The sequence below is a fragment of the Oncorhynchus masou genome, chromosome 29 (genome assembly GCF_036934945.1).
Source record: "Oncorhynchus masou masou isolate Uvic2021 chromosome 29, UVic_Omas_1.1, whole genome shotgun sequence".
NCBI lineage: Eukaryota > Metazoa > Chordata > Actinopteri > Salmoniformes > Salmonidae > Oncorhynchus > Oncorhynchus masou.
This window is the reverse complement of record NC_088240.1, coordinates 74,541,803-74,663,698: the sequence shown is the minus strand read 5'-3', so window position 1 is coordinate 74,663,698 and position 121,896 is coordinate 74,541,803. Positions and strand designations below refer to the sequence as shown.

Sequence of the window (121,896 nt, the reverse complement as noted above, 5' to 3'; positions counted from 1 at the left end):
AGGAGGAGTTGGATAAGGGCACGGCTAAAGGCTAAAAGGACTGGACGCCTAGTATGTTCAGAACAGAGAGTAAAAGGAACAGATTTCTGGGCACGGTAGAAAAGATTAAAGGCATAATGTACAGACAAAGGTGTGGTAGGATATGAATGCAGTGGGGGTAAAACCTGTGCATAGAGTGACAGAGATATTGTCTCTAGGAATATCATTTAAACCAGGTGATGTCACCGAATGTGTTGGAGGTGGAAATAAAGTGTTCACTAAGGTGTATTGAGCAGGGTTAGAGGCTCTACAGTGAAATAAGGCAATACACACTAACCAAAACAGCAATGGACAAGGCTCATTGACATTAGGGGGAGGCATGGGTAGCCAAGTAATCATGGGAGTCCAGTGAGTGGCTTCAGGCAGCTAAAGGGCCGGTGCTAGCAGCAGGACCTTAGAAGGATGTCAAGACGGAAGAAAGTCTGTTGTGGCCCCCTCGTGCTGAATATGTTGACAGACGGATCAGCACGGTTCTGTGTGGTAAACCAGGCCAATTGGCAAATTAGGTATAGTGACCGAAGAAGTTGTTCGATGGGCCTCTTAAGCTAACAGTCCGGTGTGCACTAGACAGCTAATGTTAGCGGGCTTGTGGCTAGCAATGCCGCGGTGCCAATTTGAGTACCCCCTCCAGCAGATTTTGTCGGTAGTCCAGTTGTGAAGGATCGCGGGGTTCCGTGCCACTTACCGGCAGTAGAAGGGGGTCCGGGCCAGTTGGCAAAAATGGTATTATAGCCCAGGAGTGGCTGTTGGGCTTCTTCTGCTAGCCGGGATACGGGCCTAGCTCCAGGCTAATTGATGCTAGCTTCGGGACAGGGACATGACGTTAAACCAGGAATAGTCACTCGGGTTGCAACTAGCTAGCTGTGGTGATTCAGGTGAAAAGGTTCAGAGCTTGCTGTAGGAATGTGGGGATCTGGAGAGAAGATCGGTCCGGTATGTTCTGTTTTGAATCGTGTTGTACAAACTGGAAAAAGCTTTCCGAGCTAAAGGTTAGCTGATGACCGCTAGCAGTGGTTAGCTGACTAATTAGCTAGTAGCTAGTTAGCTGGCTAGCTTGGGGAATACCGGTTCTGAGGTGGATAAGAACACTTTAGAAAGACAGATGCACACTACATTGGGTGAGGCAGGTTGCAGGAGAGTATTTTGAAGTTGAGGTTTAGAAAAATATAAAAGATATGCAAAGGAAAAATATATAAAAAGGTATATACAAGACGAAGAACAAAGACGTCTGACTGGTACGCCATCTTGGTTTCTGATGTACACTTGTGACAATTACAGTATGTCATTACAACAGCTAAAAGCTACAGTCTGTGAATTATACACCCATTTCTTGACTTTTCCAATGATCTACATAACCATTGATTCTCGAAGAGTATTACCAGGGCCGGCTCTAGCCTTTTGGGAGCCCTATGTGAGATGTGGTAGGGGGGCCCACCACCTCACAGCAAGACATTTGTGTGGCCCCCTTCTTGATGGTGGAGAGAAACATTTTTAATTTCCTGTGTGGAGTCACAGTTAAAGAATTGCAACATTTACCTAGAGTTAACTCTGCAAATGGCACTGCTGGGTGATTTAAAAAGTCATAGTCAATCGATTAATAATATAAAATACTCTTAGCAAAAATGTTTATCTTTAATTTATAATATGTAGAATCTATGAGACGAGAAAGGTTCAGAACTTTTGTGAGCACAATTAAAGCACAATTAAAAAATATATGACAAATAGAAATCCAAACTGGATGGTGTTCAGAGATAGATAGGAGGGGTTGAGTGGAGCTAAAGGATGGGACTAAAAACAAACAAAAGAAAACTATTGTAAAATATACTGTCTGTAAAATGTACATAGTATGTATAAACGAAGTAGAAGACTAAGAGTTCATGTCCATTAATTTACTCCAATTAAGGGAGGGATGGTAGGGTTAGGGGAAAATAAGAAAGGACAATATATTAAACTATATATACACTACCATTCAAAACTTTGGGGTCACTGAGAAATGTCCTTGTTTTTGAAAGAAAATCATTTTTTCTGTCCATTAAAATAACATCAAATTTATCAGAAATACAGTGTAGACATCGTTAATGCTACTATTGTAGCTGGAAACGGCAGATTTTTTAATGAAATATCTACATAGGCGTACAGACGCCCATTATCAGCTGTGTTCCAATGACACGTTATGTTAGCTAATCCAAGTTTATAATTTTAAAAGGCTAATTGATCATTAGAAAACCCTTTTGCAATTATGTTAACACAGCTGAAAACTGTTGTTTTCATTAAAGAAGCAATAAAACTGGCCTTCTTTAGACTCGTTGAGTATCTGGAGCATCAGCATTGGTGGGTTCGATTACAGGCTCAAAATGGCCAGAAACAAAGAACTTTCTTCTGAAACTCATCAGTCTATTCTTGTTCTGAGAAATGAAGGCTATTCCAGGCGAGAAGTTGCCAAGAAACTGAAGATCTCGTACAATAAAAAAAAAAATAATAATAAAAAAATAGATACAGTATAAATCAATAGGGGCCCCGTGCATGCCCGATTGGTATTCGGAAATGAATACTACAAGTTTAGTTGGATGCTTAGATCAACTACCAATCTAAACATGTTTTGCTGACATGGCTATACTCAGGGTCAGTCAAATGGATTAGCTAACTAGCTGACTATCAGGGACTGACATAACAATAGATAACTGCTGATGCAAAGCCAAAAACTTTTATTAAAACTGGTGTATTCTACTATTCTCACTCTCAATAATAATTTGAGACCATTACTGAGTTGCACTCAAAAAATATATATAGAGTTGAAATCGGAATTTTACATACACCTTAGCCAAATACATTTAAACTCAGTTTTTCACAATTCCTGACATTTAATCCGAGTAAAAATTCCCTGTCTTAGGTCAATTAGGATCACCACTTTATTTTAAGAATGTGAAATGTCGGAATAATAGTAGAGAGTGATTTATTTCAGCTTTTATTTCTTTCATCACATTCCCAGTGGGTCAGAAGTTTACCTGCACTCCATTAGTATTTGGTAGCATTGCCTTTAAATTGTTTAACTTGGGTCAAACGTTTCAGGTAGCCTTCCACAAGCTTCCCACAATAAGTTGGGTGAATTTTGGCCCATTCCTCCTGACAGAGCTGGTGTAACTGAGTCAGGTTTGTAGGCCTCCTTGCTAGCACAAGCTTTTTCAGTTCTGCACACACATTTTCTATGGGATTGAGGTCAGGGCTTTGTGATGGCCACTCCAATACCTTGACTTTGTTGTCCTTAAGCCATTTTTCCACAACTTTGGAAGTATGCTTGGGGGTCATTGTCCATTTGGAAGACCCATTTGCGACCAAGCTTTAACTTCCTGACTGAGATGTTGCTTCAATATATCCACATACAGTGCCTTGCGAAAGTATTCGGCCCCCTTGAACTTTGCGACCTTTTGCCACATTTCAGGCTTCAAACATAAAGATATAAAACTGTATTTTTTTGTGAAGAATCAACAACAAGTGGGACACAATCATGAAGTGGAACGACATTTATTGGATATTTTAAACTTTTTTAACAAATCAAAAACTGAAAAATTGGGCGTGCAAAATTATTCAGCCCCCTTAAGACTTCTTACGGATTAAGTACCTGTACTGGAACCAAATCAGCGGAAATTCCAGAGCGCCAACTAATTGTACTCGATACAACTCAAACTTTCATTAAAACTCACATGCAAGGTACTCAATTAAAGACACACTCTTTGTGAATATAGCCAACATGTCAGATTTGTAAAATGCTTTTCGGCGAAAGCATGAGAAGCTATTATCTGATAGCATGCAGCCCCCAGAAACACACAAAGGGGACGTAAACAAAGAAATTAGCGTAGCCGGCACTACCCAAAACGCAGAAATAAAATATAAAACGTTCATTACTTTTGACGAGCTTCTTTGTTGGCACTCCTATATGTCCCATAAACATCACAATTGGGTCTTTTTTTCGATTAAATCGGTCCATATATACCCAAAATGTCCATTTTTGAACACCGAGAAATCCATGGAAAAAGTCACGTTTCCGAACGCGACGTAATTTTATAAAATTCATAAAGTTGCCTATAAACTTTGACAAAACACTTCAACCTACTTCTGTAATCCAAGTTTAGGTATTAGTAAATGTTAATAAACGATCAAATTGATCACAGAGAGATCTGTATTCATTACATTTACATTTAAGTCATTTAGCAGACGCTCTTATCCAGAGCGACTTACAAATAGCTAGAAGTTTTCAAAACGAAGTCCATTTCCTCACTGACATTTTTTTCAGTTGCGCACCTGAAGACAGGATGTGCTATTGACTAATCTGACCAAGGATAAAGAGCCCTGGTAATCACAACACTGGCGACATCGTGTGGAAGCTGTAGGAATTGCAAGCACAGTTCCATCATTTATGGCAAGCCATAGACAATACAAAGACTGGCGGATGGATTTTTTCTTTGTAGATTTTGTGATCAGGTTTTCTTGCGATTTTGACAACGGAACTCGTTCTGTTATAGTCACAGACACCATTGAACCAGTTCTAGAAACTTCAGCGTGTCTTCTATGCACACATACTAATCATATGCATATACTATATTCCTGGCATGAGTAGCAGGACGTTGAAATGTTGCGCGATTTTTAACAGAATGTTGAAAAAAGTAGCTCGATCTCCAACTTATTAAGTTAATACTTTGTAGTGCCACCTTTTGCTGCGATTACAGCTGTAAGTCGCTTGGGGTATGTTTCTATCAGTTTTGCACATCGAGAGACTGAATTTTTTTCACATTTCTCCTTGCAAAACAGCTCGAGCTCAGTGAGGTTGGATGGAGAGCATTTGTGAACAGCAGTTTTCAGTTCTTTCCACAGATTCTCGATTGGATTCAGGTCTGGACTTTGACTTGGCCATTCTAACACCTGGATATGTTTATTTTTGAACCATTCCATTGTAGATTTTGCTTTATGTTTTGGATCATTGTCTTGTTGGAAGACAAATCTCTGTCCCAGTCTCAGGTCTTTTGCAGACTCCATCAGGTTTTCTTCCAGAATGGTCCTGTATTTGGCTCCATCCATCTTCCCATCAATTTTAACCATCTTCCCTGTCCCTGCTGAAGAAAAGCAGGCCCAAACCATGATGCTGCCACCACCATGTTTGACAGTGGGTATGGTGTGTTCAGGGTGATGAGCTGTGTTGCTTTTACGCCAAACATAACGTTTTGCATTGTTGCCAAAAGTTCAATTTTGGTTTCATCTGACCAGAGCACCTTCTTCCACATGTTTGGTGTGTCTCCCAGGTGGCTTGTGGCAAACTTTAAACAACACTTTTTATGGATATCTTTAAGAAATGGCTTTCTTCTTGCCACTCTTCCATAAAGGCCAGATTTGTGCAATATACGACTGATTGTTGTCCTATGGACAGAGTCTCCCACCTCAGCTTTAGATATCTGCAGTTCATCCAGAGTGATCATGGGCCTCTTGGCTGCATCTCTGATCAGTCTTCTCCTTGTATGAGCTGAAAGTTTAGAGGGACGGCCAGGTCTTGGTAGATTTGCAGTGGTCTGATACTCCTTCCATTTCAATATTATCACTTGCACAGTGCTCCTTGGGATGTTTAAAGCTTGGGAAATCTTCTTGTATCCAAATCCGGCTTTTTTTCTTCACAACAGTATCTCGGACCTGCCTGGTGTGTTCCTTGTTCTTCATGATGTTCTCTGCGCTTTTAACGGACCTCTGAGACTATCACAGTGCAGGTGCATTTATACAGAGACTTGATTACACACAGGTGGATTGTATTTATCATCATTAGTCATTTAGGTCAACATTGGATCATTCAGAGATCCTCACTGAACTTCTAGAGAGAGTTTGCTGCACTTAAAGTAAAGGGGCTGAATAATTTTGCACGCCCAATTTTTCAGTTTTTGATTTGTTAAAAAAGTTTGAAATATCCAATAAATGTCGTTCCACTTCATGATTGTGTCCCACTTGTTGTTGATTCTTCACAAAAAATATAGTTTTATATCTTTATGTTTGAAGCCTGAAATGTGGCAAAAGGTCGCAAAGTTCAAGGGGGCCGAAAACTTTCGCAAGGCACTGTATCTGGATTCCGTGCAGTTTCTTCGTCGGGACCGCAGGAGGTTGTCCAACCGGATCGTCATGCTGATGAACTGGTCGAGTGACAGGTTGTCATCACGGCAGGCTAACCTGTACCTCCTCTCGCAGTCCGCTGTGGAAAATGTTGACCAGAGCCGACTCATTCTATCTGGTGGAGACTGCGACGGTCTGGAACTCCATACCAAACTCTGAGGCGGTCCTAGATCCCTGGCGTAGTTGGAGTAGGCATTCACCCCCTCTCAAACACAGAGTGGAAGAGGAGGATGAAGAGCTCGTAGGACTCGACCTCGGGTCCACCTATTTCCCAGACAGCGGCACCCCAGTCCAGGCCCCGTCATGACAGTGCCGAGATGGCGGTGGCAACCCTGTCTCTCCCGGAGACAGCCTCGGTATAGCAAGCGAGGTACAGGTGGCATTGTAGAATGAACCCCTTGCATCTCGCTGGGGCGCCGTCAAAGCGCTCCGGAGGGACAGGGGTATTCCAAGGACCGACTCAGATGGGATGGAGACAGGTAGTGGTGGTGTGGGGGCTGATGCCGGAACCGGTGCTAGGGACTGGAGGGACTGCACATTCCCCTCCAAATGCAGGATGGTTGCCACTACGCTGGCCATGGCGTTGCCGAGTCTGGAGAGACAGTTTTCGTGATGCTTGTCTGTCCCCACGATGGTAGCCAGCTCGGCCTTTCCTGCTGTCTCCATTAGATGGGTTGATTATTCTGTCACGTTGTATAATGATGGTGACGTAGACCTCCAGAGCTGGTGAATGGAATGATTAGCAATACTGAGGGGATCCATGACAATACCTAACATAATAAATTGCACTACCCAAGTGTGTGCTTACTTTGAGTGTTTTACTGTATATTAACTGCATACAGTATTACTTATGTAATGAACTCATGACCCTAAGGTATACAGAGTCTATTTTTAAGACAGCCTTGTATGACTTTTCACCAAAACCCCTTAAACACAGTTTACTTTTTGACAAAGCTAAAATTGGCCTTGTGAGCAGCAAACCTGTGTTTGTCAACTTCTCCAAGAGAACACCAACGTGTGAACTACACAGCTGCATTGCAGTCATGTTGAGGTCAACATACAGTCTGAACTACATAGAATACTGTTCATCTCAAACTGGTAGTTGTGGTGTACTGTACATGTATCACTGTCTTCTTTAAGAAATTAAATCAAATCCAGACGTCAAGAACCTGCACTTTAAAAGTACTCGGACTAATGACAACATATATTTAGCTTTTTGCTGCTTTTACGGTCAACTTCATACCAATCCTTGACGGAAACTGCTGTGTCATAATGCTGACCTTGGCAGGGCACATTTTGCCACTGATTGGCTTTCTCTTGACCAATCAAACAGTTCCATTAAACGGGGCGGCACACCCAATTCTGCATATAAACCAGGGGTGCAGATGAACCCCTTTCATCATCAGGATCATACAGCAACCATGATTTCTCTGGTCTTTGTTCTGCTCATTGGAGCCGCTTGTGAGTATAGTAATGATCATAGAAAAAAGAACAGGACACTGTAATGACACTAACATCACACATTTGTTTCTTTGACGTTATTAAGAAATATGTTCTTATTGTTTTATCACAGTTCTTTGCTTTTCCATCTCAAAAGCTGAGGTAATATAGCTAGGAATGTGCCTGCTCTCTGTTTACAGTTGCCACGGAGGACGACAAGATCGTCGGAGGGTATGAGTGCAAGGCCTACTCCCAGCCCCACCAGGTGTCTCTGAACTCTGGGTACCACTTCTGTGGTGGCTCCTTGGTCAATGAGAACTGGGTTGTGTCTGCAGCTCACTGCTACAAGTCGTAAGTAGCATTCCATGTGAACTACTAGCAACATGTTGAGTCAATAACACCTTGCAAGAATTTGTTAAGAATAACCTTTCAAAAACTAAAGGACACAGGTGAACTCCACATTCACATCAACTGTGAAAGTAAAAAACGTAAAAATGGACTTCTCTCTCTTTCAGCCGTGTGGAGGTGCGTCTGGGCGAGCATAACATCAAGGTGACTGAGGGTAGCGAGCAGTTCATCTCTTCTTCCCGTGTGATCCGTCATCCCAACTACAGCGCCTACGACCTCGACAATGACATCATGCTGATCAAGCTGAGCAAACCCGCTACCCTCAACACCTACGTGCAGCCTGTTGCTCTGCCCAGCAGCTGTGCCCCCGCTGGCACCATGTGTACCGTCTCTGGATGGGGAAACACCATGAGCTCCAGTGAGTACAGCACCTGGGTCAAAGGTTACATGTACCAGTTGATCATCTTCATGGTGACTGAGTGTGTTTACAGGCATAGAAAATGTAGACCTACTATTAAAAACACTACGTCATTATATCTAACAATAACTCTCCACCTTCTTCTACATTCCTCTTTCCTCTCTCCATTCCTCCCTCCACCTCTCTCTCTCTCTCTCCCCCTCCTTACAGCTGCTGACAGCAACAAGCTGCAGTGCCTGAACATCCCGATCCTGTCCTACAGCGACTGTAACAACTCCTACCCTGGCATGATCACCAACGCCATGTTCTGTGCTGGATACCTGGAGGGAGGCAAGGACTCTTGCCAGGTACTTACCACTCTGACCTCAGTTCAGTGGTACCAATGATGACTTTATATGAACTTTTTCAATTGATTAGAAATTGATAATGAAATAACCATTTCATATCACTTGTCTCCCTTCTTTCTCTCTGTCTTTCCCTTCTTCTCTCTCTTGATCTCTCAAACTTTCTCTCTCGCTCTCGCTCTCTCTCTCTCAGGGTGACTCCGGTGGCCCAGTGGTGTGCAACGGTGAGCTGCAGGGTGTTGTGTCCTGGGGTTATGGCTGTGCCGAGCCCGGTAACCCCGGTGTCTACGCCAAGGTACGACAGAAAAACTGTTTTCCTGTTGTGTTTGAGGAAAACATCAACATTCATACATCACTGTGACATCCCTTGTTTTCCTGAAAAAAAAGACATTGAGTCTATAAAACATAGATTGATGGTTCTCATGTTGCCTCCCATTGAGTGTGTCCACTAATGTCTCCCTTCTCCTTCTGTTCCTCCAGGTGTGCATCTTCAACGACTGGCTGACCAGCACCATGGCCACCTACTAAGTTTGATCCTGGCTTCGGTCCTCCAGCACGGTCCTACAACTCTACAGCATCGCTTGCAGTTCAACATCCACCTTATGTGCTGGAGATGAAATACTAATGACAAATAAATCATTTGAAATCATTTGAGTTACTGAGTCTATTTCCCAAGGTTAACTATATAAATTAATATACCATAGAAGGTACTTCTTACATGCATTTAGCATAGAGCACATTTTCATGAATGTAGTAGTGCAATATTTTGTTCTGTATGTCATCAAAGGAGTGTTGTTTGCAAGTGGAATGTCTAAATTTGTATGTTTATAAATCTGTAATTCTAACGGGGGGGGGGTCTACCAGTCCCATTTATGTTTGGCTATCAAATATGTGGGAACATATCAAACAAAACTTGGGTTGCTGATTCTCTGGCTCCACAGAATACAGATTCTCTGGCTGCACAGACTACTCTCTCTACAAATCATTAGGATTATGTTCATTCTTAATTTCGGTGAACTATCCCTTTAACCTTGTAAACCGTTAAGAGGAATTATTTCTCACTACAAATATCTTTCTATTGGAAACGTCATAGACATGTTCATATTTTTCATAAATCCACAAGCGACAACATTAGTTTTATGGGTCTATGCTTGGGTAAATGTCAGAGAGAAGTGATCACTTGATGCATAAAAAGTGATACGACTATGTATTTTCCCCAATGCTCCGATAAATCAAAATGAACTATATTCAGTGAATACACATTTATATTTCTCCTACAGTGTGCTATTGAACACATACAGTTGTGTATGTGTTCAATAGTGTAAGGCTCTTTTCAGGGGGTTCGAAGGCTGGAACGTCAACTATAATGAAAGTTAAGACCAGACAGAGGCGGCATTCTATACATTGGGAGAATCTCAATTGAGATTCTGGTGTACATTGTGACATCACGGTTTCCCATGGTTACAAACATTCCAAAAACACAATACCTAACATAATAAATTGCACTACCCAAGTGTGTGCTTACTTTGAGTGTTTTACTGTATATTAACTGCATACAGTATTACTTATGTAATGAACTCATGACCCTAAGGTATACAGAGTCTATTTTTAAGACAGCCTTGTATGACTTTTCAACAAAACCCCTTAAACACAGTTTACTTTTTGACAAAGCTAAAATTGGCCTTGTGAGCAGCAAACCTGTGTTTGCCAACTTCTCCAAGAGAACATCAACGTGTGAACCACACAGCTGCGTTGCAGTCATGTTGAGGTCAACATACAGTCTGAACTACATAGAATACTGTTCATCTCAAACTGGTAGTTGTGGTGTACTGTACATGTACCACTGTCTTCTTTAAGAAATTAAATCAAATCCAGACGTCAAGAACCTGCACTTTAAAAGTACTGGGACTAATGACAACATATATTTATATGCTTATTTTTAAACATTTTATTAGTCTTTGTGTCATCTAATTTTCAATTATTGAAGTGTTTAATGTGACTTTAAATATTGTAGTAATCTACCCTGTTATCTAAATTATTGATTGTTTGTGTATTTTTTTACACTTTTAAAGATTTTTTTTTAATTTTTAAAGAATTGTAATAAAAAAAGACAAACATACAGTAGTGAAGTCAAAGATGCCATTTTATTGATTAGATGTTTCTTTGTATTCCAGCATGTAACATAATCAGCCTTCTCTCTCTCTTTCTCTCTCTCTTGCTCTCTATCCCTCTCCTTCCCCCTCTCCCTCTCTCTCTCTCTCTTTCTCTCTCTCTCTCTCTCTCTTTACTCTGGTGTGGAGGGTACAGGCTAGTAGTTGGTGATGATCTCGTGGATCCAGGGCAGCAGGGCACAGACCTTGGTGTAGACACCAGGATAGTTGGGCTGGGCACAGCCAACACCCCAGGACACGATGCCATGCAGCTCTCCGTTACATACCAGGGGACCGCCGGAGTCACCCTGAGAGAGAAACAGAGGGGCGAGAGAGATAATGAATTAATATATAAATGAATAAACAAACAAATGAAATGTTCTGTTTGTGAGGTTGCAGGGGTATTCTCCGTACCTGACAGGCGTCCTTGCCTCCCTCCAGGTATCCGGCACACACCATGGTATCAGTAATCTGGCCAGGGTAGGACTCGTCACAGGCCTTCTTAGACAGAATGGGGATGTCCACACACTGCAGGTTAAATGGGTTGAACACTGACAGAGGGAGAGACAGAGAGACAGACGAGAGACAGAGAAAGAGAGAGACAGAGTTGGAGAGAGAGCGAGAGAGAAGTAGGAGCTTCACTCTCAAGTAAATTGACTTGCTGATTTCACATCAACATGTAGACCTACACATTGAGCTACAGTTGAAAGAAAATGTGTTTTAGTTGATTACATTCAGCATCCCAATCTCATCCTCATTCCACCCCATCCCATACTACACCACATCTACATAAATACCAGAGTCAGTGTAGATGTTTCCCCATCCAGACACCACACACATGTCCCCGGCCTTGGGGCAGGCTGTTGGCAGGGCGATGGGCTTAACAAACTTGTTGAGAGTGACAGGATGGGCCAGCTTCAACAGCATAATGTCGTGGTCCAGGGTCTGGTAGTCATAGCTCTGGTGCCAGTAGATGGCGTCCACAGACATGTACTGCTCCGTTCCCTCGTGCTCCCAGATGTGGTGGTCACCCAGGATGGCAAGCTGACTCCAAGGACTAGAGAGAGAGGGGGGGGGGGGTAGTGAGAGAGAGGGAAGGACAGAGAGGACATGATTTATGAGAGGAAGGAGAGCAGAAAGAGATTAAGGTAAAGAAGTGGAGAGAGGAAGGCAGAGAAGATAAGAAGGAGAGAGGGGTTGACAGAATGTGAAGACAGATGGAAAATTGGAGAAGGGAGAGGAGAAATAAATAGAAACCTTTAGGGAGGCACAGTAAAGGGAAAAGATGGTTGACAATGACCGTGCAGTACTCACTTCATCCAGCAGTGGGCGGCAGAAATGATCCACTGATCATTAATGAGGGAGCCACCACAGAAGTGGTAGCCGATGTTAAGAGAGGCTTGCCAGGGCTGGGAGTGAGCCTCACACTCATAACCCCCCACGATCCTGTCATCCATAGGAGCTGCCGCTGAGGGAGGGAAGGAGTGGAAGGGAGACGGAGGGTCAGAAGAGAAAGAGGAGGATGGAGAAGGGAGTCGTGTTCGGAAAGCATGACAGGAGGAAGGTGACAGAAGACAGAGAGATGCAGAGGTTAGAGATAATGTTATATTATACAAGATGGGCAAAAGGAGAGCATTAAGCTGATGTCCACATTGTCTGTAAAAGATGTGTGTCTCTATCCGTGCCTCTATGTGTGTTTGTTACCTGCAGCCCCCAGGAGTGTGAGTACAATCAGGCCAATCATCGTGCTGCTGAGACAAGTCTTCATTCACCAGACTGGACATGTGCCCTCTGCGATTCTCTACATTTATACCTTCATCTCAACTGATATCCCTCCACCCTGCCCTGCCCCCTTTCCAAGTCTCTCGTGTCTGATGCCCCACCTCACCTCAAACTCTCCTGCCCCATCATCTTATCACAAACTCCCCTTCCATTGTACCAGGTACTCAGGGCATTTATGTTGAAACAGTGTTGAACAGCTGTTGGCCAGATTGTCAGAGTGGTAGGACCATTGAGAACTCTTGCAACACCTCAAAGAAGCGGGGGGGGGGGGGGTTGTTGTACTTTTCAGGCACTAGTTCTAACATCACAGGTGGCTATTTCTCTCACAGCTCCTGGCCTATATTCAAGGGCATACTAATAAGTGTACTAAAGAATAGTTGCAGAGATAAGGAAGGCTCTATGAGTAAAATTTGAATAGAACCAGACAGAATGATGATTTGCACATTTAAAATATTATGCAATCAGTACATTCAACAGAATAATTGGTTGTTCTGTAAGATGCAACATTGGAAAGTGAATAGACATTATGGGATGAGCACGGGTTGTTAAGTAGCCTGGGTCCTTTTGATACTGGGTATGGCCAGCCATGGGTACATGTCCTTGTGTGCCACATGCCACTTCAAAAGGCTAAATGTCTGTCATATTCAGTTTGCCAGCTACTGGTTTATCATCAGCTAGGTGTACACTCCCCTACATATTTATTTGAGCAGTGAAGATAAAACCTTTAATTTGGCTCTAGACTCGAACATTTTGGATTTGAGAACAAATGTTTTATACACTACAAAAGTATGTGGACACCCCTTCAAATGAGTGGATTTGGCCATTTCAGCCACACCCGTTGCTGGCAGGTGTATAAAATCTAGCACACCGCCATGCAATCTCCATAGACAAACAGTAACAGTAGAATGGCCTTACTGAAGAACTCAGTGACTTTTAACGTGGCACCGTCACAGGATGCCACCTTTCCAACAAGTCAGTTCATTACATTTCTGCCCTGTTAGAGCTGTAGGTGCTGTTATTGTGAAGTGGAAACGTCTTTGAGCAAAAATGGCTCAGCTGCAAAATGGCAGGACACAAAAGCCGGTGTCCACATACTTTTGGTCATGTAGTGTATGAGGCAACAGTACAGACTTTCACCTTTTATTTTAGCGTGCTTTCATATATCTCTGTTTTACCGTTTAGAAAGGAATGCACTTTTTGTAACTAGTCCCATCACTTATAGTGTATTTAATTTAGTCAAAAGTTTCGTATTTGGTCCCATATTCCGAGCACACAATGACTACATCAAGCTTGTGACTCCACAAACATGTTGGATGCATTTCCAGTTTGTTTTGGTTGTGTTTCGGACGATGATGTGCAAATGGTAAATATTGTATTGGGTCATTTTGGAGTCACTTCTATTGTAAGTAAGAATATAAGATGTTCCCGAAACACTTCTACATTAACGTGGATGCTACCTTGACTACGGATAATCATGAATAATGATGAGTGGGAAAGTTACAGATGGACAAAGGTCTTGCCCCCAAAACATGCTAACCTCTCACCATTAAAAATAACAGGGGAGGTTAGGATTTAGGTATGATATTCATGCATCTGTAACTTTATCACTCATCATTATTCAAGATTCATTCATGATTATCATGGTAACATCCACATGAATGTAAAAGTGTTCAGAAACATATTCTATTCTTATTAACAATAAAAGTGACTCCAAAATGACAATACATTATTTACCATTAATTTCTATTGGGCACATCATAATCCGAAACACAACCGAAACAAACTGCAAATGCATCCAACAAGTTTGTAGAGTCACAAGCTTGATTTAGCAGTGGTGTAAAAAGTATAAATTGTCATTCTTGAGTAAAAGTACAAAGTAAAAGTAAACGCTATACATTAAATTCCTTATATTAAGCAAATCAGATGGCACACTACAACACTCTCAATGCTTATGGCACTTTCAAATGGGAGGACTAGATACATAAAAAGTACTTTCATATCTAAATGATACATATGTATGTATGAAAGCACATTCAAATGTATAAGATGACATTCTGTACTGTCGGCTTATATAAAATATTTGATCTCAAATCCAAAATGCTGAAGTATAGAGCCAAATGAATAGTTTTAGCTTCACTATCGAAATAAATACGTAGTGTATGTTGAGAAGTGTATGCAGGTGCGTTAAATAAAATATTGTGGCCTTTGTATGCTTGTATGTTTAGGGAAAGGGCAGAGTAAGGGGAGGGGGAGGTGATTGGGGTGGTCAGCAGGGTAGAGTGAACGTTGTGAGCATATGGGAGGGCAGTGCAGGTAGGGTTTGAGGGGTGGGGAAGGGCAGATAGGGCATGCTTGGTAGGGGAGGTAAGGTAGGGTGTGAGGGGTAGGGGAGGGCAGATAGAGTGTGAGGAGTAGGGGAGGGCAGATAGGGTGTGTATAAATAAGGTCCATGTGTGTGTCCAGGTGTCTTGATCAGCCAGTGTTCACCGGACAGACAGACACCATGAGACTGCTCGCTCTGATACTGCTGGTTGGAGCTGCTGGTAATTAAACACTCACACACAAACAGTACTTTAATATACTCTACCAATTATATATCAAAAACTATTCGTAGGGAATATTCATCTAACATCTAACAACGTCACTTATAACAGCGTTCAACCTTTTTACCCAACAGGCTGTTTCTATGTGAGGTAGAACAATTCTGATGAATACTATTCAGAGTGCAACAATGTCCTCATCTCTCCCCTCTTGTGACCACTCTCTCTGTATGGTGTCTCTCTCTGTGTGTTTCAGCGGCAGTGCCCCGTGAGAATGGTAAGATCATCGGTGGCCAGGAGTGTGAACCTCACTCCCGACCCTGGATGGCCTCCCTCAACTACGGGTACCACTTCTGCGGAGCCGTGCTCATCAACGAGCAGTGGGTGCTCTCTGTCGCTCACTGCTGGTACAAGTGAGTAAGGGTGGAGGGCAGGGGAGGGAAAGGGGGATACCTAGTCATTTGTACAATTGAATGCATTCAACTGAAATGTATCTTCCACATTTAACCCAACACCTCTGAATCAGAGAGTTGCGGGGGGCTGCCTTAATTAATCGACATCCACGTCTTCGGCATCCCTGGGGAACAGTGGGTTAACTGCCTTACTCAGGGGCAGAACGACAGATTTTGGGCCAAAATGGACCAAAAGGAGGGCTGTTCTTTGTCTTCTGCGGTGTGACACTTTGAATCTTATCAAACTGACATGAGGTTCTCTGTAATCACCCTGTCTTTTGTCCTCTCCATCCTCTCCTTCCTCTGCCTTTCCTCTCCTTCGTCCTCCTCTCTCAGCCCCTACGCAATGCAGATCATGCTTGGAGAGCACAACCTGCGTGTGTTTGAGGGAACTGAACAGCTCATGAAGACTCAAAACATCATCTGGCATCCCAGGCAAGCTACCACCTACACTTACCCTTTACATATCCCTTTAGGAACGTCATTTTATAACAACTGAACCCAGGGTGAATGGGGTTTTATCACATGCAATACAAATCCCTTGGCCTCTCTCTCTTCTCTCTGTAGCTATGACTACCAGACGCTGGACTATGACATGATGCTGATCAAGCTGTTCCACCCTGTGGAGATCACTGATTATGTGAAGCCCATCCCATTGCCCACAGGCTGCCCATACGCAGGCCTCCCCTGCTCTGTCTCTGGCTGGGGCAACATCGCCACTGGAGAGGAGGGTGAGACGGACCAAATATCCCTGCATTTTACCTTTACAAAACTGTAACCACAGAAATTACAACCAAACACACTATACGAAACCAACTTTACCAACATTAATTATACCCTCAGAGCCTTTATCCACACACACTCTAACAACACACACTTCACCCGGAGAAGAGGTATGACTATGGAAAAATGATATTAAATGACTAAATCTCCCTGCCTTTTACTTCCTTCTCAGTAAACATGCCTGCCCGTCTGCAGTGTCTGGATGTGCCCATACTGGAGGATGAGAAGTGTGAGATGGCCTACCCTGGCATGCTCACCCGCAGGATGGTGTGTGCCGGATACATGGACGGAGGCAGAGATGTATGCAACGTACGTACAGTATATGACACATTTTTGATGAGCCCTTTTGCTATCTTTGTTGTGCAGTCATTTAGGAAACACAGTGGTACATATTAGGATCAACCTGAGTTGATTTCTTACCCCTCTCTCTCTCTCTCTCTCTCTCTCTCTCTCTCTCTCTCTCTCTCTCTCTCTCTCTCTCTCTCTCTCTCTCTCTCTCTCTCTCTCTCTCTCTCTCTCTCTCTCTCTCTCTCTCTCTCTCTCTCTCTCTCTCTCTCTCTCTCTCTCTCTCTCTCTCTCTCTCTCTCTCTCTCTCTCTCTCTCTCTCTCTCTCAGGGGGACTCTGGCAGTGGTCTAGTGTGTTTGGGTGAGGTTCATGGCCTGGTGTCCTGGGGTCAGGGCTGTGCCGTGCCCGGCCACCCCGGAGTCTATGTCAAAGTGTGTGAGTTCCTCCCCTGGATCGATGAGACCATGAAGGCCAACATGTAACACCACTAGCTGCTTTCCTCCCAGTCTCTCAGACCTCCACTCCTCCAAACTCTTCCTCCCTGTCTCTCAGACCTCCACTCCTCCAAACTCTTCCTCTCTCTCTCAGACCTCCACTCCTCCAAACTCTTCCTCCCTGTCTCTCAGACCTCCACTCCTCCAAACTCTTCCTCCCTGTCTCTCAGACCTCCACTCCTCCAAACTCTTCCTCTCTCTCTCAGACCTCCACTCCTCCAAACTCTTCCTCCCTGTCTCTCAGACCTCCACTCCTCCAAACCCTTCCTCTCTTTCTCTCAGACCTCCACTCCTCCAAACTCTTCCTCACTCTCTCTCTCTCTCTCTCTCACTCTCTTTCTCTCTCTCTCCTCCTAGTTCAATACTAAAGTAGACTCAGCACAAAGTGTAAGCATGTCAAACACAATAAAGCCTGAAGTTACACTATCTTCCGTCTGTCTGTCTTAGGAACTACTCTTACATTAGTATGTGGATTTGAATTGATATGATCAGTGGGCAAACTTCTGAGTACATTTTAACAACTTGAGGGATGTGCAAAATATTTATTTGTGTTTCATGTTTGATCATATTAACATACAACTATAGTATGTAGGCTATATACCGTACCAGTCATACAACCTGGACAACGTTCTGAAGGACTCTGCCCCACGCCGTAATTTGCAGTCATGAATTAAAGCCTAGGTTTGCAATATGTTTTGGGGTATGGGTATGAGTATGGGGTAAATTATGAGGTAGCATATTTTCAATGCCCTACATACACACATCAAGCAATGGAAGGATTTCACCTGTTATTGGAACTGTGCAGCAGCTTACTCTGTTTACTGTGCAGCAGCTTACTCTGTTTACTGTGCAGCAGCTTACTCTGTTTACTGTGCAGCAGTTTACTCTGTTTACTGTGCAGCAGCTTACTCTGTTTACTGTGCAGCAGCTTACTCTGTTTACTGTGCAGCAGCTTACTCTGTTTACTTTGCAGCAGCTTACTCTGTTTACTGTGCAGCAGCTTACTCTGTTTACTGTGCAGCAGCTTACTCTGTTTACTGTGCAGCAGCTTACTCTGTTTACTGTGCAGCAGCTTACTCTGCTGTGCAGCAGAGGGCATCAGTGAGTCGCTCCATCAGTCTGTCCTTGTCCATCCACTTTGATGTCATTATTAGTAGATCAACAGGGCATTCTCCCTCCATATTAAGGCATACATAAGATACATGTACATAAGATTAACAATGGCTGTTTATCAGGTACAGTGGAAATCAACCTTTCATATTCCTATTATCCATCCATTCTTGAGTCAGAGATGTTGTGCTTATCTTTTCTCCCAGCGTCAGGAGGACATGGTTCTCTCCCGCTCTCTCTGGCTGTACCCGAGCTCTGACGTCTTTTCACTCCTTTATTTGTATCTCTTCTTCTGTTTCACTGAATCTGAGGCCCCTAACCAGGCTGCTCCACCTTCAAGATAAATGTTAGATAGGAATATATACAGTTGAAGTCGGAAGTTTACATACACTAAGGTTGGAGTTATTAAAACTCGTTTTTCAACCACTCCACAAATTTCTTGTTAACAAACTATTATTTTGGCAAGTCGGTTAGTCTACTTTGTGCATGACACAAGTAATTGTTCCAACAATTGTTTACATACAGATAATTGAAATTATAATTCATGGTATCTAAATTCCAGTGGGTCAGAAGTTTACATACACTAAGTTGACTCTGCCTTTAAACAGCTTGTAAAATTCCAGAAAATTATGTCATGGCTTTAGAAGCTTCTGATAGGCTTATTGACATCATTTGAGTCAATACGAGGTGTATCTGTGGATGTATTTCAAGGCCTACCTTCAAACTCAGAGCCTCTTTGCTTGTCATTGTGGGAAAATCAAAAGAAATCAGCCAAGATCTCAGCAAAAACATTGTTGAACTCCACAGGTCTGGTTCATCCTTGGGAGCAATTTCCAAACGCCTGAAGGTAACACGTTCATCTGTACAAACAATAGTACGCAAGTATAAACACCATGGGACCACGCAGCTGTCATACCGCTCAGGAAGGAGAAGTGTTCTGTGTCCTAGAAACGAATGGTTTGTACCAAAATACAAAGGTTTGTACTTTTTGAAGAAATGTCCGCTGGTCTGATGAAACAAAAATAGAACTGTTTGACCATAATGACCATCCTTATGCTCGGAGGAAAAAGGGGGAGGCTTGCAAGCTGAAGAACACCATCCCAACCGTGAAGCACGGGAGTGGCAGCATCATGTTGTGGGGGTGCTTTACTGCAGGAGGGTCTGGTGCACTTCCCAAAATAGATGGCATCATGAGGACGGAAAATGATGTGGATATATTGAAGCAACATCTCAAGACATCAGTCAGGAAGTTAAAGCTTGGTCGCAAATGGGTCTTCCAAATGGACAACGCATACTTCCAAAGTTGTGGCAAAATGGCTTAAGGACAACAAAGTCAAGGTATTGGAGTGGTTATCACAAGGCCTTGACATCAATCCTATAGACAATTTGTGGGCAGCACTAAAAAAGCGTGTGCAAGCAAGGAGGCTTACAAACCTGACTCAGTTACACCAGCTCTGTCAGGAGGAATGGGCCAACATTCAACCAACTTATTGCAGGGAGCTTGTGGAAGGCTACCTGAAATGTTTGACCCAAGTTAAACCATTTGAAGGCAATGCTACCAAATACGAATTGAGTGTATGTAAACTTCTGACCCAATGGGAATGTGATGAAAGAAATAAAAGCTGGAATAAATCATTCTCTTTACTATTATTTTGACATTTCACATTATACAAATAAAGTGGTCATCCTAACTGACCCAAGACAGGGAATCTTTACTAGGATTAAATGTCAGGAATTGTGAAAAACTTATTTGTAATAAATGTATTTGTATTTGGCTAAGGTGTATATAAACTTCTGACTTCAACTGTATGAGAGAGTGAGGGAGAGAGAGAGAGAGAGAGAGAGAGAGAGAGAGAGAGAGAGAGAGAGAGAGAGAGAGAGAGAGGGAGATTAGTGAGGGGTCAACCTTGTGTGTGTTACAGTAAGTGGAGAAGCCCCTGTAAAATAGTTGATGGTAAAGAACAGACCTCCATTCCCTCCCTCCCCCCTCCTCTCTGATACTCACCCTCTCCACAGGACTGGGAGGAGACGGAACAGGAGGGGAGGTTTGGCTCTGAGACAGAATCCTCACTGTTACACAGAGAACACAACAACAACATTCACCACCGTCATGTTTTAACACTTTGGAAAGCTAATACTGAATACAAGGTGCTATACAAATAATGTTTACAATTAAAACATGGTACTTGTGGCCACATTTACTATTTTATGTACAGCAAGCATATTATTGTGTTACACTAATAATAAACACACACGTTTTGAAGAAAGTCCCCTTGGGGACAGGCATGGCTGACCTGTGAGAGATTGGGAGTGTGGGCGGTTGTCTGAACCCCCCAGAATTCTCCTCCTCACTTCTAGCTAGCTCCTCCCACTGGCATCTTAAGGGTAGGAGACAGAACACAAGAGATCTCAATCCAATTCAATGAGGAAGTACTGTAACCAAATTATTTATATTTAGTTGTGTAGCATTATAGGTCACACACAAAGTGGTGAGGTTTCAGGTTATTGCCAAAACCATACAAACCAAAAGTGTTTATAAAAAATGTATTCAGTAAACTGTATGACTATGGCCAGTAAACATCAGACCAAGGGAAGAACAAACAGTGAGCTAACATTGCTTACATTGCCCTATTTTATCTCCTGAGCTTCTTTAGGATGTAGGCTACAGTACACAATTCTTCTCTTTCCGACAAACATCTTCCATATTGTTGATTCGTTTGAAATAAGTCTTAATAACCTAAAATGCAGTAGGCATTTAGAACTCACCTTTTCGTGCTGGCAGTGTGGTGTGTGTGCGCTCTGTCTGAGGGGGTGTCATTGTGAGCCTGTGGTGGAATAAGGACACACCTTTACCTGTCTACCGAAGCCCCAGTTATCAGTGAAATTGGGTTAGACTTCTTCTTTCCATTGTGGTACTGCTACTATGAATTCTGTAGAGTGTGTGTATGGGGGAACTTACAGAACGCGAGTTAGAGTGGGAGTATTTGGCCAGTATATCGGAGGGCCGTAAGGGGGCTTGTGGGGAAGGGCAGTGGGAGAAGGTGCTGTGTTTGGGAGGGAGGGGTGGAGCCAGGCGAGAGCTGGGGAACTGGTACTCTTCAGACGACATCTGCATCAGAGAGAGAGAGAGAGAGAGAGAGAGAGAGAGAGAGAGAGAGAGAGAGAGAGAGAGAGAGAGAGAGAGAGAGAGAGAGAGAGAGAGAGAGGGAGAGAGAGAGGGAGAGAGAGAGAGAGAGAGAGAGAGAGAGAGGAGAGAGAGAGAGAGAGAGAGAGAGGGGGGGAGGATGCATGAGAAAATAACACTATGAGATGGATACAGTGAAAGAGAACCCCACACCACCCTGATCACACCACCCTGCTCACACCACCCTGCTCACACCACCCTGCTCACACCACCCTGATCACACCACCCTGCTCACACCACCCTGCCCACACCACCCTGATCACACCACCCTGCCCACACCACCCTGCTCACACCACCCTGATCACACCACCCTGCTCACACCACCCTGCCCACACCACCCTGCCCACACCACCCTGCTCACACCACCCTGCCCACCTCACCCTGCCCACACCACCCTGCTCACACCACCCTGATCACACCACCCTGATCACACCACCCTGGCCACACCACCCTGCCCACACCACCCTGCTCACACCACCCTGCCCACCTCACCCTGCCCACACCACCCTGCTCACCTCACCCTGCCCACACCACCCTGCTCACACCACCCTGCTCACCTCACCCTGCCCACACCACCCTGCTCACACCACCCTGCCCACACCACCCTGCTCACCTCACCCTGCCCACACCACCCTGCTCACACCACCCTGTCCACACCACCCTGCTCACCTCACCCTGCCCACACCACCCTGCTCACACCACCCTGCCCACACCACCCTGCTCACCTCACCCTGCCCACACCACCCTGCCCACACCACCCTGCTCACCTCACCCTGCCCACACCACCCTGCCCACACCACCCTGCCCACACCACCCTGCCCACACCACCCTGCCCACACCACCCTGCTCACACCACCCTGCCCACACCACCCTGCTCACACCACCCTGCCCACACCACCCTGCCCACATCCACACACAAGCAAACACACCCTCTTCATATAGGCTAGTTTTTTCATGACTAGCTGTACATCCTCCAGGTCATCTTCATCTTCATCTTCCTCGCTGACAGACAGGTAAGGCTCCACCAGGATGGACTCTGTCCCTCTGATGTCACAGCGACAGTATGGGCAGGTGTGTCCATCCGACTTCTGCAACACATGGAATGATCACACCAGGTTAAACAGAATTAACATTATCTACACATCTGTACTGTCTGTTAATGTGTAGAAACTTTTGTGTCTGTGTACGTGTGTGTATTGTTGTATTAAATAAATCAAATCACAGCATACTTCATAAACAGCAGCTATAGACTAACAGTGAAATAGTTCCGGGCCCTTCCCAACAATGCAAATGATTGCTGTATGTCAAAAAGATCCCTGGGATGATGCAGTCATTTGGTTCCATCAAGAGCATTCCTGAGCCAATGCATTTCCCATGCTGAAAGTACAATACCCATAATAATGTCCTTTCTGTGAGTTATTTGCATGAAGGTACACTTACAGTAAAGCAACTGGTTTAATTTAAGATTGAGCATCCTACTGTTGTTCACTTTGGTAAAAACTGTAGTAATCTGTACAAATCTATTCTTGGCCCCTGAAGTGTGACTGTGACAGTGTGTGACAGTGTGTAAGAGTGTGTGACCAGGCGAGGAGTGTAAACTCTAAGGGTGAGTCTCCTCAGTGTGAGTGTAGCATGAGGAGGATGTATGCTTCGGCTCACACAGGAAGTCCTAACCCACATGTTAAGACACGATGGCCAATAATACTGCTCTATGTGCTGCTACGCCGGTTCACCTACTGATGTGTAGTGGGCTGGCTCACTGCAGACATTAACTGTCTGACCAAAAACCAATTCCATACAGTTAACCCAAATTGGTATGTTGATGACATATATTAATACAAGAGGATGTGGCTGGGTGATGTCAGAGACAATGTGTGAGCGAACAATGTGTGGTTTGGCTTTGAAGGTTTTGTTGGTGACGTCGTCAATCACAGAGCAGGCATACCTGCCATCCTGTGAGGCAGGGTTGGCACAGCAGGTGTCCGCAGGGCTGGATGCGTGTGTCCTTGTCTCTCTCTGTACAGATCTTACACAGCTGGAAGGTACTACCCATCTCACAGTACATCTCATACTCGTCCTCTGTGACTTTGACCCTGCTTCTCTGTGCTGGTTCACACAGACTGGTGAGGTCTGGGTTCACATCACGTCCGTCAGGGTAAAGATAGCTGCAGACAAACACAACACAGAATTACACACACATTATGTAAAACGATTACAGTCCTGTGCAAATGTTGTGTGTGAGTGTTGGTCAGCTGTTTGTTCACCTGCACCTGTTTAATAGACCATCAGCACTCCTATGCCCAAGTCAAAATGTAGCTTACATTTGGTGTATCATTTTACGACAAGAAAAGCTTAGTTTTGCGGGAGTCAATATTAAGGCTATGTGAGAGGCTATATACCTACTGTTAGTGTCCAGATTTTGGTTTCCATTTAACCCATCTGAACAGTAGGCTACAGTTCGTTTGACTTGCCACAGGCCTATTTGAAGTGTCCATCTTGTGACTGGCGGATTTGTATATCACCTCACAGTCATCACACATAAATAACATAACCGATACTGCTTCCATCCTCTTTTACCACTTCACCAAATCTTTCCCAAACATTACACCCTTCTCTTTATTTTCAACTCTCCATTTCCCGGCTTTTCTCTTATTGAATTAAACTCTGATATTGTCCTTTTTACCTCAGTGTATCGAAGTTAACTTTTTCTGCCAATCACAAAAGCATTTGGCAATTGGCGTGTACACTATTTAGCGCTCGTACAGTTAGGCCCAGAAGCTTAGGCTTATGCTCTAAAGCCATTGCCGGAAGGCCTAATATAATTCAATTAAAACCTCAATGTTTGTGGATTTTTTAAGGTTTTGTTTTCTCTTTATTCAACCCACCCGCCACCCAGCAATCCTTCATCCACACAATATTTAATAACCCTAAACCCACCCCACTATAACCGCGGGTACTTTTTTTTATGTGTCAACCCGGACATCACTGGTGTGTGTGTGTCAGTGGAGGCTGCTGACGGGAGGACGGCTCATAATAATGACCAGAACGGTGTAAATGAAATGGCATCAAGCACCTGGAAGTCATGTGTTTGATGTATTTGATACCATTCCACTGATTACACTCCAGTCATGACCACAAGCCTGTCCTCCCCAATTAAGGCTCCTCCAACCTCCTGTGGTGTGTCCATGTGTGTGTTTACTCACCAGCCCTCCCTGAAGCCCTGGATGAGGGCCTGGTAGAGAGGTGTATTCTGGGGGATCGTCTGTACGATGCTGCCATCACCAGTCACATGACCAATGGCCCACTGGCCCATCCGAGTGCAGCTCAGACGGAAGATGTAGCTGGACAGAGATACAGAGTTCACATAGAAACATCTTTACTGAAGTACATACAGATTTGACCATGAAATACAATGTAACCGCCAAAATAAAGGAAACACCAACATAAAGTATCTTATCAGGGCGTTGGGCCACCACGGGCCAGAACAGCTTCAATGCATCCTTGGAATATATTTCACAAGTGTCTGGTAATCTATTGGAAGGATGCAACACCATTCTTCCACGAGAAATTCAATAATTTGGTGATTTGTTGATGGTGGTTGAAAACGGTGCTCCAGAATCTCCCATAAGCGTTCAATTAGGTTGAGATCTGGTGACTGAGATGGCCATAGCATATTATTTACATTGTTTCCATGCTCATCAAACCATTCACTGACCTCTCATGCCCTGTGGGTGTCATCTTATAGGGGCATAGCCATAGTAGCCAAAATAATGGGCAAAATAATGGCCTGCCCAGAATTTTTGTACATGACTCTAAGCATAATGGAATGTTAATTTCTTAATTAACTCAGGAACCACACCTGTGTGGAAGCACCTTCTTTCACTATACTTTGTACCTGTCATTTTGTCAAGTTTTTCCATTATTTTGGCAGTTACCTCTACGTATCTAGGTATTATTGTATACTTTCACTATAATCATTATGTTAGCATTAAAAGTAATCACTGCAGATATTGTTGTAGGGTATGGTACATCTCCTCTCTTTTCTCCTGAGCCCCTCCGATCCCCCTGTTCCTTCCCTTCATCTATTCTCTCTCGCCACACCCCAACCCAGTCACCCGCAAACAATCTCTCCTGTCCTCACCTCCCGGGCCGGTGCAGGTAGTTTTGGAGGCGGGCTTTGACCTGGTCGTAGGTGAGGAAGGCCATGTAGCCGGGGTGGGTCACTGCCAACTGGTTCCAGTTCCTCAGAAGAGACCTCCAGGGCTGACAGGAGAGGGGAGGACATATTTACTATCAGTTGAAATATGTGTTATTTTTTCCACTTTGGAATGTTTTGGCTTTCTTTAGACAGTAGGAGAGAAAGAATGGGATAGACGTCTTGGAAAGTGACAGAATGCATGTTCACTGAACATTATGTGAGGTGTCTAAGTAACCAGGATATAGGGCTACTTAGAACAGGGCTAACATATATGGATCACATGTACCTGGAATAGCCTGGTGAAGATGTCAAACTCGAACACTGAGATGTGGTCGTTACAGGTGAGATCTACAGTTGACTTTAGAGCCATGGACTCCATCCCCTCTTCAAAGCCATGGACCCTACGGAGATGCTGCTTAAAACTGCTCCACTGCACAATACACCTAGGAGAAAGAATGAGAGGGAGAGAGGAGGGGAGGGGAGGAGAGAGAGAGGAGGGGAGGAGAGGGAGAGAGGAGGGGAGGAGAGGGAGAGAAGAGGGGAGGAGAGAGAGAGAGGAGGGGAGGAGAGGGAGAGAGGAGGGGATGAGAGGGAGAGAGGGGAGGAGAGGGAGAGAGGGAGAGAGGGGTGGGAGGAAAGGGAGAGAGGAGGGGAGGAGAGGGAGAGAAGAGGGGAGGAGAGAGAGAGAGGAGGGGAGGAGAGGGAGAGAGGGGAGGAGAGGGAAAGAGGGGTGGGAGGAGAGGGAGAGGGAGAGGAGGAGAGGAGGAGAGGGAGAGAGGAGGGGGAGGGAGAGGGAGAGAGGAGGGAGGAGAGGGAGAGAGGAGGGGAGGAGAGGGAGAGAAGAGGGGAGGAGAGGGAGAGAGGGGAGGGAGAGGGAGAGAGGGGTGGGAGGATAGGGAGAGAAGAGGGGAGGAGAGGGAGAGAAGAGGGGGAGGAGAGAGAGAGGAGGGGAGGGAGAGGAGAGAGGGGGGAGGAGAGGGAGAGAGGGTGGGAGGAGAGGGAGAGAGGGGAGGAGAGGGAGAGAGGAGTGGGAGGAGAGGGAGAGAGGAGGGGAGGAGAGGGAGAGAAGAGGGGAGGAGAGGGAGAGAAGAGGGGAGGAGAGAGAGAGAGGTGGGAGATAAAGGAAGAAGGAAAGTGAGAGAGAGAAAGAGAGTGAAAGTGAGAGGAATGACAACGTACCAAAAGAAGATCAAAAATTGCAAGTGGGGGAACAGAATACTTTTCACAAGACTAGAAAAAGACTGTGCCTGCACTACCGGTCAAACGTTTTAGAACACCTACTCATTCAAGGGTTTTCCTTTAGTTTTACTCTTTTACAGCTTTGCACACTCTTGGCATTCTCTCAATCAGCTTCATGAGGTAATCACCTGGAATGCATTTCAATTAACAGGAGAGCCTTCTTAAAAGTTCATTTGAGGAATTTATTTCCTTCTTAATGCATTTGAACCAAAAGTTTGAGTTGTGACATGGTAGGGGTGGCATATATAAGATGGCCATATTTGGTAAAAGACCAAGTCCATATTATGGAAAGAACAGCTCAAATAAGCAAAGAGAAATGACAGTCCATCATTACTTCAAGACATGAAGGTCAGTCAATACGGAAAATTTCAAGAACTTTGAAAGTTCGCAAAAACCTTCAAGCGCCATTATTAAAGTGGCTCTCATGAGTTCCGCCACAGGAATGGATGACCCAGAGTTACCTCTGCTGCAGAGGATAAGTTCATTATACCAGAGTTACCTCTGCTGCAGAGGATAAGTTCATTATACCAGAGTTACCGATGCTGCAGAGGATAAGTTCATTATACCAGAGTTACCTCTGCTGCAGAGGATAGGTTCATTATACCAGAGTTACCTCTGCTGCAGAGGATAAGTTCATTATACCAGAGTTACCTCTGCTGCAGAGGATAAGTTCATTATACCAGAGTTACCTCTGCTGCAGAGGATAAGTTCATTATACCAGAGTTACCAGCCTCAGAAATTGCAGCCCAAATAAATGCTTCACAGAGTTCAAGTAACAGACACATCTCAACATCAACTGTTCAGAGGAGACTGTATGAATCAGGCCTTCATGGTCGAATTGCTGCAAAGAAACCATTACTAAAGGACACCAATAAGAAGAAGAGACTTGCTTGGAGATTTTTGGTTCCAACCTGCCGTGTCTTTGTGAGACGCGGTGGGGTGAACGGATGATCTTCATATGTGCATTTCCCACTGTAAAGCTTGGAGGAGTAGGTGTGATGGTGTGGGGGTGCTTTGCTGGTGACACCGTCTGTGATTTATTTAGAACTCAAGGCACACTTTACCAGCATGGCTACCACAGCATTCTGCAGCGATACGCCATCCCATCTGGTTTTGGCTTTCATTTGTTTTTCAAAAGGACAATGACCCAACACACTTCCAGGCTGTGTAAGGGCTATTATACCAAGAAGGAGAGTGATGGAGTGCTGCATCAGATGACCTGACCTCCACAATCCTCAACCAAATTGAGATGGTTTGGAATGTCGGAATGCAGACTGAAGGAAAAGCAGCCAACAAGTGCTCCACATATGTGGGAACTCCTTCACGACTGTTGGAAAGCATTCCAGGTGAAGCTGGTTGAGAGAATGTCAAAGCTGTCATCAAGCCAAAGGTGGTCATTTGAAGAATCTCAAAAATAAAATATATTTAGATTTTGTTTTGTTCCTACATGATTCCATGTGTTATTTAATAGTTTTTTTCTTCACTATTATTCTACAATGTAGAAAATAGAAAAAATAAAGAAAAACCCTTGAATGAGTAGGTGTTCTAAAACTTTTGACCGGTAGTGTATATACAAATAGACTGTTCCTATTTGTGGAATGTTCTGTCAAGTCCACGTCCCTTATTCAATTCTAGTTTCACTGTTACCCCACCCAACACTCACTTGTTTCCAAATGCTCGCCTCCAGAACTCTCCGGCCTCTGTCTTAGTCAGCCTGTAGGTGTCGCCTTGAAATCTTCCCTCTGGAAACATGGCCCTCAGCTCCCAGAGCATGTGACTGAAGAGCAGGGACAGCTTGGTCAAGTTTCTCCTGTGAATAACAGAAAATAACATGAAGATATTCTGAGCTTTTTAAAATGTATCAACTAGGGTGATAAGGGTAGGCTTTCTGGTCCATAGCTTCAAATGCAACAGTTGCAGCTAGAATGAAAGTAAATATAATAATATATAAATAATATATCCCATTTAGCAGACGCTTTTGTCCAAAGCGACTTACAAGTCGGCTGGGGCCACTACTTTTACATATGGGTGGCCCTAGCGGGAATCGAACCCACGACGCTTGGCGTTGCAAGCGCCATGCTCTACCGACTGAGCCACACAGGCTAGTAAACTTTAGATCGCATAGACATAATGGGTATTGTACCCTCTAACAAGCAGTAATGTATCCCTCTCTTTCTCTCTCTCTCAATTCAATTTAAGGGGCTTTATTGGCATAGGAAACATATGTCTACATTGCCAAAGCAAGTGAAATAGATCATAAACAGATAATAAAAATGAACAGTAAACATTACAGTCACAAAAGTTACAAAAGAATAAAGACATTTAAAATGTCATATTATGTCTATATACAGTATTGTAATGATGTGCAAATGGTTAAAGTACAAAAGCGAAAATAAATATACATAAATATAGGTTTTTATTTACAATGGTGTTTGTTCTTCACTGGTTGCCCTTTTCTTGTAGCAATAGGTCACATATCTTGCCACTGCGATGGCACACTGTGATATTTCACCCAATAGATATGGGAGTTTTTCAAAATTGGATTTGCTTTCGATTTCTTCGTGAGTCTGTGTAATTTGAGGGAAATATGTGTCTCTAATATGTCATACATTTGGCAGGGGGTTAGAAAGTGCAGCTCAGTTTCCACCTCCTTTTGTGGGCAGTGTGCACATAGACTGTCTTCTGTTGAGAGCCAGGTCTGCCTTTGGTGGCCTTTCTCAATAGCAAGGATATGCTCACTGAGTCTGTACATTGTCAAAGATTTCCTTAATTCTGGTTAGGTCACAGTGGTCAGATATTCTGCCACTGTGTAATCTCTGTTTCGGGCCAAACAGCAATATAGTTCACTTCGTTTTTTTGTAAATTCTTTCCAATGTGTCAAGTAATTATCTTTTTGTTTTCTCTTGATTTGGTTGTGTCTAATTGTTTTGGTGTCCTGGGACTCTGTGACATCTGTTTGTGTTTGTGAACAGAGCCGGCTTAGGTGGCTCTTCCCCAGGTTCATTTCTCTGTAGGTGATGGCTTTGTTATGGAAGGTTTGGGAATCACTTCCTTTAGTTGGTTGTAAAATTTAACGGCTCTTTTCTGGATTTTGATCATTAGCGGGTATCGGCCTAATTCTGCTCTGCATGCATTATTTGGGGTTCTACGTTGTACACTGAGGATATTTTTTTATGAACTCCACATGCAGTCTCAATTTGGTGTTTGTCCCATTTTGTGAATTCTTGGAGGGTGAGCGGACCCCAGAACTCACAAACGTAAAGGGCAATGGGTTCTATAACCGATTCAAGTATTTTTAGCCAGATCCTAATTGGTATGTCAAATTCTATGTTCCTTTTGATGGTATAGAATGCCCTTCTTGCCTCATCTCTCAGATCGTTCACAGCTTTGTGGAAGTTACCTGATGTTTAGGCCGAGGTATGTATAGTTTTTTGTGTGCTGTAGGGAAACGGTGTCCAGATGGAATTTCTATTTGTGGTCCTGACAACTGGATCTTTTTTAGAACACCATTACTTTTGTCTTACTTTTACTGTCAGGGCCCAGGTCTGACAGAATCTGTGCAGAAGATCTAGATGCTTCTGTAGGCCCTCCTTGATTAGGGACAGAAGAACCAGATCATCAGCAAACAGTAGACATTTGATTTCAGATTCTAGTAGGGTGAGACCGGTGGCTGCAGACAGTTCTTGTGTCCTCGCCAATTCGTTGATATATATATTGAAGAGGGTGGGACTTAAGATGTAACCCTGTCTCACCCCCCGACCCTGTGGAAAGAAATGTGTGTTTTTTGCCCATTTGAACTGCACACTTGTTGTTTGTGGATATGGATTTTATAATGTTATATATTTTCCCCCAACACCACTTTCAATCCATTTGTATAGCAGACCCTCATGCCAAATAGAGTTGAAAGCTTTTTTGAAATTAACAAAACCTGAGAAGACTTTGCCTTTGTTTTGGTTTGTTTGGTTGTTTGTCAATTAGGGTGTGCTGGGTGAATACGTGGTCTGTCGTACGGTAATTTAGTAAATTGCCAATTAGACATTTGCTCAGTATGTTGTTTTTGCTGAGGAAATATACGAGTCTGCTGTTAATAATAATGCAGAGGATTTTCCCAAGGTTGCTGTTGACGCATATCCCCCGGTAGTTATTGGGGTCAAATTTGTCTCCATTTTTGTGGATTGGGGTGCTCAGTCCTTGGTTTCAAATATTGACGAAGATGCCAGAGCTGAGGATGATGTTAAAGAGTTTAAGTATAGCCAATTGGAATTTGTGGTCTGTATATTTTATCATTTACTTTAGGATACCATCAACCACACAGGACTTTTTGGATTGGGGGGGGGGGGGGTTGTATTTTGTCCTGCAGTTCATTCAATGTCATTGGATTCCAGTGGGTTCTGGTAGTCTTTAATAGTTGATTCTAAGATTTGTATTTGATCATGTTGTAACGGCAGATTTCCTCCTCTTCGTCTGAAGAGGAGTAAGGATCGGACCAAGATGCGGCTTGGTAAGTGTTCATGATGAATTTTAATAAGAAAAGCAATGAACACTATTAAATACAAAAACAATAAACGAATATGTGACATAACCAAACTGAAAAAGTACCGTGTGGCGACACACACACGGAAACAGACACACACACGGAAACAGACACACACACGGAAACAGACACACACACGGAAACAGACACACACAAACCAACAGTGAAACCCAGGCTACCTAAATGTGGTTCTCAATCAGGGACAACAATAAACAGCTGCCTCTGATTGAGAACCATATCAGGCCAAACACAGAAATAGAAAAAACATAGAAACACAAACATAGACTGCCCACCCCAACTCATGCCCTGACCATACTAAATAAAGACAAAACAAAGGAAATAAAGGTCAGAACGTTACACATGTATATATTTTTTTCAGTTTGTTCTTTGTTATAGAGCCAAAAAGATTGGAGAAGTGGTTTATCCATACATCTCCATTTTGGATAGATAACTCTTCGTGTTGTTTTTCAATTTTCCCAGAAGTGTTTAGATTCTATGGATTCTTCAATTACATTGAGCTGATTTCTGACGTGCTCTTTCTTTCTCTCTCTCTCTCTCTCTCTCTCTCTCTCTCTCTCTCTCTCTCTCTCTCTCTCTCTCTCTCTCTCTCTCTTGCTATGTCACACACACAGGTACATTCGTGCTTGTACAAACAGGATGTCACAGTCTTGCTCTTCCTGTCCTTGTTCGTGTTGTGCCGCAGAAACAGAATTTTCCGTTAGCAACTTGACCAACAACAAGACACTCAAAAGTTACTGAGTGGTTCTTCCCTTGTGTGTCTATTATCAGCCTGCCAGTAACGATCTGGCCATAAACCTCTTACTGTGTGTTCCAATCACTGTCTCAACCATTCTCTCATCTCTCTGGCTGTACGGGCAGTTGAGAGCAGGACTGAAGTTTCCATCCTTAACTAACCTGGTTGACCATGTTCATTTCTTACTTTCCACCACACTCATTCACTGCATCCTGTCTACAGTTGAGCTCAATGGTGTGTGTAAAGCATAGCAACTTCTTATTGGAAAGAAAGAGCTCACATGGCATTGTTACTGTATCTACAGTATGTGTGACAGTACTATATGCCTGCCTCTCGCTGCAGACCAACAAGGTGACAGTGCATGTGGCATAGTTACCGGTAGACTGTTATCACTAATGTAATATACAATATCTACCTTATAGCTGTTACTTATTGTTGCAACAATCGTAGTTAATTGCAATTGCACCTGCAGGGACTTGCCACTGCTTGTTAAAGCCAAAGCAACACTACATTGACTCAATGGCAATTTCCCTGCCATTGAATTGAGCTTTATAGCAAACTACGGCATTTTACCCAGGCGTGGGCGGTGTGTGAAAACGTATAAGAACAGAGAAAGGTCTATATTTGTTTGCGTGTTGCTTTCCATGAACAGAGAAGGGTTTGAAGGAGAGTGTGGGCGAGTAGGAAGTGTGAATGGTTATTTCATTGTATGTGAGTGTTATTAATATAAACTAACAATAATCTGCCTCTCTCAGTTGTTTATTTCAACTTTTGTTATGACATGGCATAATGCAAATTCATGTTTCATGATACACACATTCTGTAGATTCAGAGAGCAAAATGCGGACGACAAGGAGCGAAGGGAATAACAGTTATGTTAAGACTTGCCAGTCCTGCTGTACTGCATTGCACTGAACATGCATCTGTAGCCAAGCCCTGTTCTTCTTACCATTAGTGAGATTCAGCATTTTGGAAAAATTACACATAGCTCATAGCTTTTCCTGATTTCACAGATAATACAGACGTTTCTGTTTTATTGTAAAACTGTTATGTGTTTAGCATTAGTGGGTCAGAAGTTTACATACACTAAGTTAACTCTGCCTTTAAACAGCTTGGAAAATTCCAGAAAATGATGTCATGGCTTTAGAAGCTTCTGATAGGCTTATTGACATCATTTGAGTAAATTGGAGGTGTACCTGGGGATGTATTTCAAGACCTACCTTCAAACTCAGTGCCTATGCATGACATCATGGGAAAATCAAAAGAAATCAGCCAAGACCTCAGGAGAAAAAAATGTAGATCTCCATAAATCTGGTTCATCCTTGGGAGCAAGGAACATTTGTGGGCAGAACTGAAAAAGCATGTACGAACAAGGAGGCCTACAAACCTGACTCAGTTACACCAGCTCTGTCAGGAGGAATGGGCCAACATTCACCCAACTTATTGTGGGAAGCTTGTGGAAGGCTTCCCGAAACATTTGACCCAAGTTAAATAATTTGAAGGCAATGCTACCAAATACTAATTGAGTGTATGTAAACTTCTGACCCTCTGGGAATGTGATGAAAGAAATAAAAGCTGAAATAAATCATTCTCTCTACTATTATTCTGACAATTCACCTTCTTAAAATAAAGTGGTCATCCTAACTGACCTAAAACAGGGAATTTCTACTTGGATTAAATGTCAGGAATTGTGAAAAACTGAGTTTAAATGTATTTGGCTAAGGTGTACGTAAACTTCTGACTTCAACTGTATAATTGAGAAATATTTGTTTAATTTTGTACTTTGAGTAATTAACAAATGTAAGAAACAATATTAAAACATTTCCAAATTTATTAAGAATATACAATATTTACATAATTTTGCTTTTCTTTAAAACACCACCCTGAAACGTCTCAGAGAACCACACTACCTTTCTCCTTGGCCCGTATATCCCAGAGAGTTGTTGCGATCACCCAGTTTCACCCAGTTACCATTAGCATGATAAAGCCTCAGGTCCACTCCATTGTCTCTCTGAGACATTAGTAGTCTCAACGGAACAGTCACTCAGATACATTTCTTCCCAAAATACCCACCTTAAAAACTGCACAACTACTAAATAACCAAATGTAGCTGCAGTAGCGCAAACCTAAATGCCATGTTGATTCTGTGTTTCTGTTTTAAGACAGCCGACTTGAGGGAACTGAGAATGTTCATTTTTGTCTCACTGGTACTATAAATGGATGTTAATGGAGCTCAGGTCTATTTGTGTCATTGTGGTTCTGCTCTGTCTCTGGCTGTGCTCCAAAATTCACTTACTGTACATATCAAGTCTAATGCCAATCAAGTCCTTATAAATTTGACAATCTAATACCATGCATTTTAATTTTCCTAGTTGGCTTTAGCTACTTTGAATTGATTTGAATATTGGGCATTGAGAATATTGGCGGAAAGTCTGTGTCATGGTGCTGGTGGAGTCAGATATCTCGGACACGTGCCCTGCCCTTGACCCCACAGCTGATTTACTTGTCTTAGTAAAGGTCAGCCCTTTTTTGGGTGAAAAGGTCAACATCCTAAAATGTACTCTTAATCAATGGTATCCTCAGGGTTCAATTTCTGGTATAGTATAATAGTCTTATAGTCGATAATGTTTTTTGAGTAGTAATTTTGTCACTTTTATGGATATAAAAAGTATTCATGTTTATTCATGCTAGATGAAAAGTGAATGAGGAGAGAAAACCATGTCAACAATGTGCAGTGTAGGGGAGTCGGGAACTCCATGTAGTTCAACTAGTAATTCAACGACATTTAGCAGTAGCTTGGTGGTAGTTGAACTCAATTCAAATATTGGTAGTGTTTTTAGTAGTGAATTACTTTGTTGTAATGCTGTGATGTAGCTAACTATTGGGACTAGACACTTTTTATTTGGAAAAGGAAAATAATATATAGGTGTAGGAGGCAAATCATTTCCTTCCTTTTTCGGCATCAGACCTGCCTAATTCTCACTTGAAACATAGTTTTGTGTTTAATAGGCTTAATTACACATTATGTTAACATATGATCCCAAAGTGATCTGTTCTTGCAATTTGTAGTCTATGACATTTCAGAATTAGATTTATTATGGATGTAGTGAACTGCACTGAGTGTACAAAAGATTTAGCTCTGGCCAGGTGAATCCAGGTGAAAGCTATGATCCCTTATTGATGTCACCAGTTAAATCCACTTCAATCAGTGTAGATGAACGGGAAGAGACAGATTAAAGAAGGATTTTTAAGTCTTGAGACAATTGAGACATGGATTGTGTATGTATGCCGTTCAGTGGGTGAATTGGCAAGACAAAATATTGAAGTGCTTTTGAACGGGGTATGGTAGTAGGTGTCAGGCGCACTGCTTTGAGTGTGTCAAGAACTGCAACGCTGCTGAGTTTTCACGCTCAACAGTTTCCCGTGTGTATCAAAAATGTTCCACTACCCAAAGGACACCCAGCCAACTTGTCACAACTGTGGGAAGCATTGGGGTCAATATGGGCCAGCATCCTATGGAAAGCTTTCGACACCCTGTAGAGTCCATGCCCCAAAGAATTGAGGCTGTCTGAGGAACACATTTCTTCAATATTAGGAAGGTGTTCCTAATGTTTTGTACACTGTGTCTATATTGGGAAATATTTCATAGTTTAGAATTGCTAAACAAAGTTCTCTGTACGGACTAAAAGTCTTGTTTTGTCCTGACACAGTATGAGCCAAAAGAGCTTGGCAGGCTTTATGTAAAGTTATTGTGGAGTGTGTTTAAGATTTTTATTTGGTGTTACAGACTATCCTATATAGTCATTTACTTGTGATTATAACTGACAAATCTAATAAACAATTAGAAAATGAGTTCTCAGGGTTAGCAATAGGTCTGTGCTAGATAACAAAATGACCCTGTCGACATCGTGACGAGCATCATGTCTCTCAGCCTGGACAGAAATCTCCCCCTGGCCCCTTACATGGCACAAACGAATTCAGCCTGTCTGCTAGACTATGCACTACAGACAGATATCAGATATCACTGTAAGCTTGGGCCCGACAAATTGAGGCTGTTCTGAGGGCAAAAGGGGGTGCAAGTTAATATTTGGAAGGTATTCCTAATTTTTTATACATTCTGTAGTAAACTATATTTTCTTAACGGTAACTTTAGTGTAGCTTCATTTCTTCCTGTGCAGAGTAATTGGTAGCATGGTAAACTATATTTTTAGAGTAGCTTCCCCAACACTGACAATGCTTATGATAATTGGATTATGCGCCAAATTCTAACTGGAGACACATGCAGGTAACTTTCTGAGCCGTTTGAGTTTTTACAAAGATATTGTTTATGACCCCATATATCAAGTTATGTTCGGCCCTTGTTGTTCTCTCTCACCTGTAGCTGGACATCTCCTCGAACATCTTATCGCGCCCCTCTTTAAACAGCAGCACGGCCCGGTTAGTCTTATCCAGCAGGTGTCTTGCATGGATCCTCAGGTACTCCCCCTCATCCCCCCGGGGGGCCTGCCCCCCAGCAGCAGGCCCCCTGTACGGCTCCCACACCTGGGTGAGCAGCGTGGCTGTCTCTGAGACCACCTCGGGGAGGTACGGGGGGCTGTTCCTCAGGCCCAGCCTGGGGTTGGTACACAGCCGATGCAGCTTCTCCAGCCTCTTCAGGGCCTTGTCCACCTGCCGCCGGTCAGAGGCACTGGGCGGCTGGGAGGTGGATGTCAGGCTCCGGTCAGAGGCACTGGGCGGCTGGGAGGTGGATGTCAGGCTCCGGTCAGAGGCACTGGGCGGCTGGGAGGTGGATGTCAGGCTCCGGTCAGATCCTAGCCCGTTCCCTCCCGTGGCCATTGTCCTGAGGAGGGATTCCTGGTTGTGGTGTGTTAGTCCGAGTGGGATCTGTTCAGTGCAGCCTGGCGGTTTGTGTCTGGTAGCCCTATCTGTGACAGTTGAATGAGGGAGTGGTCTAGATGTCTGTCATGTCTGGCATGGACAGCTTAGTAACTGATTTCATTGTATCTTTATGGTTGACAGCTTGAGTTGAAAAGAGCACACTTTATCCAATATATCTTCACCAGTGTTCCTCAGTAATCCAAAGAATAATCCAATGAAATCAGGTAACCCAGATAGGGGCAGAGCGCCAGAATATACCATAGTCCAACAGGAATGGAGACAGCTGCTGTGGTTTAGAAAGAGTGGAGGGGAAACGTCTTGTCCAGAAAAGTGCAAACAAATAATCTCTCAAAACTGTTTACAAACAAGCTCTAAAAACTGTTTACAAACAATCTTTAAAAATTGTGTTTTTTCAAGCCTGCATTCATAAAGTCCTCACTTCATAAATCCTCAATTTCCTTGGTCAGTTCTCCAGAAGTAGCCGATATTTTTTAAACAGTCTCTTTCCCGTTCAGTTTGTAAAGAGAAAGTATAAAGAGAAAACCCTGAAAGAGAGAGAGCAAGGGAGGGCAGAACAAGACAGACAAATAACCACTCACCCTTCCTAAACAATCTCAACCCCTCTCCTCCCCTGTTCTCTCCTCCCCTTCTTACTCAACATTTTACGCTCTTGTGCCCAGGCACTCTCTCACCCCATGTGGCGTAACTCTCTCTGATTTCATCTACAACATCCTCAGATATAGACCCCAGTTTCTCTTTGCAGCACAACGGAAACTTTTGTATGTCTCAGTCTGACTCTGGCTGGCCACTCTCTCGCTCTCTCTCTCTCTTTGTTTTGGGTCACTTGTTCATGCTCTCTCTCTCTCTCTCTCTTTGTTTTGTGTCACTTATTCATGCTCTCACTCTCTCTCTCTTTGTTTTGTGTCACTTATTCATGCTCTCTCACTCTCTCTCTCTTTGTTTTGTGTCACTTATTCATGCTCTCTCTCTCTCTCTCTCTTTGTTTTGTGTCACTTATTCATGCTCTCTCACTCTCTCTCTCTTTGTTTTGTGTCACTTGTTCATGCTCTCTCTCTCTCTCTCTTTGTTTTGTGTCACTTATTCATGCTCTCACTCTCTCTCTCTTTGTTGTGTCACTTATTCATGCTCTCTCTCTCTCTCTCTCTTTGTTTTGTGTCACTTATTCATGCTCTCTCTCTCTCTCTCTTTGTTTTGTGTCACTTATTCATGCTCTCTCTCTTTGTTTTGGGTCACTTATTCATGCTCTCTCTCTCTCTCTTTGTTTTGTGTCACTTATTCATGCTCTCTCTCTCTCTCTCTCTTTGTTTTGTGTCACTTATTCATGCTCTCACTCTCTCTCTCTTTGTTTTGTGTCACTTATTCATGCTCTCTCTCTCTCTCTCTTTGTTTTGTGTCACTTATTCATGCTCTCACTCTCTCTCTCTTTGTTTTGTGTCACTTATTCATGCTCTCTCTCTCTCTCTTTGTTTTGTGTCACTTATTCACGCTCTCACTCTCTTTCTTTGATGTTTTTCCGGGTTTACAGCCAGACAAACAGGTTTGTAGTCTTTGTGTGTGTGAAGGTGGAGTGAGGCTGAGATAGGTTTGGGCTTAGAGGTAAACTATTACTAAGAAAGGAGGGGGGAAGAGGAAACAGGGAATACCCACAAGAAGAGTGTAGAGAGTGGTAAGAAAGAGAGAGTAGAGAGAGAAGAGAAAAAGAGAGTATAGAAAGAGAGAGAGAGGGAGAGAGAGAGTAGTGGAAACTTATAGTGATTAGATGTCACTAAGATGAAGAGCACTGTGCTACAGCATGTATGTGAAGTCATTGCACTGCAGGTCAAGGCCCAGTGATGTTTAATGTGTACAGCAGCCCTCAACGGCTGTCTTCCCTTTGTGAGACCGTGGGACCAAGCAGAATTGAACTGTGAGCACCATATTCTTCTCTGTTGTAACGTGTGAACAGGGAAACGACCTAGAGAGAACGGTAAATGCCATCCTAATGGGATAAAGTTGGAGGTGTCTAAAAACCACCACAGACTCATGAATACATATTTTCTATTCATTTTTGGTTGACAGGACAAAAAACACAAATCAACAGACATGATACAAATCCACACTGTCAAGTGTTGTGGTGCATATTTTAATATTGTCTGATTTTGCACCTTGTCGAGACAATTACAGTTCAAGTTGAGCTCATGAATAAGTTCAATAAGTTCACAGTCCCCAAATCCAGAACAAATTCAAGAAAGTGTACAGTATTATATAGAGCCATTATTGCATGGAAGTCCATTCCATCTCATATTGCTCAAGTGGACAGCAAACCTGGTTTAAAAACAAATAGATAAAGCAACACATCAGGGCACAACGCCTCTCCCCTATTTGACCTAGATAGTTTGTGTGTATGTACTGATATCTAGGCTACATGTGCCTTTTGTAAAAATAAAAACATTTCGGTAGTACTGTTCTTGAGCTGTTGTCTATTAAAGTCCTGTATTATGTCATGTTTCATGTCCTGTGTGGACCCAAGGAAGAGTAGCTGCTGCTTTTTCAAAAGCTAATTGGGATCCTAATAAAATATAAATACCAAAATATCATGAATAAGGAAATCCATTGCAGTGTGTGAGGCTTGCCACCCATCGTAAGGCAACCATTCCCTTGGCTGCTGTTAAGCCTGGATGTTAGGTTTAGTGTAGAGTCATCATTAAGCAGTGCACATTGGAAAGACATGGGATGTGTTAAGATAAAATGCTTGATAATGATGAAGCTAGTCACAGTTTACCAAATGAAGAAAACCACTATGCACCTTTCCTTTATGATTGGGTCTCTACTGCTGACAAGTGGCAGAGACTGGAACTGCATTGGCCTGGTAGAATTCTTTATAACCAGGCTATACTTACAACATCCACATGATGGAGACACTGGCAACAAGCTCACAGTCCGAGCGTGTGAGGCAGACACACATGGAGGCATTCACTTACTGTTCGATTGAACGTTAGAATTGGCAAAACAATTGACCTAAGAGACTTTGAGCGTGGTATGATTGTTAGTACCAGGAGTGCTATTTCCAGTATCTCAGAAATGGCCGGCTTTTCACGCACAACAGTCAGCGGCAGTCCTGTGGACAGAGACAGCTTGTTAATGGTCGAAGGAGAATGGCAAGAATCATACAAGCTGACAGGCGGGTCATAAACAGGCAAATAACAGAGCAGTACAACAGTGGTTGCAGAACGGCATCTCGGAGCGCACATCCCATTGATCCTTGTCACAGATGGGCTTTAACAGCAGACGACCACACTGGGATACACTCCCATCAGCTACAAACAAGAAGCTGCTGCTCCAGTGGGCACGTGATCAACAACACTGGACAATTGAGGAGCGGAAAAACATTGCCTGGTCCGAGTCCGATGAATCCTGGTTCCTTTTGCGTCTTGTTGATGGCAGAGTTGGGATTAGGCGTAAGCAGCATGAGTCCATGGCCCCATCCTGCCTGGTGTCAACGGTACAGGCTGGTGGCGGTGGTGTAATGGTATGGCGAATGTGTTCCTGGCGCACGTTAGGTCCCTTGATACAATTGAGCAACTTTTGAACGACACAGCATATCTGAACATTGTTGTTGAACATGGCTACAGAGGGGTCCAAGCCGGTACTAGATGGGTGTACCTAATAAACTGGCCACTGAGTGTATATCTAATGACACTAGCTGGCCATGGTTCCCTTTTATGGCTGCATAATTAATTGAATTCACATCGAAATCGCAACTGACCTGTGCAATATCCATATAGCAAGAGATCCATATCGCATGCAATATTTTGAAACACCAATAAGCTGTGTGTTTGTCGTCTCTCTACCTCTCCTCATGGCTGCTCCTCGCTGTTAGATTCACTATAAGTTTGCATGCTGTTCTGTAAGGTGTAATGCAGTCAACAGATTGTTCCAAACAAGAACAATGTTGTTTTCCACTTTGCTTCTTAATATAAATTATTCAATTTCAAATGGTTCATCCAAGTGTTTTGATCTATATCGCAAGTCAAATTGCAATCGCAATAGTGTTTAAAAAAAGTTGCTATTAAATTTTTTGAACACATTGTGCAGCCCTGCCTCCTTTCACTCTCTCAGGGTGTTCCATCTTGTCTGTCCATTCACTTCTACACCACCACAAAACCATCCTGACAAGGCCCTGTTCTTAACAGAATGCTGCACTTTTCTGCATTTTGACAGCTTAGTGTAAAGACATAAAATAAGGGCAGAAGTTGCTCATACAGTCATGAAGAGGTGGGTGCTGTATGAGTGTACGGTTGGCCAGGATAGCTCAAACAGATTAAGATTAGGATCACTTTATTGGTCAATTGCACACAAGGTCCAACCAAAATTTGACATCTGCTTTTAACCCAACCCAACCCAACGACACACATACACACACAGGCTTTTCTTGGAGAGGTGCTCGGGACTGACACACTGGGCGCCCAGGGAACTGTTAATGTGCCTTGCTCAAGGGCACAATGGCAATTAATGGCATCTAGGATTTGATAAGAGCAACCCTCTGGTTTCAGTTCACTTCCCACCAGATTTTTCCCATCAGATCCGGAATTCCAACTGGCAACCCTCCGGTTGCTGGTTCACCTCTCTAACCGCTAGGCTACCTGCCTCCAACAGTTCATGGTGATGACCATGACCATCCCACCACATGCCACACAAAGGCACACAGGACACCTTGACTATCTACTATATCCAGCAGCTGCACAACGTGTCAGCACAGATTCAGCAGGGTGTTTCAGGGACTTTAGACACAAAGCTTGATTTTCCGTTGGCGGTTCCACACTTCGATACATCTGAGGAAAGTCCCAAACTGACCCTGGTAACTAAAGAATCAGCTGGGGGCGGGCACCAACAAGGTTGGCTGAGAAGTGTGTGTGTCTATTGCGGGGAGGTGTGGTGTTTGATGGAGTGAGATGTGCAATAACACAGAAGCCCAGATCAAAAGGCTATTTAAGATTAGGATCCCTTTATAGGTCACACTGAAATTTGACCTCTGCTTTATCTCAACCCCTCCAAAAGACACACATACATATACAGTTTGGAGAAGGGGGCTGCCACATTGTGCGCCCGTGGAGGAGGAGTTGTGGGGGGTTAAGTGCCTTGCTTAAGGGCACAATGCCTTGACCATCAGATTTCCCCTGTCTGACCCGGGGATTTGAACTGGCAAGCCTCTGGGTGGCTCACCGCCCAGAAGGTTATTTTCTCCAATGACAGAGGTCAGATGGTCAGACAGAGAGTCATCCAGTCAATGCTCCATCCAGTTACTGCTACAGGATATGAGTTTATCCCCAATAGGCCTATCAACTGTGGGGAGATCCCACTGAATTGGTAAACCCTGGGAAACTACAGTGGAATGACACTGACAACACCATACGATCAACCGATTAGATCACAGGTGTCAAACTCATTCCATGGAGGGCCGAGTGGCTGAGAGTTTTCTCTCTATTGTACTTGATTGATGAATCAAGGACACTATTTAGTAAGGAACTGCCAACACCTGGTTCTCTATTGCTTAATTTAAAGGAAAAAACTGCAGACACTAGACCCCCCATGAAATGAGTTTGAGACCCCTAGATTAGATCACATGCAAACCATTTTTCCTCACAACTTCCTGGTGCCAAAATGCTCTCTATGCAGAATTCGAGCATTGCGTGCCATTTTGCCATCTCTAGCAGCGTTTGTGCTAGTCCTAAATTAAAATCAGAAAAAACATTTGGCATCGTTGACATACTAGATTAATCCATAGCCTAAACCGGGGTAAAACAGGAATTCTAACATTTAAGTGAATTAAATCAATCATATATGCCTTAATTAACATTGAACAATTCAGTTACGTAGGCTACACTAAACCTTTAATAATATCTTAAAGGTGTTGGTTTAAAAAAAGTAGACCGTCAGAAAGCATTGTTTCAGTTTGCAAACAGGAAGGTAAAGAGTTAATTCTCATACGAAAGGGAAAGCCCCAGTTTCGCGGATTTGGTTAAATGAATGAGAGTGAGAGAGCGAGACAGAGACAGAGTTGACGGACTAGTTGATTCTTTGCAATAAAAGGAACATAATAGCCTATTGATTTTCTTCAATTGCCTACTACCTGCAGTTATATTGCAGGTGTGTTACCGTCAGTTAGGGTTTTTAAAAGTCTTATATTTATCATTCTGAACATTTACTATAAGTCAGTTGTGTGATTTCATTAATTGAAGAAACTTAAATTAGTATCAGTTTACACTGATTTTCTCAAAATGAACATTTATGGATTTGGAGAATAGCCTCGAGCCATTCTTTGTATTGGCTTGGCAAATTACATTATTAAACTCCCAAATCAAAACATCATTTGGATATTTTCGTGGAGAAGGAGACTGTGCCTAGGCTATAGAAAACATAAATTTAATTGACATTTGAATCACTGCTATGTTTTGAGACGACAAAACACCCGAGGCTGATTCCAGGATACTTGATCCGTGTTCATGCCGAGGACCATGACCATGAACGGTCACCAGACTCAAACCACAGTGCCGCTGGATCTGAGCACCACAACGAGGGAGCGTGGGAGCGGCGCCGACAGGACGCCCACCAGCAAAGGTCGCTCCGCCAGTGTAAGAATGCAGTATCCCGCTGCCCCCCTCACGGAGGATGACGGTCCAAACGGAAATCCCAGCCACACTGTGGAGCCGCTGGATCATCGTTGTGGAGTATCGTTGATAAAACCTCCTGTGAAAACGGAAAACCCGGCTTTTCTGGAGAAAAAACACTCACCAGCTGCAACTTCTCACACGCCATTCACTCCGAACCCTGGTGAGAGCAGCACAACAGACACACGAACACAGAACATATCTTCCTCGTGGCTTCCTTTTAGGAAACGTCCATTTCCTTCTGAATGGGAGACGCCGGAACAGTCACGTACCCCACCCGGGAGAGAGGAGCGCTTATCCCCTTACAAAAACAAAGACTTGCGCTGCAGACCGAGTCCTCCAAAGATTTTATTAAAGAGCTACGACGATGAGAGCATTGGTACCCTGGCATCGGTCTCACACAGACAATTGTCCGCCGCCAGCGGTTTTGAAAATGAACACCAAAGCATCGATCCGGTTCGTTCAATGCAGGCACCCCGTCCTTACTGTAAGTTAGTCGCACTGGCAAAAGACAAGTGGAAAAATATTAAAATGAAAGTGTACAGGCTTTTATTATTCAGAGTTTATCCTATCGCATTTTCGTAGTTTTGTTCTCACAATAGAGCAAAACAAAATGCGTAATCCTATCAGACAGTCGTGTTATAACTGTATTCATTTGATCATAATCAAAGTTATTGGTTTGAAAGAGAATATACTGCTGAATCAGTTAGTGGTCATTTGCCTTTGAGTCAGAAACGGATTTTCTCTGTGGAATGTTCCTTCATAGATCGTGTGTCATTGTGCAGTGATGATTAGTCCTGCTTTTGAACCCCAGTCATTGAGAATCTGTTTTGCCAGACATTCCAGCGATAAATGATTGAACTGATTAAAAACATGTCAATGGGTCACCTGTAATTTCCTCATTTCATGGCATTGTACCAAACAATCTGCCCCCTCCCTCTGTCAACCAGATCCCTATCCAGGGCACCCATTCTACTCCTGGCCCAGCAGGTCACCGCTGGTTGTGAACGTGCCTGTCTCTCACCTCCAGTCCTCTCTTTACCCGGGACACGCCGGACACCTGCTGGCAGATGTTGCCCTGGCGACTCGCCAAGACAACGATGGCGACACGTATGTTTGTTTTTGAAAACCCTACATGCATTGAACTTCAGTTAGTCTCATGAAGCAGATGGGGCCTAGAGTAGTACTGTTGCCCTATGAGGGTTCCTTGCTAACCCTGACTTCCTGCTAGGAGCTATGGACTGGGTCGAGTTCAGTAAGTCATTTTTGTTTTCCATTTCAACATATTTTACATATGACCCTGATCAGTTAGGTATGTGTTGGAGGGAGAGGGGATGTCACACAGTCTTGTTTGTTTGTTTTGGTCTATGATTCACCTGGCTGTGAGGGGTGTTGGTGGTGAGAGAGGAGTGTGCTGTGTGTACCCTTACCCCACCACATTCTTTACCTTCATTTCACTTCCTGTCTCTGTAATGATTAATGGAGTCAATTCTCTGCTCTGCTTCTTAGTGAAAGTGTCACTGGGTGAGGGGGATTCTGGGATGGAACTTGACCTCTGTGATCTGTACTGTGTGTGTGTGTCATGTTCTGTGTCTGTTTGCATTGTTTGTGTGAGTATTCATATGAGACACAGGCTTGCCTCTGGGAGGCTGGAATGACTATTAGAGTAAGGTGACCAGATAACAACACACAACAAAAAATAACTAAGAAACAAGATTAAAATATCCCATGGAATTATAATTTTTTGTAAAAAAAAAAATCTTTATATATATATATATACCCCCTTTTCTCCCCAATTGGTAGTTCCAGTCCTGCAACTCCCATACGGACTCGGGAGAGGCAAAGGTCAAGAGCTGTGCGTCCTCCGAAACACAACCCAACCAAGCCCCACTGCTTCTTGACACAATGCCCGCTTCACCAGGAAGACAGCCACACCAATGTGTCTGAAGAAACACCGTACACCTGGCGATCATGTCAGCAGGCATTGCGCCCGGCCCACCACAGAAGTCTCTAGTGCGGGATGGGACAGGAACATTCTTGCCGGCCAAACCCTCCCCTCACCCGGACGATGCAAGGCTAATTGTGCACCGCCCCATCAGTCTCTCGGTCATGGCTGGCTGCGACAGAGCCTGGACTCGAACCAGGTTCCTTAGTGGCACAGCTAGCACCGCAATGCAGTGCCTCAGACCACTGCACCACTCGGGAGGCCGCCCATGGAACTATTTTTAACTATACATTTCCGGTAGTCCTTTCAAATACTTTAATTATTCATAACACAGAAATTGATTAACCCCTCAAATGTTTCTTAATTTTAGCCTACCTTGGTCATTTTTAAATCACCCAGTTTGGTAGCATATGCTGTTGGAAAGGTTTTCTGGCTATGGGCATGGTTGTTCATGCAGTTGTTACAATGTATCACTGACCAAATGTTCTCATAGAAGGGAGCAAACAAGTTTGATACAAGTGATGAGACAAATTTTACACTGAAATCCGATTGCATACAGCTTTTGATTACTGAAATATCAGCCTCAATTTAACTTCAGAGTTGCTTTTCTTTCTGGGGGATAATCAGGGACATTTCCGGTACTAGCCGGGGACAGGCCACCAAAATCGGGGACTGTCCCCGGGATATCGGGGATGTCTGGTCACCTTATGTTTGAGGTCAAGGAGTGGGTGGGGTACATTCAATCACATGTTAATAACAACCTCACGCACCGATGCCCTCTCTGACCTTCAACACCTGAGCACTCACCCATTCACTGACAGACATGCGAGGACGATACAAAAACACTCATGTGACTGAAATCATAAGTCCATCCAAGAATGGCATTGCAAAGTCATGTTCCTGTAGTTTAAGTGCTGTGTGTCACTCATTTGCATCCCATCACAACAAACACATGATCGAGAAAGTGCAGACCTGGCTGTGGGTTTCGAGACACAGCAGTTCCGCTTGGGATGATTTCATGTGATGTAGAGCCCAGGGACCAGCACTGAAATCAATCAGGAAGAAAACACCTTGCCATCTGATCACAAGATGTTTAAGAAAATTTATCCGTATAAAAGTTCATTTGCATTTCAGTGCTCGTTTTTTTGTGTGGCTTTAAAAAAATATATATATATATATATATATATATATATATATATATATATATATATATTTTTTTTTTTTTTTTAAATCAAACCGTACCTTGGTGGTTGCGCTGGGGCTTTTGGGTGCTGTTCTCATGTTTGGGTGCTGTTCTTATGAAGTCAAACTACTTGAAGTGGTAGACTGTAAAGAAGTACATTACCCTGGCTGGTACCTACTTGTATTGTGGTCTATCTGATGAAAAGTTAGATTTCAGCAGAAAGACAGTGCTGCTTCTCAGCCCCCCACCATCCCCAAGTGTGTGTGTGTCTGTGTGTGTGTGTGTGTGTGCTTACGTCAATGGGGTGTTAATCCTCAGTTCTCATCGCCTCTGAGCCCCTCAGTTTCGGGAAAACCTCTGAGCGTGCGCCTCTCAATGTGTGACTGCGGTTTTCTCAGGTCTTTCTGTATCTCTCTGTTTTCATTTCTCTGTGTTTTTAAATGAATGAGCTCAAAAACCCAAACATCCGCTCCTCACTTCCTCATTTACCGCTTTTTCTCTCTCTCCCTCTCGCTCTCTCTCTGTCTTTATTTCTCTCGCTTTTTCTTTTGATCTCTTCCCTGCTTATCTCTCATTAACGTTCTCTCACCCCTCTGTCACACGCTCCCCTGTTTCTCTCACCCCTCTGTCACACGTTCCCCTGTTTCTCTCACCCCTCTGTCACACGCTCCCCTGTTTCTCTCACCCCTCTGTCACACGCTCCCCTGTTTCTCTCACCCCTCTGTCACACGCTCCCCTGTTCATTGTCCATCTATCTGCTTGAATGAGAGTCAGCTGTGCAGTAACATGGGGACAGTACATCATGTATTTGCGATGGTTATTGTCATGCTTATAGAATACAGGTGGGGATGACGTTTGTTCAGCAGTTTCTTGCAAACCACAGGTATAGTACCCAACAACTTTCTCACCGCTGTGCTTGGCCAGGGATATGCTTCCAACCTATGCAGACATGTAGGTAGGGGAGGGGTCAATACACTGGAGGAAGTAGCTTTAGTGCTGCCATGGCAAAAATCGAATCACACTTTATTTATATACCACATTTCTTAGAGGATACATTTGCATTTCAAATTGCTTAACAAATAAAATAGTAAAACAATAATAAAATAAGTGGACATGAGACTAATTGATTAAAATAAATTTAGAATTGTGTACCATTTCTTTTTTTTTAATTGTATGACTAAAAGCACCTTAACCTTTTTAGCCTTGCTTTTACTTATGTCTTAAGATTTTTCTTTAAAATGTCTCCAGTTTCTGAGGCCTGCCCTCAGATCCTCCGGCAGTCTGTTCCAAAGGCCAGGACCAAACGTTTTGGTTCTGACCTTTGGAACAACTAAAAGACCAGTGCTTTAAAGCGCAATAAAAAAACCATCTAAACTAACAGGCAACCATAAAGGCTATGTCAGGCTCCAGTCTCAGGGTGTCCCATGTGGCTCAGTTGGTAGAGCTTGGTGCTTGCAATGTCAGAGTGTCAGAGTTGGTTCAATTCCCACGGGTCCAGTTTTCAAAAAGTAAGAAATGTATGCATTCTGGCTACCAACACCTACTAATGACTTAAATAGTTTCTGAAAAGGATGTATTGTAAGTTGGACTGTGGTGTGTTTCTGGTTCCCTTTTGTTTAATACACCTGTCTTTAAGTCATCGCTCTCTCAGGTGGTCTGCTGGCCACAGCAACCCGTATTCCCTCACCTCCCCCCAAACAGGATACCACATGTATGCCAATGTCACTGTGTGTTTGAGTGCGGCCCAGCGCTCCTGCGTCAGTGTGCTTTGGGTTATCTGGGGCTGTGGTCTGCCCCACTTCCAGGAACAGGAGAGAGAGCAGTTTCATCTTGAGAGAAAGAGCGAGAGAGAGATTAACCTTGTTCAAGTGTGTGATAATCTCACCATTGCACTGAATGGAGATGCCTGTTACTAGGTCAGTTGAGTGTTGATAGCTTTTTAAGGAATGTTAGGAGAGGCACCTCGCATATACTCATCTGGGGACTGTTTTTAATCAGAATTGATGCCATTACTGTTGTCATCCTCATTGTGCTGCAATAATGCATGTTTGTCATCTACTCACATACTCCACAAACCCATTATTACTACGTGATGTAAAGACTGCTGCATATGCATGAATTCTGCTTCCTCACAGCATGGGAGATGGGAGAACCCAGAGTAGTAATAAGGGAGGCTTATTTTATGATGTTTCCACCGGATCAGAGCATGACATTTTTCCCCCTTTCATGCTGAGTGGTTATTGAAAAATAGGCTACGTTGAAGATGACCTTGGCGTTCTCTTTTTTTTAATGTAATTGTTAAAATTTTACCCCCTTTTTTTCATGGTATCCAATTGTTAGTAGCTACTATCTTGTCTCATCGCTACAACTTCCGTACTGGAGAGACGAAGGTTGAAAGTCATGCGTCCTCCGATACACAACCCAACCAAGCCACACTGCTTCTTAACGCAGCGCGCATCCAACCCGGAAGCCAGCCGCACCAATGTGTCGGAGGAAACACCGTGCATCTGGCAACCTTGGTTAGTGTGCACTGCGCCCAGCCCGCCACAGGAGTCACTGGTGAGCGATGAGACAAGGACATCCCTACCGGCCAAGCCCTCCCTAACCCGGACGACGCTATGCCAATTGTTCATCGCCCCACGGACCTCCCGGTCGCGGCCGGTTACGACAGAGCCTGGGCGCGAACCCAGAGTCTCTGGTGGCACAGCCCTTAACCACTGTGCCACCCGGGAGGCCGACCTTGACATTCTCAATGAATGTGAAAACAGACTTAGTTGACTCTCTGTTTGAGGTAAAGGAAACAGCCTTTCAGAAGCTCCACAGTGGTGGTGAGTTAAGACAGAAATACTATCAGATCCCCAAATGGACACATTTACAGCCTACATTTGCGCACAGACCAGGTAGCCTATAGGCCTACTTCTATGTATAGTCAGGTGCTCATCCTTACTCAATATTGACAGAAGCTCTACAAATTGCAATGAGTAAATTGACAACTCCTAAATGGAATGAAATAAACCAAAACATGCTCTTCAGAAGTGTAGCCTGGGTTGTGCGGTCCTCAAACAATGTGTCCACTCTGACAATGAGAATGGTAAAAAACTGTAGTCATAATAATAATATATTGAATGCATGAAACAAAACTGACCAGAAAACATTGTAGACTAGAAATGAAAGGTAACTGTACTACTGGTGACACTAATGAGCAATCCTCCTCAATGGATTGGTCCACTGAGACAAATGTGAATCCGACAAGTCTCTTTTGCCATAACATTTTTTACATTTTTTTTATGTTGCTCAACTAAACAAATGTTGGTCGACCAACAGCCTATCGACCAAACAATCGACAAGTTGACAAAATTGGATCAGCCCTACAACGGATACACTTGTGAACGTGGTCAGGGGTGGTTCTCACTTACCAGAAAGGGGAGATTTTTAGGAAAGAACCAACATATGCGGCCAAACACAAGTTCTGCTTTTCACACTGACAGACGGCTGAGTGGCTTCACTGTGCTGTATGGCCATTAGTCAGGTCAGACTGCGAGAGACGGGCGTCAACACTGTCGCACGTTTCACTGTTATGAGACTGTCTTGTGGTCATCTTCAGTTGTATCAGTCACCACAGTGTCGGTTAGACTTGTATGGAGATGGGTTTCAATTACAAAGACAAACTGTCATCATCCCTATGTGAAATATTTGTTTACTCAAGTTGAACAAGAAATGCGGAAAGCAAGGTTGTATTGGCTATGGTTTGTTGACATGTTTTGGTCTGTGTTACACTAGCTACACGGATGAGATGGCTGGTTGTGATTGGTTAGACCTGCCTTCTGCATTGACATCAGTCAAACACCCGCCTCCAAACCTCAGGCTCTGTATAATGTTACCACACATCTCCACACCTGTGCTATGCATTGTACGTGTTGTGTTGTGATTGTGTTGTGAAAGATGCATCCACCCAGCCACTCTGTTTGAATATGAAGGTCTACGGTGACACAGGTTGTTCAGAGATGAACAATGTCTCAATGATCAGTCTGTATTAGTAACATACTGCCCTGTATAACACAATATACTCCTAATGCATAATGTTAGGTTTAATTACTCATAAGTGCAGGTAGGCACACACCTGTCTTCAAGAGAGGCAGTTATGCGATCCACCCAAGGCCGTATGCTGATAAGTGTTCTGTTAGGACTTGCCTTAATCAAGCTCCGAAAGAATGTAATGTTTCGGCTTGGCACCCAAATATTACATTAGCTGTCAAGTCGGTCTCTCTCTGCCTGGTAAAACAGAGCGAAGCTGTATGACCTCTCCCTATCTCACACACGAGCCCTCCAACATAAGTTGTGAAATCTTTTTTATTTAAAAAAATATGTTTAATTTGTTGATGCTAAGGGCATTGTTGACTCAAGCTATGGACTAGTACTACACTTTTGTACTGAACAAAAATACAAAAACCCAACATGCAACAATTTCAAATATTTTAAGTTACAGTTCATATAAGGAAATCAGTCAATTGAAATAAATGTATTAGGCCCTAAATCTATGAATTTCACATGACTGGGAATACAGATACACATTTGTTGGTCATACATACCTTAAAGGTTGAAGCGTGGATCAGAACACCAGTCAGTATCTGGTGTGACTACAATTTGCCTCGTACAGCCCAACACATCTCCTTCAGAGTTGATCAGGCTGTTGACTGTGGCCTGTGGAATGTTGTCCCACTCCTCTTCAATTCCTGTGCGAAGTTGCTGGATATTGGCGAGAACTGGGACACAATTTAATTTTTTATTTTACCTTTATTTAACCAGGTAGGCTAGTTGAGAACAAGTTCTCATTTACAACTGCGACCTGGCCAAGATATAGCAAGGCAGTGCAACACAAACAACAGCACAGAGTAACACATGGAATAAACAAACATACAGTCAATAATACAATAGAAAAAGTATATATACAGTGTGTGCAAAGGAGGTAGGATAAGGGAGGTAAGGCAATAAATACGCCATAGAGCCTAAATTATTACTATATAGCAATTAAACACTGGAGTGATGGATGCGCAGAAGATGAGTGTGCAAGTAGAGATACTGGGGTTCAAAGCAAAAATAAATCAAATAACAGTATGGGGATGAGGTAGTTGGATGAGCTATTTACAGATGGGCTATGTACAGGTGCAGTGATCTGTGAGCTGCTCTGACAGCTGGTGCTTAAAGTGAGTGAGGGAGATATGAGTCTCCAGCTTCAGTGATTTTTGCAGTTCGTTCCAGTCATTGGCAGCAGAGAACTGGAAGGAGAGGCGGCCAAAGGAGGAATTGGCTTTAGGGTTGACCAGTAAAATATACCTGCTGGTGCGCGTGCTACGTGTGGGTGCTGCTACTGTTCCTAGGCTGTCATTGTAAATACGAATTTGTTCTTAACTGACTTGCCTAGTTAAATAAAGGTTAATAAAAATACCATATCCCCACTGTCACTCCATTTACAACATTGACATTAGTAAACCACTCGCCCACAAAACACCATACACGTTGTGAGGTTGGCTGGACATACTACCAAATTTTCTAAAATTACGTTGGAGGTGGCTTATGGTAGAGAAATTAACATTCAATTCTCTGGCAAAAGCTCTGGTGAACATTCCTGCAGTCAGCATACCAGTTGCATGCTCCCTCAAAATGTGAGACACCCGTGGCACTGTGTTGTGACAAAACTGCACATTATAGTTGCCTTATTGTCCCCAGCAAAAGGTGCACATTTCAAATGAAATCTAATTTTATTTATTTGTGAAATGCTTACTTACAAGCCCATAACCAACGGTACAATTCAAGAAAGAGTTAAAATATTTATTAAATCAAAATAAAGTAAAAATAAAGTTACCCAGTTGAATTCCATAAAAATAACGAGGTTATATACAGGGGGCTCCGGTACTGAGTAAATATGCGGGTGTAGCAGCAGTGTAAAAACAAAGGGTGGTGTCAATGTAAATTGTCCGGGTGGCCATTTGATAAATTGTTCAGCAGTGTTATAGCTTGGGGGTAGAAGCTGTTAAGGAGCCGCTTGGACCTAGACTTGGCGCTCCGGTACCGCTTGCCGTGCGGTAGCAGAGAGAACAGTTTACGACTAGTGTGACTTGAGTTTTTGACAATTTTTTTGGGCCTTTCTCTGACACCGCCTGGTATATAGGTCCTGGATGGCAGGAAGCTTGGCCCAAGTGATGTACTGGGCCGTACGTAGTACCCTATGTAGCGCCTTACGGTCAGATACTGATCATCCTGTTTAATCAGTCCCACACTTGTCACGTGGATGGATTATCTTGGCAAAGAAGAAATGCTCACTGACAGGGAGTGAAACAAATGTGTAAAACATTAGAGAAATAAGCTTTTGGAACATTTCTGGGATTTTTTTTCTTTCAGCTCATGGAACATGGGCCCAACACTTCACATGTTGTGTTTATATTTCTGTTCAGTATAGTTATGGGGCGGCAGTGTAGCCTAGTGGTTAGAGCATTCGACTAGTAACCGAAAGGTTGCAAGTTCAAATCCCCGAGCTGACAAGGTACAAAATCTGTCGTTCTGCCTCTGAACAGGCAGTTAACCCACTGTTCCCAGGCCGTCATTGAAAATAAGAATTTGTTCTTAACTGACTTGCCTAGTAAAATAAAGGTAAAAAAAAAAAAGTGGAGGAATGTATGACATAACTCACAACTCTCTGAAAGAGGATGTCTCAGGACATAATATTTGTATTGTATTAAAAAGGTTTTCTGCTCAATTTGTTTTGTGTACGAGCTGTTAGAGTTGTCTTTGAGCAATGCATGCCAGATGGTCTCTGTGTGTGGAGGCCTATGTATTTTCTTTGTCTTCCATTTCCTCTTTGCAGTATGCAAATATGTTGTTACTCATCTCCTCAGACTTCAGTTGTATGTGCAGTAGGTAGACATGCCAAACACCAATATGTGTTTTAGTCTGTTGTAACTCTGTTTAATGGACAACAGATCAGGAAGTAGACAAAAACAAAACTGACATTACCGTAAATTTGTGCTAACCCCAAATTCTCAGTAAAGGTACTTTTAAATCATTCTCTCAAAATGTCCCAATTTCCTGTCATAACCTTTCTTCTCTTGTTCTGCATTTACGATTGATATTCATTGGAGGAAGCTGAAAGACATGAAAACACACAGAAAGCCCCTAATAGAGACCGTAGTTCTAATGGTTTAATGGTGATGATCTCCCCCAATACAGAGGGCTGTGCCATTGTCACACAACAGGAAATTACACCAAACGAGATTACTGAAATTAACTTCTGATAATATATATTTTTTCCCCAAGAACTCCTGTCATTCTTCCTTATTCTTATGTTTGACCTCTGTTCTTTCACTTTACATACTATATAAATATCAGTTTCCTAGTCACCTTGATCAGTTTTCTATAGGTTTTGTAATGAGTCACCCACCACACTGCTCTCCTCTCAGCCTAACTGTCAGTTGTGGAGAATCAGGTCATAGGTCAAGTGAAGTTGGCCAGTACTCGGTCATTCAGTAATATATAGGTTATGGGTTAGCCTGAATTTGTCAAAACATAATGTAGGCTTGTGTAAACTTTCTACTGCAATTGTGTAACGGTTTTAAACCCAGCCAGCCATCACATGCCAATTAGTGTGTCATTCAGTTTGTAGTCCATAGGATTTCTCTGGCTTAAAGGTTAGTCAGGGGGTTTCTGTGTCAGGACGCATCAGCAGCCACTTTACAATCATGCTGGAGTTGTGTGGAAAGGATGTGTGTCAATTTATTTTGTGCATTTATTGGTTTAAATATCAGAATTTGTGTGTGGAAGAATGTGTACCTGTTTTATTTTTGTGTGTAGTTTTGACTTGGGTGTGTGTGTGTTACAGGGCTCTTCACATAGCAGTGGTGCAGGGGCAGGAAGCTCAGATCCAAAGAATGATCCTTCTCCTGGAACTGGTTCACACAGACCTGGACATCTATAACAACCTGAGACAGGTGAGATACATGCACGAGCACACAGCTGTGTTTTCAGAAATGTCAGGAGTTATTGGAGTGTAAAAATCAGATTTTCCTTCATCCTTAAAATAGAATTGGTTTTCCTACCTTTTCAGGACATTACGGTGAAATATTAGGACATTGGGGTCCTGATAATATAGGAAAACATGTGCACGCACACACACACACACACACACACACACACACACACACACACACACACACACACACACACACACACACACACACACACACACACACACACACACACACACACACCTGACACTGACTGCAGACTTCAGAGCACAATAAGGAAAGGTGTGAAAGAGGAAGTCCTTGATTTCCTCCTCGCCCAGCCTCTTTACCGTACACAGACCGACACCTCTCGGCTGCCGGTTATCAGAAGAAATGTACAGTTTCTGGTTACCTGTGCTTAATGCAGGCCAAGGTCACACGCACAAGCCTATTGCTTGGAAGGATGTGCTATGATTGGTATCCTTTGTTCAGGGCTGTGTGTTCTGATCTCTTTTCTGTTGGGTTCCATCTTCTGCACCTTTCCCAGTCCATCAATGCCCCATGGCCTTTTCCCATCACTTTCAAATGAGTCCACTTCTTCCCTCCAGCGTGCCACCACACCCTGTCAATGCCACGTTCCCTCTGCAGCTCTGTTAGTCTGCTTAATCACCCCAGAGAAATCACCCTGAACCCTTCATACACACAACTGGGGTTTCAGACAACACATTGCTCACTTACCAGAAATAACGTAGGTACCATTTGTTGTGTGTTCTCACCGTTGAGGTGAGACTGAGGCATTTAAAGTGATATCCTGTCTGTAGTGCATAGTCTAGCAGACAGGCTGTATACGTCCGTGTGAGGGGCCAGGGGGAGATTTCAGTCCAGGCTGAGAGACATGATGCTCGCCACGATGTGACTACCAGATAGTGCCTTTTTGTTATCTAGCACAGACCTATTGCCAAGCCTGAGAACCCATTTTCTAATTGTTTATTAGATTTGTCAGTTATAATCACAAGTAAATGACTATATAGGATAGTCTGTAACCCCAAATAAAAATCTTAAACACACTCCACAATACTTTTACACAAAGCCTGCCAAGCTCTTTTGGCAATGCCAGATAATCATACTATGTCAGCAAAAAAACAACTTTCTCTAGCAGTTCAACATGTGTTGTGCAGTCCAAACAATACTTCAGTGGTCAATTTTATTCAATGGTATGACAGAGTTAATATCAGTACTGAGTTGCATGTGCACATTGTGCGACTACCAGATCAGCTGCAGCACTGGTGCTATGAAACAGCTGTTTAATACTCCCACACTGTCACTACTGCTAACCAAACACTGTCACTACTGCTAACCAAACACTGTCACTACTGCTAACCAAACACTGTCACTACTGCTAACCAAACACTGTCACTACTGCTAACCAAACACTGTCACTACTGCTAACCAAACACTGTCACTACTGCTAACCAAACACTGTCACTACTGCTAACCAAACACTGTCACTACTGCTAACCAAACACTGACATCTACTAGCTGGTGCACTTCCCAATTCTCTGGCCAATGTTATTCCCATGTTAGGTTATTCAAGTTCTCTGGAAACTGTTCAGATATTGAAAATGAATGACCATGTCCTTAACGCTGCTGTTGCCACTTTGTACATTATGCTTTGTCTGTCTGTGTGGGTGTGCTTGTGGCATGCAGTGTATTGTGTGAGGCTTCTACAGTGCGTGTGTATGTGCACTTAGTATCCTCATTCTGAGAAGTCACATGACCCCCCCCTGCTCTGCCCTGCTCTGTTTCTCAACATACCTTGTTGCTGAGGTTTAGAGGGTAGAATCCGGGACTTTCCCTTTCTGCGCTAGTCTCCATCTCTCTGGCTGTCTCTCTCTCTGATCGTCTCTCTCTCTGATTTTTATCTCAGTACATTGTGAGTTGACCCCTCCTATAACTGCATAAATTATACAAATTATTGAAACTTGTAAAGAACTAGTAAAATAAGCTCTTCCATGGTATGGTAAGGGACTTTGTTAGTCTTTCCTGGGAAGTTGCACAACTAGAACATTAACAGGAAGTACACCCTATGCACACCTCTAATTTCTCTGTTTTTACCTTCTCCCCCCGCCCCTGTTCTTTGTATCCTTATCTTTGTCTGGCACACAACCACCCTTTCAAGGCTTTTCCTCATACCTAGAACTCTTCCCTCCACTCCTCTGTTCTTCTGGTTTATCTACTCATTTCATTGGAATGTAACTCTGTGGACACACAGCCAGCAGGGGAGAGGGAAGGGATTTTCCCTCTTATCCCGTCTTTCCCCTTGTCTATACCGCTTCCAGCTATTCCTCTCCCTGGCTTTCTTACCCTATGCTCCCCCTTCTCTCCCTCCCCACTCTCTGCCCCTCTTATTTGTGCTGTTTTTGTTTGTCATTCTGGAATGGTTTACAGGAAGCTAGTACTAAACTCAATGAACTTTGGAATGTTTTTGGACCACCATAAAAGCCTTTATTTGACCTGTGCCTTTGATGTATTGTGACATGTTGCCGGTTACGTCCTTTACGGCTTCATGTTCAGGGACATTCTAGGAAGCACAATATGACTGAGTCAGACTGTTGGTAGTTCATGAGAGGTCAAACACTAGGGTGTGTGTGATCAGTCATGACTATCTGACGATTCAGGGAAATAGGAGTGTTTTCTCAGGAAGTGAAGGCCACTGGCATTGAGACATTGGAGGCATTTCACCAGTGTTCTCTCTCACCAGTGTTTTCTCCCGTCGGCGCTTTGGTAATTTACTGCTGTTCTTTACTGGAACACAGCCACACACACACATACACACACTGTAAGTACATGCTTTTCCTGAATCAAAAGTGAAACTAAATGATCATCCTGACCACTGAGATTGTTCAGTATGATTAATGATAGATTCCAGATCAAGTGACTTCCCTAAAACCTTTCTGAATGTCTCTGGACATTGGACCACTAACAAAGTTAACATTTTTCAAATCAGGTTTTATGAATTAATGAATCATTGGCCATCTCTGGAAGATCCTGAATTGCTCCAGTGCTTTCAGTAAACCCATGTTGGAATCTGCAATCCCCTGCATAGTGGCATGTCTCTGGAATTCGACCTGGCTCGAAACCGCATTAGTCCTTTCAAATACTTTAGGTGCACCTAATTTTGAAGCGAGAAAAAAAAATGTATGGGGCTGTATCTTCATCTCCGAGCTGATTTGTATTTTGGACTTTAATGGTGTGTTTACCATGCCGTGTGGCGTTTATCTTTGTCTGCCGATGTCCAATGCTGATGAAGCCAGAAAGCCCTCTGTGGGCGGCTCTGGTTTGTTTGGGGACTTATGCCCAACCTTATCTAGCCCACCGTTTATAAGCTCTTGTGACCTTCCCCCTGCAGAACTGGATGGAGGTGACATGATGCGATTCCATTAACAGGAGTAATACACTATTCTTCCTCATCTCTTCTTCCTCTGCTCTTGGTTTAAAAAAAATGGTTTACCTCATTTATAAACCATGTGTATGTACAAAATATACCCCAAACATGCGTTCACGCAACAGTGGGCATTTATAATTTATGACTCTGCAAAATTTAGACCATGTGTGTACATTTTCTAGTGGTTGAAGTATTGCATTGCAAGCAGGAAGGAGATTAGTATTTTGTGCAAATTGGGGATATGATGGACACGCTTATTCATAACAATAAACAAGGTAATAACAAGATGCAATCATTTGCCTTTAGTGAGAATCTATTTAATTTATCTTTGCATTTTAAAATAATTAGAAACAGGCATCTAATTTCTGGGCTATTATTTTTCATTTCCATGATCATTGCATAAAAAAATGCCTCACCTTTTCTGTGATGGTTTAATACCCATGAGGTAGCAAAGGCCTACAAGGAGAAAGAGTAAAGGGGCACACAACCGGGGAACATGCGTATGTATGGCGTGCGCCAAGTTTATAAATCTCAATATGTTTGTGCGTGTGCAGTCTTTTCAGAAATAGTGACCGCAGATATTTAGTGTGAAATGTACAGTTATGACGCCCCTGGTTTTAATTTGTTCTTGTTTAATGATTGTCTAAAGATGAATTTTCTGTCTCCCTCTTTCTTAGACCCCTCTTCATCTGGCTGTGATTACCCATCAGGCCCAGCTGGTGGGGGCGTTGCTGCGTGCGGGTGCTGACCCGGGGGCTCTGGACCGTAACGGTCAGACAACGGTCCACCTCTGCTGTGAACACGGCCAGCAGGCCTGCCTCTCTGTCGTCCTTTCCCACCCCTCCATCTTGACTTGCCTGGAGGTCAGGAACTATGAGGGTAAGTTACTACTGCTACTAATTTGCCCTCAATTCTGTTTCAATTGAGACAATGCAGGGGATTAATTTAAATTCAATTCATAAATTCTATATTCCTCTTAACTTTCCAATGTGACCTAATTGACAGTCCATAGAAGAAACAGACAGCTCACTTTGTGGTAGTCATGCCAGACATGACTAAAACAATAATATATCTAGGATGTATACTACTACCCCAAATAAAGCCAGTAACCCTCCCACAATGTTTACAACATTCATGCCTAATGTACAGGAATTCCCATATTGTGGGAATATTTCTGAGTTGCGACACATACTAACGTTATATGTAGCACACATTATCCCCCTGTTTGACTCATGCTGTGGGTCCCATGGTGGTGGGCGTATGAGGCAGAGAGGGGAATAGGGCATTTCCTGCTGTTGTGGTCTGTATGCCAGTGTGACAAGTCTGGGCACAGCATGGTTTGCCTTGTACTCAAAACAGCAGAAAACCCCTAGAATACACATGGTCTCTGGAGCGTGTGCACGTGTGATTCTCTCCCTAACTGCTCACCCCCCCCCCCCCCTCACTCTCCAGGCCTCACCCCTCTCCACCTAGCTGTACAGGGTGGACACAAGGAGTTGGTCAGAATGCTGCTAGATGCTGGGGCAGACATCAATGCTATGGTCAGTCACCTTCCTCCCCCACCTAACTCTCCATCTCTCCCCTTAATGCTGGGCCATTTCAAATGGGCTTTGAGTTATTCTGGCATACTGAATCATCTAGTTACTCAATACCAGGTAATACTCATTAGATTAATTCCAGTTCCACTTTACAGAGTCCCCATTCCCCTCTCTCTAAGCAGGACATCAAGAGTGGCCACAGTCCTCTCATACACGCAGTAGAGAACCACAATATGGACATGGTGCACTTCCTCATAGAGGTAAGGCTACGTGTGTTGTATGTGACTCCAGCTGTTCTACTGAAGTCAGCTCATCTCTATTTAAAATGGTCTGTAGGTTCTCCCCTGTTCCCCTTTAGGTTTATCTTTCCTTTCTGGGAAGATGATTTACAAGAAATGTTCAAAGTGATTCTGTTTAGTTACACATCGCCATCCAAGACTAACCGTGTTACCTATTTTTACATCTTCTCAACAATCTCCCGCGTCCTCTCTCCCTGCCCCCTCCTCATCAGAATGACTGTAATGTGAATGGCCAGTCGTACAGTGGGAACACGGCCCTGCACAGTGCCTGTGGGCGAGGCCAGGTAGACACAGCCAGGCTGCTACTGAAGAACAGAGCCGACAGCAGTGTGAAGAACTACCACAACGACACCCCTGCGATGGTGGCCAAGAACAAGAAGGTGAGAGAGAAGAAAATGAATGCACTGGATCTATGGAAGAGTGTCTTTTTCCCCTCTGTTTCACACCAATCAATAGCTTTACACATGTGTAGGAGAATAAAAACTGAAGTTAGTGGGTTAAATGAACGATAGTGTGGACATAGGACTGAACTAATCCTTGTGGGTGCTTCCCTCTAGTGGCTGTACCTAATAACAATTTTCTTGTCATCACAACAAACTGTACCAACAATAAAACACAAATAATCTAAGGAATGCGATCACTCAGTAGCAGACCCCACAGATGCAGTGAACTCACTAGTTGTGATTGCAGCACTGTTAATGTGTGTCCTCTCAGGTAACCTAACCCTTTAGATCTCTGTCCTCAGGTAACAGATGTACTACGAGGGAAGGGCTCCAGAAACCAGCAGCCCAAAGCTCAGCAGTGTGTACCAGCCTCACCACACAGGAGCACACCCCAGTCACAGATTAGAGGTAATGGTGAGACAAGCACGTATTTTGATGTGCATCATGCATTCGGACACAGTAAACTCATCACATCCCTCCTCTGTCCCCAGGTTCTCCATCTCCCAGCATTTCACCATTGGCCACTCCCACAGCTTCGCCTCTTCACCGCAGCTCGTCCCATTCCCCCAAGGCACCTCTCACTCCCTCTCCTCACAGCCAATCAGCAGAGAGCCTGTCAGGCCATCAGTCTCCAGTGAAGACCCGGGAGAGCGAGCAGCTGCCGATGAGGCTTGACTCCGAAAGGATGACTGCAGTGGACATCAGCCTGACCCAGAGAAGGACCTACAGCTACCCTCCAGCAATGCACCACCAGTCCCCCATCACTGATGCTCAAATAGGGCATTTACTCACCTATTACTCCCCTGGAGTTCAGAGACCTCTTTATCCAGAGCCTCCCTTTATCCTCCTCCACACCAACATCCCTTACCCAGCCACTGTCTCCACTGCCTCCCAATCAGATGTCTCCATCATGAGTGTCAGCAGCAGCATGGGCAAAGGTAACAGTTGACAGAGATGCGCTTTCAGTGTCCCTGCTGAGTTAGGTTCCACCACTGTTTGAGTTATTGGTTGGTAACAAGAGTTTGTTTACTGTTGGTCTATAGAGCTTATGCCAGTATGATTATGTACCTCTAGATCTCAGCTGGATGCATTTTTCATGTGACTGCATTAGTCTCCTTACAATTCTACATGCAATGACACCTACACTGGAAGAAAGAACATTACTGCAGTTTCCTGAATAGACTTCATTCAGAACTGTTATCACCGTGTGTGTGTGTGTGTGATGGGCTGTTTGGAAACTGTTGCTCCACTAGGAGGTCTTGAATGCTGCCACCTTACTTGAAATTTGTGATTCTTTTTTAGCTTTTTCTTTTCTGGTTTACTTTGAATAATATATTGTATAATTGATAAATATTTTTCTACATCAAGTTATTTTTCTATGCACTGCTATTTCTTTACATTCATAGCACCACACAGACACAGAACCAGTCCTTAATGGTCTTTAACATCAAAAACCAAAGATACAAAAGTTGTTTATGATTCTAAGTGCATTTCATAATATTGTCACGGTCTGGTGAGAACTTCAATATATGTAATAGAAATGGAGTTGAAGGCAGTAAATGTACTCTGAACATTTCATGACTCTAGGACCAGGAAAATGTATTCAAAATACTTCTGAAGTTCAGTAATTGTATATTCGTTAACAGTAAAATATAGCCCTATAGTTTCTGTATTGTTTGGAAAATGCCAAATGTAGATGCAGTTATCAGACAGTGACAATATTAGTCTAATCACATGTTGGACTGCATCACCTGATGCTCTCTATTCGTTGGGTATCGCATATACCAGAAGGAAATAGACTTGTGCTACAATATGTAGGCCTGGCTCCATGGTATAGAGTAACCCCCTCGCTCACTCTGCCCCACAATTCACAGGATAGGAGAGTCTCTGAATCCAGTAGATACATGACAAGCCCAGGACTGTGTGTTTCTGTGCTGGTCCCAGTGTGTCAGAGGCAGCTGGAGGTCTAACCAACGGTGACGTTGAAGCCACACTGGAACTTGTTCTTCTTTTGGTTAAGGAAGGCTCCCAGGGCCAAGGAGAGGGGCAGGGGCAGCAGCTTCTTCTCCAGGACCGCCCCCACCACCCAGTTACTGTCTACCGAACCTGGAAACAGGGATGGAGGGGAGGGACTGATCAGGAAATGATTCAGACCTGGGACAATCATTGACAAACGGCTCAACTCACTCAATTAATCCTAGAGGTCTGGCTGAATAGCTATGCTGTCGAGGGACAAACAGTGGCTTACCTTTAAAGAGCAGGTTGGCTTTAGGGAGGTCCAGCTGGTACCCAAACGATACTGCGGTCTCCTGTGTCCGCATGCTGCCCTCAAACTCCACCCCCAGCTGCAGCTGAGTTGGTAGAACGACAAGATGGTCTCACAAACAGACCTAGCACTGTGCTGCTACATAGCCTCAAGTATTTCAGTGGGCTAACACCTCCATGTCAGAAAAGGCATGGTCACGAGATTGTAGGATACCAGTGGATTCCCAACTATTTTGCACAGTGATCCACACTAAAGTTTGAGGAGTCTTGTGGTCTAGACTGGGGGCAAGGTAGACTGAGGGCTAGGTGATAGGATAGCTTAGTTTGGGTACCTGGTCATTGGCTCTGTGGTAGTATGTTGCATGAGCACCAGCACCTCCTAGAGTCAATGTGGCAACATAATTATTGCCTGGAGTAAAAACAAGAAGAATATTAATCTCAGTGACCTGACCAGTAAAAAACTCCTGGCTCTAACAGAAGGTGAGGTGGTGTGGGTCAGAGAGGGTCTCACCTGTGTATCTGCCCATTAGGGAGGTGACTGCTCCCTCCTCCCCAGGCCTCCGGTGGTAGACCAGCTCTCCTCCCAATGCCAGGGCTGGACTGATGGACTGAAGGTAGTGAGCCACGATAATACCTGAGGACAGCAACATCGTCATCATAGATGTTACAATAGAGCACAAGAATAAAGGACTCATGTCTGAATAATAACCAGCCTGTTCACTCTGTAAACAGGGGACATCATAACATGTGATCAAAAGACTGGGTAACAAGAACATTATTGCTTTAAGTGATGAAGCTTCCACACAAATGTGCTTGTAGGAGAGATGGGTCGATTTGCAGCATCATGGACCACCAGTGAAGTCTGATGAGAAAACAATCCTACCAGAGCCGAGGAGGACGTCTGGGTTGCCCAGGGTAACAGCAGAGGTGAAGTCATCACCACGATACTCCATGTCACACTGCCAGTTCACAAACTTGTGCTGCTGAGTCTGTTGAAATAACAAAGGCATTATTGGAAATGGACAGATGAATAAACAGTAAGTTTAATATACAAACTTCCTGATCCTGGTGTTGCATTCCACTCTTCACAGTGACGTACCTGGATGGCTATTTTAGAGCGCACGGCGCTGGTGAGCTGGTGGATAACCTGGGCGTTCAGACTACCGGTGTTGTCCATGTCTCCCACCATGACTGGGAAGGACTTGGGGGTGGTTCAACACGTACATTAACAACTTTATTAGAATATAATAATGTTAGGGTAAAGTGGCTGAGAGACATTTTCCAGACCAGACAAGTGACAGTTTACCTCAGCAGGTCCTGTCTGTTGAGTGCCCACGTAGGTGGCACCAAACCGGTAGCCAGATTCAGCCAAGGTGCTGAGAGTGACTGTATGACAGACCTGTAGAACAGATACAGCAGACATCCAATAAAGTGGCAAACAATATAGTATTCTGATACATATGAAATAGGACAATCACCACCTTGAGCTTTAGAGCCTTGAGGGTTAGATAGTTCCTTTTCATAGTATAATAGCTTGCACAGAATGCATACTAACGCTGACTTTAACTTACCGACTGGCTGCATCTAGAATATATATTCCTCTAGCTCCACAACTGACCTGGAAGTGATTACTCAGGCCCTTGTTGACCACCAGTCGCACTCCTTCCATCTGGATGGGGAACACCTCTGAAATGACGTTAGAACCATAGAGATATGGAATGTTTGCTCACAAGTATAATTCATGGGCTGAGCCCTCCTGATGACCTGGAAGGAATTATGTGATCCTTCCTTAACCAATAGCCCCACCCAGTTGATTTCAAAATGGTGAAAGTCAATGGTGCTGCCCTTGCTAAACCTGACCTTTGGACACTAGAGTTGTCCAAGTCTATGGTCAAAACAGAAACTATTTAATGCAAACTATTTTAACATTTAATACAATCTAAAATATGGGACAGAAAACATTTCATGTCAGAGGAAAAACACACCGCTCAAATAAATATGAGCATAAAATCTGCAACGTCATTGCCCAGTCTATTCGAACAGGAAAGATGCACCTGTACAACGCTGATGACGTACCGCATGACATGACTGTGTATGATTCTTACCTTTGCACTTGCGATGACACTCCTCATAGGTACCAGGGTTGGGGAGGGGGCTCCCCGTCTCACCCGCTGGCTGTCCCGGGACAGAGGGGGGAGGGACGGAGGGCATGGAGAACCCTGGGGGGACCGACACCAACCCAGGGGCCCCCTGGACAACGCCACTGCCTGTGGGAGGGGGGGAGCTGGCAGCCAACACACTGCCCATGCTGAAGCAGGATGAGAGAGAGACACAAAGAGAGAGAAGGGGTGAGATACTTGATGTTATGTTAATAGTTCTAGTGGCTAGCTATCCAACTCTACGCATTAACTGGGACAAAGACTAACACAGCTAGGTCAAGGCCAAAGGGTATTTAAGCCAAACACGTAACGTTAGCAAGGTAGCAAATGCCCACCCATACCAACCACAATCCCCTTTCGTTGTGGCCTTAAGTAAATATCTGTCTTATGCAACCATACCAAACGTAAGATACTGTATCATACATAATGGAGTGTCTCGGATTTACGTACAGAGGAATACGAAATGCTCTGAGACCTGGTCGACTTGACTGACGGTCACTGACTGAGCTAACGTTAGCTTGCTAATGTTGCTAGCGATAACAATTGCAGCACTATACATGCTTCTGACAACAAAACTGTAACACCATCAGCTATCTGTAATAAAGACATCAGTTTTAGAGTTGTCTGTTTCATGCAACTGTCCTTCAAATGTGTTAGCGAGCAACTCACGTTGACTGTTTGTGCGTGTCCGGCGGTAATTCTAGCTACACACCGGCAAAGTTCAACCACAACCTTCCGGTGCACGTTTAGGCCCGCCCTCCGTCCCCTATAACCTCATGGATTGGGTAGTGTACCTACAAACTCAACCACCATTGGCCAGCACATCCAACTACTAGGAAAGTCCTAAATATTGCGTGTTGTACTGGGTTCATGACCTAGTCGGGAACTCTGAAATGACTGATCTACTATCTAGTTGAACACTAAGTCGCTGAACAACTGAGGTATGGGTTGAATGCAACACGTGTATAACTACAGCCAGTAAGCAAGTCCAACATTTACGAGTTTCCTACTTCCGACTAGCACCTGAATACGACAATAGGCTTATTTTGCACCTTCCAATCGGTTGCTTCATTCATTCCCATGAAGCAAGACATTCCCATGGTAATCTTCCTATACAGTGCTCGTCTTCCTGTGATTCTTTCTACATGTAGAATGTACAGTACCAGTCAAGTTTGAACACACCTACTCATTAAGTTAAAAAATATATTCTACACTAGAATAGTGAAGACATAAAAATATGAAATAAATATGGAATCATGTAGTAACCAAAAAAGGACACCAAGAATAAGAGACTTGCTTGGGCCAAGAAACACAAGCAATGGACATTAGACCAGTGGAAATCCATCCTTTGGTCTGACGAGTCCAAATTTGAGATTTTCAAACCGCTGTATCGAGACCCAGAGTAGGTGAACGGTTGATCTCTGCATGTGTGGTTCCCAGCATGGAGGTGGTGTGATGGTGCTTTGCTGGTGATACTGATTTCAAATTCAAGGCACAGTTAACCAGCATCGCTACCACAGCATTCTGCAGCAATACACCATCCCATCTGGTTTGCACTTAGTGGGACTATCATTTGTTTTTCAACAGCACAATGACCCAACACATCTCCAGGCTGTGTAAGGGCTATTTGACCAAGGAGAGTGATGGATTGCTGCATTAGATAACTAAGGCCTCCACAAAAAACCCAACCTCAACCCTATTGAAATGAGTTGGACCACAGAGTGAAGGAAAAGCTGCCAACAAGTGATCAGCATGTGGAAACTGCTTAAAGACCATCTCATTAAACTGGTTGAGAGAATGCCAAGAGTGTACAAAGCGGTCAAGGCAAAGGGTGGCTACTTTGAAGAATCTAAAATATTTAGGTTTGTTTACACTTCACTGGTTGCTACATGATTGTGTGTTTTGTAGAATAGACAGCAACTATGAAACACATGTAAGAATTTGTTTAAAAAATATATATATATTAAAAAAAAATTGGCCAGTACTGTATATTATGGTATCTTGAATGTTTTCCCAATTTATCATTAACACCATCTGCCCTAGTAAATAAAAATGTATACATATAGCTAGTTTCATGACAGGCCTATGCCAAATAGGTTATGCATACTTTCCACAATGTTAGCTGACCACTGATAAAATGTGTAACTTGACATAAACAACCGTTCAGTGTGATGAACCAAGACACACAAAAACTTAGTCACAGGGATGGAGAATCAGCAGGCCTTTATTTGATTCCTTTAAAGGTGCTGGCATTGACACAATTGGCACGAGAATAAACTTTGCTTAGCCATCCTCCTACCACTTTAGCTCAGCAGGTGACCTCTGCCAAAAAGACAACAGGAGCATTACTCAAACCAAATAAGTTGGATAGAAAAAAGAGAAAAAAAGTCATCAAGTCTACCATAGTCAGCCCTGGAGTACCCCTGGCAAATGTTGCTTCTCTTGTCCATTTTATAGCCTTGTCCCAAAGCTATCGCTTGTTGCTGTGGGCGGCTGGTGTGCTGAGATAAAACGTTATTAATTGGTTAAACACAGACACTTGACAATGCTCAAATCATAAGTCCCATTTCAGTGCTCAAGTGCCTCAATTGAGGATAATTGACAATGGAATAAGTTAAATAAACTCCAGTATTTACAGGGATACTCCAGAGCCAGATGTGGGGAAACAGTGCTCAGTATTGTAGGCTGTTTAAATAATGCATGACAATGGTCCTTGTTTGGTTCTGCTGGTGCTAAACTCAATGCGGAGGCCAGCCATCTGCTACATCTCTAATGTTGAAGATTGTAGGATCTGTTAGGGTTGTCGCTATAAGATTGTATTTGGCAATATTTTATCCTTTTAAAAGTAGATCTGTACTGTAGCCAATGACAGTACTGCTACAATCTTCCCTCAACACAACCATTCCTCTGTCAGACTACCCAATATAGCTGTACGAAAGAGGAAAAATATATTGCATAACAATTGTGAGAAAATATGACTGAAATGCTATGATTCCTCAATGACAGTTGCCAGTAGTGTAACAAATCCCTTCTTGAGTTAGAGATTAGGTTCCCCCCACCCTGTGTGACCATTTCTGCTCCCTGGTGTCTCTGAAAAGCTACGGATAGATCTAGGGTCAGGTTTTCATCCCCAAAATTCTATATTAACCACTAGGATAGGGGATGCAAAATTGACCTTAGATCAGTTTCAACAACTCCACATATTAAAAACACAGAGAGTTCTGGGAAGCTGAGAAAACAAGCACTGACTTGAGGTGAGAGCTAAAGAACACATTACCAGAAGCTCTTTTTAGAACAGAACTTTCAAGCTACTTCCTGGAGCTCTGGTTCACACAGACAGATCCATTCAGACGTACAGTATGAACACTGAGCGGAGGTTAGATTAAGGCACGCGAGTGAGTTAAGAGTGCGAGAGATGAACAGAAGTCAGAGAGCGATAGAACAAGATGACTGGCTTCAGCATGTCTAAAGAAATAATAAATAAAAAATTATTTTTTGGGGGGGGGGGGGTCAGTAAGTCAGTGTATCTAAATAAAATGTTTGCCCTGTATCAATGCCCTCTTCGTGTCAGGTTCTATTGCCATCATCTCCTTGTCCAAGGGATTTGTTGCCCAAAGAGTTACGAGTCTGTCTGGTGCCATAGCCCACTAAGGAGGCTGTAAAATATAAACAAACAATAAGTAAACTAATCAATACTCATCAGTGTGCGTCTGCGACAAACTATTCATGTAGGTGCCTTTCATGTATGACTAATGTCACAGCACGAACACTTAAAAACAAAGAAACTTTTAAAATGTAGTTCTATTCGTATTTCCACCGTATAGCACCATGATAGCATTCCCCAGACAGCTGTTAAAGCAGAGGGGGTCCTTTTGGTTTTTTGAGTGAATCCATTATTCGCTATCAGCATGTTCAGCTTTGGTTTCCTCGACAGTCATCTGCTCAGAAATAAGTCTATAGGAAGTGAACCTGACAAGTGTGGAGGGCCTTTTCAACAGGAAATTATGAAATGTGACTGTATAAGAAGCCACTACAGTGATACACTGACAATACAGAGAGTCAGCAGACTTAGAAAATTATTGACAGTTGGCAGGTTGGATACACATCATGTTGTTTAAAAAACAGCTGTAAACTGTGACAAAAACAAACTGACCACTGCTGTAAACTTTGCCCCTCCGAAAAAGAAAAAGCATCCTGTAGAATTGTTTAAATATTCAGTCAGAAACTAAACTTAATGTCTGTGCGCAGCAGGGGATGGTGTGATGAATGCCAGACGCCTCTTGTTCTCCTGGAAAAGAGACAAGGCTCCAGTTAGAAACCAATGTTTTCAAATTGCAGAAGTAAAGCCTATTCAACAATCCTATCCACGAGAATCTTTTATCAGGCTGAACATGAGAACCGTTTCTCAGTTCAGGCCCTAATGCCCAAAATTATTTTGTTGTATGACCACTGACCAGCAAGGATTCAAAGGACTCAACAGATGAAATAAACAAAAGGTGAAATAACTATTATAATGGGAGACTCATCTCTGCATACATGGTCAAACCTTACCATTTATGCTGCGCTTAACTCGCCGTCCTTGCCTCTGATCTCGTCTTCTGCGTCTGGGTCGGCAGAGTGGAACTCCGCCACGTACAGACCCTTGTCGATGCTGCCGGGGATGGGCTTAATGTCAGTCACCAGCTGGTCCTCAATGGACTTCAGGTTGAAGCGGTCCTCAGAGGTGATCAGGTTGATGGCCAGACCCAGGTGACCAAACCTCCCTGGAAAAGGTGTTAAAAATAGACAACAGGCTTATATTTGACACTATTTACACAGGAGAAAAGCAGATGGTAGCTGGAGAAGACCATGATGTTCCAGTAGGTCTGATTTGACAGCGTGATGAAAATGCAGTGGATGGTCTCACCTGATCTGCCGATGCGATGCAGGTACGTCTCAGCGTTCTTGGGGAAGTCAAAGTTGATCACTACGTTCACCGCTTGAATGTCAATTCCCCTGGTGAACAGATCTAAGCAGGGAGGCAAGAGAATTTAACAATCTGTCTATCAGTTATAAAAATAAAAATCAATCAAGCAATCACTCAACTCAAGAGTAAAATACGTTACCAGTGCAGACCAAGTTCCTGCAGAGTCCGTTTCTGAAGTCATGGAACACACGGTTTCTATACTCCTGTTTCAAAGGCAAAACCAGTGCAAGGGTTAGCAAAACATGGCTACACAGATCTACACACTGTCTAATGTGAAGGTATTCCATGCGGTCTACATCTAAAGTGCAAGTGGCTGGGCCGGCTGAGCTGACCTGCATCATCTTGGCATGGATGTAGAAGCAGGAGTAGCCCAGCTGGGTTATCTTCTTGGCCAGCAGCTCAACCCGCTGGGTGGAGTTACAGAAGATAATGGACTGGTTGATCTGGAGCTGTTGGAGACACATTGATGAGACAACATACTCATTATGAATTGATGGATGACCCAGAAATGGATTCCTGCTCTCCCATTAGTCAATATCTCTAGGACTGAAAGAATGAGCTTTTCTGACTGTGTATGTAAAGGACCAGTTACGGAACACATTTCCAACCCACCTTGAGTTAGTATCTAGCAAAACATGAGGCAATATCTCTGGGACCTAAGGTTACTCATCAAGCAGTTAGTGCATTCAAAGTATTTAGACATTGTGAATTTTTTCCACGCCATTACATTACAGCCATATTCTAAAATGGAATAAAATTGACCAGCTCTGGCTGGGCCACTCAAGGACATTCAGAGACTTGTCCCGAAGCCACTCCTGTGTTGTCTTGGCTGTGTTCATAGGGTCATTGTCCTCTTGGAATGTTGTCCTGAGTGCTCTGGAGCAGGTTGTCAGACTGGGGTGAAGGTTTTTACCAAGGATGTCTTTACTTTGTTCCGTTCATCTTTCCCCTCGATCCTGGATAGTCTCCCAGTCCCTGCCTCTGGAAAAACATCCCCACAGCATGGTACTGCCACCACCATGCTTATCTGAAGGAAACCTGCCACCATCCGTACAGTTGTGACACTTGGCATTCAGGCCAAAATAGTTCAAACTTCGTTTCATTAGACCAGAGAATCTAGTTTCTCATGGTCTGAGTCTTTAGGTACATTTTGGCAAACTCCAAGCGGGCTGTCATGTGCCTTTTACAGAGGAGTGGCTTCCGTCTGGCCACTACCATAAAGGCCTGATTGGTGGAATGCTGCAGAGATGCTTCCTTCTGGAAGGTTCTCCCATCTCCACAGAGGAACTCTGGAGCTCTGTCAGATTGACCATTAGGTTCTTGGTCACCACCCTGACAAAGGCCCTTCACCCCCAATTGCCGTTTGGCCATGAGGCCAGCGCTAGGAATAGTCTACCATTAAGAATGATGGAGGCCACTATTCTTGGGGACCTTCAATGCTGTAGACATTTTTGGTACCCTTCCCCAGATCTGTGTCTTGACACAATCCAGGCTCAACGGACAATTCTAGATAGGCGTGTTCCTTTCAAATTCATGTCCAAACAATTTAATTTACAGCAAGTGGACTCCAATCAAGTTTTTTATACATCGAGGATGATCAATGGAAACAGGATGTACCTGAGCTCAATTTCGAGTCTCCCGTCAAAGGGTCTGAATAGGTATCTGTTTTTTTTGTTTTTTTAATACATTTGCAAAAATTTATAAAAACCTGTTTCTGCTTTGTCATTATGGGGTAGTGCGTGTAGATTAATGAGGGGGAAAAAATAATGTAATCCATTTTAGAATGAGGCTGTAAAGTAACAAAATGTGACAAATGTCAAGGGGTCTGAATACTTTCCAAATGCACTGTATGTAGCTCAACAAACTACCTCCACAGCTTTCGACACACTCACCCTGGAGAAGAGGGTGTTGAGGCAGTGGACTTTCTGCCTCTCAGTGACGTAGGCGTAGTACTGGGTGATGCCCTTCAGTGTCAGCTCATCCATCAGGTTGATCTCATAGGGCTTTGAAAGGTGCTTTGCCTGGAGAGGGGGAAAGGGGTAAACATATTGCAATTGAAAGTAAAGACAATTCAGTTGTCAACTTTTAATTCAGACTCATTTATGTCATTGAATCTCCATGCACATCTTCCCCTTGGTATCGTACTCTCTAGCCCGCAGTTATCAAGAAAAGTCTTCTCACCATGAACTTCTGCACACTGATGGGGAAGGTGGCAGAGTAGAGTAGGATCTGACGACCCTTAGCCAGGAAGCTAATGATGTCTTCGATCAGGACCACAAAGTCCTGAGACAGCAGCTTGTCTGCCTAGAGAGAGAGTCAGGACACATTTGTTGATGACCCAGTTGAGTGCAGCCTCAGTACATTAACATAACTGAACAAAAAAAGATATGTTCTCTCACTGTCAACTGCGTTTATTTTAAGCAAACTTAACATGTGTAAATATTTGTATGACCATAAGATTCAACAACTGAGACAAACTGAACAAGTTCCAGTGTCATGTGACTAACATAAATGGAATAATGTGTCCCTGAACAAAGGGGAGGTCAAAATCAAATGTCACAGTCAATGCAGCTGGTGGGCACACCAGATACTAAGTACAGCAGTGCATCTCCTCATGGACTGCACCAGATTTGCCCGTTCTTCCTGTGATACGTTACCCCACTCTTCCACCAAATGCACCTGCAAGTTCACAGACGTGCTCAATGGGATTGAGAGCCAGACTCTTCGATGGCCATGGCAGAACACTGACATTTCTGTCTTGCAGGAAATCACGCACAGAAAGAGCAGTATGGCATTGCATTGCTGGAGGGTCATGTCAGGGAGAGCCTACAGGAAGGGTACCACATGAGGGAGGAGGTTGTCATCCCTGTAACACATAGCGTTGAGATTGCCTGCAATGACAACCTCATGCTGCGACACACTGCCCCAGACCATGACGGACCCTCCACCTCGACCCCACTCCAGAGAACACACATTTCTTCCAACGATAAAAGCGAATCCGACCATCACCCCTGGTGAGACAAAAATCGCAACTCGTCAGTGAAGAGCACTTTTTTCCAGTCCTGTCTATTCCAGTGACAGTGGGTCTGTGCCCATAGGTGCCGTTGTTGCCAGTGATGTCTGGTGAGGACCTGCCTCACTACAGACCTACAAGCCCTCAGTCCAGCCTCTCGCGGACAGTCTGAGCACTGATGAAGGGATTGTGCGTTCCTGGTGTAACTCGGGCAGTTGTTGCCATCCTGTACCTGTCCCACAGGTGTGATGTTCAGATGTACCGATCCGGTGCAGGCATTGTTCCACGTGGTCTGCCACAGAGGACGATCAGCTGTCCGTCCTGTCTCCCTGTAGAGCAGTCTTAGGCGTCTCACAGTACGGACATTGCAATTTATTGCCTTGGCCACATCTGCAATCCTCATGCCTCCTTGCAGCATGCCTAAGGCATGTTCACGCAGATGAGCAGAAACCCTGGGCATCTTTCTTTTGGTGATTTTCCAGAGTCAGTAGAAAGCCCCCTTTAGTGTCCTAAGTTTTCATAATTGCCTACCGTCTGTAAGCTGTCAGTGTCTTAACCTTTCCACAGGTGCATGTTCATTAATTGTTGTTTATGGTTCATTGAACAAGCATGGGAAACAGTGTTTAAACCCTTCACAATGAAGATCTGTGACGTTCTTTGAAAGACAGGGTCCTGAAAAAAGGGACATTTCTTTTTTTGCTGAGTTTATGTTCAAAGAGAGTAGGTGGCAAAGTGGGGCTACTTTCTACTTTCACTTGGCTTATTAAACCAATACTATTCCTGTAGAAAAACTAAACGTGCAACTACGGAGTGTTCCACCAAAAAAAATATATACACTTTCCAGATTTCATAACATATGCCGCTTTAATAAAACAACCAGTAAAGCTCACCTCATCCATCACCATCATCTGGACTTTATCCACTTTGGCCACTCCCTTCTTTATCAGGTCCAGGATCCTGCCTGGTGTGGCTATCACCACATGCACTGAGACAAGGGACGAGATAAAGAAAATAAACATCAAGTACTATGGATGTGCATCTTTCCTCTAAGACGATTTGTTACGCATCCAGGTACGATACGTTTTAGTTTGAAACGATTCAGGGTGACTTGATTAGAGCAGGGGTGGGCAACTCCAATCCTCAAGGGCCTGATTGGAGAAAAGGTGTGACACCATCCCTAGAAAACACAGTGGATTAATCAAATTGCATTCTAAACTGAAGATTAGGGTCCGGATTCACAAAACATGAAAAACGTATGTTTTAAGGGGGAAAAATTTGGAAGTTCATAAGATAGTTCGTAAATGCAAATCCTCAAAATGTTCTTAGGAACTTTGTAAATATCATGTGGCATTGACAGTGACATGCTTGAAACAAATAAATAAGCCTATGTGACAGGGATGATCGGATTTGGTTATTTTTCTTCACATATTATAGCCATCAGACTAGCTATATCAAAATCAAAAACGGATAACCAAGAAAAGAGATGAAATGGAGGAAAGAGCACCCAGGAAAAGGTTGCTGTTGGGTAGACTTGATAACTGCGGGGTCACTGCAGAGACCAAAAATAAAGGATGGGCTTGAGTGGCTGAGTGTCTGTGCCGTCGGGGGTATGGCAAGGGACAGTGACGCCGTAAAAAAGGAGCTGAGACACCATTCATGTGGACCAGCTGGAGGAGAAGGTGTAGGTGGTCTTGGAACTGTGCGACCGGTAAGTTAGCTAGCTAACGTAGCCAACGTGGAAAGACATTATAGCCAACATGGCTATTGACATTAACATTAGCCATGTTCAGTAGCCAACTGTCTGTGGCGCAAGAAAATGTTAATGGCTATAAAAGTATCCATGTCTCAAGACAAGAGTTTAGCCGTGCTAAAGTTTAGGATTTCTTCTTGGAAATGTACTTAAGCATTATTCCATTGTATGCATGTTGAACTTGTGGAACAAATGGATCACTGAATCAAACGCGCCAACTAAACTGACGTTTAGGGGCTATAAAGGACCTTATTGAAAAAAACAAACATTTGTTGTGTAACTGGGACCCTTGGGATTTCAAACAGAGGAAGATCCTCAAAGTTAAGCAATTTATTTTATTGTTATTTCTGACGCCTTTGCTGGTTTGGAAAATGTTAATGCTTTTGTATACGGGGCGTTGTCCTCAGATAATCACACGGTATGCTTTCGCCATAAAGCCTTTTTGAAATCTGACAACGCGGTTGGATTAAGTTAAGCTTTTAAATGATGTATAACACTTGTATGTTCATGAAGGTTTAATATTACGATTTTCTCATTTGAATTTGGCTCGCTCCAACTTCCCCGCATGTTGTCGATTTTGATCACGTAATCGGGATCCGTGCGCGAAGAGGTTTTAACTGACTTGCCTAGTTAAAGGTTAATAAATTCTTATTTACAATGACGGCCTACCAGGGAACAGATTTTGACCACGTTAGGTCGGGGAATCGATCCAGCCAACGCTCTAACCACTAGGCTGTGTGTAAATGATGCTTGTAGGCATCTGATCTGAGCCATAAGGAAAACCACCCACTAATGAATGTCATTTTTGCTGATTAAGTGTTAGAGGAGCTAGTAATGTATAAATATTATTTTTTTTTTTTATATAAAAAAAAATAATCTTGTTATGACATAGCCAATGAATATATAACTTTGTATTTCACCTGTCTAATAATCGGCCGGTTTCCTGAAACGTAACTCTGGACCCCGAAGTCAGTTCCACTGCATTTTATTCATTCTAAATCAGGGACTGATTTAGACCTGCGACACCAGGCGTGTGCGATTAATGATCAGGTAGAACAGAAAACCAGCAGGCTCCGGACCTCGTATGGTGAGAGTTGAATACCCCTAGTTTAGACCGTTTGGAGGTTAACGGACTCTGAGTGTGCTTGTATTCTTCTCTAGTTTCGACCATGTAGTACGGGTAGAAAAAGTGATTGCTGTCCATATTATGAAATTACCAACTTTACCATATACACATAAAAATGACTACACAGATGGTTTTAAGCAAAACTACTGCTGAAAGTGAAATTGAACAATCCAAATGTATGCCCTGATCAGCATGTAACCTACCTACCTGCATTTGACTACCAGAACAGGAATAGACCTACCCATCGTTGGTCAGCGTACGAAGCTGAACACAGGACGCAGTTTGACAAGGCTACTGATATTGACTGGGATTGTTGGACATGCAAAATTACTTCTAGATCAATGACTCTCAACATAACAATCAGTTCAACACTGAAGGAGACAACACGGTTGCCATAAAATATTTGGTATTTTCAGAATTAAATATTATTTTCAGAAGTAATTTGAGCAAAAAAAACAAAAAAGTTTTCCGGCGATTCGTTACGTTTGAATAGATTTTCTGACAATGCATGCTACATTTGGATCTGTTTGGGGTCCCGCGGATCAATGCACTCATCCCTTAAACATTTGAATCAGGGGCCTATCATTACAGCGGACAAAACACCACACTATATATACACACACACACAAGTATGTGGACCCCTCTTCAAATGAGTTGATTTGGCCATTTCAACCACACATGTTGCAGACCGGTGTATAAAAACAGCCATGCAATCTCCATAGACAAACAGTAACAGTAGAATGGCCTTACTGAAGAACTCAGTGACTTTCAATGTGGCACCGTCACAGGATGCCATCTTTCCAACAAGTCAGTTCATCAAATTTCTGCCTCGCTAGAGCTGCCCCAGTCAACTGTATCTGCTGTTATTGTGAAGCGTATACATCTAGGAGCAATAATGGCTCAGCAATGAAGTGGTAGTGCTGAAGTTGCAACACTCATTGGGGAGTTCCAACTACCTTGAAGCAACGTCAGCACAAGAACTGTTCGTCTGGAGATTCTTTAAATGGGTTTCCATGGCCGAGCAGCCGCACACAACCCTAAAATCACCAAGCGCAATGCCAAGCGTCAGCTGGAGTGGCGTTATAAAGCTCGACGCCATTGGATTCTGGATCAGTGGAAATGCATTCTCTGGAGTGATGAATCAAGCTTCACCATCTGGCAGTCCTAAGGACTAATCTGGGTTTGGCAGATACCAAGAGAATGCCAACTGCAACAAGGGAGGACTAATATTAATTCCAATGATTTTGGAATGAGATGTTCGACGAGCAGGTGTCCACATCCTTTTGGTCATGTAGTGTATCAAACATTTGAATCGGGGACTGATCATTACAGCCCTAGTAAGTACAGTATATAAAGGCACATAATGAGGAGCTTCACAATGTGCTGTTGTGTAACATGGGCAAGTCTCTTGATCAACAGCCAAACTAGATGTAAAGTTAAAGTAACAGTTCAGTGTCAGTCACACAAGCAAACAATATCCATAGTATCTGTAGAACTATGATCAGCTGCAGCTCTTCACACATTGGTTATGCCACTACACTACAGCCACTATAACCCTTTCGACTGCCTGACCCCAGTAGCAGTTACCAGTCTCGTCCAGACGCATGATGTCGTCCCTCAGGTTGGTGCCTCCTGTGGTGGCCATGACCTTGACCCCGCCCATGTGCTTGCTCACCTGGATGCTGATCTGGCTCACCTGCAGGGCCAACTCTCGAGTAGGAACCATCACCATGGCTGCGGAGAGGAAGGAGAGAGGAAGACATTTAAGGACAGAGGAGAGAAAAAGGGGTTTGGGGAATGAGGGACAAGAGAAAAACAATCTCCACAAATAAATTGGAATAAATAATCTATAACCGGGGACCATTAAGAAAAGCCCAATTTCCCTGACAGGTAATGAGCTCAGGCATTGGCTTAACTGAATGTAATTTATCCAACTCACTAAACTCAAGTGGCCTTGACATTATGAATCTGTGGCATAATGTTCCCCTGTGTTCAAGCTCTATTACAGCACACTGTGTGTGGGCGTTAGGTTTGTGACAGTGGGTCTGTCCATATGTCAGAGATTCTGTGTCCCACCAGGTGTACTCAGCCGTAGCAATGCCCTCTCCATACACTGAATGTGTGCTTACTTGTGCATCAATCTAGTGAATTGTTCAGGCAACGACATAGGAGTATTCACCAGTGATTACATCACAATAGGCCAAATTAATCATAAAACATTCAGGGCAGATTTCATAGACGGACTTTGTATCAACATTGATTAAAACAAGCAAATGAGATCACATGGATTGATGTTGAAATGGTATTGAGTAGCAGCTGGTGCAGTTCTCACCCTGTATGTGGTCCTTCTTCAGGTCTATCCTCTCCAGGAGAGGAATGAGGTAGGCTCCGCTTTTCCCGGTGCCGTTCTTAGCCCGGGCAAGGATGTCCCTTCCTGACAGAGCAATGGGGATGCTCTCCTCCTGGGGACAGGCAGACATAGGTTGGTGAGAGAGACCGTTCCACAAACATGAGCAAACACTAACACACATTCAACAAAGTTCCAAAACAGTCATGGACAGAGAAGCAGAGGGAAGTCACCTGTACAGGAGATGGTTTCTCCCAGCCCATCTCAAAGATCCCCATCAGTAGCTCCCGCTTCAGGCAGTAGTCCTCAAACTCATTCCCCTTGGTCGATGTCACATCCTGGGGAAAGAGTAGATGGTCAAGGTTGAAGCTAGGGTCATTATTGATTGACGGGCTTGCTTTGTTAAACTGTGAATGTGTCACTAGGACTTACTGATGTTCTAAATCTGCAGTCCTTCTGTGGAAGCTGCAGGCACTTCTTCCAGTCATCGCCAAACCGGATGCCCCCACTGCCCTGGGGAATGTTACCTCCCTTCTGTTGGGCATCTGGTTGTGGGGCAGTTGCCAGGGATCCTGATGTTAGTCCAACTGGCTTGAGTGGTCCTCTAAACTGCCCATTGGGCTTGTTCAGTCCCATGATGGATGTTGGGTTCTCTGTTCTTGCTGTAGACATGGCTTAGAGAGCTTTTCCTTCAGTCTGTCAATTCCGTAGTCACTCAGCTAAACTTTTTTGTTCAATGTTTCCTTAGAGATTGTTTTTCCACTCGTGGAACTAATGTCCTTGTGTTATTTAGCTCACAAAAAAAACCTAAAACCTTGTTTTCAGGATTTCTAATTTAAAGAATTTATGTATACACTTATACGTGCAGACCTCTTGAAAAGAAGAGTCTGGCATACGAAAATGGTATATTTACAAGACGCTCCCCAAAAAGGGAGAAATTAGCATTTATATGAATAAATTGATCATATATCCGCTCAAAATCAAACCTATGTGAACGTGTTTCAGAATTCAACAGAGTTCAAACATCTAAAGTAAATTATCCTGAAGCAGTCTTATTCCTGGTGAAAAATGCCTTTTCTAAAGTTCTGTGTACAACAACCTGTTAAGTTTTTAATATTGTTTCTATGTTCAAAGACCTTTTAAGCTTTTTTCCTGGACTGAAGTGGTTGTACGTTTCTTTGTTAAGAGTCTCAAGTGCTTTTAGTCTTTTACATTCAAACAAACCTGTACTGTCCTCTGATTCACATGGACTATTCCTATGTTTCTGATTCTTTCAACTTGGTGTGTTTTTTGGTGTATTATGAGGCAATTTTGCTATTGGCAACCTCAAAAAATGACTTAAACAAAACACTGAGGGTAATAGTCCCAACCCTTTGTGTTGTTCACTTGGACAGTCACAATGTGTGTTCTGCTGTTGTGCTCTTCTTTTGCTGTGGTAGATGTGGAGCTGACACCCTTAGTTGCATTTCCATTCAACTCCAGGTTACCTGCACGAAACCAACAAAACAGCACAAGGACAAAAACACCAATGTTACATGTCTAAATTATTAATGAAACCAAGTCTAAACGTTTAAACAAAAACAACCACTAACTATGACTGTACTTTAAAAATGATAGAACATGTTAATTTCCTGATAGACTCGATTAGCGAGAAACTTGAGCATTTTAGTTTTAACGTGTAACTAGGTAACTGGACAGATTAGCAAGGTGTTTAGCTAACTAGTTAGGATACGTGGTAAAAACGGTCGATATAATAAGTGTAGTTAGCTAGTTGCCAAGTGCAGTGGTCTGGGGCAACAGGAAAACTGTTTTAACAAGATACAAAACCTAAGAAGTTACGAGCACACGTTAGTTACACACAAGTTGGCTGTGATAAAACACTACATTAGCAAACTAGGACTGAGCTCAACAAAATAGTTCAGCTAACGTTAGCTCCGAGTTGGTGCTTAGTGTACTCGTGAGACAATGAATAAATTGAACAGCCGACATAGACCCACATTTGGTTTACCAGCAAACGTTAGATGGCTAACTAATGATTGGTTGTGTGACCACAGTAACGTTAACAATAGGCACACTTTACGTGGATACTAACTTGCTACCTAGTGGCATTAAATGCCCGGTAAAGTAGATTAGCTAAGCGAACGTACCAAGCTATAGCTGTGAAGTTAGCTAGTCAACTACCGTTAGCTAGCTAGCTGTGATAACGTGTTAATCGAAGTTTATGGGCTGAGTTAGTTTAACTGACAACTTTGAGTCTAACAGTAACTTCACGACACAAGTCAGAGTTGAGGCTAGCGATTTAGATAGACAGTCGACAGATTTTATAAAGTAAAAAATTAATAACTAGCTAGCTGGTTAGTTAGTTAGCTAACTATAATAAATAACGTTAAGCGGACTGACTGGTCGATTCTCGTTCTTCAAACATACTAGCCTAGGCAGTCGAGTAGCGCCCATGCTACTTCAAACAAATACAATATATTACCTTAATGTTCATCGGACGTCTTCTCTCGTTAACTTAATTAAAGCAAATATTCCAAGTATTATGATACTGTTTGTGTTTCGTGAAAACCACCGACTTGTCTCTCTTTTGTCTCTTCTTTAAAAAAAAAAAAGACAATTCAACATGGCCGCGCGCTCGCCTTTAGCTTGTTGTCTCTTTCGCTTTCCTACTGTCGTCACTAGTTACCACAGCCACAAAGTCTTAAACTCCGCCCATTTCTACAATTTATCTTCTTAAAATGTGATTTTAACATGATAACCGTATGCCTAACAATATAAACCTATTTTTATGCATGTTTATGATATAACCAATGTTGACTTTACGGCTGTGGTAACTAATGCAACCCTTCGTTCGTCTGGCTGCGCAGGTACATTAACTATCCAATCAGCATGTCCTGTTTCGAACTCAAATGGGTTAGCGCTATCTGCTTCCAGTTTCGTGAAACCCACCGACTTGTCTCTCTTTTGTCTCTTCTTTAAAAACAAAATTACAATTCAACATGGCCGCACGCTCGCCTTCAGCTGGTTGTCTCTTTCGCTTTCCTACTGGGTCGTCATTAGTTGCCACAGCCACAAAGTAATAAGCCCCACCCATGTATCTTCTTCAAATGTGATTTTAACCTGTTAAACCGTATGCCTAACCTTAAATCATTTTTAATTTATGTTTTACGATATAACCACGTTTGACTTTGTGGCTGTGGTAACTAATGGAACCCTTCGTTCGTCTGGCTGCGCAGGTACATGAACTATCCAATCAACGTGTCTTGTTTCGAACTCAAAATGAATAGCGCTATATGGGTTCCTTGGGACGTCCCTACGGTAAAACACTTGCTTCCCAGACGAAACAGTTTGGTAGAGTTCGTGCACAAATTATGACGACATTTGTGTTAGTTTTGGACTTCGGTGAGGGTTTTTTCGGCTGTTCGGGCACATTAATTTTTTTTCTGGAGGAAAGCCGAATTTCGGTGCCGATGTCTACGCCCCTTCGTCGGTGATTGGTCAACAGTAGGGATTCCTCAATATAGTCTTTGTTGTTATTCAACCAGATACAACTCGTTTTCATTGACAAATACTGCACACACAATCTTAGTCAGATGTACAATTGCGCGTCTAAGATCTATTCGGTAAAAATTAATGACATATTTATTGGGATATCTTCGATACATTCGGACTATTTTGATGAACTGTAACTGGCTACGGCGTCTCAAAATGGATAAACAGTACTATTGACATTTCCCCCCCTCGTTTTCAAGCGTAGGTCGAAATAGCACACTCGGTTCGGATAGTCGAATTCGGCTGGGCGCCAGCATGTTGCTTCATTTAACACCTATAATAACCATAACCCTTTGCTTAACCATTTTACATTTAAACTTCCAATGGGTAGTACGTCCAATGATTCTGCATAGCACAGACCATTCAACTAATAAATATTGGTAAGGCAACCACATATCACACTCATTGCAAGTAAAACGTAATAAAAACAAACAAACAGCTACATCAATACTAATAATAAAAGACGCAGGTTAGTGCAAGAATGTTGGGGGTTGCTAAGAAAGAGGTTTTATTTTAAGGATGATATGTTCCAAATATGATATCAGACAATATGTGAAACCATCAATATAATATCATACAATATGTGAAACCATCCATATCATACATGCCATAGTAGATGCTATTGTCCAAAGCAACTTACAGTTGTGTGCATACATTATTAGTATGGGTGGGCCCAGCGGGAACACATTAGGTCATCACACATTAGACCTACTGCAAAAAGTTTACAAAAGCATTTTTCACTGCCCACCAACCTTGTCTTCAGTTCTCCAACCATCATCTGACAATATCTGACAATATGAGGGTGAGTAACTTCATAAAAGAGGGGAATAGTTGAGTACCTGTTGTCTTCCTCAGTTACTATTGGCAGAGGGAGAGTGGCAGTCTCCTCAATCGTTGGCAGAGGGAGAGTGGCAGTCTCCTCAATCGTTGGCAGAGGGAGAGTGGCAGTCTCCTCAATCGTTGGCAGAGGGAGAGTGGCAGTCTCCTCAATCGTTGGCAGAGGGAGAGTGGCAGTCTCTGCATTTGTTGGCAGAGGGAGAGTGGCAGTGTCCTCAATCATTGGCAGAGGAAGAGTGGCAGTGTCCTCAATCATTGGCAGAGGGAGAGTGACAGTCTCTGCATTTGTTGGCAGAGGGAGAGTGGCAGTGTCCTCAATCATTGGCAGAGGAAGAGTGGCAGTGTCCTCAATCATTGGCAGAGGGAGAGTGACAGTCTCTGCATTTGTTGGCAGAGGGAGAGTGACAGTCTCTGCATTTGTTGGCAGACGGAGAGTGGCAGTCTCTGCATTTGTTGGCAGATGGAGAGTGGCGGTGTCCTCAATCATGTTTGCGGAGGGAGAGTGGCAGTGTCCTCAATCATGTTTGCGGAGGGAGAGTGGCAGTGTCCTCAATCATGTTTGCGGAGGGAGAGTGGCGGTGTCCTCAATCATGTTTGCGGAGGGAGAGTGGCAGTGTCCTCAATCATGTTTGCAGAGGGAGAGTGGCAGTGTCCTCAGTCATGTTTGCAGAGGGAGAGTGGCAGTGTCCTCAGTCATGTTTGCAGAGGGAGAGTGGCAGTGTCCTCAGTCGTTGGCGGAGGGAGAGTGGCAGTGTCCTCAGTCGTTGGCGGAGGGAGAGTGGCAGTGTCCTCAGTCATGTTTGCAGAGGGAGAGTGGCAGTGTCCTCAGTCGTTTGCAGAGGGAGAGTGGCAGTGTCCTCAATCATGTTTGCGGAGGGAGAATGGCAGTGTCCTCAGTCATGTTTGCGGAGGGAGAGTGGCAGTGTCCTCAGTCGTTGGCGGAGGAAGAGTGGCGGTGTCCTCAATCATGTTTGCAGAGGGAGAGTGGCAGTGTCCTCAGTCATGTTTGCGGAGGGAGAGTGGCAGTGTCCTCAGTCGTTGGCAGAGGGAGAGTGGCAGTGTTCTCAGTCATGTTTGCGGAGGGAGAGTGGCAGTGTCCTCAGTCATGTTTGCGGAGGGAGAGTGGCAGTGTCCTCAGTCATGTTTGCGGAGGGAGAGTGGCAGTGTCCTCAGTCATGTTTGCGGAGGGAGAATGGCAGTGTCCTCAGTCGTTGGCGGAGGGAGAGTGGCAGTGTCCTCAGTCGTTGGCGGAGGGAGAGTGGCAGTGTCCTCAGTCGTTGGCGGAGGGAGAGTGGTAGTTTGTTTATTTATTTATTTATTTGGATCCTCATTAGCTTGATTCATACATCTAGGGAGAGGCCTGAAAATAGCTGTGCAGCGACGTTCCCTGTCCAACCTGACAGAGCTTGAGAGGATCTGTAGAGAAGAATGGGAGAAACTCCCCAAATACACAGGTGCCAGGCTTGTAGCGTCATACCCAAGAAGACTCAAGACTGTAATCGCTGCCAAAGGTGCTTCAACAAAGTACTGAGTAAAGGGTCTGAAAATTTATGTAACATTTCTACAAACCTGTTTTTGTGTTGTCATTATGGGGTATTGTGTGTAGATTTCCCTCAATCCATTTTTTAAAATCCATTTTAGAATAAGGCTGTACCGTAACAAAAAAATAGTCAAGGGGTCTGAATACTTTCTGAATTCACTGTAAGGGTTAAGGTTTGGGATACAGGACTACCTGGCATGATGACTCCTTGCTGTCCCCAGTCCACCTGGCTGTGCTGCTGCTCCAGTTTCAACTGTTCTGCCTGTGATTATTATTATTTGACCATGCTGGTCATTTATGAACATTTGAACATCTTGGCCATGTTCTGTTATAATCTCCACCCGGCACAGCCAGAAGAGGACTGGCCACCCACATAGCCTGGTTCCTCTCTAGGTTTCTTCCTCGGTTTTGGCCTTTCTAGGGAGTTTTTCCTAGCCACCGTGCTTCTACACCTGCATTGCTTGCTGTTTGGGGTTTTAGGCTGGGTTTCTGTACAGCACTTTGAGATATCAGCTGATGTACGAAGGGCTATATAAATACATTTGATTTTATTTGTTACACTTAAAACACAAATACAAAAACTTTCTATCGCTGGATTTGAAAATTCAACCTTTGGCACCAGAGGCAGATGCTTACGGCGTCAGCATGCTTCAGTTAGGCTGGCGCCTAGCCGAAGACGGTTAGGTGTTAAAAGACCTTCCCTTGAAAGAAAATTGCATCAATAGTATTGTTTTTAAATTTTTAGACACCGTAGCCAGTATATACTTTCTCAAAATAGTCAATCTAAGAAACAATAGCCAATCTACGTCGCACAATTTTACATCTATTTAAGATATTTGGTGCAGTATTTGTCAATGAAATGTGTGTGAAAATAAGTCATCTCTCGTTGAATGACAACAAAGACTTTATTGAAGAATCCCTACTGTTGACCAATCACCGACGAAGGGGCGTAGACTTCGGCTACTGACTTCGGCTTGACGATAAGGTGACAAACAAAGAAAAATAATTTTAAAAACCGACCGAAGTCCAAAACTAACAAAATGTCATCATAATATATGCACAAACTCTTCCTAACTCTTCCTAACAACGCCTTCGCCAAACTGAAACCTACTTGAAGGTAACAGCGCTTGCTCTTCCCCTAGTGGCCGGTTTCCACGTCATCTCCTGACGCCCTTAGGCATGGGTGGATGTCAAATGGTGACCTGGCTGGGTTCTCAACCTTGTTTGGTTACTCTACCACAAGTACATTTTTCTTTGCCTGGAGTACCCCTGAAGTACCCCCTCATGTACATTTTTACCAGTAAGGCTATGGTCTCATGAGTCTTCTCAAGTAGCCTCTGCGGATAGGTGTTAGTATGCCTGGTTGAGAACCACGTAGGTCTACCAATTGTTTGGATTATTACATGGAGTGTCATTCTGAAAGTACAGGTTTTCAACGTTCTCTGTCACACCACATCTCCATCAGTAGAAAGGGGTTGAGGTTCTCACATGGAAAAATGTACTGTTGCATGTCATCTGTTGGACAACTACATTACTTTGAGGTTTGATTATTGTTGACATGTCTTGAATGAGTTTTTTGTGAGAGCAGCTTGTTCCAAGTGTCAGAAAAAGTACTGAACAGTAAGAGATCATGTTGAGTGACATCTACATCAGCACACAATGATTTGGACGGGGAGACAGGAAAGCATGTCATGTAAATCTCCCTCAAGCCTAATATATTATGATTATTCCCTTCATTTAATTAGATGTTGTGGTTAGCCACATAGCTGATGACTTCACCAATTGTCACTCATATTCTGAACAATTTTGCATCAGGCTCATAAAGGCTGTCACATTATAGTACTTTATTTGGATTTTGTCATATCAGAACCATGTCAACACTCGGGGAGTTATATTGAATAAAAACAAATAATGATGTTGGAGCTAAAATTCAAAGATAGGATGACACCTGTTCCAATTGATTTCATTGGTTGTAATCATACCCATACATGTTTGCATCACTTTTTAAAATAAGAACAAAAGCATTGTCATTTGAATGTGTCTTTCATATGTATTCTAAGGTGATCAACTGTATATTGTACTGAATTCAGTTAATTAAGAATGGTTTTGTAAATCTAGCTTCGGGGTTTCCCCATCAGATATTCATATCTTTACTCTCAAACAGAATGTTAATCACTGTGTCCAGGTGATCACAGAGCCGGTTAGTTCAGTCTTTCTCTGCTGTGTGAGAACTTAAATGTCAGAATACAAACAGTACTTTACATTCTGTTCTCTACAATGGTGCAGTGATACATATAATTGTGAAATGAAAAAGGTACATATAAAAAGGCTAGATTCTCAACTAACTATGGACTCACAATTATCTGCAGCAAGAAAATCAATCACATCAGGTCTTTATAACATTCACGTCTGTATTATTTTTTTTAAGTGTCTACTTGATTAAATTCAATCTCGTTTTTCAAGGGCTCTATAAAGCAACATTATTGCTGCACTGTGTGATAAACTTCAGGTAAGTTTTGATGATTTGTAATATGGATCTACTTCGTGATGGAGGTGATCAAACAAGTTCAGATTCCACCACTCATCTTAATCTTACATTGTCATGCCAACCTTGGCCTTTTCACTGGAAATCATTCCCATCAAGTCAGAAGACAGGAGATCACTCATGATGATTATACCTGCATGTACAAACACATGACGCAAAGGCGCAGCTGCTTGAGGAATAAACGAGAATCAAAGTTAAACCCGAAGGGTACAAATAAGTCAGAGCCAAATGCATAACATTATGAAAGAATATTTCATAAATCTGTTTATTTGAATATTACAATTTGACAGATTAGATATATGCAGATAAATGGGACAAACATAACGTTTTTACTGGACTAATGACCTATACTGAGGATAATAGATTATACAGTGTCATAGGGGAACTATACAAATCCCCCAATTTACTTTTTCAATCTCAGATAATATACAACCAGTATTATGCAAAGTGTGTGTTTTAGGACAGAATTACAGTCAGTGGTTCGTTATGATTATAAATCAACATAGGACATGTTATCACATACTGAAGCAGGATAAGGAGAGTGTGGTCAAAGGTTACTAGATGTAATGCTTGCTATCAATACTGGCCTATCGTCGTAATAAATTATAATAGGCATAAACTGTCTCAGGATAGCATTTAGGTGGGCAAGATGTTTACCATAAATATAGAACATAATGACCATGGACATACTGATTTTAAACAAAATAAATACATACAATATTTACCTAAGCACAAATATTGGAATTGATCAAATCTTTGCTAATCTGTCCTTGATCCGATATTTCTTACTCTGTGGCGCATGGGCCTTCATCACGGTTGTTTGGGTTTGAAATTAAGTTCTGTGGTGACCATTTGGGACAGGGCAGGGAGTTGGTAAAACGCAGACTTGGAGATATCTGGAGAAAATAAATATGATCAGCATTATAAGTGGTGTGTAGGAAAAAACTGAACGGAAACTTAAATAATGTATCTGATTCAACTTAATGAAATTAAATGTTATCTAATGTTGATTAAAAAAATCACATGGATTTGATGGCTCTGCGTCAAGGTTAGGAATTTTAAGTAGCCATCTGCAGGGTTTACGTAGAAGGACTCATCACCCGTTTTCTAGCATTCCGACTTCACAGGGATTGTTCCAGGAATCATGGTCTGCAAAATGGAGGAATACCTAGCGTCATACTGATAATGGAACTTATATGTTTAAAGTAATGATTAGAATATTCCACCCTGAAACCATATAATTGTATGAAATTGATTAGAATCATACAGTTACTAGTAATGAGGTGTGTAGGTTTAGTCAGTAAAATTATATCTCTGTACAAAATGTCTTTATTGTACATGGAAAATAATAATCTGATTATAGCCAATCAGCATGCTTATCGCAAAAACCATTCCACTACCACTGCATTGATTGACATGACTGACCAGTGGCTCAATGCTATGGATAATGGCAAGTTTGTGGGTGTACTATTTTTAGATTTCAGTGCAGCATTTGATTTAGTGGATCATGAAATAATTTTGACCAAATTAATGCATTATGGTTTTAAGGAGGTAGCAGTGAATTGGGTACAGTCATATCTAACTGACAAGAAACAGTCCAGATATATCAATGGTTCATTTTCTTCCCCTCATGTGTTAAACTGTGGAATACCGCAGGGCAGCTGCCTTGGGCCACTTCTCTATTTAATATATACCAATATTTTTTAGATTGAGTATTTATTGAGTCATTATGTTAGTATATTATGTATGTTTGTAATAGTGTGTTATATGTGAAAGTGTGTTTGTATTATACATTTTATTTGAATGTTTAGGGACTCTTTGAAGATCAGTCCAAATGGGGACTAAAAGAGATCCAAATAAAATAAATAAATAGTATCTTAAACACAGACTGTCTGAGCAAAATTCAGTGCAGTCCTTGCTAGGGGCCTCTGAGAGATTTGAGGGAGGACAGGGAGTGCTTCTCCCTATTCTTTGCTGGCTGGGTAGTGATACAGTATGTGCGTAGGATACCTTCTGTTTGTGTTTGAAAGTATGTGCATAAGGAGCCAGTATAAAATTAATGGTTTTGTACAAAGAACTAGAGCTCTCGTGAATAAACATTTTGACTATCATAGCTGGGCCTCCGTCTGTTTCATTCAACCAGTATCTTACGAATTCTGGGTTACAGACCGAGTAGTTTAATTGAATTGGGTTATGAACATTGAGAACATAATTCTCATACACGTGCAAGGAGATGGTGGCTGTCTCATAATACATCCAAGAGGGCAGCGCAGTAAGACATGTTTGTTTTCGTCCCATGTAAATATTGTCTTTTTGGGGTGGGTTCTGTATACATTTCATTATATTTCAATGTCTTTTTTCCATTTTCGGATGAAATATACGCGCCTGCAAACCGCCTCACCCAATGTGGTACGTATCTGCAATTTTTTGGGGGACTTTATAACTGGAACCTCCATCAGAAGCTAGCCAGCTAATTAGCTACTAACTTTTTAGTCATTGTTAGCCACTGCTAGCGGTCTTCACCTTTAGCTCGGACTCCAGTTGCTTTAGCCCGGATAGCCCGGGTAATACCTGCCAGTCTGCATAGCACGATATCAGCCCTGAGCATATTGGACTGCCCCCCCCCCCCCACTACATCACCAGATTCCTGCCGCAAGCTCTGGACCATTACACCGGATCTTCGCAGCTAGCTAGTTGCTACCGAGTAGCTATTGTGGCTAACACCCTTGTCCAGAAGCATGCACCAGCTAGCTTCGTGCTAGGCAAATTTCCCAGCTAGCAAACAAAGTACACCAACTACAATACCTCTCTTATCAATTGGCCTGGACCGTTTGTCAACACAGGGTCCCGCCGATCCATCACGACTGGTCTGCTGACGTAATTCCGCCAATGTGCTCTCAACCGGCCTCTGCATCGTGCGTGGATGTCGGTGTTGATCCATTTACTAGCCCTGTACTGCTAGCTTCCTGAACGCCGTGTCTCCCGCTTGCCTTGCGTAGTAATCGACTACCGAACGGCTCCCTGTTTCGTCTTTGCTGCTCATTGGACCCTATGATCACTCGGCTACACAGCTGATGCCTGCTGGACTGTTCATTAACACAGTACTTCATTTTGTTTATATGTCAGCCCCAGTCTCGTACTCAGGCCCTGTGTGTAGCTAACTGACCCTTTCTGCCCATTCATCGCCATTTACACGTTGTTGTTGTCCTAGCTGTTTACCCGTTGTTGTCTTAGCTCACCCAATCAACACCTGTGTTTGCTTTATGCCTTCCTCTATTGTCAATATGCCGTGTATACTGTTGTTTAGGACAGCTCTCATTGGTTTATTTTACTGCGGAGACCCTAGTCCTGCTCAACATGCCTTAGATAGCCCCCTTGTCCCACCCCCCACACATGCAGAGACCACACCTAGCTTAACTAGCGTCTCCAGATATGAAACCTCTCTCATCGTCACTCGTTGCCTAGGTTTACCCCCACTGCACTCACACCCTACCATGCCCTTGTCTGTACACCATGCCCTGAATCTATTCTACCACGCCCAGAAATCTGCTCCTTTTATTCTCTGTTCCCAAAGCACTAGAGGACCAGCTCTTATAGCCTTTAGCCATACCCTCATCCTACTACTCCTCTGTTCCTCTGGTGATGTAGAGGTTAACCCAGGCCCTGTGTGTCCCCAGGTGCTCTGATTTGTTGACCTCTGCAACTGTAAAAGCCTTGGGTTCATGCATGTAAACATCAGAAGCCTCCTCCCTAAGTTTGCTTTATTCACTGCTTTAGCACACTCCGCCAACCCTGATACACTAGCCGTGTCTGAATTCTGGCTTAGGAAGGCCACCAAAATTCTGAAATTTTCATCCCCGATTACAACATTGTCTGTCAAGACAGAACTGCTAAAGGGGGCGGAGTTGCAATTTAATGTAGAGAGTGCCTGCATAGTTCTGTCATACTATCCAGGTATATTCCCAAACATTTCGAGATTCTACCTTTAAAGATCCATCTCTCCAGAAATAAGTCCCTCACTGTTGCCGCTTGTTATAGACCTGCCTCAGCTCCCAGCTGTGCCCTGGACACCATATGTGAATTGATTGCCCTCCATCTATCGTCAGAGTTTGTACTGCTAGGTGACCTAAATTGGGATATACTTAACAACCCGTCCATCCTACAATCTAAGCTAGATGCCCTCAATCTCACACAAATTATCAAGGAACCTACCAGGTACAATCCCAAATCCGTAAACATGGGCTTCCTCATAGATATCATCCTGACCAACTTGCCCTCTAAATACACCTCGGCTGTTTTCAACTAGGATCTCATTGCCTGCGTCCGTTATGGGCCCACGGTCAAACGACAACCCCTCATCACTGTCAAGCACTCCCTAAAACACTTCTGCGAGCATGCCTTTCTAACCGACCTGGCCCGAGTATCCGACAATGCCTTGTTGTTCTTTAAAAGTGCTTTCCTCACCATCTTAAATAAGCATGCCCCTTTCAAAAAATGTAGAACTAAGAACTGATATAGCACTTGGTTCACTCCATACTTGACTGCCCTTGACCAGCACAAAATCACACTGTGGTGTACTGCACTAGCTTCGAATAGTCCCCGCGAAAATCAACTTTTCAGGGAAGTCAGGAACCAATACACACAGTCAGTTAGGAAAGCAAAGGCTAGCTTTTTCAAACAGAAATTTGCATCCTACAGCATTAATTCCAAAACTTTTGGGACACTGTAAAGTCCATGCAGAATAAGAGTACCTCCTTCCAGCTGCCCACTGCACTGAGACTAGGAAACACTGTCACCACTGATAAATCCATGATAATCGAGAATTTCAATAAGCATTTCTCTACGGCTGGCCATGCTTTCCACCTGGCAACCCCAACCCCGGCCAACAGCTCTGCAGACCCCGCAGCAACTGGCCCAAGCTCCCGCCCCCCGCATGTCCTTCACCCAAATCCAGACAGCTGATGTTCTGAAAGAGCTGCAAAATCTGGATCCCTACAAATCAGCTGGGCTAGACAATCTGGACCCTCTCTTCCTAAAATTATCCGCCGCCATTGTTGCAACCTCTATTACTAGTCTGTTCAACCTCTCTTTTGTATCGTCTGAGATTCCTAAAGTTTGGAAAGCGGCCGCGGTCATACCCCTCTTCAAAGGGGGAGACACTCTAGACCCAAACTGTTACAGACCTATATCCATCCTGCCCTGCCTTTCTAAAGTCTGTGAAAGCCTAGTGAACAAACAGATCACCAACCATTTTGAATCCCACCGTACCTTCTCCGCTATGCAATCTGGTTTCCGAGCTGATCACAAGTGTCCCTTAGCCACACTCAAGGTCCTAAACAATATCATAACCGCCATCGATAAAAGACAGTACTGTGCAGCCATCTTCATCGATCTGGCCAAGGCCTTCATCTCTATCAATCATCATATTCTTATTGGCAGACTCAGTAGCCTTGGTTTCTGTAATGACTGCCTTGCCTGGTTCACTAACTAATTCTCAGACAGAGTTCAGTGTGTCAAATCGGAGGGCCTGTTCTCCGGACCTCCGGACCTCTGACCTCTCCGGACCTCTCTATGGGGGTGTCCAGGGTTAAATTCTCAGGCCGACTCTTTTCTCTGTAGATATCAATGATGTCGTTCTTGCTGCGGGTGATTCTTTGATCCACCTCTACGCAGACGACACCATTCTGTATACATCTGGCCCTTCTTTTGACACTGTGTTAACAAACCTCCAAACGAGCTTCAATGCCATACAACACTCCTTCCGTGGCCTCCAACTGCTCTTATGCTAAAAAAACTAAATGCTTGCTCTTCAACCAATCGCTGCCCACACCCGCCTGCCCGACTAGCATCACTGCTCTGGACAGTTCTGAATATGTGGACAACTATAAATACCTAGGTGTCTGGCTAGACTGTAATCTCTCCTTCCAGACTCACATTAAGCATCTCCAATCCAAAGTTAAATCTAGAATTTTCTTCCTCTTTCGCAACAAAGCCTCCTTCACTCATGCTGCCAAACATACCCTCGTAAAACTGACTAACCTACCGATCCTTGACTTTGGCGATGTCATTTACAAAACAGCCTCCAACACTCTACTCAGCAAATTGGATGCAGTTTTTCACCGTGCCGTCCATTTTGTCACCAAAGCCCTATATACAGTGGGGCAAAAAAGGGGTTGAGATCTGGAGACTGGCTAGGCCACTCCAGGACCTTGAAATGCTTCTTACGAAGCCACTCCTTCGTTGCCTGGGCGGTGTGTTTGGGATCATTGTCATGCTGAAAGACCCAGCCACGTTTCATCTTCATTGCCCTTGCTGATGGAAGGAGGTTTTCACTCAAAATCTCACGATACATAGCCCCATTCCTTCTTTCCTTTACACGGATCAGTCGTCCTGGTCCCTTTGCAGAAAAACAGCCCCAAAGCATGATGTTTCCACCCCCATGCTTCACAGTAGGTATGGTTTTCTTTGGATACAATTCAGCATTCTTTGTCCTCCAAACACGATGAGTTGAGTTTTTACCTAAAAGTTCTATTATGACATTCTCCCAATCTTCTTCTGGATCATCCAAACGCTCTCCAGCAAACTTCAGACGGGCCTGGACATGTACTGGCTTAAGCAGGGGGACACGTCTGGCACTGCAGGATTTGAGTCCCTGGCGGTGTAGTGTGTTACTGATGGTAGGCTTTGTTACTTTGGTCCCTGCTCTCTGCAGGTCATTCACTAGGTCCCGCCGTGTGGTTCTGGGATTTTCTTGTGATCATTTTTACCCCGCAGGGTGAGATCTTGCGTGGAGCCCCAGCTCGAGGGAGATTATCAGTAGTCTTGTATGTCTTCCATTACCTAATAATTGCTCCCACAGTTGATTTCTTCAAACCAAGCTGCTTACCTATTGCAGATTCAGTCTTCCCAGCCTGGTGCAGGTCTACAATTTTGTTTCTGGTGTCCTTTGACAGCTCGTTGGTCTTGGCCATAGTGGAGTTTGAAGTGTGACTGTTTGAGGTTGTGGACAGGTGTCTTTTATACTGATAACAAGTTCAAACAAGGTGCCATTAATACAGGTAACGAATGGAGGACAGAGGTGCCTCTTAAAGAAGAAGTTACAGGTCTGTGAGAGCCAGACATCTTGCTTGTTTGAAGGTGACCAAATACTTATTTTCCACCATTATTTGCAAATAAATTCATTAAAAATCCTACAAAGTGATTTTCTGGATTTTTTTTCTTCATTTTGTCTGTCATAGTTGAAGTGTACCTATGATGAAAATTACAGGCCTCTCCCATCTTTTTAAGTGGGAGAACTTGCACAATTGGTGGCTGACTAAATACTTTTTTGCCCCACTGTATCACATACACACACATATACAGTCATAATATATACATATTGTTTTAGATGCCATTCCCTCAGGCGTTGCTTTATTATTCAGGAACGTGTCAAGACCTGACCCTCAGTGCCTACCATCCATTGACCCTGTTGACTCATCAGTAGGAAAAATGTGTTTCTCTTTTGGTCCATACAACAACAGAGCGATACGAACCTTATGTCATGCCTTATTGATTTATTGATTTATTGATAATATCTGTTGGAAAAAAGTTTGGATGTTGCCATAAACATACCTACTTGTTTAACAAAATTAAGGAAGTGTCCTTTAAAATTGTTCATAAATATTATCTTGCCAACCACCATATGAAGAAGTTTAAGGAAAACATCAGCTCAAATTGTTCCTTTTGTAATGACCACCCAGAAACACTGTTGCATCTTTTTTGGCATTGTATTTATGTAAGGAAACTGTGGCAAGACATCAGTAGATTTATAATTGAACACATTTATGAAGATTTTACATTATTGTGGAGAGATGAACTGCTTGGATTCTTTACCTATGATAGAAATAAGCTGAAACAATTTTATGTAATTAATTTCGTTATTCTTTTGGCCAAATTTCATGTTCACAAATGTAAATTTACAAACAAAACACCACTTTCTTACCTTACAAAAAGAAATTGAACTATATTTTAAGACAATTAAATACTCTTCTAACAAAAAAGCTGTTGGAATTATAAGTGTATGTTTGTCCCTTCAGGTCCTTGTGTAATGTGATGTTGTAACCCCCTAGCCCAATTGTCCATTGTATATTATTCATATATACTTGTGTTCCCACATTTACATTCTGTATTGATTTGTTGTTAATAAAAACATGTATAAAAAATAAATAAAAATATGGAATCCTTTGTGCTGTGGGAACAGTATAACAATAGCTAGTTGGCACGAGATGCAACAACTAACAAATGAATAGCAGCCATTTTGTTTTCCTGTATCACTGCTAAACCCTTCTGTCTTGGGCAATGGAAGAGTTCCTGTACTTCCCTTCGAGTTCAACATTGTGCAATCAGTGACCCCTGGTGGTGAAGAATCGTCCATACGAGTTCTTTAAAAATAATTAGTTAGGTGACACCCAAAAGTGGATTACGTTTAACAAGTGGTTACTTATGATATCCAAGCTCAAGGTCCTAAACGATATCATAACCGCCATCGATAAAAGACAATACTGTGCAGCCGTATTCATTGACCTGGTCAAGGCTTTCGACTCTGTTGTGTTTTCGGCTATGCTGGATTAGGTGATATGACATGCTATTCTATAAAATAATTTATCTGTAATTAATAGGACCTGATTAAGCTAATCAGGTGAATGTAATTAACTAGAAAGTCAGGGCACCACGAAATAATGTTTATAGAGTTGTTATCTTCCGAATAAACTCTTAAAGACCTAGTCATTTTTTTGCATCAATAGCAGTCAATATTTAATCGGCACTTTATTCAGTCTCCTCTGAAAGTTGTAAAGCTTCACGAACCCTGGCTAACAAGTTGAATCAACAATTCAAACTTTGGTTTAATTATTTATTTAATAAATACCTAAATAATCACAGAGAATGGATCATACATTGATTACAAATTCTGTCATAAAGAAAACGTTCCTGGTAGACGGAACAGATACGACGGCTGGTTACACAAAGTGAGGGGGTTGGGTTTGAGTGAAAGAGTGGGAAGACTGAGTAACAAAGGGAGAAGTTATGCTATCGTAAATACAGAATCTTATGCATTCTAAATAACCGCTCATTTGAAAAAGGAGAATGCAATAAATATTTACTTTGAGCTGCGCTTCGGTATATTGGTCGTCGATGGAAGTCTGGTTTGTCTTTTATGGCACTCTGGCCCTCTGAAGAATGTCTAGTGGTGAACTGGAGCGTGGTAGAATGGATACTCTGTCCGTCCTCTCCAAACCCACGTTTAGTGACTGCTGCTAACTCAACGGCTAGGAGGTATCACTTCTGGAGTGAATAAGAGTTCAAAGTTCATACCAAATTGCCATACTTTTAAGTTCATGTTATATTCTGTCTGGTATAGTCAAAATCCATCCTTCCGGGGTGTAGGTTGTCACCTTCACATTGAAATTTGATGCTAATTTCGTTAGAGAACCTAAGGTTGGATTAGTTCGGTAGGTTGTCTTTGTCCTTTCAAGTCCACATGTCCTTGGAACAGCTTATTATATGAGCCCTTTTAACGTAGGACTGTCACCCTAACATCCTCGGAACAGCAAGTTACATTTTCGTCAAGTGCTTTATATAGGAGGGGAGAGAAGGGCGTATTTCATAGTTTATAACCAATGTCTGTTCACATGGGCTGGGCCACTGAGTTGAGCATAGTTCACTCATGAAACCCCAATTCTCTAATTTGGAAGCTAAAATGACATTTCATCTTTTCACAAATAGTTTCATATTTAAACATTTAAAATGCACAACAATTACATGTGAATCTGATAACTACAATGTGTACTTTCCAAGATACAGTTTATGTCGTCCTATCATCAGTAATAATGTCTCAGACGCCAACTGATCTGGCATCATATTCATTTAGTACCAACGCATATTTTCAGCTGGTTGAAAATATGATTAATACTGGTTTTACGCTACACTTGAATGAACGGACAAACATTGCGTGACAAAGCTCACTTGAGTTCCCTGAACTCCTTTACCGGGCTGGACTCTTTTTAGGCCCGAGGTACAGGACATTTCTGAAGGAACCAGAACTCATTGTGTTATATTATATGTGTGTGTAATCCTTTATGTTGGTAATAAAACCCACGCAAAAGGATATAGTTGTTTTTGAAGTTCTTTCCAATGTTTTAAGGGTTTATGAAAAGTGTAGCGTAAACCCAGTATTAATCATACAATCAATATAACAATTATTTTACCACACAACTATAAAGCGTATAAACTTTTACTAAGTCCTCAACTACAACTAACTACACAAATCATCAGAGTATACATCACATCAAAACATATGAAATACCGTATACAAAAAGGTTGTAGTCAGTCAGACAATCCAATCCGCCAACAGATCTCCAGCGGAGAAAGGCCACGAACAACAGAGAAGTGTAGTACAGGGACGCAAAGAGTGGATCCTGTCCGCCAACAGATCTCCAGCAGAGAAAGGCCACGAACAACAGAGAGGTGTAGTCCATGGGCGCAAAAGTAGATCCTGTCCGCCAACAGATCTCCAGCGGAGAAAGGTCACGAACAACAGAGAGGTGTAGTACAGGGACGCAAAGAGTGGATCCTGTCCGCCAACAGATCTCCAGCGGAGAAAGGCCACGAACAACAGAGAGGTGTAGTACAGGGACGCAAAGAGTGGATCCTGTCCGCCAACAGATCTCCAGCGGAGAAAGGCCACGAACAACAGAGAGGTGTAGTCCACGGACGCAAAGAGTGGATCCTGTCCGCCAACAGATCTCCAGCGGAGAAAGGCCACGAACAACAGAGAGGTGTAGTACAGGGACGCAAAGAGTGGATCCTGTCCGCCAACAGATCTCCAGCGGAGAAAGGCCATGAAGAACAGAGAGGTGTAGTACACGGACGCAAAGAGTGGATCCGGTCCTGGGTAAACTCTATTAGGGTACAAAACACACCTTTAACGGCAACAAAACAAACAGAATAGAGAAGCTTCGGAACTGAGGATTGAACACATCCTCATTCACGTCTCCATCACAACCCCACTTTTGCGCAGCTGATGCTGGCTATTTAATTGGGAATTAAAGGGAAAGCACCCTATTGGAAGAAGAAGCACTGAGACGTTCAGAAAATTTCAGAGCCGTCACAATATGCTTCTGTTTCACTACTACTACACTTTACACCTCTGTCACTGTGGTTGAGCCCAGACGGGCAATTGGCTGCACTTCAGTCAGGTATACTTTTGATAAAGTTGATTTGTGAAGACAAACCCACTGACTGGGTAAATAACAATATTTTCAGCCTGGTCTCATTAGCTAGGTCCCTATGTTAGGGATTGGGATTAGGGTTAGGAGTTAGGTTAAAGGGTTGAGGTTAGTGCTAGGAGAAGGTTTGGCTAACATGCTAAGTAGTTGCAAAGTAACTAAAAAGTAGTAAGTAGTTGCAAAGTAGCTAAAATTATAAAGTTGTCCGTGATGAGATTCGAAGATGCAGCCTTTGGGTTGCTAGACGGTCATGTTATACATCTACTCACCCTTCTTGACAAACATACATTATTCTTTTTGCCTTAAGTAACCTTCTGTTTTATATAAGTAACCATACCAAACGTAACATACATACATTTCACTCTCCCATGTTTCAATTTACTATGTTACGTCTAGTCTAAGCTAACAGCCACAACAAGTCGTAATTCGTAACATATCATGAGATTTTAAAATTTGCAAACATATTGTACAAATTGCAGTTCGTAACATATCATACAAATTGTAATTCAGAATATACTTTATCATCAGTGGTGGAAAAAGTACTAAATTCTCATAAACATAACTTTAATAGAAAATGACTCAAGTAAAAGTGAGTCACCAAGTAAAATACTACTTGAGTAAAAGTCTAAAAGTATTTGGTTTTAAATATACTTAAGTATCAAAAGTAAATGTAGTTGCTAAATATATTGTCACGCCCTGGTCTTAGTATTTTGTGTTTTCTTTCTTAATTTGGTCAGGCCAGGGTGTGACATGGGTTTTGGTATGTGGTGTTTTTTTGTCTTGGTGTTTTTCACAGGTATTGGGATTGTAGCTTAGTGGGGTTCCAGATCCGCCAGTCAGCCAGGATCCGCCAGTCAGCCAGACTCTTCCAGATCCGCCAGTCAGCCAGGATCTGCCAGAACCGCCAGCCAGCCAGGATCTGCCAGAGCCAACTACCTGCCTGAGCTTCCTCTCAGTGCTGAGCTTCCTCTCAGTGCTGAGCTTCCTCTCAGTGCTGAGCTTCATCTCAGTCACGAGCTACCCCTCAGTCCCGAGCTACCGCTCAGTTCCGAGCTACCCCTCAGTCCCGAGCTACCTCAGTCCCGAGCTGCCCCTCAGTCCAGTGGGGCCCTTGGTGAGGGCTACTAGGCCAAGGCCGGCGGCGAGGGTCGCCTATCTAAGGACGCGAGGAAAATGGACTAAGACTCTGTTGGAGTGGGGTCCACGTCCCCCGCCGGAGCCGCCACCGTGGACAGACGCCCACCCGGACCCTCCCCCATGGGTTTTGGTGTGCGGCCGGGAGTCCGCACCTTGGGGGGGGGGGGGTTCTGTCACGCCCTAGTCTTAGTATTTTGTGTTTTCTTTATTTATTTGGTCAGGCCAGGGTGTGACATGGGTTTTGGTATGTGGTGTGTTTTTGTCTTGGGGTTTTTCACAGGTATTGGGATTGTAGCTTAGTGGGGTTTTCTAGCTTAGTCTATGGTCGTCTGAAGTGGTTCTCAATCAGAGGCAGGTGTTTATCGTTGTCTCTGATTGGGAACCATATTTAGGCAGCCATATTCTTTGAGTGTGTTGTGGGTGATTGTCCTTGTTTCTGTGTTACTTTGCACCAGTATAGGCTGTTTCGGTTTTCGTGTTACGTTTTTTTGTATTGATTCGTGGTTTCCTTGTTTCATTAAAACATGAATCTCAATAGCCACGCCACATTTTGGTCCGACTCTCCTTCACCTAAAGAAAACCGTTACATATATACTTAAGTATCAATAGTAAAAGTATGAATAGTAAATGTATGAATAATTTAAAATTCCTAAAAGCAGATGGCACATTTTTATTTTATTTATTTTATTTACGGATAGCCAGGGTCACACTCTAACACTCAGACATCATTTAAAAACAAAGCGTTTGTGTTTGGGTGAGTCCGCCAAATCAGAGGCAGTAGGGATGACCAGGGATGTGATCTTGATACAGTGCCTTGCGAAAGTATTCGGCCACCTTGAACTTTGCGACTTTTTGCCACATTTCAGGCTTCAAACATAAAGATATAAAACTGTATTTTTTGTGAAGAATCAACAACAAGTGAGACACAATCATGAAGTGGAACGACATTTATTGGATATTTCAAACTTTTTTAACAAATCAAAAACTGAAAAATTGGGCGTGCAAAATTATTCAGCCCCTTTACTTTCAGTGCAGCAAACTCTCTCCAGAAGTTCAGTGAGGATCTCTGAATGATCCAATGTTGACCTAAATGACTAATGATGATAAATACAATCCACCTGTGTGTAATCAAGTCTCCGTATAAATGCACCTGCACTGTGATAGTCTCAGAGGTCCGTTAAAAGCGCAGAGAGCATCATGAAGAACAAGGAACACACCAGGCAGGTCCGACATACTGTTGTGAAGAAGTTTAAAGCCGGATTTGGATACAAAAGATTTCACAAGCTTTAAACATCCCAATGAGCACTGTGCAAGCGATAATATTGAAATGGAAGGAGTATCAGACCACTGCAAATCTACCAAGACCTGGCCGTCCCTTTAAACTTTCAGCTCATACAAGGAGAAGACTGATCAGAGATGCAGCCAAGAGGCCCATGATCACTCTGGATGAACTGCAGAGATCTACAGCTGAGGTGGGAGACTCTGTCCATAGGACAACAATCAGTCGTATATTGCACAAATCTGGCCTTTATGGAAGAGTGGCAAGAAGAAAGCCATGTCTTAAAGATATCCATAAAAAGTGTTGTTTGAAGTTTGCCACAAGCCACCTGGGAGACACACCAAACATGTGGAAGAAGGTGCTCTGGTCAGATGAAACCAAAATGGAACTTTTTGGCAACAATGCAAAACGTTATGTTTGGCGTAAAAGCAACACAGCTCATCACCCTGAACACACCATACCCACTGTCAAATATGGTGGTGGCAGCATCATGGTTTGGGCCTGCTTTTCTTCAGCAGGGACAGGGAAGATGGTTAAAATTGATGGGAAGATGGATGGAGCCAAATACAGGACCATTCTGGAAGAAAACCTGATGGAGTCTGCAAAAGACCTGAGACTGGGACGGAGATTTGTCTTCCAACAAGACAATGATCCAAAACATAAAGCAAAATCTACAATGGAATGGTTAAAAAATAAACATATCCAGGTGTTAGAATGGTCAAGTCAAAGTCCAGACCTGAATCCAATCGAGAATCTGTGGAAAGAACTGAAAACTGCTGTTCACAAATGCTCTCCATCCAACCTCACTGAGCTCGAGCTGTTTTGCAAGGAGGAATGGGAAAATATTTCAGTCTCTCGATGTGCAAAACTGATAGAGACATACCCCAAGCGACTTACAGCTGTAATCGCAGCAAAAGGTGGCGCTACAAAGTATTAACTTAAGGGGGCTGAATAATTTTGCACGGCCAATTTTTCAGTTTTTGATTTGTTAAGAAAGTTTGAAATATCCAATAAATGTCGTTCCACTTCATGATTGTGTCCCATTTGTTGTTGATTCTTCACAAAAAAATACAGTTTTATATCTTTATGTTTGAAGCCTGAAATGTGGCAAAAGGTCGCAAAGTTCAAGGGGGCTGAATACTTTCGCAAGGCACTGTAAGTGTGTGAATTGGACAATTTTCTGTCCTGCTGAGCATTCAAAATGCAACGAGTACTTCTGGGTTTCTGAGTAAAAAGTACATTATTTTTTTTTAGGAATGTAGTGAAGTAAAAGTAAAAGTTGTCAAAAATATAAATACCCCAAAAAACTCCTTAAGTAGTACTTTAAAGTATTTTTACTTAAGTACTTAACACCACTGTGTATCATATGAAATGGATGATGGACATTCACAAATTAATACATACTATACGAAACATAACATGTCTCGGATTTACCTTTACTATTATATGTCTACCCCTGAGTCCAGGTTGATAGTTAAGTGCATGGGGACTGCTGTTTTATGGGGTCTGTGTGTATGGGGTCTGTGTGTTCTGTGCATAGTTGGCATCAGTTCAGTTCATACAGGTAATTATTATTTAAGCACACAGAAAGGAAAACACACTGTGTGCTCAAGAGGCAATGTTACAGACGTTTCACTTCCTGACCTGTCTAATGTCTCTTTTCCACGTCCTCTTACTCTCCTGTATCTCTCCCAAGTTCTCTACCTCTGATCCAAACACACATCCATGCATACTGTACATCTTTCCTTGTCATTCTCTCTACACTCTCAACTATCTTCCCTTTCCAACATATTGTCTTATCTCGCTTTCTCTTTCTTTCTCTCTCTCCCTTAATTCAATTCAAAGGGCTTTATTGGCATGGGAAACATATGTTTACATTGCCAAAGCAAGTGAAATAGATAATAAACAAAAGTGAAATAAACAATACAAAATGAACAGTAAACATTACACTTTTCAAAAGTTCCAAAGGAATAGAGACATTTCAAATGTCATGTTATGGCTGTATATAGTGTTGTAATGATGTAGATCTCTCTCTCTCTCACTCCATCTCTCTTGCAGTTTCATAGCTTTGCCAACAGGTGGAAGGAAAGTCTAACCTACTGTTGCTCTTGTCACTTCCACTCATTTTTTATTTTACCTTTATTTAACTAGGCAAGTCAGTTAAGAACAAATTATTATTATTATTATTAAAGAAGCAGTGCGGCTTGGTTGGTTTGTGTATCGGAGGATGCATGACTTTCAACCTTCGTCTCTCCCGAGCCCGTACGGGAGTTGTAGCGATGAGACAAGATAGTAGCTAATAAAAAACAATTGGATACCACCAAATTGGGGAGAAAAAGGGGTAAAAGAAAAAAAGAAATAAAAAAGAACAACTGATTATTTTCAATGATGGCCTAGGAACAGTGGGTTAACTGCCTTGTTCAGGGGCAGAACGACAGATTTTTACCCTGTCAGCTCGGGGATTCAATATTGCAACCTTTCGGTTGGTTACGAGTCCAACACTCTAACCACTAGGAGGACCACTAGAAGAAAATCCCAGATAGCCCTGAAAGTTGAAGTCAGACTGCAGAGTTTAATCAGATAAAAAACTGTTTGTATTGCCCTTATATCACAACAGCTGGTTAGCACACACATTTATGAAGAGGGAAATGCCTCACAAACAGCACCCATGTAAATGGAGGGATTAAAAAAGACACCAGCTATGTGGATGTTGTTGTACAGGGCCCTTGTATTACAAACAATCTGGTCTGATCCAAGTCATATCAAAGGGCATGCTGGGGTAAACAACACAATGAAACACTGCCTTCAAGGTTGGATATTTACAATGACTCATCTACATGTGCTTGTTATCCACAGTATCTCCCCATCTCCACTTCTTCTGATGCCAGAACCAAACCATCACTGACTACAGCTATTCTGTCTGGAACAACTTCTTATCTGCATCAAAACAATGTCTAATCTCCTTCTGTGCGTCACCACCATTGTGGGATAATCTGCAAGATGCAGCATGTTCAAAGAGACTCCCGTCCTGTGTCTTTCCACTGATTGACTCTCAATGTCTTCCCAGTTCCCATCATATGGTTCAATAGCCCATCATGTCTTCCTCAATAGACAGTCAATGAGATGAGGGAGATACTGTATATTACTCTAAACTACGCTCCTCTGTTGGGATGAGGAAGGCCATTTGATCAGGGTTTAACAATGCCTTTTGGCTCTGTGGTGGTGTGTTCTCCTGAGTGATGGGCATGTGTGAACAGACAGACCCCCCCTCCCCAGTGCCCATATTGGCATCAATATGGAGGAGACAGATGGGCTCAAGAGAGGGTGTCATCTGAAATCAGCATTTCTTTCTCTGCCGGACCCTCATTCTGAATCAGGGAGCTTCGACTTGCCAGAGATCATGTGCGATCATATATTCAAGGAAAGGTTGCCTATGCTTAGCAAAGAAATTGGGTAGTTTAAAAAAAAATGATTACAAAAAAATGAAGACAGGCACTAAGCAGATTTGTCTAAGATGGCTTCATATTAGCAGAGTACACTGTCCGAACCTGCTATGAGTCATTATAATCGTCAGTGCTGTGATTTCTCCTCCATATGTGCCCCTCACATGTCTGTTTGTCCTCCACAGTGTGTTTGTGTACTGTCTGCTTGATGTTTCAGTGAGTTGTTTCTCAGTATCAGGGGAATGACTGTGAAGCCCACGTGTCCTGTTGTCATTGGACTCTGTCCCTCCACGTTGGATGATGAAGAGGAGGTGAACATGGAGGTGTGACACGTGTGTGTGTGTGTGTGTGTGTGTGTGTGTGTGTGTGTGTGTGTGTGTGTGTGCGTGCGTGCGTGCGTGCGTGCGTCCTCAGACAGACACTCATAAACAGTGGAGACCCAGCCAGAGGGAGGAGTAATGCACACCTGTCTGTAGCCTGTGGCACATTCCAAAGTGGAACACTAAACATCTTACCCAGCCAAAATGCCCACATTGGCTAAAATATTGGCCCCGTGTAGGCTGCCCACATTGGCTAAAATATTGGCCCCATGTATGCTGCCCACATTGGCTAAAATATTGGCCCCGTGTAGGCTGCCCACATTGGCTAGAATATTGGCCCCATGTATGCTGCCCACATTGGCTAAAATATTGGCCCCGTGTAGGCTGCCCACATTGGCTAAAATATTGGCCCCATGTATGCTGCCCACATTGGCTAAAATATTGGCTCCATGTATGCTGCCCACATTGGCTAAAATATTGGCCCCGTGTAGGCTGCCCACATTGGCTAAAATATTGGCCCCGTGTAGGCTGCCCACATTGGCTAAAATATTGGCCCCGTGTAGGCTGCCCACATTGGCTAAAATATTGGCCCCGTGTAGGCTGCCCACATTGGCTAAAATATTGGCCCCAAGTAGGCTGCCCACATTGACTAAAGTATTGGCCCCAAGTAGGCTGCCCACATTGGCTGATGTGCCTTCGCTCATCGTCTCCACGTTGGCCCCCAAGGCATTTGCCCAGTGTTGCCCAGTGTGGGCAGCTCATATCTGGTGAGGGCAGCCCTCACTTGGCCTGAAATGAACCCATCTTTTCCCAGCAAACATGCCCACATGGCACAAAGGGCACTCGCTGTTACGGTTGCACAAAATACACTGTGTGTAAACCACTCCCCCAAATATTTGGGTGAGCCCCTGCCTTTATCTGAATTTGGTGTGGGCTAGCCTGTGCTGGGCTTGGTGTGGGCGAGCCTGTGCTGGGCTTGGTGTGGGCTAGCCCATGCTGGGCTTGGTGTGGGCTAGCCTGTGCTGGACTTGGTGTGGGCTAGCCTGTGCTGGGCTTGGTGTGGGCTAGCCCGTGCTGGGCTTGGTATGGGCTAGCCCGTGCTGGGCTTGGTGAGGAATGGCCCCTGTTGGGCTTGGTTTTGGATGGGCCGTGTTAGGCTTGGTGTGGGCTAGCCCGTGTTGGGCTTGGTGTGGACTAGCCCGTGCTGGGCTTGGTGTGGGCTAGCCCGTGTTGGGCTTGGTGTGGGCTAGCCCCGTGCTGGGCTTGGTATGGGCTAGCCCGTGCTGGGCTTGGTGTGGGCTAGCCCGTGCTGGGCTGCGTGCGTGCGTGTGTGTGTCCTCAGACAGACACTCATAAACAGTGGAGACCCAGCCAGAGGGAGGAGTAATGCACACCTGTCTGTAGCCTGTGGCACATTCCAAAGTGGAACACTAAACATCTTACCCAGCCAAAATGCCCACATTGGCTAAAATATTGGCCCCGTGTAGGCTGCCCACATTGGCTAAAATATTGGCCCCGTGTAGGCTGCCCACATTGGCTAAAATATTGGCCCCGTGTATGCTGCCCACATTGGCTAAAATATTGGCCCCGTGTAGGCTGCCCACATTGGCTAAAATATTGGCCCCGTGTAGGCTGCCCACATTGGCTAAATTATTGGCCCCGTGTAGGCTGCCCACATTGGCTAAAATATTGGCCCCGTGTAGGCTGCCCACATTGGCTAAAATATTGGCCCCGTGTAGGCTGCCCACATTGGCTAAAATATTGGCCCCGTGTAGGCTGCCCACATTGGCTAAAATATTGGCCCCGTGTAGGCTGCCCACATTGGCTAAAATATTGGCCCTGTGTAGGCTGCCCACATTGGCTAAAATATTGGCTCCAAGTAGGCTGTCCACATTGACTAAAGTATTGGCCCCAAGTAGGCTGCCCACATTGGCTGATGTGCCTTCGCTCATCGTCTCCACGTTGGCCCCCAAGGCATTTGCCCAGTGTTGCCCAGTGTGGGCAGCTCATATCTGGTGAGGGCAGCCCTCACTTGGCCTGAAATGAACCCATCTTTTCCCAGCAAACATGCCCACATGGCACGAAGGGCACTCGCTGTTACGGTTGCACAAAATACACTGTGTGTAAACCACTCCCCCAAATATTTGAGTGAGCCCCTGCCTTTATCTGAATTTGGTGTGGGCTAGCCTGTGCTGGGCTTGGTGTGGACTAGCCCGTGCTGGGCTTGGTGAGGAATGGCCCATGTTGGGCTTGGTTTTGGATGGGCCGTGTTAGGCTTGGTGTGGGCTAGCCCGTGTTGGGCTTGGTGTGGGCTAGCCCGTGTTGGGCTTGGTGTGGGCTAGCCCGTGCTGGGCTTGGTATGGACTAGACCGTGCTGGGCTTGGTGAGGAATGGCCCCTGTTGGGCTTGGTTTTGAATGGGCCGTGTTGGGCTTGGTTTTGGATGAGCCGTGTTAGGCTTGGTGTGGGCTAGCCCGTGATGGGCTTGGTGTGGGCTAGCCCGTGTTGGGCTTGGTGTGGGCTAGCCCGTGCTGGGCTTGGTATGGGCTAGCCCGTGCAGGGCTTGGTGAGGAATGGCCCCTGTTGGGCTTGGTTTTGGATGGGCCATGTTGGGCTTGGTTTTGGATGGGCCGTGTTGGGCTTGGTTTTGGATGGGCTGTGTTGGGCTTGGTTTTGGATGGGCCGTGTTGGGCTTGGTGATGGATAGCCCGTGTTGGGCTTGGTGAGGAATGGCCCCTGTTGGGCTTGGTTTTGGATGGGCCGTTTTGGGCTTGGTGAGGGCTAGCCCGTGCTGGGCTTGGTATGGGCTAGCCCATGCTGGGCTTGGATGGGCCGTGTTGGGCTAGCCCGTGCCCACCTTGCCCACCAAATATTTTCATGTTTTCACGGTATGAATGTTACATTGGCATTTTACCAGCGTTGACATGTAAAAGGACAGAGACTTGGATAAACCTGTTGCTGACACATGAGCGAGAGATACAAATGTCAGCAGGGCCAGTCTGGACTTAGGAGGCCCAGGAAATAACAGTCTCTAATTAAGCAAAGGGATTTCACACACTCAACACAAGTATTTGTGTTGCTAAAAGAGAGAGAGAGACAGAGTGACACATAGAGACACACAGAGAGACACACACAGAGAGACACAGAGAGAGAGAGACACACACAGAGAGACACAGAGAGAGAGAGAGACACAGAGAAAGAGAGAGAGAGAGACACACAGAGAAAGAGAGAGACACAGAGAAAGAGAGAGAGACACAGAGAAGAGAGACACAGAGAAAGAGAGACACAAAGAGAGACACAGAGAAAGAGAGAGAGAGACACAGAGAAAGAGAGACACAGAGAAAGAGAGAGAGACAGAGAAAGAGAGAGAGAGACAGAGAAAGAGAGACACAGAGAAAGAGAGAGAGAGAGAGAGAGAGAGAGAGAGAGAGACACACAGAGAGAGACACACAGAGACAGACACACAGAGAAAGGGAAGAGACGGGGACAGCCATAGTTGTGACTTATCCTGTGTCCTTAAGTGACATATTGCACGTGTAATTGGAGTGTAATGAATGAGGGAACAATCTTGCATATGTTCATAATTTCAATACCTTTATTTTTCTTTAAAAATTTATGAAATTATAAAAAGTTGACATTATTCAACAAGGTAAAACAAACACATATAAATATTTGAGTGTGAATGTTTGGTTTACATTTTTCGCCCTGCACTAAATAATAATAAATATGATGCTCTGGGTATATGCCCAGTTTAGTTTCCATGTTTTACAGTGCAGTTCAGGGTATGACAGAATCAATCAAAACGTTTCAGCGGATCAAGAAGTGGTGTAGGTTTGGGCCATTTAGTTGGTGTTGGTGAAGGCCTGGTAGAGGGCTGTAAGCTGGGCCTTCAGGTCCTGGGCGTAGGGGTCCAGCTTGTCCTTCAGGTCCTCAGCATAGGGGGCCAGGCTCTGCTGCACCATCTGAGCTCTGGTGGTCAGCTCGCTCTGGAGGTTCTCGGCCAGGGGGGCCACTCTCTTCTGGAAGTCCTGCAGGCGCAGGTCCACTTTCTGCTTCAGCTCATCCGTGTAGGGACCCAGCTGGGACTGCAGCTCCTTCACACTCTGCTCCAGACTCCCCTTCAGCTCCTCACTCTTCTGGAGCAGGGTGGCCCTCAGGGTCTCGGAGTCCAGGGACTCTGCATAGGGAGCCAGATCCTGTTTCAGCTGCTCCACTCTCTGCTGGACTTGGGTCTTCATCTCCTCTGCGTAGGGCTCCAGTTTCCCCTTGACGCTGCCCAGGTCTTGCTCCAGACGCTCTCTCAGCACCTCAGCCTCCTGGGTAATCTTGGTCATCAGGTCCTTGGCTGCAGGAGGAAGCTGCTCCTGAAGGGAGACTGCGTATTGGCTGGCCACGTCAGCGCTCTCTGTGATGCGGTCACTGCAGGAGAGGAGAGGGGTCTGGTCAGGTCAGGATTCTAGTTTTATTTATTGATTTTATTTTACTTACTGTAACAAGGCAAGTCAGTTAAGAACAAATTCATTTTTACAATGACGGCCTACCCCGGGCAAACCCTCCCCTAACCCAGACGACGTGGGCCAATTGTGCACCACCCTATGCAACTCCCAATCACAGCCGGTTGGGATACAGCCCGGGATTGTCTGTAGTGATGCCTCTAGCACTGGAATGCAGTGCCTTAGACCGCTGCACCACTCAGGTGACTAGTACTCTGAGAGGGCTTCCACTACAGACATTACACACATGTTATGACAACTAGATCACAGGTCAAATGACTTACTTGACATCCTGTCCCAACTGAGACTTCCTGATCATCTGGACGGTGTCATCGGCAGTTTTTGTTGCCTTGGCGACGTAGTCCCAGAAGGCATCTGTCAGCTGCTCCAGCTGTGGCTTGGGCTCATCGGCATAGAATAGGTTAGCATGGCAACCTGTTGGGGCATGGAAGTAGAGTTAGTTCCTGTGAAACTGCTAGTTTAACCTGACCTGCTTTATGACCTTACACTGTTCAAGGAGCTTGAAGTAGGCCAGGTTTAAAATAATAATCATTCTAATAATCTTGTTGCATTCAAAAAAAATTTACAGAGTAGTCATGGTTGTGGTAACATTAGATGTTACTTACCAGAGAGTATAGCAATTGCAAGCACCGCCAACACTTTCATATTTGCGTTTCTCACTGAAACAGAAACATCACTAATCAATTACACTTCAAATACATTTGAATCTTAGAAACCTAAAATCCTAGTTTCTCAACACCTTGTTTTGAATCTCAGCATTGGCCTCACCTGTTTTTTTCCTGGTGTATCTCTGTGTATTCAGTCTGTCTGTGTGTCTATCAGGCCAGTGCCATGCTGTATATATAGTCGAAACCAGAGCTGTAGATGTAAGCCCAAAGTCCAGGAGTCACTGCCATGTCACCTCTCTTCCTGCTTCTGCTACAACTCCTTGCTGGCTGTCATCACATGACTGTGCGGTTACTATATTGACATGCACACACACACGCACATACACAATGACAATACATTATTTTGTTACGTTCATATTCATTCTCTGAGCCTGACAGATTGAACATAGACAGACCAGACTTGATTAACCTGGCTTTGGTTGAACTTCAATATGTTTCCTTTGGGAATCTCCCCCACCACACCATGGTCCTTTTTATTGGTTATATTCTAATTAGACAACCGTGCATGGTCCTTTTTATTGGCTATATTCTAATTAGACAACCGTGCATGGTCATTTTTATTGGTTATATTCTAATTAGACAACTGTGCATGGTCCTTTTTATTGGTTATATTCTAATTAGACAACTGTGCATGGTCCTTTTTATTGGTTATATTCTAATTAGACAAATGTGCATGGTCCCTTTTATTGGTTATATTCTAATTAGACAAATGTGCATGGTCCCTTTTATTGGTTATATTCTAATTAGACAACCGTGCATGGTCCTTTTTATTGGTTATATTCTAATTAGACAACCGTGCATGGTCCTTTTTATTGGTTATATTCTAATTAGACAACCGTGCATGGTCCTTTTTATTGGTTATATTCTAATTAGACAACCGTGCATGGTCCTTTTTATTGGCTATATTCTAATTAGACAACCGTGCATGGTCCTTTTTATTGGCTATATTCTAATTAGACAACCGTGCATGGTCCTTTTTATTGGCTATATTCTAATTAGACAACCGTGCATGGTCCTTTTTATTGGTTATATTCTAATTAGACAACCGTGCATGGTCCTTTTTATTGGTTATATTCTAATTAGACAACCGTGCATGGTCCTTTTTATTGGTTATATTCTAATTAGACAACCGTGCATGGTCCTTTTTATTGGTTATATTCTAATTAGACAACCGTGCATGGTCCTTTTTATTGGTTATATTCTAATTAGACAACCGTGCATGGTCCTTTTTATTGGTTATATTCTAATTAGACAACCGTGCATGGTCCTTTTTATTGGTTATATTCTAATTAGACAACCGTGCATGGTCCTTTTTATTGGTTATATTCTAATTAGACAAATGTGCATGGTCCTTTTTATTGGTTATATTCTAATTAGACAACTGTGCATGGTCCTTTTTATTGGTTATATTCTAATTAGACAATGTGCATGGTCCTTTTTATTGGTTATATTCTAATTAGACAAATGTGCATGGTCATTTTTATTGGTTATATTCTAATTAGACAACTGTGCATGGTCCTTTTTATTGGTTACATTCTAATTAGACAACTGTGCATGGTCCTTTTTATTGGTTATATTCTAATTAGACAACCGTGCATGGTCCTTTTTATTGGTTATATTCTAATTAGACAACCGTGCATGGTCCTTTTTATTGGTTATATTCTAATTAGACAACCGTGCATGGTCCTTTTTATTGGTTATATTCTAATTAGACAACCGTGCATGGTCCTTTTTATTGGTTATATTCTAATTAGACAACCGTGCATGGTCTTTTTTATTGGTTATATTCTAATTAGACAACCGTGCATGGTCCTTTTTATTGGTTATATTCTAATTAGACAACCGTGCATGGTCCTTTTTATTGGTTATATTCTAATTAGACAAATGTGCATGGTCCTTTTTATTGGTTATATTCTAATTAGACAACTGTGCATGGTCCTTTTTATTGGTTATATTCTAATTAGACAACCGTGCATGGTCCTTTTTATTGGTTATATTCTAATTAGACAACCGTGCATGGTCCTTTTTATTGGTTATATTCTAATTAGACAACCGTGCACGGTCCTTTTTATTGGTTATATTCTAATTAGACAACCGTGCACGGTCCATTTTATTGGTTATATTCTAATTAGACAACCGTGCACGGTCCATTTTATTGGTTATATTCTAATTAGACAACCGTGCACGGTCCTTTTTATTGGTTATATTCTAATTAGACAACTGTGCACGGTCCTTTTTATTGGTTATATTCTAATTAGACAACTGTGCATGGTCCTTTTTATTGGTTATATTCTAATTAGACAACTGTGCATGGTCCTTTTTATTGGTTATATTCTAATTAGACAACTGTGCATGGTCCTTTTTATTGGTTATATTCTAATTAGACAACTGTGCATGGTCCTTTTTATTGGTTATATTCTAATTAGACAACTGTGCATGGTCCTTTTTATTGGTTATATTCTAATTAGACAACTGTGCATGGTCCTTTTTATTGGTTATATTCTAATTAGACAACTGTGCATGGTCCTTTTTATTGGTTATATTCTAATTAGACAACTGTGCATGGTCCTTTTTATTGGTTATATTCTAATTAGACAACTGTGCATGGTCCTTTTTATTGGTTATATTCTAATTAGACAACTGTGCATGGTCCTGGACCCTTCTACTGAAAACCTCATTCTAGAGAAGACTTAAAGTCGGGGATGCAACTTTCACTGGGGACGGGGGACGGGGACATGTCCCCCACACATTTTGAAATTTAATTTTTGTCGCCCACAGTTTTATCATTGGAATGTGATACAAAACAGCCAACTGTGTGCTTTAGGACCATGCGGACATCTCAGAGCGGTTGGGTAGTCTGTTTGGAGTGTTTACCCGACTGGATAAAAAATATATAAATCATTTTCTAAAATATGCCCCCCACTTCTAAAACCCCTGCTTACAGTAATACTAATGAGTAAAGGTATTTGATGGCCAGCAGATAACCTTAAACATGTCCACACAAGACACTTTGTAATCAGGTCAAGCAATAAGACCACAACCACATATATAATACTAACTAGATTATACGGATGCTGGCATTAGCACATTTCACTTTTCAATTTGGTGCTTTCGACAAGGACATGATTTCATTCAAGACATCCTGGTGTTTGTTCAGCCATCAACGGTAGCATCCCAACGGTTGTGTCACCTCAACTGCCAACGCAAACCTATAGCGCAGTGTCAACCTTCACACATTTTAGTCATCACTGGGGTCAGAGGTTATTTGAGGTGTTGAACATTGCACTGTAGTGCATTTACATAGGGAATAGTAGATTCCTGGCAACACCCTCTCCTTATTCTACTCTCTATAGAGTGGCACTGTGATGGTTTGTAATAAGGCACAGTGGGCAGATAGGAGGTTTAGAACTCAACTTCTGACTTCAAAACTCCTGATTACCAGGATGTGACATCATGAATAACCCAAGTGATGTAGAATGAGTGCTGTGAAGATTCTCAATCAGGCCATTCTCTGTGTAGATTGATCCACCTTTTTGACATGGTAATGTTGTTCCCAGACACTTCTTTGCGCAATAACCCAGGGGCGAGGTTATGACAAGGTCAATTACCAGTATAGCACAGTAACCCACTATCCATTTAAACAGAATAACTACAGTATGACAAAGGGGGAGCTTTACTTTGAAAAATGAAAGTCTACTGTAACATTTAATTGATTCCAAATAAGTTCCTAGACACCATACATTATCTACTAGCTATTGTGAGATCACATCTAATGAATGGACTGGGCCCATGTGGCCCCTAACATTAGACCCTATCACAGTGTGTATGGGCCGGGGTCAAATGAACTTTGGTCAGACAACTGACACATGGAAGTGCTTGAACACATGACCTCACAGTTAAACTGAAAACTATATCATAGAATATATTCTGGGAGTCAATGCCAGCTGGCTGGACATCAAACTTAAACTGACTATAAATCAATACCATATCTGATCAGACTGTGATATCTCATGAAGTTTGGAAGGAAGGTGTTGTCTGGACAAAGTGCTATTTATGTCTGAGAAATGGCTGTGATTGGCTCAGAGAATGGCTGATTCGATCTGAGATTTTCTGTGCCATCAAGGAAAAATCCATGAAACTGACCTGGTGTGAACCAGATACTCACTATCAGCATCGTAGAGTTGTAGCATCATATATAATGACCAAGATACATTATGGTTGAGAGAAAGGAACAGGCTAGTGTATGTAAAAGTGCATAAGCCTCAATACAACACAATACATCTACCCTCAGATGATATTAACAGTAACAGACCTGTATAGCTGCAAGTCAACAAGTGTCCCGCTGCACATGTATCACGACTGCATATTATTGAAAAACTATTGACAAGGGGATTGAATGGAGATGTGTTTATCAGCATGCAGTCCCAGGAGATTGGTCTTCACTGAGTATCTCTGATCACTACTTTATGTTCCAAACTCTGTTTGTGACACTTTACCCAGAGGTGATGATAACGCAGTGCTCTCCTGTGCGCTCTGGGTCCAGGGGTTCATTGGGACAGGTCCAGGGTGAGTTGTAAGGACATAACTGGGTTGGGTCAGGTAGACAGGTGCTGAGTGCACTGCGGTCTGAGGGTTTATGATTTGGAGCACTGCTGACAGCGAGGCACTGGCTCCTGGACTTTGTGTTCCTTACTGTCCTGCTCACTATATATACAGGCCAGGACATGGCTGAAACTAGTCACTGCAGACTGGACTCAGAGATACACCAACACACTCATTCACAAAGACGGTGAGCTGGATTCTACAAGTCCATGGTATTATTTGATAGCATTCCATTATGTTTTTTTTTATTCTGGTGGATTACAATGTTTTAAGTGATTGTTGCTTTATTTCACAGAATCTGATTGAGAGTCATGAAGGTTCTTGTGGTGCTCGCTCTGGCTGTATTCACTGGTGAGTGGGATACAAGAATATTTCAGATAAGTGAAATTTATAGAGCTGAAGTACAACAACCTAATACCTTCCATCAATCTACCAAATTCATTTTAAGTCAATAGTCAATAATAACCACGGCAGAGGGAATATACTTTTCTAGTTACCTTAATGACGCCAACAGGTTGCCATGCCTAACCAGTAATGACCCTGAAATATACAATTTCACAACAACTAACTCTTCTGCAACGCCCCAACAGGCTGCCATGCTAACCTGTTCTACGCTGATGAGCCTAAGCCACAGCTGGAGCAGCTGACAAATGCCTTCTGGGACTACGTTGCCAAGGCAACGCAAACGGCCGAAGACACCGTCCAGATGATCAGGAAGTCCCAGCTGGGGCAGGATGTCAAGTAAGTAATATGATCTGTGATGCAGTTGTCATAACGTGTGGAATGTCTGTAGTCGAATCGCTCAGATTACTAGGTTGGGGTTTTGAACTGACCCCCCTCTCCTCTCCTGCAGTGGCCGAATCACAGAGAGCGCTTATGTGGCCAGCCAATACGCCATCTCCCTGCAGGAGCAGCTCCCTTCTGCAGCCAAGGACCTGATGACCAAGATTACCCAGGAGGCTGAGGTGCTGAGAGAGCGTCTGGAGCAAGACCTGGGCAGTGTCAAGGGGAAACTGGAGCCCTACGCAGAGGAGATGAAGACCCAAGTCCAGCAGAGAGTGGAGCAGCTGAAACAGGATCTGGCTCCCTATGCAGAGTCCCTGGACTCCGAGACCCTGAGGGCCACCCTGCTCCAGAAGAGTGAGGAGCTGAAGGGGAGTCTGGAGCAGAGTGTGAAGGAGCTGCAGTCCCAGCTGGGTCCCTACACTGATGAGCTGAAGCAGAAAGTGGACCTGCGCCTGCAGGACTTCCAGAAGAGAGTGGCCCCCCTGGCCGAGAACCTCCAGAGCGAGCTGACCACCAGAGCTCAGATGGTGCAGCAGAGCCTGGCCCCCTATGCTGAGGACCTGAAGGACAAGCTGGACCCCTACGCCCAGGACCTGAGGGCCCAGCTTACAGCCCTCTACCAGGCCTTCATCAACACCAACTAAATCAAAAACACTTTCCTCCATCTGACTACTCTTGCACTCTTGATGACTGTATTCTCCCATCAAAGCCTTAGAACATACCACCGTTGTCAATAGAACGAGGGCGAGTTTACAAATATGAACTTGGTAATGCAGAACAGGCCCATTCTGTATTTTGTATAAACTGAATTGGCTCTGATGAGTCAATGACATCTTTGTATTTTGTTTGTTTGTTATCTGAAGGTTGGTCAGTGACTGTGCCATGTTGATGTTGTTAATTTATGGAAATAAAAAGCGAAACTAAACATAACTTAAATGTATCGTGTCTGATGTGTCGTGCCTATGATGCTAATTGAAATCATTTAAGCTACTTCCCCAAATGATAAAGTGGTGATAAGGGTATGAGGTGGAAAGTCATATTAGCACATTCAAATAGTACATAAACATTGTCCAATAAGACTGGTTGCATGTAGGACTACTGTATGCCGCTGATCCAGTCATCTCTCTTCAACATAAGCATATGCGTCAGAAATATCAGAAATAAGTGTGTATCACAGCATAAACAAATCTTGATTATGTTTAAATATTACATTAACATTTTAGTCATTTAGCAGATGCTCTTATCCATAGCGATTTACAATTAGTGCATTCATCTTAAGATAGCTAGGTGGGACAACCACATATCTCAGTCATAGTAAGTACATTTCTTCTCATTAAAATAGTTAAATATCTTACTCAAAGGGAGAGTAAAAGCTATTAGGATTATAGCCTGCAGTGTTTGTCTTCAAAGTGGAAGCCATAATTACAATCTCTGTGTTGTGATAATTGTGTTGTTTGTTCTATAATCTGTTAGTTCATATGCCTTGACACTGTGATATATAGACCTATAGCCGAGACAATAGGAAGACGCAGTGGCAGAATAAATTCAACCACACATTTGTTTCATTACAAAACCGGAGAGCAACATATGTATGTCCGGCGAAGTCCACAAAGCATATTGCATTTAACAAACAGTTACATGACCTACAGCATGGTCAATCAAGTTAATATTTCAGACATTTTCGAATTACTGAACAACTATTGATTTAGAACAGCGGAGTTACTGCAGGTCCCAAAGAAAACAGGAGCTGCCTCCACTAATCCAGCACCATTTCAACTTCAACATTTCAAAAACCTCAAATCACCGATGTTTAGTCTAATACAGTAGCAACTAAAAGACTCCCGAAACAATTTAGTCCAATCAACACAAGCTAAAAATCATGTGGCTGTCCATGGTATTGTTGTGTGTGTGTGTGTGTGTGTGTGTGTGTGTGTGTGTGTGTGTGTGTGTGTAGAAAAAACATGTTGACTCACCCTACTTGAAGAGAAACGCCAATGTCATCTTCCTCTCTTTCATGTTGACAAAACGGTCTATGACTATCATACAGTACACGCTTTTAGTTGTTGTTGTCCTAGGCTACTGGGCTAAAATGCTTGCTCGCTAGCCTAACTTCCTTTCATGTGCAACGATTAGCCAGTTAGTTAACATTAGCCTACTACTTCTCCCGAGTGGCGCAGCTGTCATCTCCTGAGTGGCACAGCGGTCTAAGGCACTGCATCTCAGTGCAAGAGGTGTCACTACAGTCCCTGGTTCGATTCCAGGCTGTATCACATCTGGCCGTGATTGGGAGTCATATAGGGCGGTGCACGATTGGCTCAGCGTCGGGGTAGGCCAGGATAGGCCGTCATTGTAAATAAAAATTTGTTCTTAACTGACTTGACTGGTTAAATAAAAACATCTACTGTAGCTACATATTGAACATCCATCCTCTGAGGCCAGGGGCACAATGTATGAATTAACATTTGGTCCAAATCCCTATCTCCATTTATGGCTAATTTAAGAGAAGGCCACCAGAGGACAACAACACAATGAGTTGGAACAATCCAAGTTCTCTTTTATTTTGATGTGGTGTGAATCCAAATCCAAACTGGATTCCCTAAACACTTTTTATTGGTGCGCCAGGACCAATCACAGTTGAGTTCACTCAGTTTAGCTTGAAATATATAAATGATTGTATATGTTTTATATTGGTACATTTTGGGGGGGAATGCTGGCTTCCCTTGGCATCCATGAATACACACCACTGGCAATAGCTTGGTTGCTCCTTCAACATAGTTTTAGAATGAATGCCATCTAGTGGCAGTTCATTGTCAATTCAGGGAATTATAAAGCCCTTTGCAATGATGGTGATTTACTGACCTCTTCACAGAAATCAGAAAATAACCATATATACAATGACCTGACAAACAGTCATATACAGCTCTCTCTACCCCCCCCCCCCCTCCCTCTGAATTACTTGTAAAAACAACACAGTCCTGTAACACTATCTGAAATTCTATCACACCCCACAATCCCAAACCCCCTCCAGAGGTGGGTATGGAGCATGTTCAGAGCTGTCTCTGCATGTCTGATGATGTACCTGTATCACCCATCCTCCCCCTCTCACCCTCTGGCTCTGCCAGGGCTTTCCCATGCCGCCTCACCCAGAGGAAAACAAAATTCCTTGGCTCTGCCCCAAACTGCCACTGGCACCAGTAACCGTTAACCCTGCTGGGTTAGCCATGAACTTCCTTTGTTCAACATCATTACATTATCAACCTAATATAAATGGCCTGTCAAACGCTTTCTACTGGCCATACTGTTAACCCTCCAAACACTGTTATACAAACATATTAATTGTTTACTGTTACCTGCATTGGGTAGCAGAACGTATGTCCATAAAACAACTCTGTGATAACAGGGAACATGACAACTCAGCATAAACCAACAGTGGATGTTGATTTAGATCTTTGCCTGGTAGTAAGACTGTAAAACAAATCTCTGAGATCTGCCTTAATGCCACAGGGGTTCTGTGATGATAGACTGAGTAAAGGGCCCACATCTAAGCCTATAATGAACTGGCAAAAGGCTAATAGATAAGAACGACAAGAGACAAGTACGGAAATGGTCCTTACAGTGTTCCTTATGTTCATTGGAGCAGCATTTTTACATGGTGAACTGTGTTTGATTTATGGTCCTTGTGTTTGCTAGTGAACGGACACTGTATTTCTATGTAAAAAGGGCATTGGAGGTGAGGTCAACCTATTGTTCGGTGCAAGTTGCCACCTATCAGCTACAAAAGCAAAATCAGTGAGTCAGAAGCAGATGACTGACCACACACACACGGAGAATGGGATCAATCCTTCAAAACAGGACCCAGCTGAGTGCCCTTTGGCCCAGACACAGCCAGTTGTGGTGACATCACAGACTCATGTGAAGTTAGAGGTGAGAGGTCTCACTCTGACCAGAGGTGACCAACTAACCACAGACCACAGTCCTCCAGCTCCCGTCACACCACTCCTGACTCCAAGATGAGCTGGCTGGGGTTATGAGAGTTCACTGCTAACCGACAACCTCTCACACACTGCCCTGGTAGATGCATATTACCACATCACCCATCCTTACAATGAGAGGGAACAAAGAGGTATATATTTTTAGGACAAGAGGAAGTGTCTTCTGTTACAGAACTCTGTAGAAGTCTGTCGGTCTGTCTGTCTACAGCTAGTTATGCCGTACCATCATTCTTCTTATTCTCTCTTTCACTTCCCTCTTGTTCTCTCTCCCTGTTTCTATGACCACAATGTTCATGCCTTGAAAACCATTACAAAAGCTCTACTGCACTACTCTTCATAACAGCTGTGCTGCTATCCCTGTCCCTCGTGGTCCCAGTTTTAATAGGACATGTCTGTCTGTCCCAGCAGGGAGAGCAGCAGTGGGTATTGAGTTCAGCTCAGGCTGAGACATTTAAATACAAAGAGTGACCCAAATCACAATCAAATCAAAATGTATTTGTCACATGCTTCATAAACAACAGGTGTTGTCTAACAGTGAAATGCGTATGGGCCTTTCCCAACAATGCAGAGAGAAAATAAATAGAAAACATTATGGAAAAATAATAAACACGAGGAATAAACACACAATGAGTAACAATGTGCAAGGGTAGCAGGTAATTAAGGTAGATATGTACATATACAATACCAGTCAAAAGTTTTAGAACACCTTCTCATTCAAGGCTTATTCTTTATTTTTACTATTTTCTACATTGTAGAATAATAGGGAAGACATCAAAACTATGAAATAACACATGGAATAATGTTGTAACCAAAAAAGTGTTGAACAAATCAAAATATATTTGAGATTTGAAATTCTTCAAATAGCCACCCTTTCCTTGATGTCACAAACTCTTGGCATTCTCTCAACCAGCTTCACCTGGAATTCTTTTTCAACAGTCTGGAAGAAGTTCCCACATATGCTGAGCACTTTTTGGCTGCTTTTCCTTCACTCTGCGGTCCAACTCATCACAAACCATTACAATTTGGTTGAGGTCAGGGGATTGTGGAAGCTAGGTCATCTGATGCAGCACTCCAACATTCTCCTTCTCTGTAAAATAGCCCTTACACAGACTGGAAGTGTGTTGGGTCATTGTCCTGTTGAAAAACAAATGATAGCCCCACTAAGCCCGAACCAGATGGGATGGCATATAGCTGCAGAATGCTGTGGTAGCCATGCTGGTTAAGTGTGCCGTGAATTCTGAATAAATCATAGACAGTGTCACCAGCAAAGCACCTCCACACCACAACACCTCCTTTTTGCTTTATGGTGGGAAAAACACATGCGGAGATCATCCGTTCACCCACACACGGCAGTTGCAACCAAAAATCTCCAATTTGGACTCCAGACCCAAGGACAAATTTCCACAGGTCTAATGTCCATTGCTCGTGTTTCTTGGCCCAAGCAAGTCTCTTCTTATTATTGATGTCCTTTAGTAGTTGTTTCTTTGCAGCAATTCGACCATGAAGTTCTGATTCACACAGTCTCTGAACAGTTGATGTTGAGATGTGTCTGTTACTTGAACTCTGTGAAGCATTTATTTGGGCTGCAATTTCTGATGCTGGTAACTCTAATGAACTTATCCTCTGCAGCAGAGGCAACTCTGGGTCTTCCATTCTGGTGGGGGTCCTTATCCCCGGATTCCTACCGCAAACTAAACATTTTCATCATGATCTTCACAACTAGCTAACCGCAATCCCGGATGACTACTCCTGGCTAGCGTTTCCATCCCAGAGCAAGCACCAATTTAGCTTGAAGCTAGCCCGGCCAGGGCTCCTGTGCAACCACCGAAGCATACTCCTGGGCAACAATATCGGCCTGCTAGTTACCAAGAGCAACTTGGAACCCTACTAATTCCACTACTGGTCTATCGACATCACCGCACAAAGATGCAAAAACAGACCCAAAGGCTAACTTTCTAGCCCCTGCTATCTGTTTGCTTGCTAACCCGGTCTGCTAACTGCTAAACTGTCAGGCCCTGGTCTGCTAACTGCTAGCTTGACTGCCCGGTCTGCTAACTACTAGCCCTTGCTAACTGCTTGCTTGCTAACCCGGTCTGCTAACTGCTAGCTTGCCCTGGTCTACTAACTGCTAGCCCATGCTAATTGCTTGCTTGCTAACCCGGCCTGCTAACTGCTAACTTGCCCTGGTCTACTAGCTGCTAGCTTGTTTAGCTCCGGCCTACTAACTATTAGCATGTTAGCCTGCTAACTGTCTGAATCGCCGTGTCCTCAGCCAGCCCAACCACTCACTGGACCCATATATTCTCTTGGCTACGCATGCCTCTCTCTAATATCAATATGCCTTGTCCATTACTGTCCTGGTTAGTGATTACTGTCTTAATTCACTGTAGAGCCTCTAGCCCTGCTCAATATGCCTTAACCAACCATGTTGTTCCACCTCCTACATATGCGATGACATCACCTGGTTTAAACATCTCTAGAGACAATATCTCTCTCTTCATTACTCAATGCCTAGGTTTACCTCCAATGTACTCACATCCTACCTTACCTTTGTCTGTACACTATGCCTTGAATCTATACTATCGTGCCCAGAAACCTGCTCCTTTTACTCTCTGTTCTAAACGTGCTAGACGGCCAGTTCACATAGTCTTTAGCTGTACCCTTATCCTACTTCTCCTTTGTTCCTCTGGTGATGTGGAGGTTAATCCAGGTCCTACAGTGCCTAGCTCCACTCCTACCCCCCAGGTGCTCTCATTTGTTGACTTCTGTAAACGTAAAAGCCTTGGTTTCATGCATGTTAACATTAGAAGCCTCCTCCCTAAGTTTGTTTTACTCACTGCTTTAGCATACTCTGCCAACCCAGATGTCTTAGCCGTGTCTGAATCCTGGCTTAGGAAAACCACCAAAAACCCTGAAATCTCCATTGCTAACGATAACGTTTTCCGCCAAGATAGAACTGCCAAAGGGGGCGGTGTTGCAATCTACTGCAAAGATAGAAAGTAATACAGAACTCTGCAGGCTAAGTCTGTACCCAAACAATTTGAGCTTCTACTTCTAAAAATTCACCTTTCCAGAAACAAGTCTCTCACTGTTGCCGCTTGCTATAGACCTCCATCTGCCCCCAGCTGTGCCCTCGAAACTATATGTGAACTGATTG

General features: G+C 43.3%; 8 protein-coding genes across 14 annotated transcripts in view; 3 read left to right on the top strand and 5 right to left on the bottom strand.

The window, feature by feature from the left end:
* The first annotated feature begins 7,592 nt into the window (after nucleotides 1–7,592).
* LOC135519748 (transmembrane protease serine 9-like) lies at nucleotides 7,593–17,642 on the top strand. Its single transcript, XM_064944975.1, has 14 exons — nucleotides 7,593–7,644; nucleotides 7,824–7,974; nucleotides 8,139–8,389; nucleotides 8,600–8,736; nucleotides 8,927–9,028; nucleotides 9,214–9,258; nucleotides 12,343–12,447; nucleotides 12,594–12,604; nucleotides 15,129–15,208; nucleotides 15,462–15,618; nucleotides 15,994–16,092; nucleotides 16,225–16,388; nucleotides 16,613–16,749; nucleotides 17,056–17,642. Exons 1-14 carry the CDS (start codon nucleotides 7,605–7,607, stop codon nucleotides 17,206–17,208), a joined length of 1,632 nt encoding a protein of 543 aa, XP_064801047.1. The 5' UTR covers nucleotides 7,593–7,604; the 3' UTR covers nucleotides 17,209–17,642.
* LOC135520525 (trypsin-2-like) lies at nucleotides 10,859–12,880 on the bottom strand. Its single transcript, XM_064946134.1, has 5 exons — nucleotides 12,588–12,880; nucleotides 12,198–12,351; nucleotides 11,681–11,940; nucleotides 11,298–11,434; nucleotides 10,859–11,191 (listed from the first exon to the last, which is right to left on the bottom strand). The coding sequence occupies exons 1-5, from the start codon at nucleotides 12,649–12,651 to the stop codon at nucleotides 11,042–11,044; spliced, it is 765 nt and encodes a 254-aa protein (XP_064802206.1). The 5' UTR covers nucleotides 12,652–12,880; the 3' UTR covers nucleotides 10,859–11,041.
* A 105-nt stretch (nucleotides 17,643–17,747) lies between the features above and the next one.
* On the bottom strand, nucleotides 17,748–37,895 carry LOC135520524 (E3 ubiquitin-protein ligase CBL-like). Of its 2 annotated transcripts, none has more exons than XM_064946132.1 (12): nucleotides 36,615–37,895; nucleotides 28,615–28,761; nucleotides 25,999–26,155; nucleotides 25,656–25,777; nucleotides 24,718–24,855; nucleotides 23,460–23,679; nucleotides 22,444–22,602; nucleotides 21,290–21,439; nucleotides 21,097–21,155; nucleotides 20,625–20,708; nucleotides 20,336–20,400; nucleotides 17,748–18,663 (listed from the first exon to the last, which is right to left on the bottom strand). In XM_064946132.1, the coding sequence occupies exons 1-12, from the start codon at nucleotides 37,073–37,075 to the stop codon at nucleotides 18,605–18,607; spliced, it is 1,821 nt and encodes a 606-aa protein (XP_064802204.1). In that variant the 5' UTR covers nucleotides 37,076–37,895; the 3' UTR covers nucleotides 17,748–18,604. The 2 variants fall into 2 exon arrangements, with proteins under 2 accessions (XP_064802204.1, XP_064802205.1); XM_064946133.1 differs by having other exon boundaries at nucleotides 17,748–20,134; nucleotides 36,615–37,894.
* A 5,172-nt stretch (nucleotides 37,896–43,067) lies between these two features.
* LOC135520520 (B-cell lymphoma 3 protein homolog) lies at nucleotides 43,068–62,002 on the top strand. 3 transcript variants are annotated; one of them, XM_064946126.1, is made up of 9 exons: nucleotides 43,068–44,272; nucleotides 44,736–44,895; nucleotides 54,787–54,895; nucleotides 59,033–59,234; nucleotides 59,808–59,896; nucleotides 60,073–60,153; nucleotides 60,405–60,572; nucleotides 60,938–61,043; nucleotides 61,127–62,002. In XM_064946126.1, the coding sequence occupies exons 1-9, from the start codon at nucleotides 43,621–43,623 to the stop codon at nucleotides 61,582–61,584; spliced, it is 2,025 nt and encodes a 674-aa protein (XP_064802198.1). In that variant the 5' UTR covers nucleotides 43,068–43,620; the 3' UTR covers nucleotides 61,585–62,002. The 3 variants fall into 3 exon arrangements, with proteins under 3 accessions (XP_064802198.1, XP_064802200.1, XP_064802199.1); XM_064946128.1 differs by having other exon boundaries at nucleotides 43,069–43,948; XM_064946127.1 differs by having other exon boundaries at nucleotides 43,069–44,272; nucleotides 60,076–60,153.
* A 58-nt stretch (nucleotides 62,003–62,060) lies between these two features.
* LOC135520523 (mitochondrial import receptor subunit TOM40 homolog) lies at nucleotides 62,061–65,833 on the bottom strand. Its single transcript, XM_064946131.1, has 10 exons — nucleotides 65,729–65,833; nucleotides 65,006–65,208; nucleotides 64,519–64,586; nucleotides 64,207–64,299; nucleotides 64,000–64,101; nucleotides 63,784–63,889; nucleotides 63,412–63,534; nucleotides 63,233–63,309; nucleotides 62,884–62,986; nucleotides 62,061–62,741 (listed from the first exon to the last, which is right to left on the bottom strand). The coding sequence occupies exons 2-10, from the start codon at nucleotides 65,205–65,207 to the stop codon at nucleotides 62,602–62,604; spliced, it is 1,014 nt and encodes a 337-aa protein (XP_064802203.1). The 5' UTR covers nucleotide 65,208; nucleotides 65,729–65,833; the 3' UTR covers nucleotides 62,061–62,601.
* Nucleotides 65,834–67,265: 1,432 nt separating this feature from the next.
* On the bottom strand, nucleotides 67,266–81,281 carry LOC135520521 (probable ATP-dependent RNA helicase ddx6). Of its 2 annotated transcripts, none has more exons than XM_064946130.1 (13): nucleotides 81,211–81,281; nucleotides 78,694–79,748; nucleotides 78,495–78,599; nucleotides 78,247–78,376; nucleotides 77,502–77,648; nucleotides 73,929–74,023; nucleotides 72,207–72,329; nucleotides 71,918–72,046; nucleotides 70,358–70,474; nucleotides 70,165–70,228; nucleotides 69,966–70,067; nucleotides 69,611–69,822; nucleotides 67,266–69,347 (listed from the first exon to the last, which is right to left on the bottom strand). In XM_064946130.1, exons 2-12 carry the CDS (start codon nucleotides 78,931–78,933, stop codon nucleotides 69,614–69,616), a joined length of 1,461 nt encoding a protein of 486 aa, XP_064802202.1. In that variant the 5' UTR covers nucleotides 78,934–79,748; nucleotides 81,211–81,281; the 3' UTR covers nucleotides 67,266–69,347; nucleotides 69,611–69,613. The 2 variants fall into 2 exon arrangements, with proteins under 2 accessions (XP_064802202.1, XP_064802201.1); XM_064946129.1 differs by lacking the exon at nucleotides 81,211–81,281 and adding an exon at nucleotides 80,744–81,186.
* Nucleotides 81,282–107,750: 26,469 nt separating this feature from the next.
* Nucleotides 107,751–121,896, bottom strand: part of LOC135520518 (apolipoprotein A-I-like) — a 38,008-nt gene continuing 23,862 nt past the window's right edge. The window contains exons 1-4 of one of the 2 annotated variants that reach the window (XM_064946123.1): nucleotides 109,460–109,562; nucleotides 109,297–109,350; nucleotides 108,955–109,105; nucleotides 107,751–108,596 (exon numbers count right to left, since the gene is read on the bottom strand). In XM_064946123.1, the coding sequence (XP_064802195.1) occupies nucleotides 108,020–108,596; nucleotides 108,955–109,105; nucleotides 109,297–109,336 (768 nt within the window). In that variant the 5' untranslated portion in view covers nucleotides 109,337–109,350; nucleotides 109,460–109,562 and the 3' untranslated portion in view covers nucleotides 107,751–108,019. Of the gene's footprint in view, nucleotides 108,597–108,954; nucleotides 109,106–109,296; nucleotides 109,351–109,459; nucleotides 109,563–121,896 lie in introns of those variants that run through there. The other variant, XM_064946124.1, reaches the window with a different exon arrangement.
* On the top strand, nucleotides 113,998–115,683 carry LOC135520515 (apolipoprotein A-IV-like). 2 transcript variants are annotated; one of them, XM_064946120.1, is made up of 4 exons: nucleotides 113,998–114,148; nucleotides 114,257–114,312; nucleotides 114,552–114,702; nucleotides 114,815–115,683. In XM_064946120.1, exons 2-4 carry the CDS (start codon nucleotides 114,273–114,275, stop codon nucleotides 115,389–115,391), a joined length of 768 nt encoding a protein of 255 aa, XP_064802192.1. In that variant the 5' UTR covers nucleotides 113,998–114,148; nucleotides 114,257–114,272; the 3' UTR covers nucleotides 115,392–115,683. The 2 variants fall into 2 exon arrangements, with proteins under 2 accessions (XP_064802192.1, XP_064802193.1); XM_064946121.1 differs by having other exon boundaries at nucleotides 114,110–114,173.

What these genes read in the sequence shown, in the direction of transcription:
- LOC135520521 (XM_064946130.1), bottom strand. Translation starts at nt 78,933, where the DNA reads ATGTCTACAGCAAGAACAGAGAACCCAACATCCATCATGGGACTGAAC. An exon ending in AGATGATGGTGATGGATGAG is followed by an intron (nt 72,330 to 73,928) that starts GTGAGCTTTACT and finishes CTCTCTCTCTAG; the next exon opens with GCAGACAAGCTGCTGTCTCA. An exon ending in TCAACACCCTCTTCTCCAGG is followed by an intron (nt 70,475 to 71,917) that starts GTGAGTGTGTCG and finishes TGTCTCCAACAG; the next exon opens with CTCCAGATCAACCAGTCCAT.
- LOC135520515 (XM_064946120.1), top strand. Translation starts at nt 114,273, where the DNA reads ATGAAGGTTCTTGTGGTGCTCGCTCTGGCTGTATTCACTG. An exon ending in CGCTCTGGCTGTATTCACTG is followed by an intron (nt 114,313 to 114,551) that starts GTGAGTGGGATA and finishes ACGCCCCAACAG; the next exon opens with GCTGCCATGCTAACCTGTTC. An exon ending in CAGCTGGGGCAGGATGTCAA is followed by an intron (nt 114,703 to 114,814) that starts GTAAGTAATATG and finishes CCTCTCCTGCAG; the next exon opens with TGGCCGAATCACAGAGAGCG.
- LOC135520524 (XM_064946132.1), bottom strand. Translation starts at nt 37,075, where the DNA reads ATGGCCACGGGAGGGAACGGGCTAGGATCTGACCGGAGCCTGACATCC. An exon ending in GAGGAGATGTCCAGCTACAG is followed by an intron (nt 28,762 to 36,614) that starts GTGAGAGAGAAC and finishes TGTTATTCACAG; the next exon opens with GAGAAACTTGACCAAGCTGT. An exon ending in ACACTCCCAATCTCTCACAG is followed by an intron (nt 20,401 to 20,624) that starts GTCAGCCATGCC and finishes TCTGTGTAACAG; the next exon opens with TGAGGATTCTGTCTCAGAGC.
- LOC135520520 (XM_064946126.1), top strand. Translation starts at nt 43,621, where the DNA reads ATGCCGAGGACCATGACCATGAACGGTCACCAGACTCAAACCACAGTG. An exon ending in GCAGGCACCCCGTCCTTACT is followed by an intron (nt 44,273 to 44,735) that starts GTAAGTTAGTCG and finishes TCTGTCAACCAG; the next exon opens with ATCCCTATCCAGGGCACCCA. An exon ending in CAAGACAACGATGGCGACAC is followed by an intron (nt 44,896 to 54,786) that starts GTATGTTTGTTT and finishes TGTGTGTTACAG; the next exon opens with GGCTCTTCACATAGCAGTGG.
- LOC135520523 (XM_064946131.1), bottom strand. Translation starts at nt 65,207, where the DNA reads ATGGGCAGTGTGTTGGCTGCCAGCTCCCCCCCTCCCACAGGCAGTGGC. An exon ending in AACAGACAGGACCTGCTGAG is followed by an intron (nt 64,102 to 64,206) that starts GTAAACTGTCAC and finishes ACCACCCCCAAG; the next exon opens with TCCTTCCCAGTCATGGTGGG. An exon ending in AGACGTCCTCCTCGGCTCTG is followed by an intron (nt 63,535 to 63,783) that starts GTAGGATTGTTT and finishes TGCTGTCCTCAG; the next exon opens with GTATTATCGTGGCTCACTAC.
- LOC135520525 (XM_064946134.1), bottom strand. Translation starts at nt 12,651, where the DNA reads ATGAAGACTTGTCTCAGCAGCACGATGATTGGCCTGATTGTACTCACA. An exon ending in GCCGCCCACTGCTGGATGAA is followed by an intron (nt 11,941 to 12,197) that starts GTGAGTACTGCA and finishes CTCTCTCTCTAG; the next exon opens with TCCTTGGAGTCAGCTTGCCA. An exon ending in GAGGCAAGGACGCCTGTCAG is followed by an intron (nt 11,192 to 11,297) that starts GTACGGAGAATA and finishes TTTCTCTCTCAG; the next exon opens with GGTGACTCCGGCGGTCCCCT.
- LOC135519748 (XM_064944975.1), top strand. Translation starts at nt 7,605, where the DNA reads ATGATTTCTCTGGTCTTTGTTCTGCTCATTGGAGCCGCTT. An exon ending in GGGAAACACCATGAGCTCCA is followed by an intron (nt 8,390 to 8,599) that starts GTGAGTACAGCA and finishes CCCTCCTTACAG; the next exon opens with CTGCTGACAGCAACAAGCTG. An exon ending in GTCGCTCACTGCTGGTACAA is followed by an intron (nt 15,619 to 15,993) that starts GTGAGTAAGGGT and finishes CTCCTCTCTCAG; the next exon opens with CCCCTACGCAATGCAGATCA.